We start from the raw sequence: 144179 nt of genomic DNA, 5'->3' as shown, positions 1-144179 counted from the left end.
ATATTCAAAACACCAAATGCACAAAACAAAGAAAGAATATTAAAAGCAGTAAGGGAAAAAGGTCATTAATTGACCATATAAAAGCAGACCTATCAGAATTACACCAGACTTCTCATCAGACACTAGAAAAGCAAGAAGATCCTAGGGAGATGTCATACAGACCCTAAGAGAACACAAATGACAGCTCAGGCTACTATATCCAGCAAAACTCTCAATTAACATAGATGGAGAAAACAAGATATTCCATGACAAAACCAAATTTACACAATATCTTTCCACAAACCCAGCCCTACAAAGGATAGTAGATGGAAAACTCCAACAAAAGGAGGGAAGACTACACCCTACAAAAAGCAAGAAAGTAATTTTCTTTGCAATGAAACCAAAAGAAGAGAGCCACACAAACATAATTCCACCTCTAACAACAAAAACAACAGGAAACAACAATCACTATTCCTTAATCTCTCTTAACATCAATGGACTGAATTCTCCAATAAAAAGACATAGAGTAACAGACTGGATATGCAAGGAGGACTCAGCATTTTGCTGCATACAGGAAACACACTTCAATGACAAAGACAGACACTACCTCAGAGTAAAAGGCTGAAAAACAATTTTCCATGTGGATTTAGTGGGTTTTGCTTTCTTGATGCCCTACAAACCCTCTACCTCTTACCCTATCTTTGCCTCCTTTTCCTCAGAGTTCTTTGAGCCTTGAAGGGAGGGATTTGTTGGTGACAATTTAGGATTGTGTGTTCCAAGGGCTCTTACTCTATACATAACATCTGGCAGGGTGTCTCTGTATTTATTCCCATCTGCTGCGGGAGGAAGCTTATCTGATATGGGTTAAGAAAAGTGCTAATAGAGTAGCATAGCAGAATGTCATTATAAGTCATTTCACTGTTTCATATTTAGTATTGTTTAGTTTTGCCCTATGTGTCCATGGGCTATTTAGCTCCAGATACTTGGTTACCCTGGCAATGTTGTGTTCCATCTTGTAGAATCAGCTTCAAATCAAATTGGATATTAGTTGTTTATTCCAACAAGTCTTGTACCACCACTGCCCTAACATCTATTGCCAGCAAGACACCATTTTTGATCAAAGGTTTTGAGGCTGGATTGGTATTTACATTTCTCATTTGGAAGCATACATAGTACTTTCCTGTACCAAAAATGCTAGAATAAATAGTTATATGATCTAGGTAGGCACTGGCCCAACTTGTCCACATTTGCTGCACTGTGTAGGTGATGTCTTCAGCAATGGAGCCTTGTTATCAGTTTGTGGAAACCTATCAATTTGACAATGGCATCTATTGCTTGGGAATTCCTATAGGACCCCTTTTGCCAAGAATTCAATAAAATATAATACAATTTCAGGACTGGAAATTTTGCTTGGTGGCAAGAGATAGCTAATTGAGGAATTATTTCCCTGATTGATTGGTGATTTTGGTTAGACCACAGTACTGACTAGTTTTATGTCAACTTGACACATGGTAGAGTCACTGAAATGAAGAGAGCCCCAATTTAGAAAACGCCTCAACAGATCCAGCTATAGACATGTCTGTAGGGCATTTTCTTACTGATTGATGGAGGAAGGGTTATATCTTTGAAGGTGGAGCCTGCCTGGACTGGTGGCTCTGGGTTTTATTAGAAAGTATGCTAAGCTGAGAAGCCATGGCAGGACAATGGAGGCTGACATAAAGATCTCTCTCTGTGTATTTTCAGGTTGTTATCAATGTTCTTAAGGGATGGATGGTAACAGGCTTTGTATGTTTAAGTGGGCAATTATATCTTATCAATTGAATCTAAGATTATTGTGTTGTGTGTTCTTTTATGTGAGGGTTTGAGTGTAAGAACTGCAGCTGGAGACACTGGGCTGCAGCGGCAGAGTTGGGGTGTGTTTCAGCAGAGATATCCAGCAGATATCTTGGGACACCGCGATTCAGACCCAGCGAGGTAAAAGACAACAATATATTTTTTTATTTTTGTATTTTTACAACAACAGATGGCAAACCAATGTGATGGGCAAGAATCCACTAGTAGTCCTAAGAGCTGAGAGAAAGTTTTTATTTTCTAAGTAAGAGGAGGCCAGCACCATGTTAAGTCATGCGATATTTTAAGGGCAGGAATTCAAACAAAGAAACAGGGAAGCAGCCTGGGCTGGCAGGCTGTAGGTCCCCTGCTGTGTGATAAGTATTGGCAGCTTAGAGAATTAGAGATTAAAAGCTACTTTTTAAAGAAAGTTGTTTAGAAAGTCTTTCAGGATATGCATATTCTTTTTAACATGGGCTCCACAGGAATTTTGGGTTGAAATCCTAGTTAGACAAGCTACTTCTTAATTACAGGTATTATTAAAAGGTGATTAAGTTTGTTTTTAGAAAGAAGAGAGTAAAGAGATTACCTGAATCAGGTGGGGATTTTCATCCATGGTTCAGAACATAGATAGGGAAAAATTAGTAACTACCTCCAAGGAGAGAGTTGTGATGAATGTCTGTAACACCAGGCAGAGTGAATGCAGACATATATTATAGAAGTTATTAAGGTTAAAGAAAAATCTGTGGCTCCGGGTAGAGAACATGACAGATTGAGATATTTTAGGCTAAAGTCCTGGTTTGATATGATAAAAGGTGTTTAGTTTGTTTTTTGAATTACCCCGCTAAAGGCCATATGGCTCATTGATGCTGGCTAGCAAGAGTTTGTGGTTACTTTTGATATTTACCACAACAGGAAGCTTGAATTCTTTTAACGTGGGCTCCATGGGGAATTTTGGGTTCATTTCCTGATATCATAGATTACAAAAGCCTATCAGGCTCATTGTTTAGCTTGCTTCCTTTTTTTAAAAAAATTGCTTAATCTTCATAATGGGTGTGACTTTGAGTTTTATGGTTATATTATTACTCTGGGAGAGAGTACAAGATACAAGCTTTTCTGGCTACAGACTAGGGAACACAGTATTTTGGGAGAACAATTTTGACTTTGTGTTTTTAAAAAGTGTGATTAGGCTCTGGAAACCTCACAAAGTCATACTGATCAGATATGATAGAGGTAGACCGCCTGAAAAATTTATTCAGAAAAATCAAACAAAAAGATATCTCGATTCTAAACTTTTGTCTTGAGAGTTGTATTTTACAGAGAGTGCCTACTTGGATTCCTGGTCTCAAGGACTTTCAGCTGGTTCCAGTCAGGACACATCGGCTACAGCATTTGCTTCATTCTTCATACCCCTACCCCCAAGGGTATCTCAACGCCCATGAACAGCTTGAAGAAGTTATAGAGGAGTCGTCGCCCCAATTCCTTGCACTTTGGGGGGCTGAAAATGGTTATTCTAAAGTTGTTTTTATGAGAAATTTAGAAATGGTTATAATTGAACAGAGAGGAATTAGCTAAATTGAGTTATACAGTCATATTCTCATTTGTTAACTAAGCTAAAATCATATCTTTGCTTTGATATAGCATTTATTTGTTAAAAGAGTTTAAAAGTACAAGGTTTACAGCCAGTCCTTCTAATGATGTCATTACAAACTTCTGAGTTAACTAGACATGTGAGTTAAGGACCAAATAGCAAACATATTGCTGACTTTGTGAGAGTAATTTCAAGATATTATTAAGATATAAAGACAACAGTACAGATTGTCTTATATAGGTAGATAGTTCTCAAAAACGTCAGAAATCAACAAAATTTGAGATTTAAAGTTATTTATCTTTTGTTGAGACATATCTGCTCCTAACAGTTCCCCTTTGCCAGATTTAACGAAGAATTTGAACATCTCTACCTCCAGATGAGGCAATAGTTTGTGGCTAGGTAGTCACTAGATAAAACTGCCTGTTTCATCTGCAGACTAATACTGTCCAGAAAAGGACAAGTTATGCAGAATAGTTGACTGATAAACTCTGCCAAGACAGGATGATCAGCCCTTCAAAATCCGCATTTCAATAGTCTGTCAGTTGATATTGGGCCAGAAGGCTGAAGACTTGCGCTCACATGTTGCTAACAGGGGACTGTGCTAATGGAGATTTGTCTCTACAACCTCTCAGTTCTGAAAGCCATGTTAGGCTTCCTATGTGTATAGATATTTGGTTATTCTCAGATTTCTGACTGATTATAGATTCATAGCCTATCAGGCTGTTTAACTCTGGAAATACATATTTTATTAGATAGTTATCAGATAGTATACAAGCTAGCCAAGATATAATATAGATTTTGAGCCTTTCTTAAGCTGGAATGGATAACTAAATGCTCTGTTTAACTGATATACTGTTGGACTGAGTGTTAGATATATTTTATGCTTTTAATTACAAAATAAAAATAGTTGTGCTCAGCTTATATTTGAGAGGAAATTCTTTTTAATTAGACAAAAGGGGTGAAAGGTGGGATGAAGTCACAGGTGAGGCAGGTACAAGATAGAAGGAGGCCTGTCATTGGATGAGAAGGAAGGATGGGTGAGAGAAAAGTTTGAAGGAAGAGGAGGAGACTGGAACGAAGAGATAGGAGGAGAGGAGAAGGAGAGGCTGAGAAGCCATGGCAGGACAATGGAGGCTGATGTAAAGATCTCAATCTGTGTATTTACAGGTTGTTATCAATGTTCTTAAGGGATGGATGGTACCGGGCTTTGTGTTTAAGTGGGCAATTATATCTTATGAATTGGATCTAAAAAGAAAGAAAGAAAGAAAGAAAGAAAGAAAGAAAGAAAGAGAGAAAGAAAGAAAGAAAGAAAGAAAGGAAAGAAGGAAGGAAGGAAGGAAGGAAGGAAGGAAGGAAGGAAGGAAGGAAGGAAGGAAGGAAGGAAGAAAGCATGCTAAGCAAGCCGTGGGGAATAAGCCAGTAAAGAACACTGCTCAAAAGGCATCATCAGCTTGTACCTCCATGTATGTACTCTGTTCAAGTTACTGTTCCAACTTCTGTTGAGGTCAAGTAGTGATGTGTAATATAAATAAAACCCTTTTCTCACCAACTTTCTTTTGATTATAATTTTTCATCACAGTAAAAGTAACCTTAACTAGGACTACAACCTTCACATATGTATATAGTTTAGGAAGCTTCTATTGTGTTAGGTTTTTTTTTTTAACTTTTATTAGATGTATTTCTTTACTTACGTATTAAATGTCATTCCCCTTCCCAGTTTCTGTCCATAAGCCCACAACGCCTCCCCTACCCCTCCCCCATATGGGCATCCCCCCATACATCCAACTTACTGCACCCCACATATTCCCCTGCACTAGGGGTCCAACCTTGGCAGGACCAAGGGCTTCCCCTACCACTGGTACCCCAACAACACTGTGCTCTGCTACATATGTAGTTGGAGCCCTGGGTCAGTCCAAGTATAGTCTTTCAGTTGTGGTTTAGACCCTGAAAGCTCTGGTTGGTTGGCATCATTGTTTTAATGGGATTGCAAGTTCCCTCAACTCCTTCAATACTTCCTCTAATCCCTCCCAAGGGGGTCCTGTTCTAAGTTCAGTGCTTTGCTGCTAGCATTGACCTCTGTATTGGACATGCTCTGGATGTGTCTCTCAGGACAGATCTATATCCAGTCCCTTTCAGCATGCATTTTTTAGCTTCATCAATCTTTTCAAGTTTTGGTGGCTGTATATACATGGGCCACATGTATGTCAGGCTCTGAAGGGCCATTCCTTGTATCACTGCTCTAAATTTTGCTCCCATATCCCCCCCATATATATTTTTTTACCCTTTTAAGAAGGAGTGGGAGCATCCGCATTGTGATCATCATACTTGTTGAGCTTCCTGTTATCTGTGGATTGCATCTTAGGTAATTGAAGCTTCTTGGCTAATACCCACTTATCAATGACTACATACCAAGTATGTTTTTCTGTGATTGAGTTACCTGACTCAGGATATTTTCTAGTTCATTCCATTTGTCTAGGAATTTCATGAAGTCATTGTTTTTAATAGCTGAGTAATATTCCATTGTGTACCACACTTTTAAATCCATTCCTCTGTTGAAAGGCATCTGGGATGTTTCCAGCTTCTGGCTATTATAAATAAGGCTGCTATGAACATAGTGGAGAATGTGTCTTTGTTGTTCTGGCTATTATTAATAAGACTGCTATGAACATAGTGGAACACGTGTCTTTTTTATATGTTGGGGCATCTTTTGGGTATATGCCCAGAAGAGGTATAGCTGGGTCCTCGGGTACTGCAATGTCCAATTTTCTGAGGAACCTCCAGACTAATTTCCAGAGTGGTTATACCAGTTTGCAATCCCACCAACAATGGCGGAGTGTTCCTCTTTCTCCACATCTTCACCAGCATCTGCTGTCACCTGAGTTTTTTATCTTAGCCATTCTGACTGCTGTGAGGTGGAATCTCAGGGTTGTTTTGACTTGCATTTCCCTGCAGACTAAGGATGTTGAACATTTCTTTAGGTGCTTTTTGGCCATTCAATAATCCTCAGCTGAGAATGTTTTCTTTAGCTCTGTGCCCCATTTTTAATAGAGTTATTTGGCTCTCTGGAATCTAGCTTCTTGAGTTCTTTCTGTATTTTGGATATTAGCCCTCTATCAGATAGAGTATTGGTAAAGATTTTTCCCAATCTGTTGGTTTCTGTTTTGTCATAATGAATGTCTTTTTTTTAATTGATTTATTTACTATATATGAGCACACTGTAGCTGTTTTCAGACACAACAGAAGCAGGCATCAGATCTCATTACAGACGGTTGTGAACCACCATGTGGTTGCTGGGAATTGAACTCATGACCTCTGGAAGGGCAGTCAGTGCTCTTAACCACTGAGCCATTTCTCCAGCCCGACTGTCTTTTGCGTTACAGAAGTTTTGCAGTTTCATGAGGTCCCATTTATCGATTCTTGATCTTAGAGCACGAGCCATTGGTGGGTTTTTTGTTTTGTTTTGTTTTATTTTATCTTTATTAATTTGAGTATTTATTATTCACATTTCAATTGTTATTCCCTTTCCCGGTCTTGAACAACATCCCACTAGCCCCTCCAGCTCCCCTTCTATATCGGTATTTCCCTCCCCATTCTCGCACCATTACCGCCCTCCCCAAAACAATCACGTTCACTGGGGATTCAGTCTTGGCAGGAACAAGGGCTTCCCCTTCCACTGGTGCACTTACTAGGCTATTCATTGCTACCTATGAGGTTGGAGCCCAGGGTCAGTCCATGTATAGTCTCTGGGTAGTGGCTTAGTCCCTAGAAGCTCTGGTTGGTTGGCATTGTTGTTCATATGGGGTCTCGAGCCACTTCAAGCTCTTCCAGTCCTTTCTCTGATTCCTTCAACGGGGGTCCCGTTCTCAGTTCAGTGGTTTGCTGCTGGCATTCGCCTATGTATTTGCCATATTCTGGCTGTGTCCTTCAGGAGAGATCTACATCCGTTTCCTGCAGGCCTGCACTACTTTGCTTCATCCATCTTATCTAATTGGGTGAATGTATATGTATGGACCACATGTGGAGCAGGCTCTGAATGGGTGTTCCTTCTGCCTCTGTTTTAATCTTTGCCTCTCTATTCCCTGCCAAGGGTATTCTTGTTCCCCTTTTAAAGAAGAAGTGAAGCATTCCCATTTTGGTCATCCCTCTTGAGTTTCATGTGTTCTGTGCATCTAGGGCAATTCAAGCATTTGGGCTAATAGCCACTTATCAATGAGTGCATACCATGTGTTTTTTTCTGTGATTGGGTTACCTCACTCAGGATGATATTTTCCAGTTCCATCCATTTGCCTACGAATTTCGTAAAGCCATTGCTTTTGATAGCTGAGTAATATTCCATTATGTAGATGTACCATATTTTCGGTACCCATTCCGCTATTGAAGGGCATCTGAGTTCTTTCCAGCTTCTGGCTATTACAAATAAAGCTGCTATGAACATAGTGGAGTATGTGTCTTGGTTATATGGTAGGGCATCTTTTGGGTATATGCACAAGAGAGGTATAGCTGGGTTCTCAGGTAGTTCAATGTCCAATTTGCTGAGGACCCTCCAGACTGATTTCCAGAATGGTTGTACCAGTCTGCAATCCCACCAACAATGGAGGAGTGTCCCTCTTTCTCCATATCCTCACCAGAATTTGCTGTTAGCTGAGTTTTTGATCTTAGTCATTCTCACTGCTGTGAGGTGAAACATCACAGTTGTTTTGATTTGCATTTCCCTTATGACTAAAGATGTTGAACATTTCTTTAGGTGTTTCTCAGCCATTCAGCATTCCTCAGCTGTGAATTCTTTGTTTAGCTCTGAACTTCATTTTTTAATAGGGTTATTTGTCTCAGTGCTGTCTAACTTCTTGAGTTCTTTGTATATTTTGGATATAAGCCCTCTAACTGTTGTAGGAATGGTAGAGATCTTTTCCCAATCTGTTGGTTGTCATTTTGTCCTAACAGCAGTGTCATTTGCCTTATAGAAGCTTTGCAGTTTTATGAGATCCCATTTGTTGATTCTTGATCTTAGAGCATAAGCCATTGGTGTTTTGTTCAGGAAATTTTCTCCAGTGCCCATGTATTCGAGATGCTTCCCAACTTTTTCTTCTACTGGTTTGAGTGTTTCTGGTTTGATGTGGAGGTCCTTGATCCACTTGGACTTAAGCTTTGTACAGGGTGATAAGAATGGATCGATATGCATTCCTCTACATGTTGACCTCCAGTTGAACCAGCACCATTTGCTAAAAATGCTATCTTTTTTCCATTTGATGGTTTTTGCTCCTTTGTCAAAAATCAAGTGACCATAGGTGTGTGGGTTCATTTCTGGGTCTTCAATTCTATTCCACTGGTCTCTCTGTCTGTCTCTGTACCAATACCATGCAGTTTTTATCACTATTGCTCTAATACTGCTTGAGTTCAGGGATAGTGATTCCCCAGAAGTTCTTTTATTGTTGAGGACAGTTTTATCTATCCTAGGTTTTTTGTTATTCCAGATGGATTTGCAAATTGCTCTGTCTAACTCTCTGAAGAACTGGATTGGTATTTTGATGAGGATTGCATTGAATTTGTAGATCGTTTTTGGTAAAATGGCCATTTTTACTATATTAATGCTGCCAATCCATGAGCATGGGAGATCTTTCCATCTTCTGAGGTCTTCTTCAATTTCTTTCTTCAGAGGCTTGAAGTTCTTATTGTACAGATCTTTTACATGCTTGGTTAAAGTCCAACCAAGGTATTTTATATTATTTGAGACTATTATGAAGGGTGTCGTTTCCCTAATTTCTTTCTCGGCTTGTTTCTCTTTTGTGTAGAGGAAGGCTACTGATTTATTTGAGTTAACTTTATACCCAGCAACTTTGTTGAAGTTGTTTATCAGCTTTAGTAGTTCTCTGGTGGATCTTTTGGGATTACTTAAATATACTATCATATCATCTGCAAATAGTGATATTTTGACTTCTTCTTTACCAATCTGAATCCCCTTGATTTCCTTTTGTTGTCTGATTGCTCTGACTAGAACTTCAAGAACTATATTTAAGAAGTAGGGAGAGAGTAGGCAGCCTTGTCTAGTCCCTGATTTTAGTGGGATTGCTTCAAGTTTCTCTCCATTTAGCTTAATGTTAGCGACTGGTTTGCTGTATATAGCTTTTACTATGTTTAGGTATGGGCCTTGAATTCCTATTCTTTCCAGGACTTTTATCGTGAAGGGGTGTTGAATTTTGTCAAATGCTTTCTCAGCATCTAATGAAATGATCATGTGGTTTTGTTCTTTCAGTTTGTTTATATAATGGATCACGTTGATGGTTTTCCGTATATTAAACCATCCCTGCATGCCTGGGATGAAGCCTACTTGATCATGGTGGATGATTGTTTTGATGTGCTCTTGGATTCGGTTTGCCAGAATTTTGTTGAGTATTTTTGCGTCGATGTTCATAAGGGAAATTGGTCTGAAGTTCTCTTTCTTTGTTGGGTCTTTGTGTGGTTTAGGTATAAGAGTAATTGTGGCTTCATAGAAGGAATTCGGTAGTGCTCCATCTGTTTCCATTTTGTGGAATAGTTTGGCTAATATTGGTATGAGGTCTTCTATGAAGGTCTGATAGAATTCTGCACTAAACCCGTCTGGACCTGGGCTCTTTTTGGTTGGGAGACCTTTAATGACTGCTTCTATTTCCTTAGGAGTTATGGGGTTGTTTAACTGGTTTATCTGTTCCTGATTTAACTTCGGTACCTGGTATCTGTCTAGGAAATTGTCCATTTCCTGCAGATTTTCAAGTTTTGTTGAATAAAGGCTTCTATAAGAAGATCTGATGATTTTTTGAATTTCCTCTGAATCTGTAGTTATGTCTCCCTTTTCATTTCTGATTTTGTTAATTTGGAAACACTCTCTCTGTCCTCTCGTTAGTCTGGCTAAGGGTTTATCTATCTTGTTGATTTTCTCAAAGAACCAACTTTTGGTTCTGTTGATTCTTTCTATGGTCCTTTTTGTTTCTACCTGGTTGATTTCAGCTCTGAGTTTGATTATTTCCTGCCTTCTACTCCTCCTGGGTGTATTTGCTTCTTTTTGTTCTAGAGCTTTTAGGTGTGCTGTCAAGCTGCTGACATATGCTCTTTCCTGTTTTTTCTGCAGGCACTCAGCTATGAGTTTTCCTCTTAGCACAGCTTTCATTGTGTCCCATAAGTTTGGGTATGTTGTACCTTCATTTTCATTAAATTCTAAAAAGTTTTTAATTTCTTTTTTTTATTTCTTCCTTGACCAGGTTATCATTGAGTAGAGCATTGTTCAATTTCCATGTATATGTGAGCATTCTTCCCTTATTGTTATTGAAGACCAGCTTTAGGCCGTGGTGGTTCGATAGCACGCATGGGATTATTTCTATCTTTCTGTACCTGTTGAGGCCCGTTTTTTGACCAATTATATGGTCAATTTTGGAGAAAGTACCATGAGGAGCTGAGAAGAAGGTATATCCTTTTGCTTTAGGGTAGAACGTTCTATAAATATCCGTTAAGTCCATTTGGCTCATGACTTCTCTTAGTCTGTCTACGTCTCTGTTTAATTTCTCTTTCCATGATCTGTCCATTGATGAGAGTGGGGTGTTAAAATCTCCTACTATTATTGTGTGAGGTACAATGTGTGTTTTGAGCTTTAGTAAGGTTTCTTTTACGTATGTAGGTGCCCTTGTATTTGGGGCATAGATATTTAGGATTGAGAGTTCATCTTGGTGGATTTTTCCTTTGATGAATATGAAGTGTCCTTCCTTAACTTTTTTGATGAATTTTAGTTGAAAATTGATTTTATTTGATATTAGAATGGCTACTCCAGCTTGCTTCTTCCAACCATTTGCTTGGAAAGTTGTTTTCCATCCTTTCACTCTGAGGTAGTGTCTGTCTTTGTCTCTGAGGTGTGTTTCCTGTAGGCAGCAGAATGCAGGGCCCTGGTTGCGTATCCAGTTTGTTAATCTATGTCTTTTTATTGGGGAGTTGAGGCCATTGATGTTGAGAGATATTAAGGAATAGTGATTATTGCTTCCTGTTATATTCATTTTTGGATGTGAGATTATGTCTGTGTGCTTTTCTTCTCTTTGTTTTGTTGCCAAGATGATTAGTTTCTTGCTTCTTCTAGGATATAGCTTGCCTCCTTATGTTGGGCTTTACCATTTATTATCCTTTGTAGTGCTGGATTTGTAGAAAGGTATTGTGTAAATTTGGTTTTGTCATGGAATATCTTTGTTTCTCCATCTATGTTAATTGAGAGTTTTGCAGGATACAGTAACCTGGGCTGGCATTTGTGTTCTCTTAGGGTCTGTATGACATCTGTCCAGGATCTTCTGGCTTTCATAGTTTCTGGCGAAAAGTCTGGTGTAATTCTGATAGGTCTGCCTTTATATGTTACTTGACCTTTTTCCCTTACTGCTTTTAATATTCTTTCTTTATTTTGTGCGTTTGGTGTTTTGACTATTATGTGACAGGAGGTGTTTCTTTTCTGGTCCAATCTATTTGGAGTTCTGTAGGCTTCTTGTATGCCTGTGGGTATCTCTTTTTTTAGGTTAGGGAAGTTTTCTTCTATGATTTTGTTGAAGATATTTACTGGTCCTTTGAGCTGGGAGTCTTCACTCTCTTCTATACCTATTATCCTTAGGTTTGATTTTCTCATTGAGTCCTGGATTTCCTGTATGTTTTGGACCAGTAGCTTTTTCTGCTTTACATTATCTTTGACAGTTGAGTCAATGATTTCTATGGAATCTTCTCCTCCTGAGATTCTCTCTTCCATCTCTTGTATTCTGTTGGTGAAGCTCGTATCTACACCTCCTTGTCTCTTCTTTTGGTTTTCTATATCCAGGGTTGTTTCCATGTGTTCTTTCTTGATTGCTTCTATTTCCATTTTTAATTCCTTCAACTGTTTGATTGTGTTTTCCTGGAATTCTTTCAGGGATTTTTTCGATTCCTCTCTGTAGGCTTCTACTTGTTTATTAATGTTTTCCTGTGTTTCTCTAAGTGAGTTCTTCACGTCTTTCTTGAAGTCCTCCAGCATCATGATCAAATATGATTTTGAAACTAGATCTTGCTTTTCTGGTGTGTTTGGATATTCTGTGTTTGCTTTGGTGGGAGAATTGCGATCCGATGATGCCATGTAGTCTTGGTTTCTGTTGCTTGTGTTCCTGCGCTTGCCTCTCGCCATCAGATTATCTCTAGTGTTACTTTGTTCTGCTATTTCTGACAGTGGCTAGACTGTCTTATAAGCCTGTGTGTCAGGAGTGCTGTAGACCTGTTTTCCTGTTTTCTTTCAGCCAGTTATGGGGACAGAGTGTTCTGTTTTGGGGCCTGTAGTTTTTCCTATCTACAGGTCTTCAGCTGTTCCTGTGGGCCTGTGTCTTGAGTTCACCAGGCAGGTCACTTGCAGCAGAAAAGTTGGTCTTACCTGTGGTTCCGAGGCTCAAGTTTGCTCGTGGGGTGTTGCTTATGAGCTCTCAGTGGCTGCAGCAACCAGGAAGATCGGCGCTGCTTCCGTGCATCAGGGTTCCAGATGGTGTTTGGTGTTTTCCTCTGGCGTCAGAGATGTGTGCAGAGTGCAGTCTCTTCTGGTTTCCCAGGCGTGTCTGCCTCTCTGAAGGTTTAGCTCTCCCTCCCACGGGATTTAGGTGCAGAGAACTGTTTATCCGGTAGGTCCCTTCAGGTTCTGGTGGTGTCAGATGCAGCGGACCTGCTGCTCCTGGGCCTCCTCTATGGGAACCTAGAGGCCGTATACAGTTTTCTCTTGGGCCAGGGATGTGGGCAGGGGTGGGCAGTGTTGGTGCTCTCTTCCACTCTGCAGTCTCAAGAGTGCCTACCTGTCCAGGCAGTGAGGTCTCTCTCCCATGGGGTTTGGGAGCAGAGAGCTGCTGCGGGCAGGGATCCGCGGGTTTGGGACTCCTGCTAACCACCGGAAGTGCCTGGTCCTAGAGGAATTTTGCCTCTGTGTGTCCTGAGTTCACCAGGCAGGTTGCTTGCAGCAGAAAAGTTGGTCTTACCTGTGGTCCCGAGGCTCAAGTTTGCTCGTGGGGTGCTGCCTACAAGCTCTGCGTGGCGGCAGCCAGTATGATATTTTCTAGCCCCATTCATTTGCCTAAGAATTTCATAAAGTCATTGTTTTTGATAGCTTTGTAGTACTCCATTGTGTAGATGTACCACATTTTCTGTATCCATTCCTCTGTTGAAGGGCATCTGGGTTCTTTCCAGCTTCTGGCTATTATAAATAAGGCTGCTATGAACATAGTGGAGCACGTGTCTTTTTTATATGTTGGGGCATCTTTTGGGTATATGCCCAAGAGAGGTATAGCTGGATCCTCAGGCATTTCAATGTCCAATTTTCTGAGGAACCTCCAAACTGATTTCCAGAATGGTTGTACCAGTCTGCAATCCCACCAACAATGGAGGAGTATTCCTCTTTCTCCGCATCCTCGCCAGCATCTGCTGTCACCTGAGTTTTTGATCTTAGCCATTCTCACTGGTGTGGGGTCACCTGAGATTTTTATCTTAGCCATTCTGACTGGCATGAGGTAGAATCTCAGGGTTGTTTTGATTTGCATTTCCTTGATGACTAAGGAAATGGTAAACATTTCTTTAGGTGTTTCTAGGCCATTCGATACTCTTTAGTTGAAAATTCTTTGTGTAGCTTTATATCGCATTTGTTAATAGGGTTATTTAGCTCTTTGGAGTCTAATTTCTTGAGTTCTTTGTATATATTGTATATTAGCCCTCTATTGGATGTAGGATTGTAAATATCTTTTCCCGATCTATTGGTTGCTGTTTTGTCGTAATGACAGGGTCCTTTGCTTTACAGAAGCTTTGCAATTTTATGAGGTCCCATTTACTGATTCTTGATCTTATAGCATAAGCCATTGGTGTTTTGTTCAGGAAATTTTCCCACTGCCCATGTGGTCATTCTAATCCCCTACTTGTTCTTCTATTAGTTTGAGTGTGTCTGGATATATGTGTAGGTCCTTGATCTACTTGGACTTGAACATTGTACAGGACTATAAGAATGGGTCGATCTGCATTCTTCTACATGACCTACAGTTGAACCAGCACCATTTGCTGAAAATTCTATCTTTTTCAACTGAATGATTTGAGCTTCTTTGTCAGAGACCAAGTGACCATAGGTATGTGGGTTCATTTCTGGGTCTTCAATTCTATTCCATTGATCTACCTACTTGTCTCTGTACCAATACCATACATTTTTATCACTATTACTCTGTAATACTGCTTGATGTCAGAGATGGTGATTCCCCCAAAAGTTCTTTTATTGTTGGGGACAGTTTTTGTGTTTGTTATACTAGATTTTTTGTTATTCCAAATGAATTTGCAAATTGCTCTTTCTAATTCTTTGAAGAATTGAGTTGGAATTTTCATGAGGATTGCATTAAATCTGTAGATTGCTTTTGGCAAAATAGCCATTTTTACCACATTAATCCTGCCAATCCAGGAGCATGGGAGATCTTTTCATCTTCGAAGATCGTCTTCAATTTCATTCACTTGCTTGGTTAGAATCACATGGAGGTATTTTATGTTATTTGTGACTATCTTGAATGGTGTTATTTTCCTAATTTTTTTCTCAGACTGTTTATTCTTTGAGTGGACAAATGCTAATGATTTGTTTGAATTACTTTTGTACCCAGTCACATTGCTGAAGTCTTTTACCAGGCTTAGTAGTTCTCTGGTGGAAATTTTGGGGTCACTTAAGTATAGTATCATATCATCTGCAAATAGTGATATTTTGACATCTTCCTTTCCAATTTGTATACCTTTGACTACCTTTTGTTGTCTGATTCCTATGGCTAGCACTTCAAGTACTATATTGAATAAGTAGGGGGAGAGTGGGCAGCCTTGTCTAGTCCCTGATTTTGATTGGATTGCTTCAAGTTTCTCTCCATTTAGTTTGATGTTGGCTATTTTTATTTTTTGCTGAATATGGCTTTTACTATGTTTAGATATGGGCCTTGAATTCCTGATCTTTCCAAGACTTTTAACATGAAGGGGTGTTGAATTTTGTCAAATGCTTTCTCAGTATCTAATGAGATGATTATGTTTTGTTTTTCTTTTAGTTTGTTTACATATTGTATTACATTGAAGGATTTCCATATATTGAACTATCCCTGCATCCCTGGGATTAAGCCTATTTGATCATTATGGATTTTGATGTGTTCTTGGATTTGGTTTGCAATAATTTTTTTTAATATTTTTGCAGTGATATCCATAAAGGAAATTGGACTGAAGTTCTCTTTCTTTGTTGGGTCTTTGTGTGATTTATGCATAAGCATAATTTTGGCTTCTTAAAAGGAATTGGCTTGTATTCCTTTCATTTCTATTTTGTGGAATGGTTTGGACCATATTGATATGAGTTATTCTATGAAGTTCTGATAGAATTCTCCACTAAACCTATCTGGTACTAGAATGTTTTTGGCTGGGAGACTTTTAATAACTGCTTCTATTTCTTTAGGGTTTATGGGACAATTTAGATGATATATCTGATCCTGAACTAACTTCCGTACCTGATATCTTTCTAGAAAATTATCATTAATTTCATTAAAATTTAACTAATGTTTTCATGTATACTTTCTTTTGGGACATCTAAAATATTCATAAAGGCTGTTTTGAAGTCCTGTCTTACCAGGGAATATCTGTGAGAAGCAGTTTCTGATACAGAATGATAGAGCACTGAGAAAGGCTGTAGGAGAGAATCTGCTTGGATCTGCTGAAGATGGGGACAGAAAGAAAGCAGAGCTTACAGAGCTAACATGTTACAGATCTGGGAAGGAGGGTAGGGAATTGGATTTGGCCTAGAAGACAGGGATGGAAGATGATCTACCTGCTTCCTGCCTTATATAATTCTTCTCTTGATTCTTGTCTGAATCATAAATTGAGAGAACATTGTTGTAGTTAGAATTTACATTGCCATGAAGATACATCAAGAACAAAGCAACTCGTACAAGAACAACATTTAATTGGGCCTGGCTTATATGGACAGAGGTTCAGTCAATTATCATCAGGGTGGGGGTATGGTAGTATCCAAGCAGGCATGGTGCAGGAGATGCTAAGAGTTCTATATCTTCATTTGAAGGCTGCTAGGAGAAGACTGGATTTCAGGCAGCTAGGATGAGAATCTTAAAGCCCATGCCCAGTGACACACTTCCTCCATCAAGGCCATACCTCCAAATAGTGCCAGTCCCTGGGCCAAGCATATACAAACCATCATGAACTTCTTCTAAAATACCTGCCTATTCCTAGTTCAAATATAAAATTTCAAGTTATATTATTACAAAAGACACACATCTATCCCTTTGCCACAGTCTATCTAGGTTTAGTCAGACTGATCCTCCCCTCCAAACACCTTCTTGAGAACTGTACATTTATTCCCAAATCCACTGTCTTGGCCTAGTCTAGCAGCTCATACTTACAGTAAGTACAAGCCCTGTGCTTTGGTCAGTATGAAATCCTGTCCATCTCTAGCTAGAAGCCCAGTGCATATGCTACATTCAACCTCTTCACCCAGCATAACTACAAACAGGGTCTAACAAGAGAGTCCAAATAATCATCCACATACAACCTATATACAACCTCCCCAACATCCAGATCTACCCCCTCAAATCTAGTCTTGGTCAAGGATGAACAACATGCATGCTTCCTGTTCCCTAGTTCCCACCTGACTTCATACAACCTAAGCCATATCCAAACTTCACCCCCAAACCCAACCTAAGCATGGGCAAGCTCCATGTCATACCCTAACTTCCTATGTCCACATCAGACACAGAACTAACAAAACAAGTTCACACGCCCTGGTTTTATTACAAAAAAATATACAACATGGAATATTAAGGCAAGATCTAAGCCTATACCCTGCCCCTCCAAAATCTAATAGTCCTAGAGAAATGCTTGTCAAGTAATTAAGTGAACCCAAGGACACAGAATTTAAAAGAATAAGAACAAACCTTATCAAAAAATTCTAGGAATTTAAAGAACACCCAAAGAAATAGCTCAGCAAACCTACAAGGAATGAATTTGAATACAATAAACTCCTGAGTGATCTCCAAGAGAATAAAAAACAAACAAAAAAAGCCCATAAGGTTGGGTGGAAATAATGAAGAAAATTATTTGAAGAAAAAAGAATTCAGTAAAGGTATAGAAATATTAAAGGGTAATCAAGGTGAAATAGAGTTGGGAATGAAAATCCCCTTTACCCAAATAGAAAACTCAAGGAAAAGTCTAAAAGTACAGGACTCAAGCAGAAGGTAAAACATCAGGACTTGAAGAAACTGTGTAGAATCTAGACAAAAGATGCAAAAATTATGAAAATTACAAAAAAATAACAAGTGATAGGATCAAACAATAAATGTAGGACACCATGAAAATTATCAAATGTTCAATACTCAAGACAGGAGAACCCCAAGTCAATGGCATAGTCCAGATATTGTACAATTTCAAAAACCAGAATTTCTATTAGCTAAAGAAAGACACAACCACAGGAATACAAGAAACACACAGAAGCAAATACATGAGACAAGAATAACTCTTCCCATAGCATACAATACTTTAAACACTAAACAAACCAAAAGAAGAGTACTGAAAGCTGCAAGAAAAAATAAGTCACGGAAAGGAAAATGCATAGAAAGATCACCCATGCTCATGGATTGGCAGGATTAATATAGTAAAAATGGCCATTTATACAAAAAGCAATCTACAGATTCAATGAAATCCCCATCAAAATACCAATCCAATTCTTCAGAGAGTTAGACAGAACAATTTGCAAATTCACCTGGAATAACAAAAAACCCAGGATAGCTGAAACTATCCTCAGCAATAATAGGACTTCCAGGGGAATTGCTATACCTGAACTCAGGCAGTATTATAGAGAATAATGATAAAAACTGCATGGTGTTGGCACAGAGACAGACAGATAGACCAGTGGAATAGAATTGAAGACCCAGAAATGAACCCACACACCTATGGTCACTTGATTTTTGACAAAGGAGCAAAAACCATCAAATGGAAAAAAGATAGCATTTTCAGCAAATGGTGCTGGTTCTACTGGAGGTCTGCAGGTAGAAGAATGCAGATCGATCCATGCTTATCACCCTGTACAAAGCTTAAGTACAAGTGGATCAAGGACCTCCACATCAAACCAGACACACTCAAACTAATAGAAGAAAAAGTGGAGAACCATCTCGAACACATGGGCACTGGAGACAATTTCCTGAACAAAACACCAATGGCTTATGCTCTAAGATCAAGAATTGACAAATGGGATCTTATAAAACTGCAAAGCTTCTGTAAAGCAAAGGACACTCTTGTTAGGACAAAACGGCAACCTACAGATTGGAAAAAAATCTTTACCAATCCTTCAACAGATAGAGGGCTTATATCCAAAATGTACAAATAACTCAAGAAGTTAGACTGCAGGGAGACAAATAACCCTATTAAAAATGGGGTTCAGAGCTAAACAAAGAATTCACAGCTGAGGAATGCCGAATGGCTGAGAAACACCTAAAGAAATGTTCAACATCTTTAGTCATAAGGGAAATGCAAATCAAAACAACCCTGAGATTGCATCTCACACCGTGAAAATTGCTAAGATCAAAAACTCAGGTGACAGCAGATACTGGCGAGGATGTGGAGAAAGAGGAACACTTCTCCATTGTTGGTGGGATTGCAGACTGGTACAACCATTCTAGAAATCAGTCTGGAGGTTCCTCAGAAAATTGGACATTGAACTATATGTTCTACCCCTCTTTTGCATATACCCAAAAGATGCCCCAACATATAACAAAGACACATTCTCCACTATGTTCATAGCAGCCTTATTAATAATAGCCAGAAGATGGAAAAAACCCAGATGCCCTTCAACAGAGGAATAGGTACAGAAAATGTGGTACATCTACACAATGGAATATTACTCAGCTATCAAAAACAATAACCTTACAAAATTCATAGGCAAATGGATGGAACTGGAAAATATCCTGAGAGAGGTAACCAAATCACAGAAAAACACACATGGTATGCACTCATTGATAAGTGGATATAGCCCAAATGCTCGAATTATCCTAGATGCACAGAACACATGAAACTCAAGAAGGATGTCTAAAATGTGAATGTTTTCACTCCTTCTTTAGAAGGGGAACCACAATACCCTTGGAAGGGAATAGTTTAGAACAGAGGCAAAAGGAACACCCATTTAGAGCCTGCCCCACATGTGGTTCATACATATACAGCCACCAAACTAGGTAAGATGGATGAAGCAAAGAAGTGCAGGCTGACAGGAACCAGATGTAGATCTCTCCTGAGAGACACAACCAGAATACAGCAAATACATAGGCGAATGCCAGCAGCAAACCACTGAACTGAGAACGGGACCCCCGTTGAAGGAATCAGAGAAAGGACTGAAAGAGCTTGCAGGGGCTTGAGACACCATATGAACAACAATGCCAACCAACCAGAGCTTCCAGGGACTAACCCATTACCCAAAGACTATACATGGACTGACTCTGGGCTCCAACCGCATAGGTAGCAATGAGTAGCCTAGTAAGGGCACCAGTAGAAGAGGAAGCCCTGGGTTCTGCCAAGACTGAACCTCCAGTTGATGTGATTGTTGCAGGGAGGGTGCTAATGGGAGGGGGAGAGTTTAGGGAGATGTTGACCTGGAAACCAGGAAAGGTAATAACAATTTAAATGCAAATAAGAAATACCCAATTTAATAAAGATGGAGGGAAAAAAAAAGAAACACAAGATAGGCACCTCCATAAAGTAAAATTTGTTCAAAAGAACTCTAATCAAATGGGTTTAAAAAGCAAGCAGGTGTCACTATTGTAATACTTAACAAAAGAGATATCAAACTAAAATGTAGTTTTAGAAGGGTTAATGGAAGATTTGTAATTGTTTTGTTGTTGTTATTAATTTATTCTATCATATATTACATCTCAACTGTAGTTTCTCCTTCCTCCCTCCCCACTCATTTCTCCTCCTCCAACATTTCCCTTCAGAAAGAGGCAAGCCTCCCAGAGATGGCAACCACACATGGCACATCAAGTTGCAATAAGATTAGGCATCTTCTCTCATATCAAGGTTGGACCAGGCAATCCAGTAAGAGGACAAGGATCCCAAAAGCCAGCCAAAGCATCAGAAGTAATCTCTGCTCTCTCTCTATGTCGAGTACCACAGAAACAACAAGCTATACAATTATAACATGCAGAGAGCCTAGTTTAGAACCATCCAGATTTCCTGATTGTTGATTAGTTCCTAAGAGGTTTTATGAATCCAGGTTTGTTGATTCTGTGGTTTTTCTTGTGGTGTTCTTGACTCCTCTAACTCATACAATCCTTCTTTCCTTTTTCAGCAGGATTCCCCAAGCCTTGTCTAATGTGTGTCTGTGAATTTCAACCTTTTTTTCCATCAGATGAAGCTCAATTGGGTTTGGAACCAATCTATAAGTATAGCCAAATGTCATTAGTCATTATATCACTGACATCCTTTTTTGCCAGTTGCATTTAGTTTTATTCTAGGCATCTGGCCTCTGGTTTCTAGTCCTCTAAGCAATATCTCATGGCACAGGACTCAATTGGCTAGCCAACTTGGTACCACTCTTACCACAATACATCATGTTGGCAGGACAAATTGTAAGTCAAAGGTTTTGTGGCTTTGTGTTTGGTGGACACTTAATTCTAATCAAGGGAACTATTAACGAAGAAGACATCATGAAGCTAAGCATATATACACCAAACTTTCATGCAATGTCATTAAAAGTTATTAGTAGAACTAAAGTTAAAGATTTACATAACCCATTAATATTAAATGATTTCCATTCCCCACCTTCTCAAAAAAAAATCCAAACGAACAAAAAACAAACAAACAAACAAAAATGGATGATCTGAACAAATAAATCAGCAGAGAAATAGCAATATATGGCATTTATATCAAATGGATTTAATATACATCTACAGAATATTCAACCCAAATACCAAAGAATATATTCTTCTAATCAGCCCATGCAAGCTTCTCTAAAACAGATCATATCCTAGGATACCAAAAACTTCTTAATAAACTCAGAAAGATTGAAATAACTGTTTTTATTGCATCTGACAACAATGTAATTAAACAGAAAATTAATGGCAAACAAATCTCTAGTAAGTACGCAAACTTGAAAACGATGAATGGAGCTAAGAGATTGCAAGAATTAGTCTTCTCCAGAGAAAAGCATTCTAAATGACTATCCAATGCCAACTTCTCAGCCCTAAAATTATATACATAAAAGTAATAGTTTATGCATTGAGTAGGTTGCATTCATATTTTTATATATCAATTAAAGAGAAACATGGCACGGATTTGAAAGAATGAAAGATCAGGAGGAATTGGAAAAAGAAAAGGGAATGGAAGGGGGAAAATGATATGATTATATTTCAATTTCAAAATATTGGAAAGTTAGGTTTAAAATTCCAATTGTATACTTTAATCGACATCATAAGAAATAGACTGTAGCCTGGACTATACTTTAAGGTACAGAGTAATCTAGGCTTCATTATAAGACATGGTCTCAAAAAAAAAAAAAATTACTGCATCAAACCAACACCTGTACAGCCTTATAACACATTTTTATTTTCTTTCACACATTTTCTCTTTCTATGATCACCATCTCAGTAAATATCATCCGTATTTAAAAATGAAAAGAAGAAAAAGAAATAGCCTGGATTTTTGTAAAGGAGGCAGTATAGAAATCCCTTTAGTTTCATTAACTATTGAACAAAAGCATGTACATTGAAGACAAATGGTTTTTAACATTGCACTAACAAGATCACATAAAACGGTAATCAAATCTATACAAATGTACCATTAGGGTTTTTTGTCTGCAGGAATTCCACTTGCCACATGAGAAGGGTCAAGAACAGTGTTCTAACAATCTATCCTGGATGAGAAGAGATGGGAAGCTGTTCATAGAAAAGGAAAAAGCATGTGGCCAGATCTGCTCTCAGCTGGACCTACATGAAAATATACTTAGAGTTTTCACCTCCAAAATGCTCTTAGCAGGATATCCCTGGCTAAGGATTATAGAAAGTAGAACCTAAGGTTTAAGACATGACTTCCTGGAGAGAGACACAAAAGCTCCCTTACTCTGGAGTGGAAAATGGAAATGTCTCAGTGTAAATACTCTCTGCTCTGTCAAGAGCTCCTTGAACCTCATCACTTCCAGGCCAGTGGCGCATATTTAACGTGGGAAGCATTGCTCGGATATGCTTGCAACGTTTCAGATTTACCTTTTTCAAACTTTGAACACTTGGTTTCTTACATACTTGAAAGTATTTTTAAGGTATTCCCTTGGGGAGTTCATCTCTCTCTCTCTCTCTCTTCTCTCTCTCTCTCTCTCTCTGTCTTCTCCTCCTCTCTCTCTCTCTCTCTCTCTCTCTCTCCCTCTTTCCAAATTGCCTTTCTCCATCTCACCTTCTTCCCATGGTTCTCCTCTATTTTTCTTTCTTCTTTTATTTTTAATACTGAGAAATGGTTGATGGAATATGACATTCAAGGTACAATCTTAGAAACAAAGGCCAGGCCCTTCACACACACATACAGTATAACTGCTGTGGTTTTGAACAATTCAGTCTTTAGAAATCTAGGTCAGTGCATTTTTGTTACAAATTCTGAACCTTGGTTACATTGTATGAGTAGCACAAAATGGATTAAGAGAATGGGTCACATTGAGGATACATTCAATTTTTAAAACAAATATAGCAACATATCATCAGGCAATGGATGGAGATTATGTTTAGATACAGGATATAAACAGAGTAAGGAAGTAATGTCCTCATATATGAAGGGTAGTAACATTCAGAAAACAACATAGGACATGAAACTTTCTTCGCATCATTTTTTTCTCAGTTTTTAAGATGCCTGTCATTTAGCAACTAATTCCCTACTCATCTGTTTCTAAAGGAAACAGACGACATAAGGAATGATCAATCTTGCCTAAAAGACTATTGCAGATTAAATGATATTTGGTAGATTAATGCCAGTTTCAGAAATTTCTCCTTTAAACAATGTGCGTTAGAAAATGGTAAATCAATATGATGATTTAAATGAAACTGACAATGTAAAATAAAATTATATATTGAATCTGGGAAGATTTAAATTATATATAAAAATTCACAGAGTGTTCCAAAAAATGATTTGACCTTTTGACTTCTCACCTTATATCATTTGAGTTTGTTGAATAATGTTCTTGCCTGCATGAGTATTACATTTCTCCCTCTCCTTCCTTGCCCCTCTTAAGACCTACAGTCCCACCTTTCCCTTCCACGGCCCAATCATAGGCTCTACCCTTTATTTGACCAGTTAGAATCGGGAAAGAGTCCAGAGAGATCAGTTGAGTATGTCATCTACTGCTCATGGGAGCAGCCCTTCTTGAAGAAACAAAGTTAGCATTAAAATACAAACAACAGTAGGGCAACCCACAACATTTAAAAGAACACATGTAAGATAAGGAACAAAGAGAAGCAAACATATCCAAGAGGAAGAGACTGCAGGAAATAATCCAACCCAAGCAAAAATCAACAAATTAGGAACAAAGTGAACAATACAAAGAGTCAACAAAACCAAAAATCAATTCTTTGAGAAAATCAACAGGATAAACATCTCTTAGTCAAACTAATTGAAGAGCAGAGAAACAGTCAAAATCAACAACATCAGAAATGAGAAGTGGGAATAAAAACAGCCACTGAAGAAAAACGCACCTCACTAGGTGTGCACTAGGCAGACTCCTCTGGTTTCCCAGGCGTGTCTGCCTCTCTGAAGGTTTAGCTCTCCCTCCCACGGGATTTGGGTGCAGAGAACTGTTTATCCAGTCGGTCCCTCAGGTTCCGGTGGTGTCTCAGATGCAGGGGACCCGCTGCTGCTGTGCCCTTATCCAAGGGAACCCAGAGGCCGTATACAGTTTCCTCTTGGGCCAGGGATGTGGGCAGGGGCGGGCAGTGTTGGTGGTCTCTTCTGCTCTGCAGTCTCAGGAGTGCCCACCTGTCCAGGCGGTGAGGGCTCTCTCCCATGGGGTTTGGGAGCAGAGAGCTGCTCTTCTCTGAGTTTTAAGAGGAGGAATTTGATACAGTTATCCTATTTAGGGATGAGCGTTCCAAAATTTTCCACTCTCTAATAATGTGTGAGTGTGAGTCTCTATATTTATTAGCATCTACTGAAGGAGGAAACTTCACTGAAGGTGGTTGAAGGCACAAGCTATTCAATCTACAAATTGAAGCAAAGGAAGAGGATCAACATAAGGCCAATGCACTGCACAGTCGTTACTATTCACTTTGGTCATTGGCCAAATCATTTCTGTGATTTGCAGAATAACTTTTCCCTTTGTGCATAAACCCTTAACTTAGCCACAAGTGTGAAGACTTATAATTGTATAGTTAATAGCTTTTGCCACTTTTTAGCTGGAGGTTTACTATCTTTCTGGTGACTTCTAATGCCTTCCCATTCTCCATTGTTGAAGTAAAAAGTTTTAAAAAGGTGGAAAGATTCCTACTTGTGCCCTGGTTTGCACTCTCTTAGTTCCAGCTCCAGTCGGCCATTGGAACTAGTACTAATTTATCTCAGCGGCTCCATGCTGCCTCCACATACTTTCTGACCAGGGCAGTACAAGAGATGTCCATACACAGCATCCTCTTAGACCGCCCCTCCCTCACTCACAGCTGTCTTGGCGGGTGGCCGCCACACCAAGTATACACATCCCAATTCCAGGCAGCCCAGTGTGTCCTGCCACCATATACTCTCTTGAACTAAATTAAGTCACCACACGAAAGAACACATCACACAACATCCTCTCACCCAATTGATAAGATATAATTTGCCCATCTAGACAACACAAAATCCTGTACACGCCCACCCTCAATAATAATCGTAACAACCTGTAACTATGTGCAGAGAGGAATCTTAACATCTACCGCCAGGTTATCTCAGCTCCTTCTTCCTCACTATTGCCTCTTTCTGAAACTTTTCTCCCATCCATCCTTCCTTCTCATCCAGTGACAGGCCTCGTCCTATCCTGTACCTGGGTTCACCAGCATAGTGACATCAACCCGCACTCCATTACTGTCTTTTAGGGCTCAAGGCCAGAGAAGCTGAAAAGGAATCCATGCTGTTTCAGTAAATCCACCTGCAATGACAGATGCATGTTCCTTCTCAATAATGTTCCAGAGAAGTACAAATAAGACAGGCTAATGCACTCAGTTGCTTATTTACTTCTGAAAAAACAAGGAGCTTAGAATGTACATGAATATGAGCATATTCCTGATAATAATCCTAGAACATAAGCATTTTTATGCTGGTTTTGTTTGGATAACCTGTTCATTGGTAAGAGGCAGGTATTGAAGACTTGCCCTATCAGTGCATGATGGTCCATGTGTGATTAGAGCTGTATTAGTGTTACTTTTACAAACATGGATGCTTTTGCATTTCGGGCCTACATGTTAAGAATTGAAAGTTCATCTTCGTGGATTTTTGTCTTTGATAAGCATGTAGAGTCCTTCCAAGCTCTTCTGATTAGTTTTATCTGGTGAAAAGGAGTTACCCCCAGAAGGTCTGATACAGAACTTGGCATGAGATTGGAATACTGGATCTGAAGGAAGAAAATGATGGGGGAGTTTCTGCAGACAGCCTAATTGCTTCCATGCAGGAGTGACCTTTGGCTTATCAGGGAGAACCTGGTGGACTTGGGCCTGGGAAAATAATTGAGTGGAGGGAGAGAGGTTTATAATGGAAGATCTGTGGGATCCACCCAAGATGGGGATGGAGGAGACTGTACCAGCTGTTCTGCAGTAGAGCTGGGGATGAAGCTGGGACATTGAATCTGGAGGAATAGAAGGAGAGGTGAAGACCTGTAGTCAGCCTATCTGACTTCCTGGAAGAAGTGGCCTGTGGGTTATGAGAAAGTGCCTCCTGGATGTAGGACCTGAGGAAAATCACCAAGTGGACAGAGGAAGGCTAGAAGGGGAAGATCTGTGGGATCCACTAGAGAGAGTGGAAGGACTATCATCGCAGGTATTCTGCAGAACTCGGAATGGTACTGGAGAATTGGGTATGGAGAAACAGGAGAGGCAAAGATCTGCTATCAGCTGACCTGCTTCATTGGAAGAAGTAGCCTCTGGGTTAGCAAGGATTGCCTGCTGAAGTTGGGGGCCTAGCAAAAGCAAGAATAGGGATAGGGAGGTAGGGAGAGGAAGGTCTATGAGATCCATAGGTTTGTGGGCACAGGAAGGCTAATGCAGTTCTCTTGATGCAGTATTAGGAAAGTTATTGTCTTGGCTCTTGATGACTATGTTTCTGCACTTGTTTTCTAAGGATCAGGAATTGCTCTAATTTTGATTCCAGGTGTTCATATCTATTCTTGTTTTGTTGTTTGAGTGTTCTTTTCCATCCCTTGGTTTCTCTTGCCTTCTCTGGAACCTAGGAAAGCATGGGGCATGATTTGTTTTTTAATGCTTCTATAGGTCAGTGCATGGCAGAGAGGAAGAGAATAAATGGGTTAGAAAAAAGAGACTTAAAGAGGTTTTAGAAAATAACTAAGAGTACCCTGTTTATATAGAGAGGATGGTCCTCATGGAGTTGGAACTATGGTGGAAGGGTGGATCTTGCAAGTAGTTTCCAGTAAGGCAGAGGATTATCTGGAGAGACGTGGGTGAAAGGGTTAGGGGATACTAAGTCTGGACCAAAGGTTTGGAGTCTCCAGTAAACAGAGTTAAAATGGGAGAAGGGACTGCTGTAATCTGATTGTTATCAGACAAGTTAAGAATGGAAAGATCATAAGAGAGGACAGGAAAGACAGTGCCTACCAGAGGTCCTGCCAAATATGGCCACTGAAGGTTCCAAGTATAAAGTGTTTCTCAGAATCAGGGAATGGTAAAAAAAAATGGGGATGGGATAGATTGAGGAGTATAATAAGAGGGTCCACTGGATAAATAGGAATTTTAGGTAAACATCAAGGTTTTATTGAATCTCCAGGGAAGGTGGGAGGGCAGGCCCATAGAGGCAGGCTGCTGAGAGAGTGGGGATGATACAGGAGAGATTGCAATGGAGAAGAGAAACAACGGTGAAAATAGCCTGAGTTCATGCTAGATGTGGTCACTCAGGGCTCCAGATAAAGATTATTGGGTCCTTTGCAAGGTTCATCAGAGTCTCCAAGGATTGATAGTAAAGTGGGAAGAGAGGACCCTGCAAGTGGTCTGCCACAGGACTGTGGATGAGACTCAGTTTTATTTTCTAAAGGATTTAAAACAATGAAATAGAAATGATACATTTCGTGGCCTATTATATATACATTTTCCTTTTATTTTTATCTCTTCCCAAGGATATGAGCTGCTACCTCATGTCATTTCCTTTCAGCCTAAAGAACCCAATTAACTCTGTATAAAGCAAATCTAACTCCTTTTCCAACTCTGTCTGAAGCAAAACCAATTCCTTTTTAGTTTCCTTACCTAGGAAAGTTATTCTCACCCCCACTCCCTCCTTTGTTTTAAGTTTTGATTTTAATCTCATTTAATTTTGTCCAGTTCACTTGTCCTGAGCTTTCTCTAGCCAAGATATTGACTTCAGGCCAGCTGAACTGTTGATCTTCCCAGATGGGCAGCCCTTTGGAGCACCGCTCTTAGTGACTACTCTGCTGAGCATGGGGTTTTACAATTTTATTCCTAATGAAGACAGACATTTCTACTGATGAAACCTTTCATTTTCCAGTAAAAATGCTGCGTGGAAGGAGAATAGACTAAAACGAGAATAACACTAACTCTCAGTTCTTCCCCAAAGTTCACCAACTTCCATTATCTCCCACTTTTCACTCTATTATACGATTTCCCTTGAATCCAGGGTTTAAAAATGATGGTCATGAGCATAGGTCTGCTGTTTTATTTAACGGTGAGACTACTTGCTGGCCATCTGATGCTCTCCTAGAAATTTTGCCTCAGGTATATATTTTAGCTTTAGTGTCAAGATTAAGGACACTTTTTTTTAACACATTGCCATAATTATGGTTTTATTTCACTTAACTGAGTGCTTGAGATGAAATTAATTCCAGTTTCATTACCTACACAAATGAGGATAATGTTGAGATAAAAATAAGTTTTAATTAGAGAAAAACTGAACTGCAAACTTATGTTCAAGGCAAGCTGCAATTATTTGAACACTGGATTTAAGAGGTAACAACGACATACAAGCAAAAGAAAATATGGATGTTAAGCTCTAGGTAAAATAATAAGGCCTAGGAGGAATGTTAAGGCCTAGGTAAAATGTTAAGGCTTAGGTACAATGCTATGGCCTACGTAACAGTTGCTTGGTTAACCTGAAATTATAAGGAAACTTTATCATATGTTTCTGCTATTACTAGGAAACTTTCTAATGCCAAGAGTGAGTACAAATTCTATTATGCTCTGGACCCTTGGAAACCAATCACAATAGGAGTCAATGAAACTGTTTTGTAGAGTTCCTCCAGTAAATTCGGAACCTACCCCCAACTGCACTTTCTGCACCTGTGAATAAGCTTGTATAGTATAACCTGCCCCAGGAATAGACCCCAACAAAAGAGAAACACTTGCACCAATAAAAGAAACTATTTGGAATAAGACTTTCATTTTGAGTAGCGGTCCAGTGAAGTTTAAGTTCCCAAGACCTCCCTGGAAACTGATGTCCTACTTGGCAGAAAGAGACATATACATAGGTAACTGACATCCTGGTTAGCAAGTTAAGTCATGAATATTAGATAAGTCCCATCCTGGTAAAATTAAAACATGAATATTAGATAAGGCAAGTCCCCTGCCACAGTTTAATACCCCAATTAATGAGAGCAGGATAAATGTACAAAGACATGTTCCTAAGGAAATCCCCTATCCCTAAATCCCGATTGGTTGAATAACTTGGCACAGATATTTGTGAATTTGGTCTCAAAAACCCTGTAGGACCTTAACTCAAGATCAAGGTTCAGTTCTGGAATCTGTATCATGGCACGCCCTGGCCGACCAGTCCTGGGGCATATGCTCAATAAAGTTTCCCTGTCTGACTAAGATCAGTATTTGTGTGGTTTGTGAGGCAGTTCCTGGACCCCAACAATGGACATAAGACATCTTGTTTTACTCTTATGTTTTTGTTATGTATTAAACACAGATAAATGATAAAAAGAAAGAGAAGGAAGGACAAGTACATGAAAAAGTATGTATGCTGTCTGTACATGTAAGCAACATTATAGTCCTGTATATTTGTAATTTGCAATTATTTAGGTATAGCTAAATTTAATTAGGTATAACTTGAAATAATTACATATTATTGAATTAATTTGAGTGAATATTTATTTATAGAAATGATGACCTTATTTACGAAATAGTTATCATATATAGTATTACTTGATACTATAAAATGATTAAGATTGCTTTCTTAAATATTGTGACACTTTTCCTCACCATCAGAGTCCAACCTGCCGAACCAATGAGTTTTATCAGGATTACTTATAGGAACATAGGTCATTATTACTTACAGTATCTGAAAGGACTCAATGGGCTGCATCACCAAGGTCATGCATAACAATTATGAAGTTAAGAAACTTAGAGTGCCCTGCACAGCCTCCAGACATTTTAACAAAGAGAAAACCTGCTCTTCCGGTAATTTAGTTGGTCTGAGGATGATCCAGATCATCCATCTTCTGGTTTCTAATCTTGTAGGCAGCTCACCTGGACAGTCTTTTCTATGCAGCTGAGCTTGACTGGGAGCATCTACCTAAAATACTTATGACGTATATAATTTCAAGAAAGGAGGAAAATAATAAATTTGATCAGTCATGAACATCTTAAAGCCATTAAATTATTAAGTTCCTGAGTTTAAAAAATTTCACTTTACGACTGAAAGCTTCATCACTTCTGGGGACTTCCAGATTTCCACCTCCCTATAAATGACTTGTCTTTTTTCAGAACTATTTCTTAAAATTATAATTACATCATATCCTGTTTTTTTCTTTCTTCCCTTCAATCCCTCCTGTGCAACTCCATTACTAACTCTTAAACTCTGGGTGCTTTTTCTTTAACTCATTTTACATATGTACACATATTGGATAGACATGGTCAGGGCATGGTATGTACATGTATGGAAAAAACAGCACATAACAATCACTATATGTAATTAACATGTGTTACTGTTCATTTCCAAACTAGATTAGCTATGCATACTGTAGCCCTATGTTCACTATAAGTATACTAGGTGTGGTGGTTAGAATAGGTTTGGGCCCCACAGATGCATGTGTTTGAATGTTTGGCCCATAGGAAGTAGCATTATTAGGAGGTGTGACTGGGTTGGAGTAGGCATGACCTTGTTGGATGGAGGAAGTGTGTCACTGTGGAGTCTTGCTTTGATATTATATACATATATATATATATATATATATATATATATATATATATATGCTCAAGTTCTGCACAGTGTGGCATTCCAGAAACTTTTCCTGGCTGCCCACAGGAAGCAGTCTCGTTCTGCCTGCCTTTTGATCAAGATACATAACTCTTTGCTCATCCCACAGCATGTCTGCCAGCACACTGCCATGCTTCCCAAAATGATAATAATGGATTAAGCCTCTGAAACTGTAAGCTAGCCACAATTAAATTGCCTTGGAGTTGCCTTGGTCATGGCATCGCTTCACAGCAATAAAACCCAAGCTAAGAAACTAGGTGTTCCTTTCTATTGGAACTCTCTTTAACTCAGTAAAGAACCATGATTCAATTAGAAAGTCTATTTGGACCAGAGGCATTTGCTATCTATTGTTTGATTTTACTAATAATATTTTTCTCTGAATTTTGCTTTCTTCCCTCATCTTCTTACACAGCACTTATATAAGAAGCTTGGAACAATTCACACACACACACACACACACACACAGAGACACACACAGAGAAATATACACTGTCAAACTGTTAACACTTTTGAATAAACCATTGGGGGGTTTCTTACTAAGATATCTGTTGAGGCATGTGTTTTCTTTTTACTCTATAAATCATAGACATGATTTATTTCATGGTTGATCTAAAACATTCTTATGTATCTTTATTTTCTTTAAGAGGAAGTTGCTATTGTTGGCGTTTGTTATCGAGCACTTCGTTGACTTCCATTTGACTATATAACCTAGCCACCCAGAAGTTAACATTGTAAAATCAAGTTCATTTCAAATAAGGAAGAAAAAATTCACTCTTACACTTATTTTGAAACCTGTCCTTATTCATACATTTTTACCAACAAAAAAAAGAACCTTCCTTCTTACTAAAGTTATTAATCTTGAAAACTCAAAAGGAAGAACATCAAGCAATCAAAATGTAGAAAAGATATGTTCTCATTTCTTCCACCTGAGATTGTTATTTTAATAGATACCTACATCTTTTGTGTCTTTCCTGAAATGCACTCTGATTTCACTTCTTTGCTGTCACCAGGTTCTGTTTCTAAAAGCCACATATTGATTTAATTTCCATGCACTGGAGTTCTGAATAGGGCTAGGACTCTTCATTTACTCTCCATGTTTCACATTAATACATTTACTTCCATAGAAAATGGACTTGCAACAATGGTAATGATACCTGTCTCAACATTATCTCAAAAACATGCTTCCATAACGAGAACAGGAGAAAATTTACACTCTGATTATTGACATTTAAGTATACAGAACGTAACACTGCCATTATTTACAAGTGGCTTATTACTTCCCTGAATGTATGTAGAGAGTTTGTTAATTATATACCACAGTGTAGAAAAGATATTCCTGTACCTTTTCAATGCCCCTTTTCCCTGTAATTACCTTTTAAGTAAGACAAGCATCTTGGCACTTCCTTAGTTATCATAAATGTATATTCTCTGATTTTTATGTAGCTTAAATGGGATCATTAGCTTTTAAAAATCTTTCTGATAAGAAATACATTCTCATTTGCTTGCATCTTGGAAGTGTAGGGGCTCAGGCATGATAAAGTTTCATATTAGTATTCTCCTTTTGTTAGGTTATACTTCATGTACAATGTTCATTAAAAGTTTACAATATAAGCAGTGCCAGTGTAAAGACTTGAAAAATATGAAGATAATTGACATTTTTCCTGTCATGTGTCACAGTAAAAGTAACACTTTGCGTTTTTGATCATTATGGAATAATTTAAGACTTTTCTTCCATCCAAAAGGAAATAGGAAGTTAAGGGGCATATGAAGACTATATTTGGAGATGGGCAGACATCTAATTCTTCAAACTAAATGAGTTCTTCAGTATTTCCTGAAAGTAAGTGTCTTTGAGACATTAAACCCCTAACCTTTATAAAACTGATTCCTGAAGATAATTATAATTTGAAAATGATAAATATGACAATGCTTGGATTTCCACCATGAAAGGAAAAAATTAATATCTAGTAACCTTGTGTGCCACTAACTTTAAGAGTTGTTTCAAATATTTTATTTGATAAACTTATTCTTCTAAAGTCTGAACAGAATTGGGTTCTTAAATATAAATATTGAATTATCACAGTCTACAGAATATCAGAAACTCAGAAATATGTTCTTTATAAAAGTCTAGTGTATTGGCATTATTTTTCTTGGATATTTTATGTGTTTACATTTCAAATGTTATCCCTTTTCCCCTGTCTCCCATAACCCCTCCCACTGCTTCTATACAGATGCTCCCACTACCACCCACCCACTCCATCCTCAACACCCTGGAATTACCCTGCATTGGGGAAACAAGCCTTCACAGGACCAAGGACTTTTCTTCCTATTGATGCTGGATGATGCTGTCCTCTACTACATATGCAGCTGGAGTCATGGGTCCCTCCATGTATATTCATTGGTTTGTGGTTTAGTCCCTGATATCTCTGTTGGGATCTCGTTGGTTGATATTGTTCTTCCTAAGGGGTTGCAAATACCCTTCAGCTCCTTCAGTCTTTTCTCTAACTCCTCCATTGGGGAGTTCCCTTGTTCAGTTCAATGGTTAGCTGCAACCATCACCCTCTGTATCAGTAAGGCTCTAGCCAAGCCTCTCAGGAGACATCCATATCTGGGTCCTGTCAGCAAGCACTTGGCATCAGCAATAATTACTGAGTTGGGTGGCTGCATATGGGATGGATCCCCAGGTGGGGCAGCCTCTGGATGATCAATTCTTCAGTCCTTGCTCCACTATTTGTCCCTGTATTTCATTCCATTGGTATTTTGTTACCCCTTCATTCATATTTAGGTCTTCCTTCTTGAGTTCATAGGATCTTTGAATTTTTTTTTTAGGTATTCCAAGCTTTTGGGCTAATATCCACTTATCAGTGAGAGCATACCATCAGTGAGTGTTCTTTTTTGACTGGGTTACTTCACTCAGGATGATATTTCTAGCTCCATCCATTTGCTTAATAATTCATGTAGTCATTGTTTTTAATAGCTGAGTAGTACTTCATTGTGTATATGTACCACATTTTCTGTATCCATCCCTCTGTTGAAGGACATGTGGGTTCTTTCCAGCTTCTGGTTGTTATAAATAAGGCTGCTATGAAAATAGTGGAGCATGTGTCCTTGTTATATGTTATCTCATTCTTGACAATCAAAATATTCTATACTACTTTGTGGCCTCTTGAGCTATTCTTGGTACTTCAATTGTCATTTACTAACTTATAGATTCTGGGATAATAGCATTGCTATCCCATGCAAAGTTCCTCCACTGAAACATTTTGTTATGCTTTGTAATTATGCCACAAGTTGTAGATTTATATAAGACAGATGGATAGGTATGATAAAATATGCATGTATATATCATATCTGTGTCTGTCGGTCTGTCTGTCTCTCTCTCTCTCTCTCTCTTTGTGTGTATGTGTGTGTGTGTGTGTGTGTGTGTGGTGTTTTGGTTAATCCTTCCCCTTCTTTTTTAATCACTTATTCCTATTGGTTTAAATATATGTGTGTATACATATGCATTTATTCTTTTATTCTTGTTTTCAACTTTTTATTCATTCTTTGTAAATTTTGCATGATATATCCCAGTCCCATTCATCTCTCCATCCCTTCTTGTCTGCCCTCTGCCCCTGCAACCACCCCCTACAAAAAAATATAAGTAGAAAAATTAGGTCCTGGAAGTTATAGTGTATCACAGTGTGTCACACAGTATACCCTTTTGTCCAAACATTTTTTACTTACAAATGTTCATTAAGACCTATGACTTCTGCTGCACTGTAAATACTGAATCCTCACTTGGATTCCTCTCAGATATCCTGTTGTTGCCCTGTGTCATGGAGATGTTGCAACTTTAGATCTGCATGACAGGTTCTTTCATGCACTCTAGCAATTCACAGATGGGGTAGATGTTGGTATGGGCCAACTTAAAGCCCTAGGTCAGAGCCTGAATAGTAGCTAAATTAATCAGTCCTCTACCTCTTCCACACCCACACCCACCAGAGAAAACTCTCCAGCATTGCCCCGGATAGCTTACCCAATTCTGCCTTCCCTCTCATGACCTCAAAGCCAGCTCACCTGCACCCTTGCCACCAGGGTAAGCTCTACTGTGTTGCTCCTGAAAAGGGTGAAGCGAGATCTGCAGAGTGATTCTGGTGGCAGCCCAGACCAGACATCTGCATAACATTTGGTGCTAATATTGGCCTGAGACATCAGCAAAGACCACAGCTGCAAAAGAACCACAGACTTGGACATGGCCATAGGAGGCAACATGGACCCAGGTGTCACTTTGGCCTTAAGTGACAGTGCCGGCCACTAAGATGAGGATCCACTCCCAACCACATCCCTCACCCAATCCACCCCACTCCCCTGCACCACAGCCCTAAAACATCCACATGGTCTCAGGCAGCATCCCAGGCCACAGACATGTGCATGGCCTTTGGTGGTAACTCAGGCCACGGACCTCAACACAAACAGAGGGACCACCCACCAAAGCATGGTCCTTGGCAGGATTCTGGACTGGAATGTCACCTTGGCCTCAGGTTATCCACTGGAATCTCCAACTCAACCTTTCTCTGCAGTGTATGAACCCCTTGGGTGTACTTTCTCACTCATCTCTCCACCATGCACACACTCTTTCTTATCTCTCCATCACATAGTCACCCATCTTATTGGTGGTAGTGGTGTGCTGGTTGTGTGCTTGGGTATCTTTCTTCTGGTTTCTCTGGGTAAGCCTGGCTAAAATTGGCACTTGGATGTCTTCCTTCTGTAGCCCCAGACCAGAAGGACTAGGGCAGGTGCTTGAGTGCTTCTTCAGCTGCTCTGGCTGACTTAATTCTTTATAATTTTCACAAATGGCGAAACACAAATTCTAAATAAAGGAGAATTAGATGATATGAAAGAAAAAAGTGTTAATAACATCTGAAAATGACAGAAGTACATACTCAGTAAACATATTGTGCCAACATCTCCACACCAATATGAGATTAAGTATATACTCATGGCAGAACAAATAACACAATCATCTTAATAAATTTTACCTTCCACAAAAAAGAGGATTTACCACAGTTTTCTTGGTGCTTGCTTTATTGTGTTCTGATCTTACTTGCTGCAATGCAAACATGCTAAAAGCTAACTCTTAACTTACCTGTTAGGTTCCCATTGCAGTGTCTGTGTAGAGACTTGAAAAAAGGGTTGTTGTTGGAAAAAGAAAAGCAGCACATATGGAAATGAGGGAATATGCCCTAGCCCTGGTCACTGAAATACACTATGCTGCATTTGAAGTAACAATATCTGAGACAGCTCCTTTTCCATATGCAAAATTAAAATTAACAGTTATGAGGGGAAATTTTCGCTTTCCAAGGTTCCTTTTCAAGCAGTATCTCCACTGCCTTTATCTAAAAGTTATTCATTAGTGCTTATAGAAACAGGACGTGAAGCTGATATGTACATTTCAAACACAGCATAATTGTCTTTGAAGAAGAAATTAAGTCATAAGGTACTAATGCAGTACTGAACTATTAGAAGAATGGAGAAGGACAAAGATGAAGGAGATTTTTAATCATAGGCTTTAATTTAAATCAGAAATTTCTGCAGAGAATTCCTTTGATAATTGCTTTTAATTTCTCTATCATTTGTCTTTTATGTTTTTAGCTATGTTCATTATGAGAAAGACTTTAAATTTCAAATAATGGTGCATACTGAATTCTCTATTGCCTCAATTTTCATTTCACTAAATTCTTTTAATATTGAAATGAACAATGTATTCTGATGCATCCAGTTATTAAGGAACAGTTGACTAGTCAAATGTAACTTCTTAAAACTTAGTTCTTTTATTCGGTACTCTATTTTAATGTATTCTTATAGCTTTTTATTGTTTTAATTATACCAGTTTTCAGATCTAATTAATTCTGCCAGCACAATGGCTTATTAAAATGCTTTGATGTTTTAATAAACAGTGGAGATGTATGGTGTGTGTGTTTGTATGTTATTTTATTATTTTATGAGAAACAGTGGATGTTAGTTGTGTACAATTGCTAAATTTATTTCAAAATAGTTAAATCAGTTGTGCACATAAAAATTCTAAATATCAAAATTAAAATTCAGTTTACTTCAAATGATGCTATTCTCCCCACTCAAAGATTATTCATCAATAGTAAATGTATTTTATACCATACCCAGTATTATAATACAATTTAAGTATCAAAAAATCATGCCTCATTGCTATGTACTTTATCAACAATGTTTACATATTTACTAGACTTTAACTTCAGACTAAAATAAAAATAGTCCAGTGTCTTCAGAGGGTTGAAGAGTGTTACATCGCCTAATCCTACAGTTACAGATGACTGTGAGCCACTAGGGGTGTTTGGTGAACCAAACTCAGGTCCTCTGCAAAAGCATCTAGTGTTCATAACCACTGAGCTAACACTCCATCTCTCAAATGTTGTTCATAAAACTTTCATGGTGTCCTGATTTCCTACCTGGGCTGGATCAGCTGCCCAATACCCACCCAAACACTACAGCCTGCAGATAAAACACAACATTAATAGAATAAATAGGCAATCTATGGATTGGGAAAAAATCACTAGCCATACATTGGACAGAGAGCTAACATCCAAAATATATAATGAACTCAAGAAGTTAACCTCCAAAAAGTAAACAAGCCAGTTAAAAAATGGAAGTACAGAGCTAAACAGAGAATTCACAACAGAAGAATCTGAAATGGCTCAGAAAAACTTAAAAGAACTGTTCAAAGTCCTTAGTCAGAGAAATACACATCTAAACAATCCTTAGATTCCACCTCCATCTAATCAGAATGTCTAAGATAAAAAACTCAAGTAAGAGCACATGTTAGAGAGGATGTGGAGAAAGAGGAACACTCCTCCATTACTGATGGGATTGCAAACTGGTGCAACCATCTGGAAAACAATCTGACAGTCCATCAGAAAATTGGAAATAGTTCTACCTGAAGATCCAGCTATACCACTCTTAAGCATATACTCAAAAGATGCCCCACCATACCACAGTGACACTTGTTCTTAGAAGCCTTATTTGTAATAGCCAGAAGCTATAATCAACCCAGAACTCCCTCAACCAAAGAATAGATACAGAAAATGTGGTTCATTTATATAGTTAAATACTATTCACCTATTAAAAACAAGGACATCATGACTTTTCAGGCAAATGAATGGAACTAGAAAATATTATCCTGAGCGAGGCAACCAAAGGACATACATGGTATGTACTCACTGGTAAGCAGATATTAGCCAAAGAGTACAGAATTACTTAGGATATAACCCAGAAGTGTATCAAGCAGAAAGGCCCACGTAGAAGGAGAAAGGAAATAATCACAGGAATCAGAGAGTGGGAGAGACCTAAGTGGAAGAGGAGATGAAAATGGAAAAGGGGGAATACGATCATTTATGGGGAGGGGGAACAGCAGAGAAGTTAGAGGGTCAAGAGAATTAATGGAAATAAGCAGCCTAGGGGGTTGAGAAGTATGGGGACCCTCTAGAAAATACCAGACACCCAGGAGGTAAAACACTCTCAGGATTCATTGGGGTGACCTTAGTCAAAATGCCCAACATTGGGGAGAAAGAACTCGAAAAGTCCACCTTCAGTAGATAAACAAGGCCTCAAATGGACGGATGGAATTACTAATCCACAGTCAAATTTTCTGACCCAGAATTGTTCCTGTCTAAAAACATTGCAGGGAAAAAATGAAAAAGAGACTGGAGAAAAGGCTGTTGAGTGACCTGCCCAACTTTGGATTCATCTCATGGAGAATGGGAGGCACCAAGGCCTGACACTATTAATGATGTTATGCTTACAGATAAGAGCCTGGCATAGGCTTATACCTCTGAGAGACCCTACTGACAGCTGACTGAAACAGAGGCAGATACTTACACCCAACCATTGGACTGAAGACAGGGACCCCTAAGGTTGAATTAGGGAAAGGATTGAATAAGCTTAATGGGAAAGTTACCTCATAGGAAGTTCAGCAGTCTCAACTAACTCAGACCACTGGGAGCTCCCAGAGACTGAGCCACCAATCAGAAGCATACAGGGGTCTGTCCGAAGCCCTAGACTGTAAAAAAAATAAAAATAATAAAAACGTAAGTGGTGCTCATAGTTTTCCTCTTCTTATTTCTGCCACAAATAAAGTGCCATACTTTTAGAAGTTCTCAGCTGGACTTTATACATATCAACTCCAAAAATAACCTAATAAATAGACCTTAACATGCACTAGCTGTGTCTAGCTGTAGAATAAACAGTCTCTAATCTAGGTAGACATGAAATAATTAAAACTAACAAGAATAATCATCACCTCTGCTATGAGAAATAAGCATACTTAAGTCTCATTATAGACTTACTTTTTTCCTAAATATTAATATTATATTTATAAATCAAGAATTTAAATGCTCTGTGCACAACAGTCAAAACTGAATTCAAAATTGAGTCTATATAGAACCATTTGCAGTTTTCAGTCTAGCTTTGAACATTACATAAAATAATACTGATTGAATCCACTAGGTTCAAACTTTACTGGAGCATGTGCTTCACAGAAGTCATCATGGAAACAACAATGCAGCTTCCTTTACAGCATTTCCTGTGTTGAACCTCAATTATCCTTCAGCCTTCTTTCTCTTTAAAATTAAAATAAATTCTTGGATCTGAGCCCGTCACCCATCACATGGCTGATGTCTGCTTCCTTCCACTCCCTTCTGTTTTCACTGTCCTATTTTTTCATACAGCCATGTCATGAAACACCAGATTAGAACACAAGAACAAAGGAGACTACAGTCTGAGAGCCCCTTTTTATGAAAACAGATGAACAATACATTTTTAGTTCTCACTAGGTTCATCAAGACCTGAAGATCACTTGTGTTCAAGATAATAAACTACTGATCATCTATGAGGGTGTGTAAATTAGGACAGAAAGTTTCATATTCTTGTTTCCATACCTGCAGTTCTTTGCTTTTACAAACTTTAAGTCAGATTCCACTCACCTTTGCATCTAGAAAAGTTGTGGTTTTTCCAGTACTTTCTTAAAAAGATTAGCCTAGGCTTTTGCCTATTGTACCACATCTTTCTTCCTTGTGTCTCATCCTTTTGACTTCTCAGCAATTGAAGTATGGAATTGTCTGTCACCCCATTATATAGCCAGGACATTTATTCAAGGTTGTGTTTAAGAGCTGTATCTCAGAAGTTTCTAAATGGAGTTGACAGCTTATTAGTTTCCCAAGGACAGGGTCAGAATGTTTACATAAACAAACATCATTTGAAGTCATGCATGAGATTAATGAACAATTATCAAATTGAATCATTCCAGAAACTGAGTAAAATTCTACTTCTCCCCTCTTCAAGTGACCTATCCACTTCTAGTCTGGACTCTCTCTCCACTAGACCTTATTTGCCACTCTGAAGTCCTGAGAAGCCATGCCAGCAGTTTCACTTATACTGTTTCATGTCATAAAATTTCATGGTCATTATTATACTTTTACATTGCTTTTTCAACAATAATTCTAATTCAATTCATTTATTCACACAGTAGTCCTTTCTTCATCTGATATACACATTCATGTAACACACACATATACTTACACACATAAACACACACATACATACATAAACATATATACATACACACACATGCACATAAACATACATGAAAAGAAGAAATAAATGTATGAATAGGTGCCATCTGCTGAAGCTATGTTGGTGTCTATGCTGATGCTAGAAGTCATGATGAAGTCCATAGTCTGTGCTGCCCCAGGAACCATGCTGAGATCTATGTTCTGTGCTGCTATGAGAAGTTATGTGGATGTCTATGAGTGTTGCCACTGGCTTTTATGAGCAAAGAAACTTCTTTTAAGTGTATCAATGACTTCATACTCATAGTTGAAAATAAGAGACATTAAATGGTTCTATAACAACTTCCCCAAAACAAAAAGAAACTGTTTAAACAGGGAGTCACTGAAGCAAGTCTTGTGGTACATCTACACAATGGAGTACTACTCAGCTATCAAAAACAATGACTTTATGAAATTCATAAGCAAATGGATTGAATTAGAAAATATCATCCTGAGTAATCCCAATCATCCAAAAAACACACATGGTATGTACTCACTGATAAGTGAATATTAGCCCAAAAGCTCGAATTACCCAAGATACAATCCACAGACCACATGAAGCTCAAGAAGAAGGATGACCAAAGTGCAGACGCTTCACTCCTTCTTAAAAGGGGGAACAAAATCATTCATAGGAGGGGATATGGAGGCAAAATTTGGAGCACAGACCAAGGAATGGCCATTCAGACTCTGCCCCACATGTGGCCCATATATGTACAGTCGCCAGAACTAGATAAGATTGATGAAGCTAAGAAGTATATGCTGACAGGAACCAGACATATGTCTCCTGAGAGACACAGCCAGAGCATGTCAAATACAGAAGTGAATGCTGCAGCAAACCATGGAACGGAGAACAGGACTCCCGTTGGAGGAATTAGAGAAAGGATTGAAAGAACTGAAGGGGCTTGTAACCTCATAAGAACAACAATGCCAACCAATCAGATCTCCCAGGGACTAAACCATTACCCAAATACTATACATGGACTGACCCATGGCTCCAGCTACATAAGTAGCAAAGGATGGCCTTGTTAGGCACCAATGGAAGGAGAAGCCTTTGGTCCTGCCAAGGTTGGAATCCCAGTGTAGGAGAATGTTGGGGGGTGGGAAGGGGAGAGTGGATGGGGAGGAGAACACCCTTATAGAAGAAGGGCAGGAGGATGGGATAGGGGGCTTATGTCCAGGAAACCAAGAAAGGGAATAACATTGGAAATGTAAATAAAAAATATTCAATAAAAGAAAATTTTAAAAAAATTGTGAAAGGGATGCTGAAATGTGGCTCTTCATAGTTAATGACTTGTAGAAGCTATGGAAGACACAACTCAACTCAGTTATCTTTAAGAGCCCCACTACTGGGAATTTGACCATGCTACAATGAGTGTGTGGGCAACAAAAATTTGACCTGGCCTGGTGTACTTTGGGGGAGGACACGAGGATGGTAAGGTGGCCTTGGGAGGAATGGGAAACAAGTGTGATAGAGGTACAGTGTGTGAAATCTCCAAATAGTCAATAAAAATGTTATATCAGGAAAAAATGAATGAATAGAGGCTTGGGAGCGTGTCTAGTGGTAAAAGTGTTTCCTACAAAAGCATGAGATGGTTATGGCCACCTATCTGTAACTCCGGCACTTGAATAGTGAAGACAGGAAATCCCTAGAGCAAACTGAGTAGTTAAAGTAGTCATATCAGTGAGTGAAGTCTGAATTCATCTGAGAGACCCTGCTTCAAAGAATTAGGCAAACCATTATAAAGACAGACTTTCTATATCAACTGCTGACACATGCACACACATATACCATGTACAAACATGTGCACATACACAGCAGCTATCCCAGGATCAAGAACAACAGCAGTCTTCCTGTAAAGCAGAAAGTACAGTGGAATAGACTGAATAAAGTTGTATTTTGATTACAAACCTGAATCACTGAGTGAACACACTTTGATCATTCTTGAAATATCATATTTATTTTCAAACTCAGTCAATGTTTGAAATACAGCTTCACAGGATCTTATGATATGTACTCCATTTATTGCTTTTAGGCATACCAAGTTATGACAAGATTCTATAGTTGTTTACAATTCTCAGAGACAGACTTTTTACCAAAACATACCAACTCTCATAAAAACAATTTCAAATAATTTTAAGTTGTGTTGCATAGAACTAAAATGATGCAAAACTTGAAGTTCACCAAATAGGACATTTTAATTTTTAATGTTTATTTCAGCAGTAATTTACAACATTTATAATTTATCATCTAAATATGTATTACCATTGCTCTGAAATTGAGTTAAAAAATAATAGACTTTACAAAGGGTAGCTTCATGTTTGTACACCACTAGTGTAAATTAAGTATTTTCCTAAGGTATGCCTATCACAGCAAAGTACAGTCTGAGTGCTTTGCTTGAATGCTTGATTACTTGCTTGCATTTTTCTTTCTCCTTTATTCTTTTTGCCATTTGCGGGTAGACTATAAGATCTCAGAAGAGTTAGCATCTATTACAAAGAAGCAGATACATCCCTGACTTTAAATATAAACTATGGACATAATTTGTCTGGAGCTGTGCCTTTTGCTTAGTTTTCTTTCTCAGTTGTCTTTTATGGTTATTCTTGACTCATTTGCAATTTATTTTACTTTATATCACAAGATATATATCATTGTAATTATTTTGAAAAGAGAGAAAGGAGTTGATGCTTAAGAGTCTGCATAAGCAACCAGAGCTTCCAGGGACTAAGCCACTACCTAAGGACTATACATGGACTGACCCTGGACTCTGACCTCATAGGTAGCAATGAATATTCTAGTAAGATCACCAGTGGAAGGGGAAGCCCTTGGTCTTGCTAAGACTGAACCCCCAGTGAACGTGATTGTTGGGGGGAGGGCGGCAATGGGGGGGAGGATGGAAGGGGAACACCCATAAAGAAGGGAGGGGGAGGGATTATGGGGATGTTTGCCCGGAAACCGGGAAAGGGAATAACACTCGAAATGTAAATAAGAAATACTCAAGTTAATAAAAAAAAAGAGTCTGCATAAAAAGAGCAGTAATATTAATGTGTCAGCATTATGAGTAAAACAGATGATCCAAACAACATATTTTGGGACCAGATATTGCCAGCAGAATCAAATAAGACCTCCTAAAAGAATGAAAAGAAGCATCTATTAGCTACTTTAACTTCGTAGAGCATAGAATACTTTTCTTTTCATGTTAATTCACAAGAAATTTGTTCCCTTCAAATTAAATGCAAAATAAAAGTCATTAATAAAATATAGTATACATTTTAGCAAACCATGTCTATGAATGGCACTCTAATGGAAAATGGATATTACAGATCTTTAAATTTGCAGAACACAGAAAAATAGAAATTGTTATTGCTGATAAGGAGTATGTGTTATTTGGACAAATGTAAGCACCAAATTTCCTACTAAACTTGTAAATATAAAAGAACATATTAACATATTTTAAGTAACTTAGTTTTGCTTAATTAATCATTGTAAGTTGTCAATAAGCTAGAATGCCAGATTTCTCACTAATTTCTACTATAAACTGCATGTATACCTTTAAACAAATTAATAAATTTCCCTAGTCTCAATATCTTTATCTGCAAAATGGATGTAATAGTACTTAATACCTTGAAAATAATAACCAATAGCTCAATTGCTCATTACAATAATTAAAAGACAGATTAATGAATTCATAACATTGCATAAACTTAAAAGTAAACTATAGTACATATCATATGTAAAAGTATTTGTTCTAGATTCACAAATTAAAAACATACCTTTAAGATTTCTATTTTAATTTTAATAAAGTACATAAATACATGATACATAATTATTTCAGGTTGATTTGTTCTAGAAAGAAAGCTGAAATCTTCAATCTTTTTTTGTACTGTCTAAATTTTGTTTTTAATTACAGACTTTTGAAGTAATAAATGTATTAATCACAAAAATAGCAATAATATATAAATTAAGTTCAATTAAATAACAATTGCATTAAATATATTCAACCTAATTATTTTGCATTTCAACAGAAATAAATACTTTGTATTTTCACCCAGCATTAAGATATTTTGTTTTTTATTCATTTCATATTTTTAGACAGCTGGTCAAATGTTAGGCACATAAATAAAGAAATGTATTTCCGGGGAGCTTAACTACACTGATTGTGCTTCCACAATGTCATGTTGTAAAGTCACAGTTTTTCCATATTACCAGGGTTCTCAACATTCTTCATAATCGTTAAACACGTAGTACAAAGTGACTTGCATCTTTGTCCAGGAAGCACTAAAAACAGACAGCACCTGAGACCACATGGGGCAACTCCCTCATTTATGGGCAAAGAAACTGATGTCCACCAAATGGTTCAAAAGCAGAGAGAAGTCCTTCACCAAGTAGAAACTTCAGACTTCAGTTCCCTATATACCACTGCTTGCTGTTTACAGTGTCCTGTCCTCAAGTTATGGCCAAGTTATGAGAAAACTCGATTCATTGTAGAACTAATGGATGTGATTCTAAAGCCATTGTTATGGCCTTTTATCAAGTTGTATTGAGACCTGCAGAAGGTCCTGTCTTCAATTCCACTAAAGATACAGCACTGTTAATAGATAAAAAAAAAAGAAGAAGAAGAAAATTGATGATATCCATAGCTCTATCTAAAGTCTGTGATGGAATCATTATGTTATCCTGATTAAAGAAATTGCTCTCCCTTGGTCAATCTGCCCCAACTATTATCCGAGAACATGTAATCAAAAAGTGCTGGGTGACATGTCCTAACAAGAAAAAGATAGAGTTATAAGTTATTAGAAGATATTACTTGACCTTTTATTTACAGAAGAGAAAAAGAGGGGGAAAAAGTTGCCTTAACATCTTTTGCACAAAGACGCAATTGAGTGCTAGTACATCTAATAGAAGGCTGGCACCATTTATACTCGAATCAGAATATTGGTGTAATCTAACAAAGTTTGACTTTACACTGTGACAATCAATTTTTTTTATAAAATTAAGGATTTAACTACCAACCCATGAATATTAGATGCAAAGACTACAATTTCATAGGATTAAGTTTTTAATATTTTAAGGTAAAGTTTCTAATTATTTGCCTTTTCTCCAATTCTTGTTGTAAATCTAATTAAAACATAACGAGAAATTAAAGAACACTTAAACTAGAATTTTCTTGTCTCAACTTCAATTTAACAAACATACACACAAATGTTTTTGTCCTAATTTTTCTATGAAGCCCAACCTGTCACCAAAGTTATATCAATAAACTTGTCTCAATGTTCCAAGTATTTAGATTGTAGATGTGAATGCACACACACACACACTTTTTTTCTGTAGACTCTACCACTGACCTGCATCATGAACTCTCTAGTTTTAGAAGAAACTCTTACTATTTTATTGAAAGTACTTTGTATACTTATGAACAAATTTGGCAGACTGGAAAGATGACTCAGAGGTTAAGAGCACTGGAACCTCTTCCAGAGGTCCTGAGTTCAATTCCCAAAAATTACTTGGTAGCTCACAATACAAAGCTTAAGTCCAAGTGGATCAAGGACCTCCACATCAAACCAGATACACTCAAACTGATAGAAGAAAAACTAGGGCAGCATCTCGAACACATGGGCACTGGAAAAAATTTCCTGAACAAAACACCAATGGCTTATGCTCTAAGATCAAGAATCGACAAATGGGATCTCATAAAACTGCAAAGCTTCTGTAAGGTAAAGGACACTGTAGTTAGGACAAAACAGCAACCAACAGATTGGGAAAAGATCTTTACCAATCCTACAACAGATACAGGCCTTATATCCAAAATATACAAAGAACTCAAGAAGATAGACCGCAGGGAGACAAATAATCCTATTAAAAATGGGGTTCAGAGCTAAACAAAGAATTCACAGTTGAGGAATGCCGAATGGCTGAGAAACACCTAAAGAAATGTTCAACATCTTTAGTCATAAGGGAAATGCAAATCAAAACAACCCTGAGATTTCACCTCACACCAGTGAGAATGGCTAAGATCAAAAACTCAGGTGACAACAAATGCTGGCGAGGATGTGGAGAAAGAGGAACACTCCTCCATTGTTGGTGGGATTGCAGACTGGTACAACCATTCTGGAAATCAGTCTGGAGGTTCCTCAGAAAATTGGACATTGAACTGCCTGAGGACCCAGCTATACCTCTCTTGAGCATATACCCAAAAGATGCCCCACATATAAAAAAGACACGTGTTCCACTATGTTCATAGCAGTCTTATTTATAATAGCCAGAAGCTGGAAAGAACCCAGATGCCCTTCAACAGAGGAATGGATACAGAAAATGTGGTACATCTACACAATGGAATATTACTCAGCTATCAAAAACAATGCCTTTATGAAATTCGTTGGCAAATGCTTGGAACTGGAAAATATCATCCTGAGTGAGGTAACCCAATCACAGAAAAACACACATGGTATGCAGTCATTGATAAGTGGCTATTAGCCCAAATGCTTGAATTACCCTAGATGCCTAGAACACATGAAACTCAAGACTGATGATCAAAATGTGAAAGCTTCACTCCTTCTTTAAAAAGGGAACAAGAATACCCTTGGCAGGGAATAGAGAGGCAAAGATTAAAACAGAGGCAGAAGGAACACCCATTCAGAGCCTGCCCCACATGTGACTGATACATATACAGCCACCCAATTAGACAAGATGGATGAAGCAAAGAAGTGCAGGCCAACAGGAGCCTGGATGTAGATCGCTCCTGAGAGACACAGCCAGAATACAGCAAATACAGAGGCTAATGCCAGCAGTAAACCACTGAACTAAGAACAGGACCCCCATTGAAGGAATCAGAGAAAGGACTGGAAGAGCTTGAAGGGGCTTGAGACCCCATATGAACAACAATGACAAGCAACCAGAGCTTCCAGGGACTAAGCCACTACCCAAAGTCTATGCATGGACTGACTCTGGACTCTGACCTCATAGGTAGCAATGAATATCCTAGTAAGACCACCAGTGGAAGGGGAAGCCCTTGGTCCTGCTAAGACTGAACCCCCAGTGAACCAGTGATTGTTGGGGGGAGGGCGGTAATGGGGGGAAGATGAGGAGGGGAACACCCATAAAGAAGGGGAGGGGGAGGGTTGGGGGATGTTGGCCCGGAAACCGAGAAAGGGAATAACATTCGAAATGTAAAAAAAATTACTCAAGTTAAAAAAAAAAAAAAAAAAAAAAACAATGACTTCGTGAAATTCATAGGCAACGGATGGAACTAGAGAATATCCTGAGTGAGGTAACCCAAATACAAAAATCACACATGGTACACACTCACTGATAAGTCAATATTAGCCAAAAAGCTCAGATTACCCATGATATAATCCATAGACCACATGAAGTTCAAGAAGAAGGAAGATCACAGCCTTTTTGCTTCAGTTCTTCTTAGAAGGGGGAACAAAAATACTCACAGGAGGAAATACAGAGACAAAGTATGGAGCAGAGGCTGAAGAAAGGACATCCAGAGACTGCCCACCTGGGTATTGAAGAAGCTAAAGGGGTAACCCCATAAGAGCAACAATACCAACCAACCAGAGCCTCCAGGGACTAAACCATCATCCACAGAGTACACATGGACACACCCATGGCTCCAGCTGCATATGTAGCAGAAGATGGACTTGTTGGGCACCAATGGAAGGAGACGCCCTTGGTCTTGCTTAGGCTCGATGCCCCAGTGTAGGGGAATGTCAGGTTAGGGAGATAGGAAAGGGTCATTGGGTGGGTGGAGTAATATCCCCATAGAAGCAGGGGGAGGGAAGATGGGATAGGGGGTTTATGAATGGGAGACTGGGAAAGGGGATAAAATTTGAAATGTAAATAAAAATATCCAATAATAAAAGAAAAGAAAGAAGGAAAAAAAATAAAGAGATATGGCATGCTCTTCTAGTATGTAGGTATACATGCAAGCAGAACATTGTATATATAATAAGGACAAATAAATCCACAACTTTGTGTGCCAAACCCTCTGATTTATACATAAATAAAATTTAGTTTTACCAGAAAAGAACAATTTAGCAGAATGTTAACATTCAAATAATCCTAGTATTGAGGCTTCTGCTGCTCTACTTTCGCTGCCACAGTTGAAAGATTCCCAGTATCTTAATCCATTAAACTGATTATTCCACCAAGGTCCATAGAAAAAATAAAAAAACAGTCTAACCATGAGAAGCCTGGTTCTCAGTTGTTGGTCATGATAGTCCAAGTGACTCCCTGCTTTTGCTATTACCTTTGATTGCCTCACAGACGCTGACAAAAATGTCCTATTGCTAAAGATACCACATAGTTCATATACAGGATCTGGAAGATCCTCCATTAACTCTAACTTGAAAGTTTCTTCCCTAAAGATTCCATGCAAGCTTTCCAAGAATGGGAAGAAACAAATAGTCGCACATGACTATAATACATATAGAGTACAACAATGACCAGCATAGTGCCGTATCTCAAAAGACACAATAGTGGTAAAAACTATTGGCTGTAACCCACAACTCTGTGACTATACGTCTTACTCAGTAAGAGGGCAATTATGCCTGGAAACCTACACAACTACCTGGTGCCAATTTTGGGGAGAACCTACAATTTCCACTTTATTAAATCAAAGTGATTCCTAACTAATAGTCTATTTATTTATCCATATATGCCAAGATAAGTATAGGTCTTGCTCCTTATCAAAGCAACATCTCCTTGAAAGAATGACCATTATAGAAAACCACAATTGATTAAAAAATTTGCAGACAAGTGACTATATGGTTCCCAGCTTCACCTGATACATCAACAATATAATTCTTGAAACTAAGGCTCAGAGATCGTAGAAAAGGTAGAAAGAATTGTAAGACCCAGGGGAGCAGGAAGTTTTCATATTTTATCTTACTATTATCAGAGTCACTATGCCCGTGAAGTCCTAACAGGGCTTTCTAAATAAGACTTGAACAAAGACGACTCTAACAGACAGGCTCTTGTTAAAGAAGGGGGCAAATCTCATGGGAGCTCAAGTTTAGACAAAGAACTATAGGCAACTAAGAAATACTGAGAGCAGGAGAAATAGTTTTCCCCAGGGCAAAGTTCACAAATAGGTTATCTTGAGATTTATATGTTAAGGTCTATATATAAAACACAGGCCATAAATTTTAGAAGTAGCAAAGGACTGTGTTTGGGAGGAGATAGGAGGAAAATAAAAATAGGGAAATGATAAAATTATATTTTAATTTCAATGTCTTAAAAATTCTAAAAACTTTATGAATCTCAGTTCCTGTGGCATTGGAAAAGTAAGCAAAACTGTGCTAATGATTCAGATCATAGCTTTAATTATTGTCAAAATAAATGAATACATATAGTGAGAAATTAAAGTAGAGAGAGTATGTGGAGAAGAGATTCCTTTGGAAATGAAGCCTGACCTGGAGTATTTGATCTACTCAGGGTCACTTCATTGAAGATAATTGATTTCCCCTCTCCCAGGAGGTATAAATGACAGTTCAGTTGTTAAACTTTACCACAGTGGGTACTTTTTCATTCATTTTTTTTCATTCATTCATTCGATTTCTTTGAAAAATTAGCAAAATAAAATATAATAAGATAAAAACAAAAACTATTACCTCAAAGGTAGACAGTACAGACCAAAAAAAGAAAAATAGTCCAAGAGAAAGAGAGCACAAGAGTCAGAGACCCACTCTCTCAAACATTCAAAAATTCCATAAAAGCACTAAATAAGAAGGCAGAATATAAGCATAGAGGACCCGGTGAAGACATATACACCCCTTGTGCATGTTGCTTCATTCTCTGTGAGTTCACATGAGCTTTGTGGTGATTTAGAGAGTCTTGAGTTTTTTGTTGTTGTTATTATTTTTGTTTTTGTTGTTGTTTTGTTCTTGTTTTCTTTTTTATTTACTCCCTGACCTCTGGCTCTTATACTTTTTTTTTTTTAAAATGGGTATTTTTTATTTACATTTCAAATGTTATCCTTTCCAGGTTTCCCATCCATAAACCCCCATCCCATCTCCCCTACCCCTTCTTCTAAGAAGGTATACCCCCACTCAACAACCCACTCTTCCCACTTCCCTGAGCTTATTCTCCTACACAGGGGAGTTCAGCCTTGGCAGGACCAACGGCTTCTCCTCCCATTGGTGCCCAACAAGGCCATCCTCTGTTACATATGCACCAGGAGCCATGGGTCTGTCCATGTGTACTCTATGGATGATGGTTTATTTTTGGGAGCTCTGGTTGGTTGGTATTGTTCTTCCTATTGGGTTGCAAACCCCTTCAGCTCCTTTAATCCTTTCTCTAACTCCTCCAATGGGGATTCCTTCTCGGTTCTATGGTTGGCTCAAGCATTTGCCTCTGTATTTGTCATGCTCTGGCCAAGTCTTTCAGGAAACAACAATATCAGGCTCCTCTCAGCATCTTGGCATCAGCAATATTGTCTGGGTTTGGTGGCAGTAGGTGTATCCCCAGTAGCTGGATCCCCAGGTGGTGCAGGCTCTGAATGCTCATTCCTTCAGACTCTGCTCCAAACTTTGTCTTCATATTTCCTCCTATGAATATCTTGGTTCCCCCTTTAAAGAAGGACTCATGCAGCTGCACTTTGGTTGTCCTTCTTCTTGAGCTTCATGCGGTCTCTGAATTGTATCTTGGGTATTCCGAGCTTTTGGGCTAATATCCACATATCAGTAAGTGCATACCATGTATGGTTTTTTGTGATTGAGTTACCTCACTCAGAAAGATATTTTCTAGTTCCATCCATTTGCCTACAAGTTTGATGAAGTCATTGTGACTAGTATGACTAGGTGACTAGTATTCCATTGTGTAGATGTACCACATTTTCTACATGCATTCCTCTGTTGCAGAACATCAGGGCTTTTTCCAGCTTTAGGCTATTATGAATAATAATATGAACTTAGTGGAGCATGTGTCCTTATTACATGTCCAGCAGTGGTATAGCTGGATCCTCAGGTATGTCTAATCTTCTGAGGAACCTCCAGAGTGGTTGTACCAGCTTGCAATCCCACCAACAATGGAGGAGTGTTCCTCTTTCTCCACATCCTCAACAGCATCTGTTGTTACCTGAGTTTGTGATCCTAGCCATTCTGACTGGTATGAGGTGGAATCTCAGGGTTGTTTTGATTTCAATTTCCCTGATGACTAAGGATGTTGAACATTTCTTTAGGTACTTCTGACCCATTCGATATTCCTCAGCTGAGAATTTTTTGTTTATCTCTGCACCCCATTTTTAATAGGATTATTTCACTCTCTGGAGTCTATCTTCTTGAATTCTTTGTATATATTGGATATTAGCCATCTATCAGATGTACGATTGGTAAAGATCTTTTTCCAATCTAATGGCTGCTGTTTTGTCCTAATGACAGTATTTTTTGTCCTACTGAAGCCTTGCAATTTTATCAGGTACCATGTGTCCAGTCATGATCTTACAACATAAGCCATTGGTGTTTTGTTCAGGAAATTTTCCCCAGTGCTCATGTGTCCAGTGCTCTTCCCCACTTCTTCTATTAGTTTGCGTGTTTCTGCTTTTATGTGGAGGTCCTTGATCCACTTGGACTTAAGTTTTGTTTAGGGCAATAAGAATGCTTCTACATGCTGACTTCCAGTTGAACCAGCACCATTTGCTGAAAATGCTATCTTTTTTCGAGTGAATGGTTTTAGCTCCTTTGGCAAAGATCAAGTGACCATAGGTGTGTGAGTTCATTTCTTGGTCTTCATTTCTGTTCCACTGATCTACCTGCCTGTCTCTGCACCAATACCATAGAGTGTTCAATCACTATTGCTCTGTAATACAGCTCGAGGTCAGGATGGTGATTCCCCCCAGAAGTTCTTTTACTGTTTAAGATAGTTTTCACTATCCTGTGATTTTGTTATTCCAAATGAATTTGCAGATTGTTCTTTCTAACTCTATGAAGAATTGAGTTGCAATTTTGATAGAAATCGCATTGAATCTGTAGATTGCTTTTGGAAAGATGGCCATTTTTACATTATTAATCTTGCCAATCCATGAGCAAGGGAGGTCTTTCCATCTTCTGAGGTTTTCTTCAATTTCTTTCTTCAGAGACTTGAAGTTCTTGTCATACAGATCTTTCATTTGCTAGGTAACAGTCACAGTGAGGTATTTTATGTTATTTGGGACTATTGTAAAGACTGTCGTTTCCCTAATTCCTTTCTGAACCTGCTTATCCTTTGAGTAAAGGGAGGCTACTAAAATTTTTTGAGTTAATTTTATACCCAGCCACATTGCTGAAGTTGTTTATCAGGCTTACAAGTCCTCTGGTGGAACTTTGGGGGTCATTTATCTATACTGTCATATCATCTGCAAAAAGTGATATTTTCACTTCTTTCTTTTCAATTTGTATCCCTTTGACCTCCTTCTGTTGTCTGATTGCTATAGGACTTGGAGTACTATATTGAATAAGTAGGGAGAGAGTGGGCAACCTTGTCTAGTCCCTGATTTTAGTGGGATTGCTTCAAGTTTCTCTCCTTTTAGTTTGATGTCGGCTACTGGTTTACTGTATATTGCTTTTACTATGTTTATTTATAGGCCTTGAATTCTTGATATTTCCAGGCCTTTAATCATGAAGGGGTGTTGAATCTTGTCAAATGCTTTCTCAGCATCTAATGAAATGGTCATGTGGTTTTTTTCTTTGAGTTTGTTTACATAGTGAATTACATTGATGGATTTCTGTATATTGAACCATCCTTTCATCACTGGGATGAAGTGTACTTGATCAGGGTGGATGATTTTTTTGATTTGTTCTTGCTTTGGTTTGTGAGAATTTTATTGAGTATTTATTGATATTGATAAGGGAAATTGGTCTGAAGTTCCCTTTGTTGGGTCTTTGTGTGGTTTAGGTACCAACAAAATTTTGGGTTCATAGAAGGAATTTGCTAGTGCCCTGTCTGTTTCTATTTTGGGCAATAGTTTGCACAGTATTGGTATTAAGTCTTCTATGAAGGTCTAATAGAATTGTCTACTAAAACCATCTGGTCCTGGGGATTTTTTGGTTAGGAGTCTTTTAATAATTGTTTCTATTTCTGTAGGAGCTATGGTACTATTTATACAGTTTATCTGATCCTGATTTACCTTAGGTACCTGGTATCAGTCTAGAAAATTATCCATTTATTCCGGATTTTCCAGTTTTGTGGAATATAAGATTTTGTAATAGGATCTGATGATTTTTTTAATTTCCTCGGATTCTGTTGTTAATGTCTCTCTTTTCATTTCTGATTTTGTTAATTTGGATACTCCCTCCGTGCCCTCTGGTTAGTCTGACTAAGGGTTTATCTTTCTTCTTGATTTTTTTTTTCAAAGAACCAGCTCCTGGGTTTGTTTGGGGGTTTTTTGTTTTTGTTTTTGTTTTGTTTGTTTTGTTTTGTTTTTGTGTTTTTGTTTTTGTTTTTTTTTTTTGGATTCTTTGTATAGTCCTTTTTGTTTCTAGTTGGTTGATTTGGGCTCTGAGTTTGATTGTTTTCTGCTGTCTACTCCTGTTGGGTGTATTTGCTTCTTTTTATTCTAGAGTTTTCAGATGTGCTGTCAAGCTGCTAATGTATGCTCTCTCCAGTTTCTTTTTGGAGGCACTCAGAGCTATGAGTTTTTCTCTTAGCATGGCTTTCATTGTGTCCCATAAGTTTGGGTATGTTGTATCTTCATTTTCATTAAACTCTAAGAAGTCTTTAATTTATTTCTTCCTTGACCAAGTTACCAATAAGCATTGTTCAACTTCCATGCGTATGTGGGATTTCTATCATTTTTTGTTGTTATTGAAGACCAATCAGCCTTAGTCCATGGTGATATGATAGGATGCATGGGACTATTTCAATCTTCTTATAGTTTTCGAGGCCTGTTTTGTGACTGATTATATGGTCAATTTTGGAGAAGGTACCATAAGGAGCTGAGAAGAAGGTATATTATTTTAGGATGAAATTTTCTATAGATATCTGTTAATCCATTTGCTTCATTACTTCTGTTAGTTTCTCTGTGACACTGCTTAATTTCTGTTTCCATGATCTTTTCATTTATGAGAGTGGGTGTTGAAGTCTCCCACTAGTATTGTTTCAGGTGCAATGTGTGCTTTGAGCTTTAGTAAGGTAGTAAGGTTTCTTTTATGAATGTAGGTGCCCTTGTCTTTGGAGCATAGATATTCAGGTTCATCTTGGTGGATTTTTCCTTTGACTTATATAAAGTGTCCTTCCTTATCTTTTTTGATAACTTTTGGTTGAACGTAGGTTTTATTCAATAGTAGAATGGCTACTCCAGCCTTTTTCTTGGGACCATTTCCTTAGAGAATTGTTTTCCAGCCTTTTACTTTAAGGTTATGTCTGTCTTTGCCACTGAAGTGTATTTCCTGTATGCAGCAAAATGTTGATGTATCCAGTCTGTTAGTCTATCTATGTGGTTTTATTGGAGAATTGAGTCCATTGATGTTAAGAGATATTAAGGAATAGTGATTGTTGCTTCCTTTTATTTTTTCTTATTAGAGGGGGAATTATGTTTGTGTGATTTTTTTTTTTTTTTGGTTTGTTAAGAGATTATTTCTTTCTTGCTTTTCTATGGTGTAGTTTCCTCCTTGTGTTGGAGTCCATCTATTATCTTTCATAGGGCTGGATTTGTGGAAAGATGTTGGGTAAATTTGGCTTTGTCATGGTATATCTTGGTTTTTCCATCTGTGTTAATTGTGAGCTTTGCTGGGTATAATAGCCTGGGCTGCATTTGTGTTCTCTTGGGATCTATATGACAGCTGTCCAGGATCTTCTGGCTTTCATAGTCTCTGGTGAGAAGTCTGGTGTAATTCTGATAGGTCTGCCTTTATATGTTACTTGACCTTTTCCCTTACTGCTTTTAATACTCTTTCTTTGTTTTGTGCAGTTGGTGTTTTGACTATTATGTGACAGGTGGCATTTTTTTCTGGTCCAATCTCTTTGGAGTTCTGTAGGCTTCTTGCATGGTTTTTTTTTTTTTTTTGGTATCTCTTTCTTTGGGTTATGGAAGTTTTCTTTTATAATTTTGTTGAAGATGTTTACTGACCCTTTAAGTTGGGAATCTTCGCTCTCTTATATACCTATTATCTTTAGGTTTGATCTTCTAATTGTGTCCGAGTTTCCTGGATGATTTTGATTAGGAGCTTTTTCCATTTTCCATTTACTTCGATGGTTGTATCAATGTTTTCTATGGTGTCTACTTCCCCTGAGATTCTCTCTTCTATCTCTTTTATTTTTTCGGTGTTGCTAGCATCTATGACTCCTGATCTCTTTGCTGGGGTTTTTATCTGCAGGGTTGTCTCCCTTTGTGGTTTCTTTAGTGTTTCTATTTCCATTTTTAAATCCTGGATGGTTTTGTTCAATTTCTTCACCTGTGTGGTTTTGTTTCCTGTAATTCTTTAAGGGATTTTTGTGTTTCCTCTTTAAGGGCTTCTGCTTGTTTACCTTGTTTGCCCGTGTTGTCCTGTATTTCTTTAAGGGAGTTATTTATGTTCTTCTTAAAGTCCTCTATAATCATCATAAGATGTGATTTTAAATCCAAATCATGCTTTTCCAGTGTGTTGGTATATCCAGTATTTTCCTTGGAGGGAGAACTGGGCTCTGATGATTCCAAGTACTTTTGGTTTCTGTTGCTTAGGTCCCTGCAGTTGCCTCTTGATATCTGGTTGTCTCTGATATTAGCTGATCCTGCTATCTCTTGCAGTGGCTTGACCCTCCTGTAAGCCTGAAGACTGACTTTCTCCCAGCATGGTTCATGTACAGAGAGTTTTGTCACAGGGTCAGCTGAGGGGGCAGGCAGAAAATGGAAGTATCCTGTCCCAGACTTCTCCTGTGTATCTGGAGGGCTCCTGGTAGGTCCCTCAGAACAGAAGTGGTGGTCTTACCTCTGCCTTCAGGTGTGTCAGCGCTCCTGGGGATGGGCTTTCAGCTCTGGGTGCAGGTAGAGACTGGAAGGATCCTATCCCTGACTGCTACTAGATTCCTGTGTCCAGAGGTCTCTAGGTCAGCTCCTCTTGAGTCAGGAATGTGAGCAGAAGTGGTAGTTTCCCCTGAGCTCTCAGAATTGTCTGCACTTCTGAGAGTCCAGCTCTCTCCCCCATAGGATTTGGGCTCTTATATTATTTCTACCTCTTCCTACATGGGATTTCCTTAGATCTAAGGTGAGGGATTTGATGAACACATAATATTTACTACTGAATGATCTAGTAATATCTGGCCAAGGGTCTCTATATTTTTGCTACCTTCTGGAGAAGGAAGGTTCATTGGTGATAGTTGAACAAGACACTGACCTATGATTATAGCAATGTATCATTAAGAGTCATTTTTATCACTAAATTTCTTTTCTCTTTTTAGACCAGTATTTTTTTATTTTATCCTAAGTCCTCAGGCTATCTATTCTGATTCAATTCAAGGTTACCCAAGCAGTATCAGGTATGGGTAATGTCTAGCGGAATGGGCCTTAAGCCAAATCCTATATTGGTTGGTTACTCACACAACCATTGTGCCACCAATGCCCTATTAGATATTGCAGGAAGTACTCCATTGTTGTCAAAGGGTTTGTTTATCTTGGTGTTTATGTTATGATTGACACTTATGAGAGCCAGGAGAAAAGGTTCCTGTACCAAAAACTCTGGAATAGAGGGGTTAAGGGTCTATAAAGGCATTAGCTTTCTTTCTCCATCTTCATTGACTTCCGTAGATGTTGTCTTCAGTGATTAGGACTTACTATCAATTTGTACAGAACCATATACAGTCTTTGCAACAACCTGGGCTGTTTAGAGATTCACATGGATAGTCTTGGACAAGCAGGTGAGGAGAAATTTAATAATTCTGATTCAATAAGAGCCATATGTTTGTGGAAATAGCTTATCTGATCTTAACTTTGGTAGCTGGTACATGGCGAAAAAAATTAATATTTTTCAAAGATTTTTCTAGTTTGGTGGAAAAGAGGTTTTTTTTTTTCCATCTTTATTAACTTGAGTATTTCTTATTTACATTTTGATTGCTATTCCCCTTCCCCAATTCCCAGCCAACATCCCCTAACCCCTCCACCTCCCCTTCTATATGGGTGTTCCCCTCCCCATCCTCCCCCCATTATCACCCTCCCCATAACAATCACGTTGACTGGGGGTTCAGTCTTGGCAGGACCGAGGGCTTCACCTTCCACTGGTGCTCTTAATAGGATATTCCTTGCTACCTATGACATTGAAGCCCAGGGTCAGTCCATGTATAGTCTTTGGGTAGTGGCTTAGACCCTGGAAGCTCTGGTTGCTTGGCATTGTTGTACATATGGGGTCTCGAGCCCCTTCAAGCTCTTCCAGTCCTTTCTCTGAATCCTTCAATGGGGGTCCCGTTCTCAGTTCAGTGGTTTGCTGCTGGCATTCGCCTATGTATTGGCTGTATTCTGGCTGTGTCTCTCAGGAGACATCTACATGTGGATCCTGTCGGCCTGCACTTCTTTGCTTCATCCATCTTATCTAATTGGGTGGCTGTATATGTATGGGACACATGTGGGGCAGACTCTGAATGGGTGTTCCTTCTGCCTCTGTTCTAAACTTTGCCTCCCTATTCCCTGCCAAGAGTATTCTTGTTCCCCTTTTAAAGAAGGAGAGAAGCATTCGCATTTTGGTAATCCTTCTTGAGTTTCATGTGTTCTATGCATCTAGGGTAATTTAAGCATTTGGGCTAATAACCACTTATCAATGAGTGCATACATTGTGTGTTTTTCTGTGACTGGGTTACCTCACACAGGATGATATTTTCCAGTTCCATCCATTTGCCTATGAATTTCATAAAGCCATTGCTTTGGATAGCTGAGTAATATTCCATTGTGTAGATGTACCACATTTTCTGTATCCATTCCTCTGTTGAAGGGCATCTGGGTTCTTTCCAGCTTCTGGCTATTATAAATAAGGCTGCTATGAACATAGTGGGACACGTGTCTTTTTTATATGTTGGGACATCTTTTGGATATATTCCCAAGAGAGGTAGATCTGGGTCCTCAGGTAGTTCAATGTCCAATTTTCTGAGGAACCTCCAGACTGATTTCCAGAATGGTTGTACCAGTCTGCAATCCCACCAAAAATGAAGGAGTGTTATTCTTTCTCCACATCCTGTCCAGCATTTGCTGTCACCTGAGTTTTTGATCTTAGCCATTCTCATTGGTGTGAGGTGGAATCTCAGGGTTGTTTGATTTGCATTTCCCTTATGACTAAAGATGTTGAACATTTCTTTAGGTGTTTCTATGTCATTCGGCATTCCTCAGCTGTGAATTCTTTGTTTAGCTCTGAACCCCATTTTTAATAGGGTTAATTGTCTCCCTGAAGTCTAACTTCTTGAGTTCTTTGTATGTTTTGGATATAAGGCTTCTATCTGTTGTAGGATTGGTAAAGATCTTTTCCCAATCTGTTGGTTGCCGTTGTATCCTAACAATGGTTTCTTTTCCCTTACATAAGGTATGTAGTTTTATGAGATCCTATTTGTCTATTTTGATCTTAGAGCATAAGCCATTGGTGTTTTGTTCAGGAAATTTTCTCCAATGCCCATGTGTTCCAGATTCCTCCCCACTTTTTCTTCTATGTGTTTGAGTGTATCTGGTTTGATGTGGAGGTCCTTGATCCACTTCGACTTAAGCTTCATACAGGGTGATAAGCATGGATCGATCTGCATTCTTCCACATGCTGACCTCCAGTTGATCCAGCACCATTTGCTGAAAATGCTATCTTTTTTCCTTTGGATGGTTTTGGCTCCTTTGTCAAAACTCAAGTGACCCTAATTGTGTGGGTTCATTTCTGGGTCTTCTATTCTATTCCACTGGTCTATCTGTCTGTCTCTGTACCAATACCATGAAGTTTTTATCACTATTGCTCTGTAATACTGCTTGAGTTCAGGGATAGTGATTCCTCCGGAAGTCTTTAATAGTGGAAGATAGTTTTAGCTATCCTGGGTTTTTTGTTAATCCAGATGAATTTGCAATTTTTCTGCCTAACTCTCTGAAGAATTGGACTGGTATTGTGATGAGGATTGCATTGAATCTGTAGATCACTTTTGGTAAATTGGCCATTTTTACTATATTAATCCTGCCAATCCATGAGCATGGGAGATCTTTCCATCTTCTGAGATCTTCTTCAATTTCTTTCTTCAGAGGCTTGAAGTTCTTATCACACAGATCTTTCACTTGCTTGATCAGAGTCACACTGAGGTATTTTATATTATTTGTAACAATTAAGAAGGGTGTCATCACGTGGCCCATACATATACAGCCACCAAATTAGACAAGATGGATGAAGCAAAGAAGTACAGGCCTACAGGAACCAGATGTAGATCTCTCCTGAGAGACACAGCCAGAATACAGCAAATACAGAGGCGAATGCCAGCAGCAAACCACTGAACTGAGAACGGGACTCCCATTAAAGGAATCAGAGAAAGGACTGGAAGAGCTTGAAGGGGCTTGAGACCCCATATGAACAACAATGCCAAGCAACCAGAGCTTCCAGGGTCTAAGCCACTACCCAAAGACTATACATGGACTGACCCTGGGCTTCAATGTCATAGGTAGCAAGGAATATCCTATTAAGAACACCAGTGGAAGGGGAAGCCCTTGGTCCTGCTAATACTGAACTCCCAGTGAACGTGATTGTTGGGGGGAGGGAGGTAACGGTAGGAGGATAGGGAGGGGAACAACCATATAGAAGGGGAGGGGGAGGGGTTGGGGGATGTTGGCCCGGAAACTAGAGAAAGAAATAACAATCGATATGTAAATAAGAAATACTGAAGTTAATAAAGAAAAAAAGGTTGTCTTTTCCCTAATTTCTCTCTCGGCTTGTTTCTCTTTTGTGTAGAGGAGGGCTACTGATTTATTTGAGTTAATTTTAAACCCAGCCACTTTGCTGAAGGTGTTTATCAGGTTTAGTAGTTCTCTGGTGGAACTTTTGGGATCACTTAAATATACTATCGTATCATCTGCAAATAGTGGTATTTTGACTTCTTCCCTTCCAATTTGTATCCTTTGATCTCCTTTTGTTGTCTGATTGCTCTAGCTAGAACTTCAAGAACTATATTGAATAAGTAGGGAGAGAGTGGGCAGCCTTGTCTAGTCCCTGATTTTAGTGGGATTGCTTCAAGTTTTTCTCCATTTAGTTTAATATTAGCTACTAGTTTGCTCTATATGGCTTTTACTATGTTTAGGTATGGGCCTTGAATTCCTATTCTTTCCAGGACTTTTATCATGAAGGGGTTTTGAATTTTATCAAATGCTTTCTCGGCACCTAATGAAATGATCATGTGGTTTTTATCTTTCAGTTTGTTTATATAGTGGATTATGTTGATGGTTTTCTGTATATTAAACCATCCCTGCATCCCTGGAATGAACCCTACTTGATCATGATGGAAGATTGTTTTGATGTGCTCTTGCATTTGGTTTCCAACAATTTTATTGAGTATTTTTGTGTCAGTATTCATAAGGGAAATTGGTAGAAGTTTTCTTACTTTGTTGGGTCTTTGTGTGGTTTAGGTATAAGAGTAATTGTGGCTCATAGGAGGAATTTGGTAGTGCTCCATCTGTTTCAATTTTGTGGAATAGTTTGGATAGTATTGGTATGAGGTCTTCTATGAAGGTCTGATAGAATTCTGCACTGAACCCGTCTGGACCTGGTCTCTTTTGGGTTGGGAGACCTTTAATGTCTGCTTCTATTTCTTTAGGAGTTATGGGGTTGTTTAAGTGGTTTATCTATTCCTGATTTAATGTCGGTACCTGGTATCTGTCTTGGAAATTGTCCATTTCCTTCAGATTTTCAAGTTCTGTTGAATATAGGCTTTTGTAGTAGGATCTGATGATTTTTTTGAATTTCCTCTGATTCTGTAGGTATGTCTCCCTTTTCATTTCTGATTTTGTTAAATTGAACACACTCTCTGTGTCCTCTCATTAATCAGGCTAAGGTTTATCTATCTTGTTGATTTTCTCAAACAACCATCTTTTCGTTCTGTTGATTCTTTGTATAGTCCTTTTTGTTTCTACTTGTTTGATTTCACCTCTGAGTTTGATTATTTTCTGCCTTCTACTCCTCCTGGGTGTATTTGCTTCTTTTTGTTCTAGAGCTTTTAGGTGTGCTGTCAAACTGCTGATATATGCTCTCTCCTGTTTCTTTCTGCAGGCAGTCCGAGCTATGAGTTTTCCTCTTAGCACAGCTTTCATTGTGTCCCATAAGTTTGGGTATGTTGTACCTTCATTTTCATTAAATTCTAAGAAGTCTTTAATTTCTCTCTTTATTTCTTCCTTGACCAGGTTATCATTGAGTAGAGCACTGTTCAACTTCCGTGTATATGTTGGCATTCTTCCCTCATTTTTATTGAAGACCAGCTTTAGCCCGTGGTGGTCTGATTGGACACATGGGATTATTTCTATCTTTCTGTATCTGTTGAGGCCTGTTTTACCACCAATTATATGGTCAATTTTGGAGAAAGTACCATGAGGAGCTGAGAAGAAGGTATATTCTTTTGTTTTAGGATAGAATGTTCTATAAATATCTGTTAAGTCCATTTGGTTCATGACTTTTCTTAGTCTGTCTATGTCTCTGTTTAATTTCTGTTTCCATAATCTGTACATTGATGAGAGTGTGGTGTTGAAATCTCCTACTATTATTGTGTGAGGTGCAATGTGTGCTTTGAGCTTTAGTAAGGTTTCTTTTATGTATGTAGGTGCCCTTTTATTTGGAGCATAGATATTTAGGATTGAGAGTTCATCTTGGTGGATTTTTCCTTTGATGAATATGAAGTGTCCTTCCTTATCTTTTTTGATGACTTTTAGTTGAAAATTGATTTTATTGGATATTAGAATGGCTACTCCAGCTTGCTTCTTCCGACCATTTGCTTGGAAAGTTGTTTTCCAGCCTTTCACTCTGAGGTAGTGTCTGTCTTTTCTCTGAGGTGGGTTTCCTTAGGCAGCAGAATGCAGGTTTCTCATTGTGTATCCAGTTTGTTAATCTATGTCTTTTTATTGGGGAGTTGAGACCATTGATGTTGAGAGATATTAAGGAATAGTGATTATTGCTTCCTGTTATATTCATATTTGGATATGAGGTTACATTTGTGTGTTTTTCTTCTCTTTGTTTTGTTGCCAAAATGATTAGTTTCTTGCTTCTTCTAGGGTATAGCTTGCCTCCTTATTTTGGGCTTTACCATTTATTATCCTTTGTAGTGCTGGATTTGTAGAAAGATATTGTGTAAATTTGGTTTTGTCATGGAATATCTTGGTTTCTCCATCTATGTTAGTTGAGAGTTTTGCTGGATACAATAACCTGGGTTGGCATTTGTGTTCTCTTAGGGTCTGTATGACATCTGTCCAGGATCTTCTGGCTTTCATAGTCTCTGGTGAGAAATCTGGTGTGATTCTGATAGTTCTGCCTTTATATGTTACTTGACTTTTTCACTTACTGCTTTTAGTATTCTTTCTTGTGTATTTGGTGTTTTGACTATTATGAGGCACGAGGAGTTTCTTTTCTGGTACAATCTATTTGGAGTTCTGTAGGCTTCTTGTATGTTTATGGGCACCTCTTTCTTTCAGTTAGGGAAGTTTTCTTCTATGATTTTGTTGAAGATATTTACTGGTCCTTTGAGCTGGGAGTCTTCACTCTCTTCTATACTATTATCCTTAGGTTTGATCTTCTCATTGAGTCCTGGATTTCCTGTATGTTTTGAACCAGTAGCTTTTTCCGTTTTACATTTTCTTTGACTGTTGTGTCAATGATTTCTATGGAATCTTCTACTCCTGAGATTCTCTCTTCTATCTTTTGTATTCTGTTGATGTTGCTTGTATGTATGGCTCCTTGTCTCTTCCTTTAGTTTTCTACATCCAGGGTTGTTTCCCTGTGTTATTTCTTTATTGCTTCTATTTCCATTTTTAATTCCTTCACCTGTTTTATTGTGTTTTCCTGGAATTCTTTCAGGGATTTTTGTGATTCCTCTCTATAGGCTTCTACTTGTTTATTTATGTTTTCCTGTGTTTCTCTAAGGGAGTTCTTTATGTCTTTCTTGAAGTCCTCCATCATCATGATCAAATGTGATTTTTAAATCTCAATTTTGCTTTTCTGTTGTGTTTGGATATTTAGTGTTTGCTTTGGTGGGATAATTGGGCTCCGATGATGGCATGTAATCTTGGTTTCTGTTGCTTGGGTTCCTGCGCTTGCCTCTTACCATCAGGTTGTCTCTGGTGTTACCTTGTTCTGCTATTTCTGACAGTGGCTAGACGGTCCTATAGGCCTGTGTGTCAGGAGTTCTGTAGACCTGTTTTCCTGTTTTCTTTCAGCCAGTTATGGGAACAGAGTGTTCTGCTTTCGGGCGTGTAGTCTTTCCTGTCTACTGGTCTTCAGCTGTTCCTGTGTGCCTGTGTCCTGAGTCCACCAGGTAGGTCGCTTGGAGCAGAAAATTTGGTCTTACCTGTGGTCCCGGGGCTCAAGTTGCTCCTGGGGGGATGCTTTTGAGCTCTCTGTGAGGGCGACAACCAGGAGGATCTGCGCTGCCTTTTCCTGAGGTTCCCGGGCACCAGGTTCCCAGATGGCATTAGGTGTTTTCCTCTGGAGTCAGAAATGTGGGCAGAGTGTAGTCTCTTCTGGCTTCCCAGGCGTGTCTGCCCCTCTGAAGGTTTAGCTCTCCCTCCCACAGGATTTGGGTGCAGAGATCTGTTGACTGGGTCCCTTCAGGTCCGGGCAGTATCTGGACGGCAGGGGACCTGCCGCTTGAGTGCCTCTATCTTCCGGTTCCCAGAGGCCCTATACAGTTTCCTCTTGGGCCAGGGATATGGGCAGGGGTAGTCAGTATTGGTTGTCTCTCCTGCTCTGCAGTCTCAGGAGTGCTCACCTGTCCGGGCGGTGAGCTCTCTCTCCCAAGTGGTTTGGGAGCAGTGAGCTGTGGGCGGGGATCAGCAAGGTTGGGGCTCCAGCTAAAAACCAGAAGTGTCTGGTCCCAGAGGAATTTTGCCTCTGTGTGTCCTGAGTCCACCAGGCAGGTCGCTTGGAGCAGAAAAGGTGGTCTTACCTGTGGTCCCGCGGCTCAAGTTTGCTTGTGGGGAGCTGCTTTTGAGCTCTCAGTGAGGGCGACAACCAGGAGGGCCTGTGCCACATTTTCCCAGGGCCCCTGTGCACCAGGGTCCCAGATGGCATTAGGTGTTTTCCTCTGGAGTCAAAAATGTGGGCAGAGTGTAGTCTGTTCTCCCCAAAATTTTACTATTATTGAATGACCAGAAAATAGATCAATGCCTTTTAGTTTTCAAAGAATAATTTTACTCTAGGCCAAAAATATAAAAATATATGCACACATAAGACACACACATACACAAACACATACATACCATACATACATACATCATGATCAAAATAAATTTGATATTATTCTCTCTCTCTCTCTCTCTCTATATATATATATATATATATATATATATATATATACCCCTTTCTTCCTTCGACAGTTATTTTGTTCTGATAGAAAAGTAAAAGACAAAATAATGACAAAATGGAATATAGATATAAAGAGTGGGAAAATCAGAAGAGATGAAATTAAGAATGGTGAGGAAGTATGAGATGAGGAACAATCAAAGGATGGACTGGGGAGGGGATAACCACTGGACTGTAAAAAAAAAAAGATTTATGAATAAAAGTCATTAATCAGCCTTCCAGTTTCTCCCTGTGCCTGGAGTTGAACCGGCCCCACAGCTCTCTGTACCCAAATCCTGTTTGGGAGAGAGCTGAACTCTCAGAAGTACAGACAATCCTGAGCTCAGAGGAAACTGCCTAGTGTCCTCTGTGCCCTCTGGATACAGTAACCTAGGAGCAGTCAGGAGCAGAAACCGTCCGATTTCTGCCTGCAAATGGGGCTGAAAGCCAGCACCAGGAGTGCCGACACACCTGAGAGCAGAGGTAAGACCAACTCTTCTGCTCCCAGCAACCGACCTGGTAGCTTCAGGACACACAAACAGAGGAGAAGTCTGTGACAAGACACTTATGGTTTCTACCTGCACCCAGAGCTGACACTGTCCCACAGCTCTCTGTATCCAATTCCTGTGGGAGTGAGATCTGAAATCTAAGAAGTGCAGACCATCTTGAGAGCTTAGGGGAGACTGCCAGTTCTGCTCACATTCCTGGCCCAAAAGAAACCTAGCTAATGCACTCTGGGCACAGGAATCTAGGAGCAGTCAGGGGCAGGCAACATAGTTTCTGCCTCCACCCAGAGCTGTAAGTCAGTTGCAAGGAACACTGACACACCTGAGAGCAGAGGTAAAACTAACTCTTCAGCTCGAAGTAACCCCCTTTGAGGCCTCAGGACGCACAAACCCAGAAGCAGTTTGGGACATGACACTTGTGGTTTCTGCCTGCACCCTTAACTGACTCGGTCCCCCAGCTCGCTGTACCCAGATCCCACTGTGAGAAAACAGGTCTACAGGAGTGCTGACACACAGGCTTACAGAAGGGTCAAGCTACTGTTAGAGACAGCAAGACCAACTAGAACTAGAAACAACCTGATGGCAAGAGGCAAGCACAGGAACCCAAGCAACAGAAACCAAGACTACTTGGTATCATCAGAGCCCAGTTTTCCTACCAAGGCAAATATTGGATATCCCAACACACTGGAAAAACAAAATTTGGATTTAAAAATCAGACTCCATGATGATGATAGATGAGTTTAAGAAGGACATAAATAACTCCCGTAATGAAATACAGGACAACACAGGTAAACAAGTAGAAGCCCTTAAAGAGAAAACACAGAAATCCCTTAAAGTGTTATAGGAAAACACAACCAAACAGGTGAAGGAATTGAACAAAACCATCCAGGGTTGAAAAATGGAAATAGAAACAATAAAGAAATCACAAAGAGAGACAACACTGGAGATAAAAACCTAGAAAACAAATTAGGACTCATAGCCACTATCATCATGAACAATACAAGACATAGAAAAGAGAATCTCAGGGACAGAAGATACCATAGAAAACATTGACACAACCATCAAAGAAAATGTGAAACACAAAAATCTCCTAACCCAAAGATCCAGAATATCCCAGACACAATTAGAAGATCAAACCTAAGGAAAATAGGTACAGAAGAGAGCAAAGACATCCAACTTAAAGGACCTAAAGAACAATAGATTTAACCAAAAAAGAAACAACTCCTCATCAAATGAGAGTCAAAACACCAAATGCACAAAACAAAGAAAGAATATTAAAAGTAGTAAGGGAAAAGGTCAAGTAATATATACAGGCAGATCTACCAAAATAACACCAGACTTCTCACCAGAGTCTATGAAAGCCAGAAGATTCTGGATAGATATCATACAGACCCTAAGAGAACACAAATGCCAGCCCAGGCTGCTATATCCAGCAAAATTCTCAATCAGCATAGATGGAGAAACCAAGATAACCAAACATACACAATATCTTTCAACAAATCCAGCGCTACAAAAGCTAACAGATGGAAAACTCCAACACAAGGAGGGAAACAATAGCCTAGAAAAAGCAAAAAAGTAATCTCCTTGCAATGAACCCAAACGAAGAGAGCCACACAAACATAATTCTACTTCTAACAACAAAGGATACAAGAAGATTAAAATAATCCCCATGCATGCATTCTATCAGAACAAAAAGGCTTGTCTTCAATAACAACCAAAAAAATTAAAATAAAAAAATAAAAACAAAAAACAAAAACAGGAAGCCCACATACAGATGGAAGTTTAACAATGTTCTACTCAATGACAACTTGGTCAAGAAAGAAATAAAGAAAGAAATTAAAGACTTTTTATAATTTAATGAAAATGAAGACATAACATACCCAAACTTATGGGATACAATGAAAGCAGTGCTAAGAGAAAAATTCATATCTCTGAGTGTCACCAAAACGAAACTGGGGAGAGCATACATTAGCAGCTTGACAGTACACCTAAAGGCTCTAGAACAAAAAGAAGAAATACACCCAAGAGGAGTAGAAGGCAGGAAATAATCAAACCAAGTAGAAACAAAAAGAACTATAAAAAGAATCAACAAAACCAGGAGCTGGTTCATTGAGAAAATGAACAAGATAAATAAACCCTTAGCCAGGCTAACCAGAGGACACAGACAGTACAGCCAAATTAACAAAATCAGAAATGAAAAGAGAGACATAACAACAGAATCTGAGGAAATTCAAAATATCATCAGATCCTATTACAAAAGTCTATATTCAACAAAACTGGAAAATCTGGAGAAAATGAACAATTTTCTAGACAGATACCAGGTACCAATGTTAAATTAGAATCAGATAAACCATCTAAACAATCCCTTTAATCTTAAAGAAATAAAAGCAGTTATTAAAATCTACCAATGAAAAAAATTCCCAAATTGGTTTAGTGCAGAATTCTATCAGACCTTCATAAAAGACATAGTACCCATACTGTCCAAACTAATCCACAAAATAGAAATAGGAGGAACACTACCCAATTTGTTCTATGAAGCCACAGTTACACTTATACCTAAACCACAAAAACACCCAACAAAGAAAGAGAACTTGAGACCAATTTCCCTTATGAATACCGATGCTAAAATACTCAATAAAATTCTTGCAAACACATCAAAAAAGCAATCCATCATGATCAAGTAGGCTTCATCCTACTTGATGCAGGGATGGTTCAATATATGGAAATATTTCAACTTAAACCACTATGTAAACAAACTCAAAGAAGAAAACCTTATGACGATCGCAATAGATGCTGAAAAAGCATTTGAAAAAATTCAACACCCCTTCTTGTTAAAGGTCTTGGATCAGGTACTCAAGGCCCACACCTAAACATACTAAAAACAATATACAGCAAACCAGTAGCCAACGCCAAACTAAATGGAAAAAACTTGAAACAATCCCACTAAATACAGTGACTAAACAAGGTTACCCACTCTCTCCTTACTTATCCAGTATAGTACTCGAAGTCCTAGCCAGAGCAATCAGAAAACAAAAGGACGTCAAAGGGATACAAATTGGAAAGGAAGAAGTCAAAATATCACTATTTACAGATATGATAATATACTTAAGTGACCTCAAATTTCCACCAGAAAACTGCTAAACCTGATAAACAACTTGAGCAAAGTGTCTGGGTATAAAATTAACTCACACAAATCAGTAGCCTTTCTCTACTCAAAAGATAAACAGGGTGAGAAAGAAATTAGGGAAATGACACCCTTCAAAATAGTCACAAATAACATAAAATACCTAGGTGTGACTCTAACCAAGTAAGTGAAAGATCTATATGACAAGAACTTCAAGTCTCTGAAGAGAGAAATTGAAGAAGATCTCAGAAGATGGAGAGATCTGCCATGCTCTTGGATTGGCAGGATTAATACAGTAAAAAGGCCATTTTGCCAAAAGCAATCTACAGATTCAGTGCAATCCCCATCAAAATTCCAACTCAATTCTTCATAGAGATAGAAAGAGCAATTTGCAAATTCATTTGAAATAACAAAAAATCCTGGATAGTGAAAACTATCCTAAACAATAAAAGAACTTCTGCGTCAGTCACCCTCCCTGACCTAAGGCTGTATTACAGAGCAATAGTGATAAAATCTGTATGGTATTGGTACAGAGACAGGCAGGTAGATCGATGGAATAGAATTGAAGACGCAGAAATGAACCCACACACCTATGGTCATTTGATCTTTGAAAAAGGAGCTAAAACTGTCCTATGGAAAAAAGATAGTATGTTCAAGAAATGGTGCTGGTTGAGCTAGGGGTCAGCAGGGAGAAGAATGCAAATTGACCCACTGTTATTGCCCTATACAAGCTTAAGTTCAAGTGGATAGAGGACCTACACATAAAACCAGATACGCTCAAACTAATAGAAGAAAAAGTGGAGAAGACTCTCAAACACATGGGTACTGGGGAAAATTTCCTGAACAAAACATCAATGGCTTATGCTTTAAGATCAAGAATCAACAAATGGGACCTCATAAAACTACAAAGCTTCTGTAAGGCAAAGGACCCTGTCATTAGGACAAAATGACAACAACAGATTGGAAAAAGATCTTTACCAATCCTGTTTCTGATAGAGGGCTAATATCCAAAATATACACAGAACTCAAGAAGTTAGACTCAAGAGAGCCAAATAACCCTATTAAAATATGGGGTACAAAGCCAAACAAAGAACTCTCAGCTGAGGAATATCGAACGATCGAAAAGCACCTAAAGAAATGTTCGACATCCTTAGTCATCAGGGAAATGCAAATCAAAACAACCCTGAGATTCCACCTCATACAAGTCAGAATGGCTAAGATCAAAAACTCAGGTGAGAACAGATGCTGGCAAAGATGTGGAGAAAGAGGAACACTCCTCCATTGTTGGTGGGATTGCAACCTGGTACAACCTCTCTGGAAATCAGTCTGGAGGTTCCTCAGAAAGTTGGACATTCCACTACCTGAAGACACAGCTATACCACTCCTGGGCATATACCCAAAAGATGCTCCAACATACAACAAAGACACATGCTCCACTACATTCCTAGCAGCCTTATTTATAATAGCCAGAAACTGGAAAGAACCCAGATGCTCTTCAACAGAGTAATGGATACAGAAAATGTGGTACATCTACACATTGGAGTACTACTCAGCTATCAAAAACAAAGTATCATGAAGTTTATAGGCAAAGGGATGGAAGTAAAAAATATCATCCTGAGTGAGGTAACCCAATCACAAAAATACACACATGATATGCACTCACTGATTAGTGAATATTAGCCCCAAAGCTCAAATTACCCAAGATACAATTCACAAATCACATGAAGCTCATGAAGAAGGAAGACCAAAGTGTGGATGCTTCAGTCCTTCTTAAAAGGAGGAACAAAAATATTCATAGGAGGAGATATGGTGACAAAGTTTGGAGCAGAGACTAAAGGAATGGCCATTTAGAGCCTGCCCCACCTGGGCATCCAGCCCATATATATACAGCCACCAAAACTAGACAATATTGATGAAGCCAAGAAGTGCATGCTGACAGGAGCCTGATATAGCTGTGTCCTGAGAGGCTCTGCCAGAGTGTGACAAATACATTCCCAGTTGGAGGAGTTAGAGAAAATATTGAAGGAGCTGATGGGGCTTGCAACTGCATAAGAACAATAATACCAATCAACCAGAGCTCCCAGGGTCTAAACCACCACCCAAAGAGTACACATGGACTGACCCATGGCTCCAGGTGCATATGTAGCAGAAGATGGCCTTGTTGGACACCAATGGGAGGAGAAGCCTTAGACCTGCCATGGCTGAACCCCTCAGTGTAGGAGAATGTCAGGTCAGGGAGGCAGGAAGACCGGGGAACACCCTTATAGAAGAAGCGGGAGGGGGATAGGATAGAGGGCTTATGGGAAGGAAACCAGGAAAGGGAATAATATTTGAAATGCACATTTAAAATATCAAATAAAAAAAGAAGTCAGAGAAGAGAGAGAGAGAGAGAGAGAGAGAGAGAGAGAGAGAGAACTATCTCTCTGTGGTTTCATCACTGTCCACAGTCCTGATCTGCCTCCACCACAGTCTTGCTGAATGGTGCTAGTGAACTGTGCTTGTCATGCGCAGATCTCGAGGTTCCCACAGACCACCAAAATTTACTGGGAATCCAACTAATATGCAAAATTCAAGCTCACACTTGGACCCTCTAACCCCTCCAATACAGTGGATGGGTGTGGAAGGTCCTGAGCTGGTGAAGCCTTGCCTTTTTATCAGTTACTGTGGGGTAAGAGGCTTTCCATCTTAGCGGCTATGTGATTGGTTGACATTTGAAAATTGCTGCTTGGCACATTTCTATTGGCTAGTGATGATTTCAACTTGGTGTGAACATTGGTTTCTTGCTTAAGCAATCTATTTTAAGGACATCTGGAACATTAGGTGCTTTCCTTATAAGAGTAATTGGCTGTCACTAGGAATGGAGTGGCTGTTGCTAGGGATGTCTCAGTTCCAGGAACAAGTTGGGATTTTTTTCAGTAACTGAGTTCAATCTAGGGGCAAGTTAACATAAAATGGAGTCTAAAAGTAAAATGGGGTTTGCAATTTAAATAGGGCCCTTCAGTGCTCAAGGAGGAACTGTGGATGAAAGTGCCCTGCTCTGTGCCTCACAGTCTGTTCAGTGTGCTGGTGCCAGAATGGATGTGTTCACAAAATAGTCATCATGGGACCAGCCTTAATGGACCATCACACTGTCCCAACCTTGGTGCCAGCACCAAGAAGGCCCAGAGCGACTGTGGGAAGGAAATCAATGTCCAGTTTGTGGATATGGTGAAGGGGAAATCTCTAACAGATGTTGTAAAGACCCAGGCCTTTACTAGTGCCTTCTCTCCACACACCAAGCCTTGGACTGCTCTGACTGAAGCATTGGACACAATGATGCTTGCCTAGACTGGGTCACACAAGAAACGTCTCTGAAGAATGGTGGGGCCTGACTGAACCCTGAAGTCTTTATCAAACTTCTTACAGAATTGTCAAGACAGACAGACTTGGTGAATGCTACACTTCTAGTGAAGAGGCTGGCCTCAGTATCACCACCTCCCACAGCTCTGTGGTCCCAGGAGAGCACGGCAGCAAAGAATGCCTCCAGACTGTGGTCCTGACAGGTGTCCCCTATCAAGCTGTGGGTTTGGTCCACAGCAATGTTGCACATGCTCAGTGGAACTATCTTCAGGCCAGAGGTGCCACTATGCAGGAGCCAGCCTCTGTTCTTCTTCCAGGATTAGCCCTCTAACCCTGTAATGCTGCCAACGATGATTGGCCTCATGGCATAAATAGGTAATGAATGCCTGTCCATCAAAACTCTAAAGTAGTGATGGAGATTCCTGGCACATCATAGGTCTCTCCTCCCTGCTGCTGCCCAGCATGGAAGCATGGAAGCAACACACGTTCTAGTTCTGCTTCTGACCCTGGGACTCAGTGGCCCCAGTACTTTAGCCTCTTCTGAAGAAACACCTCACTCACTGTGATCTATAGAGAGAGAGGATATCCACATTCCTGGGACAGAACCTGGGCATCTTCCTAAAATAGCATCTAATAAAGAATCTCTTGAATAAAAAACAATGTATGGACAAAGGGTATACTTCATGACACACCATGACATGCTGAATCTTCTATGATGAGATTTTTTTCATTTGTATTCTGTATTTTCTTTTGCCAGGAATGTCGCAAGGGCAGAGGGCAGATACAAAGGAATGGGGACATGAGAGGGAATGGAGAACATGATGTGAAATTTATAAGGAATCAAAAAGGTCTTTTTTAATGTATAACTCCCAGTTATTTTTGTGGCAAACATTAGCCACACTAGCTAATCTATGGAATGTAATGCAGACATGTCTAAGATACCTAATTCCTTTGTTACTTCACTGTATATTTTAGATATCTAATAATAGCACAATAAGGTAGAGGTAACCCAAAGCTGGGTAGATTTTAAACAACCACAATTTACCACACCCTTTAGGGAAATATAAGTAAATGCATTGAAGTATTCAAAATTTCTCACAACTATAATTTAAACAAAAATTTAAATTGATTTGAATACTAACTGGTTTTAAATCAACAGCCTGCTCCAAAATGTTAATATCCTTCACTAAGTCACAGGATGTTACTAAAAGCCTTCAAAGTATTATTTCATAGAAATGTTGCAATTATAATTTAGTCTACATTGATGAGTAAAAGTTAAAGGACAAAATTGATTAATTGAAATAATAAAGGGTAAAAACATTGATGACATATGTATTAGTCAGTGTTCTCTATAATGAAAACACACACACACAATTAATTAAAGTGACTTACAGGCTGTGGTCCAGATTCTTCAACAATTCTGTAGATGTTTCAATACTCTTAATCTGCTCTGTGGTTCCAGGGAAATTCTAGAGAGCCAGCGATCTTCAGTCTACATTGGAATGCTGAAGACATAGTTCTAACAGCAGTGAAGGAATAGATCAACAACAGGATAGATGAATCTACTAGTAAAAATAAGAACAAGCAGACAAAAGGCAAAAGCTTCTTCCTTCAATATCTTTTTATTTTTGCCCCTTGAAGGATTGGATCTTCCTACCTCAAATGATGTAATCGCAATAATCCTTTACAGGCAGGCCCTGCTCCTTGACTTTTACTAGATTTCAGATGTAGTCAAGTTCACAACCAGGATTAGCCATAAAAGAGATCTAAAATATTTAAAATGTAAAAGGCATTGTTGATTTGAGATTATCCATGTTGACAGGCAAAGTAACAGGAGATAGATAGCTGAGTTTTGGCTAAATACATTGAATGTCAACATTCTTTTTAAAAAATTACTAATATGACAAACACAATTAAGTTTCCTTTTAGATATGAAACTTTTGACTAATTCATCTAACAATAACTGATGAAGTGAAAATTCAGTAAAGCAAACATACAGCAACTATAGTACAACTGTGCCTTTCCTGCTTATCAAAGAGCCTAATGAAAGAGTCGAAAGGCACTCATTTGCTCTAAAATGCATGAAAAAGCATTAGATACTTTATCTAGCAAATATAATCTTTTAAGTAAAAGAGGTTACCTGGTAAATTTGATTTTGAATACTTAAGGAATAACATAACCACACATGGCAGCATACTTGAAGAATACATGAGAAATTAATATCAAAATAAAGAGTCAATGACAATGAACATTCTCATCTGTCAAATGATTTTACAAGGCCCAACACAAACCAAATTTAGAACTAAAACTAAACTTCCATCACTTATGTCTGCTTTGCTCTTGAGAATAAATTTGAGTTAGACTGGAAGATATTTCAAATGTTGTGGTGTTAAGCTAGGTTCTCAGTATGCTGCTGAGACTGACTGCCAATTCTTCAGCTCCAGGGAACCTTCTACCACAGGCTTCACGCTAACTAGAGTCACAGGTGCCTAGCATCATGTTCAACTGAGCCTGAATTTTAACTAGAAGATATACACAAAGATGTTAAAAAATGAAGCTCACCATCAGGTAATTGTCGAGGAATAAAATGGAACATGATATTGGGGCCTTCTGATATTCCAGCAAGTTTTATTATATGCTTGTCTCCGACATTTCAGCTACAGAAACAAACATACACTCTTTAGATCTAAATCAGTAGAAACTTTAGTAAGTCAGTTAAGTTTGTGGTGAGCTGTATCAAAATCAATTTCTAAAGTCTGTCATACTTACCAATCTTAAGAAAGGGCTCACAGAAGACAAGTGAACAGAGAATGTATAGACCCCTCAAGTGAAATCTACAGGAACCTTCTGCCAGTACCAAGGAAGGAATTACGCAAGTACTAACCGATAATAAAAGCTTCTAATTCAAAGCTGAATTTGGAAGAGGGACTGCAGTGCCAAAGGGTTTTAAACGATCTATTTGAATCATTTGGGAAAACATTAGAATTTGTTTGAACCTAACCATCCAATATATCTTTTGGGAACATTTGTTTCACTTAGTCACAGTTATATATCTTAGAACTCTTCAAAAGAGCATACAGTCATGAATCATCATTTAATGATGAGAATGTATTCTGAGACATGCATCATGAAACTGTTTCATCTTGTGGTAGGTATAGTTACATCAATCCAGATTCTGTGTCCTATTATACACCTAAGCTGTACAGTACTGCTTATGTCTCCTAGGCTGTAACCTTGTACAGCTGATTAACATGCATTACACAATGGTAGGTGGTGACATATCTAAATATAAATAAAAGGTGTAGTAAAAGTATTGTATAAAAGACTTCTTTCATAAAGGACACATACAAGTAATGGGTCCTCCAAAAGAGAAAGATGTTCATGAAGAACACAGCTTAACATAACAAACTCCATTTTGATTCCATACCATTTTATAATTAACTTGCACTCTGAACAAGTAAGCTATTGAAAAAAAAAAAAACCTTGTTCCAAGAACCATGCTAGCCTGGCAACATCACAATTCTCCTGAGGAAATGACCAATCCACCCCTAACAACAACCAATCAGTTCTTAAGGGGAAAATACCTACTGTCTTAAAGTAGATTGATTAAGCTAGCAACCATTGTTCATACAAGCCAATAGAATTATGCCAGCCAAATGTCAACCAATCATGTAGATGCCAAGTTGAAAAGTCCCTCATCCTGCTACAGCAATCATGATAAATAAGCAAGGCTGGTACCAGCTCATGACCTTCCAAGCTTTCACTGTGCTGGTGAGGTTGGAGGGTATGAGTTGGGGCTTGAATAAAGACTCTTTGCCTTTGCATTTGAATTGGACTCCTTTTGGTCTGTGGAGTTCATAGTTGATGAGGAGTAAGTGAGTAAACCTGAAAGGTAAGACTATCACTGTCCCTTACTACAGATGTTACAATGAAACAAACAAACTATGATGACAGCAACAAAAACAAAAACAGCAAACAAAACAGCACTAACACAAAAGAACACATGAACAAATCTAACAGAGTGGGAAAACCCACAAATAAATCCAGATAACTATATCCACCTAACTCATCACAAAGTTGCCAGAAAAAAATACATTCAATAAATAACAGCTTCTTCAACTACTGGTACTGGGGATGCCTATGGAGGAAGTGTGGACTGTGGGGTTGGGCTTTGAGCCCCTCCTCCTAGACACATGAGAGTCAGTTTTCTCCTGTTTGTCTTTAGAGCAAGATATAGAACTCTTAGCTCCTTTAGTGCTATGTCTGCCTGCTTGCACCATGGTTATAATGGACTGAACCTCTGAACCTGTAAGCTAGCCCCAGTTAAGTGTCTTTTATAAGAGTTGCCTTTATCATGGTGTCTTTTCAGAGCAATGGAAACCCTAACTAAGACACCATCCAAATCTGAAAGACTGAAACTCCATCCCCCTTTCTCTGCTGGATTTCAAAGAACTAGATATGAGACCTTCCCTGGCTATCTACAGCTACACAATCTTGCACAAATTGTTCAGTTACATAGCTTCAATTTTCTCATGTGTAGGATAAAGGATGAAAAAAGTTTTGTGGTGAAATAATTTGTAATATGAGAGCTACAAACAGGCTTTTCTTGCCTATTTGTGGATATCTTGATGTAAAAAAGCATTCCACCTATAAATTAGAAAGCATTTTTTCTTCTTGCCCTTTTCTAGATGATAGGAATCATAAGACTGTTCTGTCTGCACCACATGTTAAAAATTACTTATTAAAAGTTCTTAGCACAGTGGACTCAGCACAATATAGTTATTAACAAAAAATCATTAGCTGTCTTATAGCTAGACCATAACACATGGGAATCCCAGGAAATTTACAAATTGCTGACTTAGTCACAGGTAAAAATAATAGCCATCCGGAATTGGTTAAGAACATGGGCTCAGGTACTGAAATTCCCGTGGCCCTTAAGAAGGAGGTGTTGGAATCACTCACCAAGCATTTACACAGAACATTCTTAGAGTAAGCAGAATTCCAACTTTAAAGGCAGGCTTGTATCAAATTACTTCTGAGAATCCACTATAGTGCCTGGAGTATATTCCCACAACGTATGTCTTCATTTTCCCCTCTTCTTCCCCCTCCTCCACCTTTTTCTTCCCAACCATATTAAATGCTAAGGCTGATTATGTCATTATTCCTTTTTATACCCTGAATTTCCTTACCACTCTTACTTCATGTGCAGTCGGCTGAACTACAACAATGTAACACATAGTTCTATTTCTTGCTAGTTCAGAATTTTGCCTACGAAACAAAACAATACGCAACTACATCTCATTGAACTCATGTTCTTATAAATTGACCTGTAACACCGCCTGGATATTATGCTATCATGTCAAGACCATTGCTCCCCGACACCGAATTCTTCTGTTTCAATTTCAGGCATGTCCATCATGTTTAGCCATATCTGACTTTATTCCATGGCACACTGAGAAAATTAAGTAGCAGCAGAATGCCTTATACATACCTGGATGTCAGCCACTATCTCTGTCTTCCTCTTCTATTCTTTTCAGGATTCTGCTCAGCAATTTGATAAATACTCCTTAATTTTGGTGTTGTTTAAACACGCTAAAATAATTAATTCTCATGGCCTTTGCAAAAAAGAAGTAGTTATTCTCCCTGGACTGCCCTTGCCCATTACTCATTGGTCAATCTCTAAAATTCTGCATGTGTTGCTCAAATACCAGCTTTTCTATGATAAACAAGATTCAAAAGAAGCCATTATGACTTTTCTCTCCATAAGTACACATGCCATGTGATTCTTTGCCTTGATTGTTTTTAATCATGTTACTATGGGATATAGTAATATGCAGTTGACTTTGGGTCCATGAAAAAGATACCTTTGTTATTATAATAAATGATCCTGCCCCAGACACAGAAGCCCATGTAGATGTATCTAACATTTTTACATTGTAACATGAGGTTGCCATGTACAAATCTCATGTTTGAGAATGATGCATTGGATTTTTTAATTCAATGTTTCTTTGACATTTTATATGTAGTTGTTATTGTGTATCCATATGTATAATGTGTGTGTGCTGTGGCACAAGTACAGAAGTGACACAAAAGTCAGAGGACAACTTGTGGAGTTAGTATTCTCCTTCTACCGTATCTTAAAGTGAGATTTGAGAAATGAATCCAGGCCAATAGGCTTGCATAGGTAGGCAATGAGCACCTTACCTTCTAATCGATCTTACCAGACCTCAAAATTTCTTAAGTAAGCTGACAATTTTGTGTTGGGCTACATTCATAATAATCTTCTGACACATGAAATCCACAGACCACAGGTTGGTCATAGCTGCTCATGAAGTGAAGTGTGCAAAATTCAATCCTATTGACCTGCAGAAGAACACAGATAAACTTCCTTCTCTTGACATCACTGTAACATTAACAGAACAAGGAAAAATTATAAACAATGACTTTGAAATTTCCCCTCCTTTTATCCACTTCCATTGGATTTTCCATGACACTAATTTATTTTGTTTATTGTCTCCATTCATACAGAATGTATACCCCACAAGAACAAAGGTTATCATCTGTCTTAATAAATACTAAGTTTGGAGTAGAAGCTTAGTAAATATTTGTTGAATCACTAAGCAAAATTTGACTATATTAATAAAATATTCATATTTCTTCCAGAATAATCAATCATTCATTTAGCTTATAAAACTAGATATCTTCTGTTTACAGGAGGCTAAGCTAGTAGAATTTTGAATGTGAGGTTACTCTGGGTTACCCAAAAAAGTTGAGACTATCTTGGAAGACATAGAGTCTGCTTCAAAATAATTAATAATAATAATAATAATAATAATAATGTAAGGGAAAAAAGAAGTGCAGCAGCAGATAAACATGTTGCCTGCTAAACCTGAAGATACGAGTTTGGTTCAAGATTTCATGTCCAATGGCTGGAAGGACAGAACTGACTTTTTTTATATATAATTTTAAAATATTTCATTTTCTTTTTTTTAATTTTTTCCACTTTTTAAATCAGGTATTTCTTATTTATATTTCAAATGTTATTCCCTTTCTCTGTCCATCACACCCCTAACCTCTTCCCCTCCCCTTCTATTAAGGGTGCAGAACTGACTTTCTTAATTTGACTTCTGACACCATGCACACTATGGATTCACAAACCACACAAAGATACACGGACAATAATAATGATAATGATAATGATAATAAGAGTAGATGTAATAAAGTTACTGGATAACTTAATCTTAGTTCTAGATGTATAGGTTTTAAAGATGAAGAATAGGGGACAACAATGGTATGTACTTGTAATCCCAGAACTCACAAGACTGAAGAGGAGGTCACCATCAGTTTGAGATGACCCTGAGCCACGTAAGTGTGTTACAAGCCAGTCAGGGATACAAAAATTGAGTCTTTGTCTCCAAACAAAACAATCTTTTAAATTCCTACACTTGAACATCATACGCAATAGAAATGCTAAATACTTCAGGCTTACCATGCATTTGGTATTCTAAGCATCAGTTTTATCACTCATCTGTTCACAGTGTAAAAACCCCTCCTTTAACCAAGAGGACACACTCATGTGCTGATGATTGGAAATGTATGCAATACTGACAACCTGGAAGGAACAGAACAGGTTCAAAAGCAAAGAGCAGAATCTGAAAGCTTGATCTTGTTAACCACAATGTCTCAAGCACTTCGATTTTAACCTTTGTGTATTCATAACATCTGACTATATCTAATTTTGTATTTAGCTATAGAAAAATATTCACATCAAATTAAAAACAGAACACTGTAAAATATGTGGCAAAAGGTCAGTATTTCTCCCCCAAGAAAAGTCTTATTTTAGGGCGGAAGAGGGAAGTTTATGGGCCCTCCCACCTTTTTTTTGAAGAAGTATTTAATTATTTTCTGTATATGAACACACTATGTCTGTCTTCAGACACACCAGAAGAGGGCATCAGATCCCAATACAGATGGTTGTGAGCCACCATGGGCTTGCTGGAAATTGAACTCAGAACTTCTAGAAGAGCACTTAGCAGCTGAGCCATCTACCAGGTCCCCTGCCCAGAAAAGTCTTAAAAATATAACTAGAGAAGTAGACTGATGTACGGGACAATGAGCAAGAGACAGCAGATAAAGTATAAAAGAGCATCTAAACATCGATGAGCAATCTTACTGGCAACTTTCCAGTAAGAAGACATAATAACAAAATGAATGCAAAAAAAAAAAGGAACCCATTCTTCTGCTGCACTCAAAAGACATATCTTGACATCAAAACTATATATTGCCTCATTATCAGAGATGGAGAAGGAAATTCCAAGCAAATGGACCTCAGAAGCATGTTGTTGTAACAATTTTAATATTCAATAAAGCAGACTTCAAACTAAAACTAATAAGAAGAGGTAAGGAAGGACATTATATCATATGAGGGAAACTCCATTAAATGAACATTACAATTTTTACATGAATGCACCAAATAGAAGAGTAACTGAGCTCATGAAAGACAGACAACTGCAGTTTAGATCACATGACCCTCTTTCACATTGATATTGGGAGATATAATACCACACTCTCACCGGTGGGTAGATCATCTAGACAAAATCTAAACAGTTACTAAAACTAACAGATATTATAAACGACGTGTACCTAACAGACCTTTACAGAACATTTCACTCAAACACAAAAAAATATACATGCTTCTCAACACATCATGGAATTTTCTCCAAAACTGAAAACATACCTAGACACCAAGCAAGTCCCAACAGATACAAGAAAATCCAAATAACACTCTGCATTCTATCTGAGGACTGTGGATTAAAGCTGGATAACGATAAACAGAAACAACGGACACCTTAAAAACTCATGAAAACTGAAAATATCACTACTGAGGGAAAAAAACGTTGTGAAAAAGCAAATAAGAAAAATATTAAAGAGTTTCTAGAATTGAATAAAAATGAATACTCTACATTTCAAACTTCTGGGACACAAAGAAGGAGGTTCTAAGGCCAAGTTCATACAGCACTAAGTGCCCACTTAGAAAACCAACTGCAGAACTGTCATCCTCACAACTTAACTGATGACCTAAAGATGGCAAAGTAACTGCATACACCTGGAAACTCTAGAAAAATAAAAATTACACCCCAGAACAGTAGATTGGAAGAAATAACCAAACTCAGGTCTGAAATCAATAGAATAGAATAAATATGTTATATTTATTAAATATTCTAATATATTATATTGAATATGTGATAATATAAACAAATAATAAAACAGAAGCAAAAAAAACAATGTAAAGAATTAATGAAACCAGTTATTGGTTCTTTGGAAAAATTAATAAGGTTGGCAAACCCTTATCCAGATTAACTAAAAGATGAAGAAATACCCTAATTAACAGAATCAGAAATGAAAAGGGGGGACATAACAGCAGATGCCAAGGAAACAGATAATTTTAAGTACATTCTTCCGTGTTCTAAAGAGTTGGAAAATATAAAAGAGATGGATAATTTTCTCAATAGGTACCACTTACCAAAATTAAACCATGATAAGATGAGCAATTTAAACAGAACAGTAACCCCTACTGAAATAGAAGTAGTCCTTAAAAGTCTCCCAACCAAAGGAGTCCCAGGGCCAGATGATTTTAGTGTAGAATTTTACCAGAGTTTCAAAGAACTAAAATTATTCTACAAAATATAAACAGAAAGGACTTTACCCCAACACATACTTAGCAGAGGTCTGTCTTGTCTGGCCTCAGTGGAAAAGAATGCACCTAATCCTGGATAGGGGAAACCCCAGGGAAGCACCCTCTCAGTGGTAAAGGAGAGGGAGGAGGGGGGAACAACTCTTGCGGGGGGACTAGGAGGAAGGCAACATTTGGAATATAAATAAATAAAATAATCAATACAAAAAAGAACATTATCCAATTCTTTTTAAGAAGCCACAGTTACCCCAATACAAAAACCAGAAAAAGACCCAACAAAGAAAGAGTTATAGATCAATTTCCCTTAAGAAAACAGATGCAGAAGTTCTCCATAAAGTGCTTACAAACAAAATCCAAGAAGACTTCAAAAAGGTCATGCACTGTAATTGGGTAGGCTTCATCCCAGAGAGGCAGCCATGACTCAACCTATGTAAATCGATAAATAGAATCCACCCCATAAACAAACTGAAAGACAAAACCTACGTGACCTTTTCTGTAGATGCAGCAAGGCCTTCATGCAGATGAAGATCTGCATGATGCAGAACACCCCTTCATGATAAAAGTCCCAGAGAGATTATGTGTACAAAGAACATGTCTAAACATAATAAGGGCAGTTTGCAGCAAGCCCAGAGCCAACATCAGAGTAAATGGAGAGAAAATCAAAGCAACTTCAAAAAATGTAGAACTCTTAGCTCCTTCTCTAGCACCATGTCTGTCTGCATGCCACCATGCTTCCCGCCATGACAATGACGGACTAACTTCTAAACTGCAAGCCATACCAATTAAATGTTTTTCTGTATGAAAGTGGCTGTGGGTTTGGTACTTCTTCACAGCAATAGAAATTCTAAGACAGAAGTTGGTACCAGGGACTGGGGTATTGATAGGGTGGACCATGCTTTTGTTTGGAGGAATATGGACTTTGGGACTTTAAAGTATAAAAGCAGTTAAATGCTTTAACCAGAATTTAATACATAAAGTAGAAGCTTAGAAGACGGTAGTGATGAGAGTATTGAACTGTGAGAGCTTGGCTCAAGAGCTTTCAGATGAAGAGAGTATATTTTTTAATTATTTTATTTATTTACATCCCAAATGTTGCTTCCCTCCTGATCTGCCTTCCCAGACTTCTTCACCCCCTACCTCTTCTTTTCCACCCCTCCTCCCGTCAGCTTCTCCTCCCCTTGGCCTCTGAGAAGATACTCCCTTTCCCCATTCTCCATCCCTGGGGCATACAGCATCTACAGGACTTGGGGCCTAGGGTCAGCCACTGTACGTTCTTTGGTTGGTGGCTTAGTCTCTGGGTGCTCCCAGGGGTCTAGGTTAGATACTATTGGTATTCCTATCAACATTTTTGACCCACATGAGGAGAATACTAACATATGGCCTATCCACCATTCTCGTGATATTTTGGTGAAGAATGTGCTTGCTCTCTGCCCTTGACTAAAAGTTCTGCCTAAAGCTAAATTGAGGAATTACAGATTATCAGTTTTGACAGAGGATATTTCAAAATAAACTAGAATTGACTGTTCTTTGCAGCTGTTAGTGGCCGGTCTTATCTAGATCTATAGGAAAGTAGAAAAGTAAGCAAGGAAAAATACAAAATATACACTTGGAAGAGAAAAGGAGCATCAGGAAGTGTAAATAGATGTCTTATGCTAAATGAAATAAAGGGAGTGGTGACCTCACAGCAAGATCACACCCTGTTAAGCTCCCAATTTATGAAAAGGAATTTAAGAAAAGTAAAAAGAAGTTGAAGAAAAGCTTAGAGCTGGTCATGGTGTCACACAATCTTATTCCCAGCACTGGGAAGGCAGAGGCTGGAGGATCTCTGAGTTCAAGGCCAGCCTGGTCTACAGAGAATGTTCCACGACAGGCAAGCTTAGGCAATGAAGGAAACCATTGAAAACAAAAAGCTGTTGAAAATGTATTTGAGGCTGGGTACTTAGACCAAGGGCCAAAGCTGCAAGATTGAAATATGCAGACCAAGGCACTGCTCATTTCTCCAGTTACGATCCGCTCCTGTACCAGGGGTCTAATCAGACCTGTGTCTGCCTCCTTCGTGAGTAGACCAGAGGCCCCATCTAAGAAGTCTTTCTGCAGCAGCCTACATCTCCAGGTGGCCAGACAGGAATTTCAGACCAGTTTTATCAGCGACACAGCAGCCAAGTTTATTGATGCAGGGGCCACCACAGTTGGTGTGGCTGGATCAGGGGCTGGCATTGGCACAGTGTTTGGTAACTTGATTATTGGCTATGCCAGGAACCTGTCTCTCAAGCAGCAGCTCTCCTCCTATCCCATTCTGGGTTTTGCCCTATCTGATGTTATGAGACTTTTCTGTCTGATGGTCGTCTTCCTCATCCTCTTCACCATGTGAGGCTCCCTGGGGTCACTCAACTGTCCATGAAGCTTTGACTCCATGCCAGTCCAGGTGCTGGAGTGTGCTGGAGTATGCTGGAGTGTCTTTAAACAACGTTTAAATAACAATGTTTCTTTAAACAATAAAAGAAAGAAAGAGAGAGAGAGAGGGAGGGAGGGAGGGAGGGAAGGAAGGAAGGAAGGAAGGAAGGAAGGAAGGAAGGAAGGAAGGAAGGAAGGAAGAAACATCAAACAACAGAACGTGGCACATTTGACCACATGGTTTTAGCTTTATAGTGAAAGATACAAGGAAAGGGCATCCTGCATGACTACAGAAAGCCTCTGAGGTTGGGCACATGCCTTGAGTGTCCCTGCATGAAGGCCTAGAGATGCCATTGGATGCAGCTGTAAAGAGCATGGATTGCCTTGGAGACCCCAAGTGTTGGAAATGCCAGTCATGGGTACCTGCTAAGGAAAGTTGCTAACAGGGAGTAGAATCAGCCCAAGAAAAAGGACGTGTGTTACAGTCAACAATGCTGAAAGGAGTTGGACATTTAGAGTGCTTTGGCATATTAGATATGGGTATGCAGAGCTTAAAAGAGTTTGCCCTGCTAGTTTTTGGTTTTACTTTTGGCCTGCCTGGCTACAGGAAATGGCCCCTTTAAGTTACATATCCACACTGCCATTCCTCTCAGACTCACACTGACTTACAGAATACTTCCCGATTCAAGGTCTCTGGGAACCCCACCCCTGCCAGCTGCAGATTTCCATTCATTCTCCTGGCCCTCTCTTCTATCTCTCATCACACCTGTTCTTGACCTTCCAGTTTCCCTCCCCATCCACTCTCACACCCATTGTCTCCCTCTATGTGTCTCCTATAGAAATTTTATTCCTCCTTCTAAGTGAGATTCAAGCATCCTTGCTTTGGTCTTCCATATTGTTTAACTTCTTTAGGCCTGTGAAGTGTACTTTATACATGGGTATCCTGTAGTTTATAGCTAACATCCATGTATAAATGAGTATATACTGTGCATGCCCTTTTGAGTCTGGGATAGCTTACTAAGGTATTCCCTAGTTCAATTTATTTGCCTGCAAAATTCATGATATCCTTGTTTTAATAGCTAAATAGCATTCTATTATGTAATAAACCACATTTTCTGTATCCATTCTTTGAGGGAAGGACATCTGGGTTGTTTCCAGTTTCTAGCTATTACAAATAAAGCTACTATAAACATAGTGAAACACATTTCCTTGTGGTATGGTAGATCATCTTTTGGGTATATGACTAAGAGCAATAAAGCTGGGTCTTCAGGTAGAACTATTTCTACTTTTGTGAAAAAACACCAGATTAGTTTCCAGAGTGATTGTATAAGTTTACAATTCCACCAGCAATGGAGAGAAGTGTTCCTCTTTCTCCACATCCTTACCAGCATGTGCTGTCACTTGAGATTTTGATCTTAGCAATTCTGATGCCTGTGAGAAGGAATCCCAAGATTATTTTGATTTGCATTTCCCTGATGACTAAGGATGTTGGACATTTCTTTAAATGCTTCTTGGCCATTAGAGATTATTCTGTTCAGAACACTTTGTTTAGCTCTGTACCCCATTTACCCTTGGATTTTTTGATTCTCTGATGTCTAAGTTCTTAGGTTCCTTATATATTTTGGATACTAGTCCTCTGTCAGATGTAGGGTTGTCAAAGGTCTTTTCCCAATCTGTAGCTGCTGTTTTGTCCTAATGTCTGTGTCCTTTGCCGTACTGAAGCTTTTCAGTTTCATGAGGTTCCATTTATTAACTGTTGATCTTAGATCCTGAAGCCACTGGAGTTCTATTTAGGAAGCTGTCTCCTGTACCAATGTGTTCAAGGCTATTCCCCAATTTCTGTTAAACTAGATTTAGCATATCCAGTTTTATGTTGAGGTCTTTGATTCACTTGGACTTGAGTTTTGTGCAGGATGTCAAATATAGATCTATTTGCATTCTTCTACATGCAGTGAGATCAGCAACATTTGTTGAAAATACTTTGTTTTTTCCATTGTATAGTTTTGGCTTCTTTGTCAAAACTCAAGCATCCTTAGGAGTCTGAGTTTATTTCAGGATCTTCAATTCTATTCCAATGATAAACCTGTCTCTTTCTATACCAATACCATGAAATTTTCATTACTATTACCGTGTAATACAGCTTAAGATCAGGGATTGTTATTCCTCATGAAGTTTTTAATCTTTTTTTCTCTTTTTTTTTTTCTTTTTTTCCGGAGCTGGGGACTGAACCCAGGGCCTTGCGCTTGCTAGGCAAGCACTCTACCACTGAGCTAAATCCCCAACCCCGAAGTTTTTAATCTTTCAGGACTGTTTAAGTTATCCTGTTTTGATGTTGTTGTTGTTTTGTTTTGCTTTGTTTTGTTTAGTTTTGTTTTGTGCCGCGCCCAACCTCGACCAGCAAGGAAGACGCGACCACAGGAGATCTTCAAGCAGTTTTACTCAGGAACCTTGATACAATCTTCTGACTTCTGTCTCTTCTGACTCTCTCTCCCCGGGGAACGCCCTGCACCACACTTAAATAGCTAGCACTGGCCAGTCCTAGTGGGTCATGTAGATAGGCTGTCACTATGCAGAAGCTAGCAGGCCAGGCAGACAGCCAAATAAGAACTTGTTTACTGCAAGGAGCGCTCACCATTGGGAGGGTGGAAGGCGGAAACCAGCGCCATCTTTGAGGCAGCTCTCTACAGTTTTGTTTTGTTTTTGTTTTTCCATATGAAGTGGGGAATTGCTTTTTCAACAACTGTAAAAAGTTGTGTTGTAATTTTGGTGGGAATTGTATTAAATCTGTAGGTTGCTTTTATTTAGGTGATCATTTTTATATGTTAATCCTACGGATTCATGAGCATGGAGATGTTTCTGTCTTACAATATCTTCTTCATTTTCTTTCTTCAGGTACAGATCTTCCACTTCCTTGGTTGGAGTTATACCAAGATATTTTATACTATTTATGGGTATTGTAAAGAGTGTTGTGTCCCTAATTATGTTCTCAGCCTGTTTATTGTTTGTATAAAGGAGGGCTACTGATTTCTTTGAGTTAATTTTGTATCCAGCCGGTTGGCTAAAGGTGTTTATCAGTTGTAAGAGTTGCTATCATGAAGTCTAACTCCTTGAACTCATAAGCTGTATATATACTTCTTTCATAAAATAAGTAAATAAATAATCGAAGTCTGAAGTCAACAAAAATGAAAGCTATTTTAACTGGCTTGTCAGCAAGAATATATATTTCTAAAGCTAGAGAGATGCCCAGAGGTTAAAAACACTGACTGCTCTTCCACAGTACCTGAGTTTGATTCCTATCAGCCACATAGTGGCTGACAATCTTCTGTTATTCCAGTGCAAGTGTATCAGGAACCCTCCTCTGGCCTCCCCGGGCACTAAGTATGTACACAGGTGGTGCATAGACATACATGTAACCAAACTACCTATAAAAGTAAATTAAATATAATAATAAAGTTTTTTACTGACAAATTCCTAGGCCATGTCATATGAAAAGTTTGCCTGATACTTAGACTCATATCGCATAGAAAGATATGTCATGTCCGCCTGCTGAAAGACAGCTACATCACCTTCCTAGTGTTGCTTCTGTTGCCTTGATAAAAAATAATCCGATAAAAACAACCTATGTGAGAAATCTGTTTTCCTTCCCAATTCCAGGTTATAGTTGGTGATCCTGGGGAAATCAGGACATCAAGAATTTGAAACAATTACATTATATCCACAGTCAAAAAAACAGGGAGAAAAGGTGAACCTTCTTATCAGCTCTCTTCCCTACTCTTCAGGCTCCAACCCCACTGCAACAGTGCCACCCACTTTCAGGCTGGAAATTGCCACATCAAGTAACACATTCAAGATTGCCCCACCCACTGTTCGCCCATAAAATCTGTTCTATTTCCCTCTCCCAGGGAGATCCACGTGTACTCTGTTACCAGTTCCTTCCCCTATTCCTAGCTTGTTTGCCTCTGCAGGTTGTAGCTTTGTTATCATTTACTTAATGTCTAATGTGCGCTTACAAGCAAATATGTTTCATATTTGTCTTTCTGTGTTACCTAACTTGGGATGAACTTTTCTATTTCCATTCATTTTCCTGCAAATTTCATGAACTGGCAGAGTAAAACTTCAATATAGGACCTATAGGTTATTTCCAGTTCCTGGTTATTATAAATTCAACAGCAATGAACTTGGTTGAGTAAGTGTCCCTGTGGTAGGATGACGGGTCCTTTGAGTATATGGCCCAGAGTGGTATAGCTGTATTTTGGTATACATCCCATCTTTCTGAAGAATTGTCACATCCATTTCCATAGTGACAATACATGTTTGCATTCCTGTAGGGTTTATTTTATGTAACCCTACCTAAATGGAGTTAAAGATTCTCTCCAGAGGTCTGGAGAGATGGCTCAGCAGTTAAGAGCATTAATTATTCTTCCAGGTCCCGAGTTCAATTCCCAGCAACCATATGGTGGATCACAACTATCTGTAATGGGATCCTGGGCCCTCTTCTGGTGTGTCTGAAGACAGCAACAGTGTACTCATACATAAAATAAATAAATAAATAAATCTTTTAGAAAAGATTCTCTCCAGACTTTGTATCATGGGTACATGCTTGTTCGTTCCAAGAATGGCCCCTGCATATATCTATCGATAAGTTCAGTAATTAAAATACAGAGTAGGGCTGACAATATCATTGGACTTGATGGGAAGAGAGAGATACATCTCTGGATTCAGTGCTTACTATCTGTCCATGGACTTGGAGAATATATTTTAAGACATCATTTTCACAGAGGATGATAATTTTTTTTTTACTAATGATCACCTGTTTCTTTTAGAAGATTATGTGGTACATTATGTAGTATGCTATGCCCCATGTAATGCTTAAAAAAACTGAAAATGAAGAAATGAAAGCATATGGGTTTTCTGTGTCCTGTAACCAATACTATATTCTCAGTACTGATAACGCTGTCTGACATACAGCATATGCCCAATATAAATTTGTCAAAACAAAGAGAACACTTACTATTTATGGTCCTTATATAATTCTCTGTCTCTTTATAACATTAGAGATAAAATACTTAACATCACTTATGAGTAATTACAGAAATATCTGCTAGGTATTACACCAGCTGAAATGCATCTTAACTTGATAATTAAGCAGCCCTTCCAAGTACTCTGCCACACAAACTTGAAAGAAGAAAAGGCCAAATACTTCATGTATCACAAGAAAACATGTAGGAAATGAGGAAATAGAGAATAATAGATGGACACCCTTAAAGGTCTTGGTTCCATCTTTTTCCTGCAATAAAATCATCCGTAATGTGGTTAATAATCTTTCTACATCTCCTCTGGAGTCAAACAATGTTGGGGGTTAGCATAAATGCAGAGATGTACTGCACTGATGTCTGACTACCAGTTGAGGGCAGCAGAAAGCCATTTGGGAGAAAATGAATCTAAGCTATTGAAACTCTGCCATCGCATGAAGCTAAAGATGCAGCTTTTTGTAAGATCTGAATTTGTATAAAAAAATAAAACAAGTCTACAGTTATGCCAGCAAGAACAGAGTAACAAAATACATTAATAAAGGACACTAAATATCCACAGAGAAAGACAAGACACAATGCCAGGAAACTGAGGATGTTCTGGACTCTATTCAGCTTAGTTCCCACAATGAATTGACTCAGTCATCTCTCTCCAGAACTGCTGATTTGAATGGCATCTTAGATTCTTTTCATGTCCAAAGTTTTGCCTCCCAGGATGACTACCAAAGATCTTGAGTAGACAATCTTTCTGCAACAGTGATGTTTCCTGTGGAAATAACATTGTCATTAATATATACAGACTGTGCTGGTTGTATCTATGTATTAGGAATACACACAACAACAGTGAAAAGGAAAGAAATCAAAGTTAGTGAGTGTGGAAAGGAGGAAAGGGGAAATGATGTGATTATATTATAATCTCGAAAAAAATTAAAAAATGAATAAAGAGGGAAAACCATAGCACAAAGTCAGTCTATCACATTGCAAGGAGTCTCAACACTTCAAAGTATATGTGGTAGAATCCTAGTGTGGGGCACATCAGAAAGTACTTTGTACTGTGAAATACTTCTACTTCTGGAAGTACTGACTCCAAGCCTAAGACAGGGAAGTGCAGGCAATAGTTATTGACTCCAAGGCCAGGATATAGTGTCCTTTTCTCTGTCTTGCAAGCTGAATGGCCTTATGTAAGATGTTCAGCCCCTTGGTCAGTTTTCTTAGAAAATTCACAGGAGAAAACATGCCTTATTAATCTTACACAGTCTCAATATTTCTGAACCAAAAAATTCTAAATCTGAAATGCTCATAAATCCAATGTCTAGATGCCATTTTAAAGGTTTTGGATATGGGAGCATTTGGGATTTAAGTTTTTTCAGATTAGGGATCTTCAACCAGCAACGTCTACATAAATATTCCTAAAATCTGAAACACTTCCTGTCCCAGGATACAGGGCTAAGAGACCCTCACACTTCACAAGCACAAGGACATAAGGCATCTTAGTTGTCATTCCAAGGGCTAAAGGGACAGAAACATATTGGAGGAACAGAATGGCACCTGAGAAAGAAACCTTTGAAAGACTCCAACTGTTCCTCAAAATGAACCGTGTACCTTCTATAAACTCTGGGCAGGTGGCAATGGTACTCTGTGTGTGTGTGTGTGTGTGTGTGTGTGTGTGTGTGTGTGTGTGTGTGTGTGTGTGTGTGTGTGTGTTTACAGCCTTCGTGAGACTGAGCATATGTACATTCCAAGTGATGTGTGCCTTCTATAAACAGTCTTCTCCTTGTTAAATCTGTGCAATAACATTCCTTGTCGGATGAAAGCTGGAAAACCTTTGCTGTCAGCTCCTGAAGGAATTTATTCAAAGTGCCACAGAGGCCAGTAGACATGTAGGCTGTTTGTAGTCAGACTACTTTGGCTCTGGTACCTAAACCATTCATATTAATTTATAATTACAATGAGGATATGGGAACACATCAGAAGACCTCAAATACAGCTGCCTCGGCTTTATGGATGTATGTTCAGTCTAATCACATTCTCACATGATTTTTCTGGCTGGACAGGAAGACGGAGTGGAGTGCATGCCAATGAGTTAGTGAAATGCTGATTGAAAAAGTAGAAGGTTTTTTTTTCTGGTTTTGCTGTTTTGTTTTCTATTAAAAACAAAAACAAAATAGATAAGAGGAGATTATGATAAATATCAAAAGGAAAAGACAGGCTTATCAATTCGTATTACTGGTAAACTGTCTGTTATCAATTCAGAACTGATACTGAATCAGTTCCTGTCTCAGGGAAAGAGGGGTTGCAAGTAACAGTGCTTTCTCCAGAAGAGTATCTTGCAAGGAGAATTCTTGGTTTACAGATTCATAGATCTTCTGAGCTCCACAAAACAGTAAAAAGGTTCATCCTTTTCATTTTTGGGTATAAAGAAACGAAGGTAAGGAAAAGCACTGGGACTAGCTCAAGTTCAACCAGATACTGCCAAGTGTTCCAGTTTTCTTATTTCTGACTGTCAGCTTGGTTCATGTGCCAGCTTGTGGCCACAATGCACTGGGAAATCAAGAGAAGTATTAGTAAAAGTAAAACGCGATGAACAAAAGTTGTAACCCTAAAACCTGGGTCCTTGTATCCCAAGGGCCCTCAGCTGTTTTGCTGATGGGAAATTAAAAACACACTTCAGCAAGTACATGCACAAACCACACCCACACATATGGCCAGCATACAAAGTCACAGGAATGAGATGAATTCTTCTACTACCTCAGTCCAAAGTGCTAAATGCCAAGCAAATGCTAAAGTTGTTATTCTGAAAATTCTTGGACTCTCTAGTCTGCCATTGCTAAGACTGCACCTGTGCCCACAGAGTCCATTTATAATCTTCTCTACAAAAAGAAAAAGTGGAGTCTGTCCAAGCATACGAATTCTGTTACATTGAATTTCAAAACATTTTGAGCAATGGTAACATAGAGAAAGCACAGATGTGGTTATTTAAAAAACGATAGAAAATCGTTAGTTCCTGATACAAACTAGAGAGTAGCCTCAAATGAGTACCCAGTGCCTCAGAAGAAATGCCAAAGTGTCTGCTTGTTTCCATTTTAATTATTTATATGATTATAACTCTCGTTATCAATTCTTGCTGATAATTTGTAAAATTAATTTAATACCACAAAACTACCTTGGATGAAAAACTGACATAGAAAACATAGTTTAATTTATACATAGTTTAGTTTATGTGTTCATGCTATAAATTTTGATATTACAGAGTTCTCTTTGTAAGACAATCAAACTGTATTAGAAAAGCCCACTGTGCCTCAGAAATCTTAAAATAGCCAACGCTCACTTTCATCAGTACTATTCATCTCATGGTCACTAGATGGCACTGCTGCTATTTGAATGAGATTTCATTTCCACTTTTTTTTTTTTTTTTTTTTTGAACTGTGGTTTGTGAGTGATTTGGGGTGTCATTTTTGGGAGTTTGTACAAGCAGAAGATACCTGGAACCTTGTATATTAACAACTACAGGAATTTTTTGTTGAAAAAAAAGCACTCCAAAGGTGACATAAGTTCCCAAGAGAAAGAATGGTAAAGCCAGAATGGAAAAGTTCTTGACTCTGCATGTCACCAAGTTTTAAGTGGCAGGAACATTTCATCTGTGAATCACAAACCATCCCTAAACCCACTGTATAACATTTATTACACATCTAATTTTACTTGGCTTTTCGCTGATGATCTCCTTGGAAACTGGATGCATGAATCATGTAGACTTATGACTTTTGGGGCAGAATTATATGAAAGAAAGTTTAATGAGGTGATCTCTCTCGGGTTTGTATCCTTCTTGTAAAGGGATACCTACAAGCCCCCAAAAGTAGTCCCTAAAAGTTCTTCCAAGTAGAGAAATATACCCTACACATGAGACCATGCAAAGCATAGAGCACCTCTATGGCAATTTCTTGTGGCATTTTTCTTTAGAGGACTGGAGTGAAGAACACTCTAGAGATTCAGTGAGGACCAACCTGATTTCCCAGGACAAACTTCAATGAGGAGAAAGGAAATGTGGGACTGGAGAAAAGATTAAGTCTGGTTTACTGTTAGAGGCAACCAAGAGCTAGCCTTTGGATACTCCTGCTTTCTAGAGAGAACCAAAACGTCCAGTTTACTCCAGGATAACTGAGAAGCAGCAGGAAAAGGAGAAAGATTCACATACTCAATAAGAGTTTTGTACCCCCTTTCCAGAATCCTTCTTAAGAAAAGAAGAGAAGGGGGAGTGGTGATCATGCCCTGAAAAGAAAAGAAAAGAAAAAAAAAAAGCCAACATTGCAACTAGCCTTGGGAAAATCTCCACAGATGAGCATTTCTGTCGCATTAAGTGGTTCGCATTAGCAGCCTACACACGTAGAGGAAGGCTAGCACGCTGTTAATATAATGCAGGAGAGGGATGATAGACCTGGGAGAGGAGAGTGGAAGAGCTAGTTTTGCATAAACAAAAAAAAAAAAAAAAACCCTGAGACCTTGAGTTCTTGGGGCTGTGGAGTAGAGTGGGTTTAGAACTCTCAAACCACGGGTCACATTAACTTAGATTTAGTGACTTTTAAAATATATTTAACTACCTTAAAATAATTTGTACATAAACCATGAAAATAGTTTCCTGGTTCCCATTTGAGCTGCTATTGAGAAGAAGAGGAAGAATAGTCTCCCAGAGGTATCCCGCGTGGCGCATCTGAGACTAGGAGGGAGAAAGAATGGGGGGAAAGGGCCTTTCTCTTCATCACCTCCATTCCGTTTCTCCATCTTATTCTTGAAGAAATGTTGAAAGGTATAGGCTAGAAAAGAGAGAGTAGGAGGAAAGGGGAATGCAAGGTGAGAAACCTAAGGAAGAATAGTAAGAGGAGGAAAGCAGCAGCTGGGGGCACAGAAGAGAGAAAGCTCAGCTGAAGTTCCGGTGTTTGCCACACTTTTTTTTTTTTAATGAATTCAATTATCCTGCTCCTTTCTCATCCTGCTAGCTTAAACACTTTTCTAGGCAACTTCGGGCAGATAAAATAAAACTTTGGAGTGAGATGGGGAAGGCTGATTGTCTGGCCTGGATCACCATAAAGGCGGCGGTGACAGCAACGTCCTCTAAGGGAAAATGCAGCGCACGTTCGGACATTCTTCTTCTAGCCGCCACCACCCTCAGATGGAGTATCCCTGCCCAAAGCTTAAATTAAAGTGGGTGAGAAGAAGTGTGGCTCCCCCCACCCCCAAGGTCCAGGAGATCCAACCAGACTTAAAGGCGAAAGGTCCTGCTGAGTCGAGCCCCAAATTCGTCTGCAAACTGCAGGCAATTCTTGACACTCCAGGACTGTGCAAATATCTAGATTTGCCTCTTGCGTGGGTCTGGCTCCGAGGGACACAACCAAACAAAAATCTGCATTATGTGTATTCCCAGTAGCCTAGCTGGGTCGATAAAACTTACTGGACTAATTCGGTAAAAAGGAGGGGACCAGATTTTGTTTGCTGGCGGAGCAGGGTGTTGCGGGAAGAGTAGGACTGCGGACCTGATTGCTTTCTCTATGCAAAACCAGAGAAAGCCGGAATACGATGATTCTCTCTTTAGCTGCTCCTTTAAGGGACCAGAAAGCAGACTGCTCTAAATGAACCCCAGGTGAAAGTGAATTGTCTCTCTTGAACCTTCCTAGCCCGGACCGCTTCCCCAATGCAATCCCAGGCACTTTCCCGGGAGATCTGCACTAACGGAGAAAGTCGGTGTTTTTGTCAATTGCGCATAACAATTACTAAGAAAATATTGTGACGATGTTTCAGGGCGGAAGGGGATATGAGGGGGTGGAGTGAGGGAGTTAGGTTGGACTGCAATTTGCAAAGAATATTAACTGATTCTCCGGGTCACCGCGGGGGTAAAGGGGTTGGCATTGCATTATACAGCTGTTCCTCTAGGTGGCGGACTTTAGTACCAAACAACCACTATCTGAAGTGTTGACTTCAAATAGGATTAAGCTTCTTGGTGGTTAAAAATAATAGTAGTAATAATATAGAGGTGTGGGGCTGTTTTTCCCCTTTGGGGTATTTATTTATTGCATGGAAAAGTCATTGATTTTCCTAAGCAAACTGTGTTTCTCCTTCGCTGGGTGGAAAATAAAAAACTGTTTGAATAAATAAGTTATTTCTGAACATTTTGTTGTCAAAGTGTTAAATGTTCCCGTCATTTTTATTCAAACACTAACATGATTACAGCCAATTATATATTCACCAGTGTTCTTTATTTTAGAGTAATTGTACTTGTCACTAATAAAACAGAGGCATAATGGATCGCTACTGTTCTGGATTCTCAAGCAATTTTGTGTAATTTGATTGAATTATACATCTTATCTGCTACTTTTTTATTTTTATATTTGGAGATCCTATTTTCTTGAAAATTGCAGTTCTATGCTTGTTTTTACTGCTTCTCCAGCAACGTACATTTCCGTAACGCTGAGAAATAGAATGAATCTCTTTGAAATGTCGGAAATCAGTTGGCTACACGCGCGCGCGCGCGCACACACACACACACACACACACACACACACACACACACACACACACCTCTACTTCAGCAAGGGAAGACCTGAACTCAGGGGAGTCCAGCAGTGGCTGTGCTTCCCTGACAAGTTCAATGCCAAGGAAACTCCCATTCTCCCCAAAGGCAGTCACCTCCCTGCCTGGATGGACTCTTTGGGGCTTTGTCTCTTTCCTGTAATGATACTGTTAGGTGTCTGGGGCTTCAAACATGCCAAGGCAAGCCGATCATGGATTCTGTTCATATGCAGTATGTATCAAGGGGGAGAAATACACACAGCACAGCTGAAAGATAAACTGTATACAACACTCCAATTACACAACCCTCTAGTGTCCTACCTATCTAGTCATCCTCCACCTCCCCACAATTACAATGACTATTTGAGCTTTGGGGGAAGCTTCGAGTATACTTACAGCACTAGCATCAACTTACCAACACTCCCTCTCAATCATCACAATTTTTAAATGGGTGGAACACAGTCATCTACTCGGTGTCCACATATTGGAACAAATTAAGTAACAAACCTGACAGCAGAAGGACAGGCTATGATCTTATAGAGACATCTCTGAAACTGAAAGAGCAGAGAAAGTGCAGTTCTCTTCCCAGGAAATTTTTTTCAGCTTGTAGGACAGGACTCAAACACCCTGCTAGGAGCTGCCGCTGCGAGATGGAGCCAAAGGCTCTGACAAGTGGCTTGTGTATGACCCAATATTTATCAATAACAACAACAAAATCAAGTGAAACTAAGGCTTGGGATTTTGAACTGCCTACAGAGTCCTGGCGGATACACAGGGGCAAATAAAGTCTCTGGAGACCAGTTGGCTCCATTTGTCCGCCCTGGGGAGCAATCCCGGGGCAAAATCCAGTGCTAATTGATCTCAACCAGCCGCAAGATCAGCTGTAAATGTTCAAGGGGACAAAGAAAGAGCAGTGTGCTCTAAAGATACTCTGAGCACTTTTTCAAGCAAATGGGGGCGTGTAATCAATAGCATGTATATGAATATAAATAGAGAAAGAGAATTACTTTAATTAATTAGAAAATAATGTTTTGTGTACAATTCCAGACCTACTCAATATCCGGATTCTCCCCCTCATGGGTTATTTGGTGGTCTGGACCTAGAACTCCCTCTATGCAAACCTCCAGGCCCAGTTTTTTGATGCGAGATGGTTAGCATATACTCAGCTTAATTGGGGGCCTTTTTTCTTTGGGGGGTGTTTATTCTAAGCCCAAACGGTGGGACGCTTGGGCAGAAATCTGAACGAGCGAGCGGAGCGCCTGGCCCTACAGGGATCCTGGAAGCCTTAAACTGAGAAAGCACCAAAATGAGCCTCTCTAGACTCTGCGCTCAGAGAGCATGCAGCTGCCATCAGCCAACCACACCATGCGTGCCTCTGCACTCGGCAAACTTGGGGGGGGGCGATTCTTCTGAGTTTCCATTTTCTCTTCTTTCTTATCTCTTTCTTATCTAACAAATTCACGTTCTAGACGAAGAGAATGAGAGGGAAAGAAGGACGAAAGGGAAAGGGAGGGAGGGAGAAAGAGACAGAGGATGAGAGCCAGGAGAGAGAGGAGGTAGAGGGACAAAAAGAAAGACAGAAAGAGAGCGCGAAAGAGAGAACGAAAGAGAGAGCGAGCCTCTTGGCTTGAAGGTTTGTAGCCCACACCCTCAGAGCCACATTTGCGCTGCTGAGCTATTATCCCGATATTGCTTTCTCTCTTCTCTCTTAGCACTAAGCCGGAAGGGAGACACCGAATTTGGCAAAATCAATCCAGTAGGAATTGTTTAATATAAAAAATATCCCACCACCTTTGTTATCAATTCTGAAAAGGAATTGAGTTGTTTTAGTTTTCATTCGGTGACCGTAGTAGCTTGCTCCTGTGCCCTGCCGTATCTAGCTTGCTCTGTCGGGTGTCTCCTTCCTCTGTGTAGCTTCTTGGGAAGATCCGAAGAGAAGTGGTGTGTAACTGTCTCTCCCCACTGGGTTCAATACTCCTTAGTTGTTATTGAATATTCGAATTAACTTCAGCACCACGCACTGGCATTTCAGCTCAGACTTGTGTACTATGTCAATACAAGCTCACAACCTTTAACTGTTCCCCCCCCCCCGCCCTCCCCCTCCTCGTTCACCATGGCAGATGACCTATAAAGCCCAAAAATATTGATCTGTTTGTGCATACTTCCAGTCTGATGTGCAAAAACCAGACATCTAAGCTGAAAGTTGCCTTTTCAGAAGGGGAGGAGGGATCTGGAGATGAAACCTAAAGGCAAGGCCTCTCTCTCCGGCTGGATTGCACTTGGCAGGCGTGGACTACAAAGGAGCTCAGGGTGAGCGCGCTGGGAGGAGAGGAGAGCAGAGGCAAGCAGACTAGCAAGTCAGTCCGCAGCGGAGAAGCTCAGTCGTCAGGAACCACAGCCCCACAACCATTGCTGCCCCAAGAGGGTGGGCAGTCAGGACCTTTGGCAAACACTGGTGCCACAGGTTCTGCTTTGGGTTGGCGGTGGGGTGGGGCGTGGGGGAGGACCTAGAAGAACCAGTACTAGAGAGCGAAAAGGCAGGTGGGTATGAGTTGCACACATGAGTTTGTTCTGGTAGTTTTGTGTTTGTTTGGTTGGATTTTCACTTGTTTGGTTTTGTTTGTTTTGTTTTGTTTGCAGAGGTTATTTTTTGTTGAGGAAGCAGACATTTCATTAGTACACAGCTTGCTTTCTCTCCTGGACTAAGGGAGGCTTTGGGGCTGAGGCTCTCGGAGTACCCTCAAGCATATAGTTTTCCCTGTCCTTATTCCTCTACAGACTTTCAGTGAGCAGGAGTCATTATATTTATTTATCTCACATACTACCCTATGAATTCCACATGCATTTACCTCTTAAGAGGTGACTGCTTCTGAACTGACCATCTAATAGTTGCAACTGAGTCACACTTTTTGTTCTTCCAGTTTTCTCTCACAATTGGAGTTTTTGGGATCTTCTGGAAAGTTGCTTCAGAGCATAGGAGATGTGATGTTTGTGCTCTCAGCGAAGTCTATACTTTTTCTCAAAGGTAATTCAGGCTCCTACTGAACATCTCCCTGATTCTCAGAAAAAACTAAAACTAGTGATGACATAATTAGCACAGTTAGGACCTCTGTGTCATAGGAGTTCTGTGCTTTTTCAGCCTGCAAGCTTTTGGTTCACTGTGTGTGTGTGTGTGTGTGTGTGTGTGTGTGTGTGTGTGTGTGGTGTTTATGAAATAATTTTCTTTCTTTTCCTTTCAAGATGCACTGATGAACAAACCAGAAAAGACAGCATAGTCATACATGCTGGATTTTGTAAGTCTCTTTCCTTCCTTTTCAGAAAGACTGGGATGGGGTGGGGCGAACTAAGAAGTCAACCCTTGTCTTCCATTTTCAATTCTGGGACCACACTTCCACTCTCTTCTCTGCTCAACATTCCATGTCTTCTTGGAAAAGTAGACTGCATTGATTCCTTGGGCAACTAGCTGAAAATATAGACACTGGCCTTTCAGGACTGGCTTGCCTAGCTGGCGTGTGAGACCGTTTCTCCCAATTGGATCTGATCTGCAACTGAAGCTTCTTACTTACCAGGGACTCAACTTCTTAAACTCTCAATAGTCCCAGAGCTGCTAGCAAGTAACAGAAAACACATAAAAGGGCAGCAGACCTTTCTAGTCTTCCCAGACGATCAGAGTATTCTACGGAGACCTTGTTCAGAGCAACTCAAGGGTTCTTTGCTCCAGGGTGATGCCATTATGTTGTTTCTCTTGGGGTGTTGATACCAGGGGTTTTGGGGTGCCAGTGGATCTAGCTTTGGTACACATGGAATGCATGGCCATGTCAAAGAGATGTGCCCAGAGAAATCAATGAGTTTCCATGAAGACCACTTCCCTCCTCTTCCTCCTCCTCCTTTTAACTGTCTAGCTTCTGAAGTGGTTCCTTAGCTTATAGAAGTTAAACATTTCAACTCTCAAATATGAGGCTCTCCCTTAGTTTTTTTTTTTTCCTCAAGGTTCTCAAGCAAAATTGCCAGTGCCACAATGTTATGATGGAAGGATGCTGAAATGACAGGCCTAGTAGACGCTTGTCTTAATCATCGTCTTCTTAATTTAGTTTTAGAGCTGTGTGTGTGTGTGTGTGTGTGTGTGTGTGTGTGTGTGTGTGTGTGTGTGTGTGTACCCACTCCATGCACATATGCGCGCCCTCGATGACGTTAGGGGTTCGTGCATGAGCCTGCTGAGAGCAGCCTCTGACAACCTGCAGCTCCCTAATGAGTGACGAGGCAGGGCTGCTGAGGAAAAGTAACACTTCCCTGGTGTGAAGACCTCTTACTGGGAAGTTTAGTTCACTACTGTTCTCGCAAACCTAATCGTATAACCTGTAACCAAAACCCACAGAACAAGGATACAACACGCTAAAGAGTAACTTCTAATCACTAAATGTTAGCACCATTACCTGCTGTTAGGAAGAGATTATAGACAAGTTGGCTCTAGGGAGGGCAGACTTCATTTGTTACAGAACCACTGGAAATACCTGGAGGTCCCAGCACGGGATCTGCTGACTCCCACGTGTCAAGAGGTCACAAACCGTCCTGTGCATTTGTAAGAAAAGAACTTTAGCTAGAGTTTGTCCCTGCTCCCAAGGGGAAGGTGGAGGTAGATAAAAATGGCCCACCCTTGTTACTAAAAAGTAAAGAAGGCCCAAAGCAAAAAAAAAAAAAAAAAAAAAGAAAAGAAAAAGAAAAAGTCAGTAAGGAAGACAGTGTAACTTCCACCTTCAGAGACTGAATAAAAATAAACTGCTCCCCGCTCTAATGACCCTGTTTAGGCTTGGAGATTAATTTAAAAATTAAGAAGGAATAATCTACATTTCCTTAGCAACTCTTCCGCTGGAATTGCTCACTCTACAATTCTTGTCCTCTTTTAGAAGTGGGAGGGTAGTGGATGAGAGCTGAGGCCTACAAGTTCACCACTATGTAAAGGAACAGATCACATTTACTCTGATATGCTCTTATATTCATTACTTCTCCAAGACTACACATTTGCAAATTTATGTGTGAGGTTAAATTGATTAGGAGGGAAATTTATACTGGTGGGGGGATTTGTTTCCGGTCTGAGACCACTGGCTGCCTGCCCTCTGTCTTCTGAAGGTAATCAGTGACGGAGGAGGCTGAAAACAGGGCTTTATGTGCTGAGGGAAGAGGCCCATGGTGGACGTGGGCAGGACTTCAAATCCAATTTGCACCCAAATTGGTTGGTAGGATATACAAAGCCTCATCCAGAGACTTTCAACTTCACAATACTTTGTCCAGGGACTCCTTCCCGCTCTGCTTCAACTAGCAGCAGATCTAAAAAGAAACCATTGCTGATACAAATATAAGCCTCTGAGTAAACAGTACATGTTTTGTTGAGCAAGCCTGATATACATATGTGTGTGCATTCTGATATACATCCCAATCTCATCATAAAGAACAAGTAAAATTATTTAAAGGGATTCAAACTTGCCTTTTCGGGAATTGCAAATAACCTTTGCATCAGGAAACTAGTTTTAATATTATATCAAACTATGCGCTATATTTTACTATAAATCATTCTGCTTTGGGAGACTTGAATTCATGCAACCTTAAAATAACACAGCACACACTTAATTTGCATGCAAAACAATTTTCAGGCCACTGTAAGCCTTGACATACAAAAATCAGAATATTGCAGCTCTCACTATACAAACCCAGTTTTTGCTCCTTGAAAGTAAACAGAAGGGAAAAAAAAAGCTTACTTTGCCTGCTAATTTCTTCCACAGGGTAACAAAACAATACACACTTAGCTTTAACCTAAGAAGCACCTCAAAACATTAAAAATTCATCAGTCAGAGCTGGTGGTGTATTCAAGGAACACTCCTCCAGTTCACTGCTGAGCTCAGATTTGAATAAAATGTCCAATGTTAACAAACAATACCCACGTTTGGCACTTTGTGTATTAAATTGATCAAACAGATTTTAGGAGACACAATGCACAATTTGTACAGACCTGATTGAGTTAATATAATATCAGCAAATTTTACATCGAAATGATTCTGTTTCTTTTCTTTGTGTTTAAAACCAGCACAGATTACAAATTTTAATGATCTGAAAATGTTTGGTATACAAAATCATGCTTATTTCAGTATTAGCAAAAACACAAGAAATTTTTCAACACAAACACCCAGCTGTGTCTATTTTAAAAGCAGTTCAATGACAGCTTGCACTTATGAGCATGCAATCAGCTAATTTCGCTTTTTTTTTCTTCTGTGTTAATCAACACTTTCCTTCCTGCATATCAGAGTACAAATAGTATAGTTACTCCACATCAGTAAATGTTTACGTAACCTGTCCTTTCCCAAGAATCCGGTTACACCGAATCATTTCACGCTAGACCGACTACGAAAACGTACCGGGCCGTCCACCTCAGAGGGAGCCCCGTGAGCCATTATAAGCGGTGGTGAGAAGGGGGGCTGGGGGATGGGGAGGAGTAGGTGGTGGGAAGAGGAAAGGAGGGAGGGAGAAGGGGTGGGTTAGTGAAAGGGGAAGAAGGAAGAGGGGAGGAGGAAGGAAAGCAAGCGCATTGAGGAACCACCATGGAAAATGGGCCTGAGGAAGAGAAAAGAGTGGAAAGGGAAGTGAACCGGGCAACTCAGGCTCACAGATCTCTCTAGCTAGGTTGGCAAATCTCTTCACCTTGCCAGGCTCCGTAAGAAACCCCAAGCTTAGAAATCAACCTTTGGCACCGATGTGGTTTGCAAATTCTAGTACCCTGGAATTTTCCGTCATGCATGGCTTATTTTAAAGTCAGCAGATATGTAGGAATAGATCCAACCACTGGAAGGATATTTGGGGACAAATAATCAAAGAGCCCTTACAACATTCCCAATAGATATATTAAAATCCGCTAGCTATCTGTTAATTGTGACTTATTCTCTCCAGAGTTTCTCCTTCCCTCCCCTCTTCCCTCGCCCCTTTTCAAAGTTGGGGGTGGGAACAGTGGAATAACTCCCTATTATTTGGAGTATTGCATTTTTCTGCTAGATTTTAACGTCACACATAGGCCCTGTTTTTTTTTTTTCTTTTCTTCTTTTCTTTAATATCAAGACTGCCAGATCATTTAGCTAAGAGCTCATCAAAGTGAAGAATGCTTGCATGGCTAGAGTATTTTACCTTAAAGAGGAGGGGAAAGATACTCGTGACCTGTGTGTGTCTCCACCTCCCTCTCCTCTCTGGCTGCGTCTCTCTTTACAACGTGGCGCGCTTCGAGCTGGTGAAGGTTTCTGATCTCTGTGCTGCGCACTAAATTCCAATCCCTGGGAAATGCTGGGCCTTAGCCCTGGCTCTGGCCGCGATCTTTTTAAAGGCCTTGGATCACAAGCTACCCACTCATTTCAACCTCCCCAACAAACCATCCCCAAACCCCAGAAACTGGGACTGTCAAATCCACCTTCCTCAGGCTCCCCAGAGAATTCCAGCAGTATCCAGGAAGAATAAGAGCTGATTTCAACATACTGGTGTTTCAAGATTGAGGTTTTAAAGAGATAAGTATTTGTGAAATGGGAAAAAGGAGCAAACATAGGATTTTTTAAAAAACGGAAGTAGACGCCCACTCATATTTTCTTCAATGTCAAGCAAAATGAAAATATTTCCAGGATGATCGATCGCGGCTACCGGCTTCCAGTACTGCCTAGAAGCTGAAGAGGAGGTGGAGCGCCGAGGAGACAACGCCACCGGGTCACCGGCGCGTGTGCGCCAGTCTTGGAGTGAAGAGAGACAGAGGGAGAGCGCACGTGTTACCTGCTTTATTTCGGGACTGTTTGGTACTGTGCTCGCCCTGGGCAGCTCTCCGCCCGCGCGGAAGGCTGCCACAGAAGGCACCCACCGCTCAGCCGCCCCCGCTCGCCGCCCTCAGCCCAGCTTCACTGCCGAGCTCGCCGGGGGCAACAGGAAGCTGTAAGTACCGGCCAGGCCGTGGCCGCCCCCGTCCCACCTCCTAGGCCTCGCTCCCCCGAAGCCCGGTTCTCCCGGGCCGCTGGCCCATTCGTTCCGAGGGCGCTGCCAGGGCCGCCGCGTCTTTAGGGTTCATGCCCTCTCCCGCACCCTCACAGCTCGCCCCTCCGCCGCGCTCCCCTCTCTTAGAGACAAAAATTGGATACAAACTTTAATCAATAAGGATAAATATTGACGCGCAAAGGAAAATAATCCCATACAGGGAGGAGGCCACAGTCCAGCGGCCGAGGCCCGGGGCGCACGCCCCACGCTAATCCTGGCCGGGTGGGCGAGCTCCCGCCGATCCCCGCGGCTCCAGGCCTGGGCCCCGCCACCCGGAGGGGGCGGTGCGTGGGGGGCGGGGCCGGGGCGGGGCGGGGGTGGGCGGGCCCTGGGCCCCCGATTGGTCGACGGCTAGCCAGACGCTCCCGCACGCCGCCGGCAGTGATTGGTTCAGCAGTAGGAAAGGTTAAACCAAAAATTTTTTTACAGCCCTAGTGTGCGCCTGTAGCTCGGAAAATTAATTGTGGCTATAGCCGACTCGATCGCTGTCTCCTAGCCTCGCCGCGGCCGCTCCGGGACGCGCCCGCCCGCTGCCCGGCTCTCCCCCCCTTCGGGCTGCCGCTGCTGCTGCTGTGACTGCTGCGGCGCGAGGAGGAGGAGGCAGCGGGGGAGGGGGAGGCCGGGCGCGGAACGGAGCGGGGCGCTGCACCCCGGGCGACGGGTTGCTCTCTCTCTCTCTCTCTCTCTCTCTCTCTCTCTCTCTCTCTCTCTCTCTCTCTCTCTCTCTCTCTAATTCTTGAGGGGTGGTTGCAGCTTTTGCTACATGCCTTGCCAGCGCCGGAGCCTGCGGTCCAACTGCGCTGCTGCCGGAGCGCTCAGTGCCGCCGCCGCTGCCCGCTCCCCCCGCTCCCCACTCCGAACCCGCCGGTCGCCCGCCGCGCTGCTGCTCGGCTCCCGCGCCGCCGCCGTCGCCGCCCCCCGACGCCTGGGTGATGCTGGACATGGGAGATAGGAAAGAGGTGAAAATGATTCCCAAGTCCTCGTTCAGCATCAACAGCCTGGTCCCTGAGGCCGTCCAGAACGACAACCACCACGCGAGCCACGGTCACCACAACAGCCACCACCCCCAGCATCACCATCATCATCACCACCACCACCACCCGCCGCCGCCTGCGCCCCAGCCGCCGCCACCGCCGCCCCAGCAGCAGCAGCAGCCGCCCCCGGCCCCGCAGCCCCCGCAGGCGCGCGGCGCCCCAGCAGCCGACGACGACAAGGGCCCCCAGCCGCTTCTGCTCCCGCCGTCCGCCGCCCTGGACGGGACCAAGGCTGACGCACTTGGAGCCAAAGGCGAGCCAGGCGGCGGGCCTGCGGAGCTGGCGCCCGTCGGGCCGGACGAGAAGGAGAAGGGCGCGGGTGCTGGGGGGGAGGAGAAGAAGGGGGCGGGCGAGGGCGGCAAGGACGGGGAGGGGGGCAAGGAGGGCGACAAGAAGAACGGCAAGTACGAGAAGCCGCCGTTCAGCTACAACGCGCTCATCATGATGGCCATCAGGCAGAGTCCCGAGAAGCGCCTGACGCTCAACGGCATCTACGAGTTCATCATGAAGAACTTCCCTTACTACCGCGAGAACAAGCAGGGCTGGCAGAACTCCATCCGCCACAACCTGTCCCTCAACAAGTGCTTCGTGAAGGTACCGCGCCACTACGACGACCCGGGCAAGGGCAACTACTGGATGCTCGACCCGTCGAGCGACGACGTGTTCATCGGCGGCACGACCGGCAAGCTGCGGCGCCGCTCCACCACGTCTCGGGCCAAGCTAGCCTTTAAGCGCGGGGCACGGCTCACCTCCACCGGCCTCACCTTCATGGACCGCGCCGGCTCCCTCTACTGGCCCATGTCGCCCTTCCTGTCCCTGCACCACCCTCGCGCCAGCAGCACTTTGAGTTACAACGGGACCACGTCGGCCTATCCCAGCCACCCCATGCCCTACAGCTCCGTGTTGACTCAAAACTCGCTGGGCAACAACCACTCCTTCTCCACCGCCAACGGGCTGAGCGTGGACCGGCTGGTCAACGGGGAGATCCCGTACGCCACGCACCACCTCACGGCCGCTGCGCTCGCCGCCTCCGTGCCCTGCGGCCTGTCGGTGCCCTGCTCCGGGACCTACTCCCTCAACCCCTGCTCCGTCAACCTGCTCGCGGGCCAGACCAGTTACTTTTTCCCCCACGTCCCGCACCCGTCAATGACTTCGCAGACCAGCACGTCCATGAGCGCCCGGGCCGCGTCCTCCTCTACGTCGCCGCAGGCCCCCTCGACCCTGCCCTGTGAGTCTTTAAGACCCTCTTTGCCAAGTTTTACGACAGGACTGTCCGGGGGACTGTCTGATTATTTCACACATCAAAATCAGGGGTCTTCTTCCAACCCTTTAATACATTAACATCCCGGGGACCAGACTGTAAGTGAACGTTTTACACACATTTGCATTGTAAATGATAATTAAAAAATAAGTCCAGGTATTTTTTATTAAGCCCTTCCCCCCATTTCTGTACGTTTGTTCAGTCTTTAGGGTTGTTTACTATTCTAACACGGTGTGGAGTGTCAGCGAGGTGCAATGTGGGAGAATACATTGTAGAATATAAGGTTTGGACGTCAAATTATAGTAGAATGTGTATCTAAATAGTGACTGCTTTGCCATTTCATTCAAACCTGACAAGTCTATCTCTAAAGGCTGCCAGATTTCCATGTGTGCAGTATTATAAGTTATCATGGATCTATCTGGTGGACGCAGGCCTTGAGAACAACCTAAATTATGAAGAGAGTTTTAAAATGTTAAACTGTAATTTGTATTTAAGAATTTGTAGTAAAGGTGCCCAAGAAATTATATTGGCCATTTATTGTTTTGTCCTTTTCTTTAAAGAACTGTTTTTTTCTTTTGTTTACTTTTAGACCAAAGATTGGATTCTAGCAAATGCACTTGGTATACTAAGTATTAAAACAAGCAAACAAACAAACGAAAAAGGAAGGTTGTTTAGTTTGGCAACACTGCCCATTCAATTGAATCCGAAGGAGACAAAATTAAGGATTGCCTTCAGTTTGTGTTGTGTATATTTCGATGTATGTGGTCACTAACAGGTCACTTTTATTTTTTCTAAATGTAGTGAAATGTTAATACCTATTGTACTTATAGGTAAACCTTGCAAATATGTAACCTGTGTTGCGCAAATGCCGCATCAATTTGAGTGATTGTTAATGTTGTCTTAAAATTTCTTGATTGTGATACTGTGGTCATATGCCCGTGTTTGTCACTTACAAAAATGTTTACTATGAACACACAGAAATAAAAAATAGGCTAAATTCATATATATCTTGATATTTTTGTCTCTTTTATTAAGTAGAGATAATTTGAAAACTATCATTCGATTTAGAGGAAATTTGAAGGCTTTTTTTTTTTCAGCCAAGCTGGAGTTTAAACTGCTCCTTTAATTTGAGCTGAGACTCTAAAACTGAGAATAGTGGTTTTTTTTTTTTTCTCCCTTTGTGAACAATTTTTTTTACCAGGAACAGGCTACTTAATAAATACTAGTTTTAAATGAAACCTAGGATTTCAACCGATATCTTTGCTTTTGTAGATATGCAGCTGAAAAAGATATACATAGCTGTTTATTCTTTGCTTATTTTCAAATCAGTTGATAGAATGTCCTTGATATATATTGTTTCAGGTATGTGTTTATAGAACTTGACAAGCTATAAATAAATATTTGTATATAGTTAGATATAATTGAATAATAGCAATACAGAATGATATATAATATATATTATATATGTATATTATATACATCCCTTCAGTTCAGGTACAATTTGTGCTATGAATGCTGCAAACATTTTTTTAACTATTTGTATTTATACTTTCTAAGTCAGCATTTATTTTTCTGGCTTTTTACCCACAGTGAAAGAATTCTAATAAAGATGTGCTGAGTTGGAATGTAGAGCTTACTGAAGTGATCACCTGTTGTAATGATTTATAGACGGATGTTTATATTTATATTTTTAATTACATCAACTTAAAATTCTAGTTATTCAAAGTAAAATAACCCTATCTTCCACCTCCATTTTTACAACAGAGGTATTTGTTTGATTTTCTTTTCAATATATTTGTATAATTTAATTTATAGATGTGTTTCTTTTGCTTACACGTAAGATTTTTTGTTTTAATTACAATATGCATATATATGAGATATATTGAGTGTATGGATATATGCATACATATGAAAAGTGAAAACTTTTTCAAATTGTTTCAGACAGGCCACTTACTATAATTCCAGAAAATAATTAGAAAACCTGAGTTAAAGGTTTAGTAATTAATTGGATCCTGTGGTGATTCTGTGGAAGACAAGTTGTTCATTTGTTACATTTGTATAGTCTGAAATGTGTTCTGCAGTAATGCAATAAGCTGGCCACTTTTTACAATGGGTCCAGTGAAAAATAATCTGTCCAGAAGATGTTATCAGCAAACACTTAGAGAGTTGCTCAGGGAAAGGGGGGCAGTGAACCTAGTGGAGAAGCAGGTTGGCTAAAAATGATTTTAAATTCAGAATAGCTGATGTTGGGAAATGGGGATGGCTGGGTTGTGAAAGGAAGAAGGGAGAAGGGGAAAGAGATCTTAAGAAATTTTAAAAAGCTGGAGTCAAACTGAAAAGAGAGAGATAGGCAAAAATAGACTAGTTTATTATCTTCTTTATGAGGACAAGATTTTGTTTTCTTAATGTGAGAATAGATTGTGCTTAGATATAAGTTTCTTAAGATCTAACAGTTTTTAAAAGTGAACCTCTCTCTCTCTCTCTCTCTCTCTCACACACACACACACACACACACACACACACACACACACACACACACACACACACCCCACAAAGTAAGGGGGAGGCAGGGAATGTGGGCTTTAGGCAAAGGAAATCTTCATTACATAGCTATGAGGCAGACAGAGAAAGGCCTACATCTAGGTTGGGGGAAAAATATGGTTTATTGCTTGCTTCTGCTATGAGTTTTATTTATGGAATGAGTATGTACTACCACAGAGGAAATACAGTATTGAGTATCAAAAGTTGAAAAGAAAGCCGAATTCACATAGTAAAGCTAAAAGAGAAATTGAAGAAACATTTCTTTTGTGAGTATTTTCCCTCTGGCCAGCATACATGAACTATCTATACTTACTTTGATTTTTATAAAATGTTTATTTAGAAGACAGAGAAATATAATTTCAATGGCCACATTTTTGTACTTTCAAGACCGTAATGAAGTTGACTTTTTGTATTCAGGGAGCTAGATATTGGAGTACAAGCGTGCTTTATCACATGTCTAATTTACAAATGTAGAGGATGTGATTGGAAGTTTGTTTATTAGGCTCCCTAGGCATAAGCAAGAACATATACAGAAAGACAATTTGGTAAAGGCTGAAGCCCAGTGTGTGAACATTTTTTTTTTTTTATTTCATTAATCTTGATCTGGCTTACCCTCCCTCAGGAGATCCTTTTTTGAAAAAATGACAATCTGGCATGGCATTGATACATTTAATTTTACTTCAGACTTGTTACAATGTTTTACTCTATATTGTCACCAACTTTTTGCAGATTACATTTAGTTCATTCCAGACAAACACTTCTAAAACTCTTTGAAGATTGTTTTTATTTAAACTTATAATTGCTTAAAACAAAGCAAGAGACTGCCCTTTTTGAGAAATTGGAAAAGAAAATGATCACATCTTAATATTTTAAACTCAAAATTGTAATATTACACATTTAGTATTTTACTTGAGTTGACATAATGAACAGTTAATGAAACTGTTAATACATTAAACACAAAGAAATGATGGAAAATGCAACAGAAGGGGAGTTTCTTCCAAATATTTTCCTCTAATTGAAATATTGGAAATTAAGTTAATCTAAAACTGCTCAGTGCAAGTGTCCTTATAGTCAAGATAGTTTTACCGAGTCTTCTATGATCACAGGCAGGGAAAAGAGAAAAAAAAATCCATCTGGAAGTGCGTTGATGATAATATGTATTCAAGTTGGTACATATTTCACTCCAAATAGGTGGGTACATAAAATATATTAGACGTCCATATAAAAATTTGATTTTTTTACAACATGTATTTTTTACTTTCTCATTGGGAAATTTGCATGCATTGAAATAATTTTAATTTTGATGAATTGATTCTGTGAGTAGCTAATGTAGTCGGTTGTTTTTAAGGCTGAAAGCATGTTGGAGAATTAGGTTAACAAAGGGTGAAGGAGATCATTACAGGTTTTGATGCTGACCGAGATGGGCTGCTGAGGTTGTACAGCTGTGCCTAAAGGGCGGGGTTCCCGTACATTCCTACTTCAGCAGATAACCTGTCCCCAGCTTCTACCAGACACATGGAAATCTCCAAAGGAAAATCTGCACAGCCCTTCTAAGAAGCAGGGTAGGTAAACATTGAATTTTAAATTTCCCCCTCACTATGCTTCTACTCAAGGCCAGATCCTGGAGTTACAAAAAGTGCAGTGGTCATCTAGATTCTCTTTCACAACAATATGTCTGAATCCTTCCTACTGTAAGAGTTAAAAGGTATTAGCGATCTTCCAGATAGCTGGAAAATCCATTTTCGATTTTCTTTTGCTTCCAGTTCCCCTCTTTTCTCTCACCCCAATTGTTCTGCCTTACCATTCCGGAACTCTTTCCCTGACCACCAATAGTTAAAACTAAGCTATCTTTTAGTTTACAACTCCTAAATTGACCCTGTTCCTCGCTTAGTTCTTGAAGACCTTGTCCAGGGAATGTAGGCCCAGGGGCTCTGGGCTGCGGAATATATGACGTAGTGTTATGTTTTGTCTTCCTCCCTCCCGATTTGGTGCCCCTACCCCACCCCCCAATCCAAGGTTCTGCTCGACGTTGTTGGAAGGCTGCTGAGGACTTGAGAACTGTGAACACTCTCACCAGGAGATCGGTAAGTGAAAGTCTTCCCTGCCGCATGGTGGTGGGTGGTTAGCTTGTCCACAGACTACTGTGGATGGAACCTTAAATCCAGACTCTTGTAGGCTTAAGTGTTCTTTTTTCCCACTTGGAAATTGTTCCAAGCGAGTAGATTCCCACAGTCATAGGTGGAAGGACTCATGATCTGTCCACGTGGGCAGAAATCATGGAGGATGCCTAGGTGAAGAGGATTTAGATACTTCAAAGGAGGAAGAAAAGAAGGCAAGTTTATATGGAGAAGGCAATAGAATACTAGAGTATGTACAAAAGTGTGAGAAAGGTATTTCGTTGAATGGAGATTTCTGAATTTCGTGGCTGCCTCAGAGAACAAGGAAATTTATTGTTCAAATGCGGGATCCTCGGCATCAAGATTAATTTCTTTATAATCAAGAATGAATCTCTCTCTCTCTCTCTCTCTCTCTCTCTCTCTCTCTCTCTCTCTCTCTCTCTCTCTCTCTCTCATTGTCTTCTCTCCTAATTTCACACTGGCATTGCCAGCCTCACCGCAGTGCAGCCCCTCTCGTCAGCTCTTTTGGCTGGGTCAAGCTAGGGTCCCTACAAGACTAAGCGTATCGGGGTGCAGGTCGAGTTCAGCACCACTTAAGAGAAGGAGACTTCGTGGTCTCACGGAGCAGAAAAAAAATTCTAGGGAAATGAGCACCGTTCTGGGCTTGACTCTGTCCCTGTTGGGAATAGCTCAGTTCCCGGCTTTGGAAATCTCAAGAAAATAATTGATTTTTAATGCACACTTAGGAGCCGGCGCTGTATGCTCCAGAGTCTGGCTGTCCCAGGGTGGTTGCGAGCGCGCCAGACTCTGGCTGGCTCCTCCCGAAGCTCCCGAGAGGCCGGGCTGCGGTGTCGGGATGGCCTGCCCTGCGCCTCCGGACTGGCTTTGGCGAGGGCTCCCGGGCTGGACTTCAAGTAGAGCGGCAGGCTCGGCCCAGCATTTAGGTCTCCGGCTAGCGGCTAACAGCAGAGCATGGAGCAAGGCAGTGTAGCTAGCTGGGGCCGTTCAGTCGCACGGCCTGTCCTTGAGGGGCCGGCGTTCAGACCGTCCTAGCCTGCGAACCCGCCCAAGGAGCCGCGCTGCTGGTGAGCAGCAACGCGAGGGCGCTCTAGCCCAGGACACTGCCGCCGCTTAGGGACCTGGTTTCCCAGAGCTCTGGCGGTGGGCGCCCCTATCTTTCCCTTCCTTCTTAGCTGTCTAAGAACGCTTCCCTACTCCTTAGAACTTGTTAGTCTTTGTTTGTGGGGTGCAGTTTCAGATCACAGCACTCACCCGGTAGTTGGTAAAACTGATTTTACAATAGTCTTCTATTATGTCTGTCTCCTTCTGGTTTATTGCCCATGCCTCTGGTGTTTCGGAAAGAGTAATCCTTCGGATAGGAAATTTCCTGAACGCTAGGAGCAGCCTGGAGTTGGGGGGAAGACAAAAGCTGGGCTAGGAAGCAGATTCCGGTGGCAGCGCGGAGATTCGCTAGGAAATATCTTTCTTTTGAAAGAATTAGAGGGGAAAGATGAGAAATGCCGAGGGATGCTTCCACCTGCACCTCCCACCTCCCTCTTCCAGCCGTCAAGCTTAGTTGTTAAGCTTCCACATCGCTTTAGCAAAACATAAAATAGGCAGAAATCCTGAGACTGTGATCCTAAAAGTTACTGATGATAATAACAAAAAATTCAGAATTCTGTATCTAAATCTCTGTGGAGAGATGGAATGGCCTACATCTTTTCTGGAACTGTGGCCTAAAACATTTCAGAGTCTTTGGCATTGTAGAAAAGCCCGCACAGAAGGAAAGAGCATACAGCTCTTGAAGAGATTTGCGATTTCGGGTGGGTACTAGAGAGCGTGTTCAATAACTATACATTGGAGATTCATTTTCGGCTAAAGTTGAATTTTCCTATATTGCTAGAATCCCGGGTTGAAATATCCACCTTCATTTTCCTTCCCCCTCTTCATCTCCTGTTATTGCTTCTCTCTTTGTGTGCTGTAAGGAGCAAACGTATCATATCATCCTGCATAGGCAGATACAGTGTGTTTGTTTGTTTTAATTTGATTGAATAGGAAGACTGAAAACTGTAATGGGGTTAGAGAGAATTGTCTCTCGGTTGGTTCTTTCATTTTCTCATGACTCTGAAATTTAATGACCTAATCATTGTTGTTTGAAGTTAAATTATCTGTTAAATTAGCCCTAAACAATAACTGATGATATTTTCCCTTTGGGTCTGGTTGCCCCTGAATTCTTGGCCCTAGATGAAGATGACAGGAGTCTAGAAAAATTCTTGATTGTGCACTATTATAAAAATAATCCACTCACGGCTTATGTGCAATGACTTTATCTCTAGGTTGAGCATTATAAGTTGGAAATTCTTTTTCACACTTGTGCATAAGAAACCTAGACTCATAGATGAAAAAAAATATGAACACAATTCCCATTAGTACTCAGAAGCCAGATCTGAAAGGTATCACACACCTCTGCCTGCTAATAATTTCTTACAAACGAAAAATTAGCTGTATGGAAACTTGCGACCTTGTTTTAGATGTACATTCTAGAAATCTAAAGTATAGCTATTTTGTTGAGTCTGACATATGTTCAGTTTATATGTATAGTACAAAATAGTCTTGAAGTAGTGCAGATTTTCCTCTTTTTCTTCCATAAAGCTCATATAGTCTCAGGAGAGAGGGTGCTCATGCGTATTGAGGAATCAACACCTTTCTCAGTTATTATATTACTGGTAGATGAAGAATCTTTGAACCCAATAGTATTCCAGTGTTTGAGAAAACTTTGATAATAGGAAGTACTATTGTGTTTGCTCTATTAAAATGTGCTGAATGAATAATTAGAGACTGGGATGAATGTTGAAAAATTCAGAGCAAGAATAAGGTGGCAATTTTATTATTTAATACTTCAACAATTTCTATAATTAATAATGTAATTTTCAAGGTTGGCAATGCTTTCTTAGGAAAAAAGGAGTACTCAGCCCATCTTATTTAAAATATTCTGGGAAAAATTAAGTAGGATCAGATAGACTTTACAGCAGGTATTGCTTGTTTTTTTTTTTAATTTATCTATTATTTTTTCCGGGAAAAACTGTTAATTAAACATGGCAAACTCCGATTGCAGGTTGGAAGACTAAAATCGATCATTTCTGCGTCAATAGTGTTATGTATTACTACATTGATTTGTGTTTATTTATGCAGAGGTTTCAGCTATTTGCTTCCCGTATTTTAGTGTCTCCCTCTTTATTATTGTCACACATTGCTTTTAATGCAGGAGTTTATTATAGGAAGTGAAAACCCATCCATTCTAAATGCACTTCATAGTGGATCCTGAGAGTGTGGCCAGTTTAATATAAATTGTTTATTCATCCTCGTTTTTTAAGAAATTAGGAACAGGCTTCTGCTTCAAGCCCCATGCTGCTTGAGAGCCTCCATTCTTTCCTTCACACATAGTATTGACATGTTTCGATAAATAGGAAACATGATTTGGTGATCTTAGGTTTAAATGGAATGAAACTCACAAATAAGACATCGTTTTCAATTGTTTTGTTCCGGTTAGCCTCACAAAAATAAGCTAGTCATATGTTTGCAGGGTTTTCCTTAAAATGAAAAAAATAGAGGATGAATCATTTAAACATTGGACATTTTAAACAAATGCTAATTCGAAATTATGCCAAAGGTCATTCAGAAAAAAGGCCATACGATGTCCTATATATTGAATACATGTATGTACATATGTTTTATTAGTGTGCATGTTATTACATCTTCTGAAGATAGTCATATCCCTTCCCCTAATGCAACACATGGGGTGAGTACCGGCATCCATCTCAGCACATAATAGGAATACCTGAGTCGCTCAGTGCAGTCCCTGTAAGTAAAGGCGGGAGTAGGGGTGGAGTGCATCCATATTGTGGTCTTCTGCTGCCATTACAAAATATTACAAAGTTGCTGAAAACTGAAAAACAAAAACAAAAGTGGCGTAGCTTCTTGAAGGCTATTTAATATTTTATCTGCAACTCTTTTCTTATTGTACAGGACCAGTCCTTCCACAACTATCAAAAGCATCTAGGGATCCCCCCCCATTAAATTATTATTATTTATTTACTATACCCTTCCCCCTCCCCTAGTGAATACAAGACATATGGAAAACAGATCTGAATTATTTTGGGGATCAAGGGTACCTTGGGAAGTGGAAAGGGAATTACTTTTCCTCAGTAGTTGTCCGTGAGAACCGGGCCACAGGCAGAAGGTATCCTGAGATCTAAAGTTTTGCAGAAGGTTGAATGGAAGGGAAGGAGGGAGGGAGGGAGGGAGGGAGAGATGGAAGGAGGGAGGGACAGAGGGAGAGAAGAGAAGAGCGGGAAGAGGGCTACCTCTATTTGTTTCGTTTGTTTAAATTTTCTTTTCCTTATCAAGTCTTTGAAGCTAGCTAGCATAGTGAAGTGTTGTGGAGTCCAGGGCTGTAAGGAGGTTGAGATTCCTTAGCGTCCCTTGAAGAGAAGGATTTAATAGCCAAGGCACTTACTCACCAACCCCTCCCGCATCCTTCACGCATGCACCAGCTCGTCCTCACGTGCGCCGGTATAGTGGACAGTGTTGACTTGAATTGCTCCCTGGATGCAAGCCTTTCCTGTGAATGAACCCGAAAACACTCGACAGGTCGTGAATAATCGTTTTAATGAGTGTGCAAAGTGTGCGACGGGGTGCACCGAGTTGTCGGGTTAAACAAACAACTTGTACTCTGACCAAATCGGATTGTTAAAGTGCAAAGTGATGTCAGTACCATTCCCACTGCCTTTCGGAAATCCACAGATCTGACACGCAGGAGTCCAATTTTCCCCATTAAAGAAAAATAACAATATTTTTCAACCGTGTGTGATCTTCTTTAATATTAACCAGAGCCAAACAAAACCTCACTCGAGATCACAGTAGTTCCACTGAAAAAGCAAAACAAAAGGAAGGAGATCTGGGAAGGAATAAGGACACATCAGGAGTTCTGGGGGAGAACTTGTACTTTATGTTTCACACATTCTTGGGGATCTATACGATAGAAACTGTTTGTTCAATTGCTTGTACCCAAAACGACCGGGATAGTAGTTTCTTCCTATACTAACACTGAGTCTGTACTCCTAGGGGCTTTTCTGTTAAAAATTAACTAATATTTAATAATCTGTGTTAACCTCGTGAGTGTGAAGGAGTGTCAATCTCACATGTATGCTTGGAGGAAAGCAATAAAAAAAATCGCTAATGGGCCCCATCTTAAACAACCACAAAATTAGGGGTTCTCAAGAATCATACTGCAGTCAGGAAAAGTTATGTTTCTCTCATATTGTTGAAAGACAATCTACTTAAAAGTCACATTCATAGACTCCCTTGTTCCTTTAATCTTCTTTTATAATTTCAAATATTAAATAAGAAAAGTAAGAGAATGAGCTTCAAAATGTTTACAAAGAGAAAATTCTTTGACACATTCCTTCTAAAAAGTTTGAAGAGAGAAATGTGTAAGATATTTCTTTCTCTTGCCAGTACCTTCGATATGTTCAAATATCAAACAGTATCTCCAGGAGGTTTGCAAATCAATTTATGAGTTTCCCATATCTAGTTCTCTATCCTATATTGTTGTAGGTAGATGAAGTTTGATATTTGTGCTGGGTTCAATAGTATTCATTTTTTACTAAAGAGGGAAAGCATGCCACAGCCCGCTGTCTGTATATTTATCCGTTCTTAACATGCTAATCATTCAGAAGGATGAAATGCTGGGTGTGCAATATAAGAAGGCAAAAATATGGAACTTCAGACATCTTCATTTAACTCTGTGCTGTTAGCTACATATCTGTATGTCTGTGTTTCTGACCATTTATGCCACATGTGTTTATGTATGACTAACACCAACGTTTTGAACTCATTGACCTAAAACAGAGAGATGAGGTATTTGACAAAGTAAGTCTGAACTAAGTCAGAATACTTTGTTATTATAGTTACTTTTTTTATACACATTTGTCAATTAAGCCTCACCTAGATAAAATAAAGATACTAAGATCATGCTTCCATTATTAAATTTTCAAAGTATAAATAGGGTTTTGGAGATTTTGCCTGATACATAGAAAATTTCTGTATCAGACTATATCGATCTAGAATATCATCTGTTTTTAAATAATACTTAACAAAATTGACAATATTTGCACTATAGTTATCTTAATGTGCTGATGGTCTAGAAGTATTTTAGGAGCCACTGAAAGAATGTATCCATTTTTGTTTTAGATGTGCAAACAGTAGAGCTAGAGGGTGGGTCTGTTTTTATGTGTATATATGTAGTTAAAGAACTATACTATCAAAACATTAATTATATTTGAAAGAGCAGGAACTCATTGTAAGGAGAAGTGCATTGTGAGTTTATATTCCATATAGTTTGCCTAAAAGGGTGAGTTTGTTTCCTTGACTTATAGTATGCTTCCTTTTCAGACAGACTCATAACAGGAGCAGAGAGAAGGAAAAAGCTGTTTTGAAAGGGAGAGATCTTATATGCTAGGATGGTCCTGAGCACAGGGAATCCATGTGAAAAATCTGGTGACATGAGGGTCATTCATCTCATCTTTGTTCTCTGCTCAAAAAATGGTTTTTAAGTCTATCAAACAGATTACTGATAATCCGGGGGGAGAGAGAGTGATTGGGTGACTAAAATATATAACAGTTATCATATTCTTGATCCCCAAGTCCTTGTTATTTCACAGCTGCAAAATTTAGTGGCCAAAATTTAGATTATCTTCCTTCTAAATCCTACATCGGTATGAATCATCCACGATCATTTATAGCTTTTGGTTTAATTACTAGTTTTCAGCTTTAAATTACCAATAAACTAATTAATCTGACTAATCTTCCTAAACTTCTGGTGAATAGTATAACAACCACAACAAGAAAAGTAACAAGCCTCCAACAATATTGCTAAATAAACTATTAATAATAACAATGCAAATTCATAGCAGAGGTGAGCTTAAAATAATTCCAAGGCCAACAGGAAGGAAATAAAACCCACTTCAGCCTTAGATTTTTGTTCCATGGAGGAGGCTGAGCCTCCCTCCAATTTCATGTTTTGCTCATGAATGATTTCTGTCTAGATAAACTCACGTTTCTGAAGAAAGACTCCCTTAGTCTGCTATAGTAGCCCTTGTTAATGCCATTGAGCAATTCTGTGTTCAGACTCCATCATGGCTATGGGCATGTTCCCCAGAAGGTGTCATTCTTAAAGCAGTCTAGAACAGAGGTAGCCATGTAGAGAGTTCTTGAGTGGAGGGCTGGGGTATCTTCTACCTAGATCATTTCTGGTCAGTAGGAAAGTAATGGCATTTAAAAACTATGTTCAAAAAGCCAAGGAAGTTAATAAGAGAGTTTTAAGTTTCCAGGGAACTCAGAGAACATGGATCCACCCTGTAAAGTGAGACACAACATCCTAGCATCGCATCCACCCTCACCCCAGAATGAATTCTTTTTATTGCTTTAGGAACAGGCAGCTAAAGAAGAGGAAAGTAGATTTAGTGGCAGTAGTCTTCACCAGTGATGGTTTAGCCAGGAAATCAAACCATTTCCCAGGTACAAGAGCTGCTTCTGTGAGAGCTACCCATGCTGGGTAAGCAAATGGCAGCTCAGCCCTAGGCCTGGGTAGGAAGAATCAGTAGGTCTAACGTCATCTCAGTCTAATATTTCTTGTCTCCTGAACATATAGTCTCACTTTCAATCCCCCCAGAAAAAGGGAAATGAAGTGAAATAAAATGAAAAAAAATTAAAAGGTGTGAGGTTAGATTTGGCATTTGTCAGGTAGAAGTTAGCTCTCAAGCAGGTGGTTTATTATTGCCTTGTTTATGAGAAAGATGGGAAAGATGAGAAAGATGGTAGGAAGAGGGGGGCAGTTGTGGGAAAGAATAACAGACAAATGGAGAAATTCCTTGTCAGTTCAGCATCTATAGCCATATATATGAGGAGAGCTCTTAGCTACAGGATGGATTGGGATAAGAGATTGACAAACTTAGCTGCATGAATGTGGCCCTGGCAATGTCTAACAAGCAGACCCCAGACCCTTAAAAAAGTAAAACAAACAAAACAAAATCAAAGACATAAATATCAGTAGTCAGTTTGTGTTCTGGAAACTTTTATATTATTATTATTGATATTGTTATTATTATTATTATTATTATTATTATTATTATTATTGTGTGTGAGAGATATTTCTTTCAAACCTGAATGCACACACAATCCATAACAGAAACACCAAAAGAAGGAAGCAAGGGGGTGGGGAGCTGGGGGGGCACAACCTTCACTGCCTTAGCTCTTTGTGATCTTTGCTGTCTATGGGAAGGAGGCTGAACACCCTTTTACACTTCCTTGTAGTCTTTTCATTTTAGTGAAAACACTTCCAGTTTGGGAGAACATTATTTCATTAAATTTCAGCAAAGAAAGAGAAGCTTTCATTTTGGAGAATAAACACACTGAAGTGGTACTCAGGTCTCAGGCATCTCTGTAAGTCTGCAGTGGGAGGTGGCAGCTATAGGTGCTGGTAGGTCTACATTTCAGTGGCGCCCCAGAATTTCTCAATGCTTGGAGCTCAACAGCCCACTGAATTCATTCCAATTCCTCTGTAAACATACTTCTGCAACTTAAAATAAGATAAGAGCATCTCATATTTAATTTAATTACAACCAAAATAATGTTTTAAGGAGGACATTCTGCTACCATGGTTCTTTTAATTAAGAAATGTTTCTTTATTGAGAAATAAAACTATCACTCGTTTCAGTAAGAACATTAAGGGAAGTCAGCCTTACTAGAAAACATGGCTCTCAATTCTGTTACATGCACTCCCTAAATATGGCTTTGGAAGAACTCGTTTTCTAATAATTTTTATTTTATTTCATGTGACTGAGAACTTCTGAACCAATACAGGATTGCACAACTGAGAATAACTACATTTAATGATTCACTGCTGATGATATTTGATGTAAATAAAAACTGGAAGCAACTATTTTAGTGTTAACAGTATGCAGAAACTCTTGTGTCTGTAAAGTTTACAAACCCATTTAATTAAATTTATAAGCTTCTATAGCCCAATACCTTAATACATCTTTAGCCAACAGAAACCATATATTAAATGCTTATTCATGTCTGATATATGCCAAACTAAATGCATCAAGTATTGCTTATTCTATGCAAACTAAAAGCCAAATAAATATTAGCATTTCTTTTTAAGTACTAGCAATTGAGATTTGCTTGAAATCTGCAGATACTGAAGGAAATATTTGCAGATGCACCTTTATATTGTGAGCAAATATAGATTTTCTTTCCATACTGGGATATGGAGTGAAGAATTAGAGTAGAGTTTCCTGGAATGAAGATTTTCTTGTAACAGTAAGTCAAGACATAAAATTTTCACCCATTATTCACATTCTATTAAATAAAAGAAACATACCTTTTCACAGGCAGGAGTAAGCCCTGGTTTTAAAAAAAAAAAAGAATTGTTTCAAATAATGCTAATAGTTTTTCCCAACAAAGAATTTTTCAAGGAAGATGCAACCAGATGTGTTGTAAGTGGCAAAACAAAACATGATGTGGGTTATGCTGTGGGATTTAGTGGCTACATAGGCCGAATATTTGTGAGGAACAGCATTACTCTGGGTAAGGTTTTGACATTCTCTTATTCTTGAGGACAGGCTGGTACTCAGAGGTGTCTATGAGCAAGCATCTTGGTTACTGCTAACTTGAAAGATTTTTTTTCAGGACACAAGAGTATACAAAAAGCATCTGTCCTGCATGTTTATTATCTTTTATGCACATTTCTAAATCACACTTTCCATTAGGCTGAGGCTTCCAGCCCTGGCTTCACAGCCGGCAGCTAGCTTTCAGGGGAATGGGGCTCCGGTGTAGCAGCGCAGTGAAGGAGGAAGGATGGTCAGGAAACCCCCACTTATAACCCCTATCAAAGGAATTCTCATTGGCAGACAGACTAGGAAATGGTAGCTCTAAAAAGGGGTCATGGGAAGACAGTAATTTCCTTTAGGTGAGTTTTGGAAAGATGCTAAGTGAAATAATGTTTAGGCGTTGGGATTAATCGCGCAGCTTACATCGAATGTGCCGGAAATCATGCTCTGTGCAAATGAAAATGAAGGAATTTTATGCATATTCTAATTCTCCCTCTTTGGCTGCTATTTTGGAGGAAAAGGCTTCTTTTGCTGATGGTGGGACTTTTTTGTTCTGCACAGGAAATGTGTAAATGAACACATTTTCCCCCCTGTTTTTCCTTTCCATTTCCCTCCTCCACTCTCCCCCTCCCTTTGTCAATAACCACACGTTATAGAATACTCAGTTCAGACGCTGATCCCCGACGGCTTTCCCTTTCCAGGATAGGAGAGAACAGACGCTTTGGCAGGCCCCTGATTTAGCTCTCCGCTACGTTATTAGGCCTGGCCTTTGGGAATGAAAGTAAAGTTTCTATAGTACTGAGGTAGAGGATTAGTAGTCGCAAGGTCGTATGGAATCCCTCTTCTCTTTAGACCCTACCGGAGTTTATAAACAATGTGGTAGAAGTGCCCTGACTATCAAGACTAGTGAGGGTAGTGAATTTTAATCATCCCGTGACCAGCAAGCGACTTTCTACTTCCATTTTGATAAGCTAGCCATCTAATGGTGCTTAGTACTAGGGGCTCTTGCGATCCTCTGGCGGACTTTGTGCGAACTCCCGAGCCGAGCTAGAGAAGGGTGTGTGGAGACTGAGGGCGGGAGAGAGAGGCTTGCTGAGAGGAAAAGGGTTGCTCCCTCCATCCCCTCCTGCGCTGGGCAGGCTTTTGAGAACTAATTCAGAGTAGGGCGGGGCGAGGGAAGATGCCAACAGACTTGAGTTTCTCCCTTTTCAGTCTCTGGATAAACAAGACCTTGGGAACAATCTTATTCTTCCCAGTTTAGACTGCAAAGCGTGGCGCGTCTCGAGCCCGCGCGCTCCTGCGCTCTACCGCTCTTCGGGAAGGAAGGCGCCGGGCTCCACGGCCCGGTACGGCCTCTGCGCTCCCCTCGCGGTCGTTGGGGCGCCTCCCAGGCCGGCCTGTGGGCGCTGGTCGTTCCGAGGATCGCAGGACTCTCGCGGCTGAACCCAACCATCCTTCAGCCCGGGATCCCCGAGCTCGGACGCAGCTCGCCAACCCGCCTGGCGCTGTCTGCAAGGTGCCGGGAGAGGTTCAGGCCGCGCGCCCAGGGCTCCGCAGGGAGGAACCTCTGGGAAAGGCCGGAGGAGGCGTCCAGGGAAGGCCTGCGGCGGCACCAGGGCCTGGAGCGCTCAGGCCGGCTTCGCGGTCAGCTAGCGGCGCCGCCCCTCCTCCCCAGGCCCTCGCCAGACCCTCAGCCAGCCCGGGCCCGGCCTGGGGGTCGCTCCCCTCTCTCCTTTTGCACCAGTCACGTGGCTGAGGATGGTTCGGGCGCCCGGTGGCACCTTCCTCCTGGCTGGTGATGCCTTAAACTTTTCCTCTTCAATTGTTTTTAATTTCCGTTTTTCTTTAAATGCCTTCACTTCTTAAGTGAGCGGAAGGAGCTAAGGGCTGAAAGAAAAGGCCCAGTGAGAAGGAAATCACTTCTGGCTTTTCAGACCTTTTCACTTGTCCCTTTCTCCACCGTTGGCCCAAGATTCACACCCGGCAACTGAGGTTTAGACCTCTTCCTTCATTCAGAGCCTAGACCAGAGTCTGCACTTAGCCTTCAGTATAAATAGTTGGATAAAGGATGGCTTCCTTGGGCGGAATGCCCTCAGATCAGCTCACTTTGAGGGTGTAGGTTTTTTTTTTTTCCTACTCAGCTGAAAGGCAGATAAACACATATGTTTTACATTGGTGTTATTTATATAGCTATGCCCCCAAAGGGGGGGGTAAAGTTGTTGGAAATATTTTTCTTGGTCTTGTTCATATACATATATGCTGTGAATTTTAGGATGTTGAAGTTAGTCTTAAGGCGTTTCCTTTACATTTTGCTGTCTTTAAAAAACGATTTTACTTCTTTCATAAGAGGTGAAGACCTTGCAAAATGAAGCTAATCTCTTTTAGAAACTACGAGATTTCTTACCTCCTGCTGCTTTATTACAATTGAACACTTTTTCAACCGACTCACTTTCTTTGTTGTGTTTCGCATGGTTTGATGATTATTCTTTACCATAACTTTTATTTTTTTGAATGCCGTAAACATTTTTTTTTATATAACCAAGCAAGCAATTTTAGGTTTGGAAATGTGTAAGACTAAATTCAGTCAGTTGGTACATACATATTAAATACATATTCTACTGAGCACCAGTTGTGTAATCCACGGACTATTCCCTAGAGTGTTTTAAGTCCTACTCTCATTGATTGTAAAATAGTGAAATTATATAACCAATGAGCTAATAAGCATGAAACTAATTTGAAAGGTTATAATTGCTAATCAAATGTAAAGCATATTTATTAGCATCATTATTAAAAGGTGCCAGAGGATACAGATAAAACCTGTTCCTATCCTCTGGGAACTTACAATCTAGTTGGGCATAAATAATGAAATGTAAATTGATAGAAAGAGCTCCTAAGCAGTGTTCAGTGTCTGACGTATTGAAGACAGTCAGAAAATGATTGCCTCACATTAATTTGTAGCCCTGCCATTCTTTTAACAGAAATATAATACTGTAAGTAAAGAAAGGATTAATTAGGAAAAAAATTTCATGGAGAAAATGAATTTGTCCTTCTTAAGTCACGTGTGAAGATTGGGGGCATATAAGCTGTTTGCTTGTGAGGGATAAAATGGTATTAAGTGTGGGATAGGAAAAACGCGAGGTGAAAGTGTAAACAACCTTACAAGATCATTATTATTGATACATTTCTATAAAATTTTGTTAATTAGATGTATGCATGGGGCATGGGCATGTGAATGAAGGGATATGAGGAAGCCAGAGAAATCAGACCTCTCTGAAGATGGAGTTACAGGCAGCTGTGAGCCACCAACAACATGGTGCTGAGAACCAAGCAGGGTTCTCTGGAAGAGCAGCTTTGGCTCTTAACTTCCGGGCCATCTCTTCGATCCCCTGACACTTACTTCTAAATGATTCTATCTAAACACTGAATGTAAAGAAAATTGAAGAGTATTAAGAAAAGATTCAGGTAAAATTCTGAAACATGGTATTGCTAGAAAAGGCCTATCATTACAATAACCACTGGACCCCTTACTCCGGTTTGTATACAGTGGAATTACACTGAAATGGTAAACCAAAACATAAACATAAATGTATTCAAATACAGGGAGAGCTGTGCTACCCAAGAGTCATATTACTTACCTACCTATTCTTCATCACCAGCAGCGGTGAAGAGGATAGGTATTGACATGTGGGGATAAATCTTGAGTTAGTGCTACCACATGTTAGGCTCAAGGTGTGTTTTGCATTTAGCATTTATATTCACCTTCATTCGAAGCGATTCTCAACTATGAATGAGGTTTTCTTTCTACTGTATCCACCCTCTCTAGATATTTTGGATTTACCAGCAGAACAATTTGATTATAGCAACTACAGGGGATGGCATGCCATTAGCATCCGGTAGGTAAAGTTGCTGGATGCCACTAAGCAAGTGATGTTTCATTCCTGTTTAGCTTCAAACTCTTCTGTCCAACTTGTCAGTGGGACCCAGGCTAAAAATCTTCAGGTCTGGGAAAACTTTGGACAGCTACACCAGAACTCCTTGGATTTAACTTTTATTTTAGTAACATTTTCAAAAAAAAAATACTATTTTGCCCAGTAAGAAAAATGGAATTGAAGAAGGCAACGTCTTTGACTTGCCCTGAGGCTTTAGATGGGGAACACTAGGAGGGTATCTGTTGGGATTTCCTGTTTTTTTTATAAAAGCAGAGGTAGAAATCTTTAAGGATTGTCATCTGAATGCTATTTGTTAAATTAATAAAATGTGTCTTTGGAGTTGCTTAGCAACTTACGAAAAGCTTTTTAAAAGTTCATTTGTTTGTTTAAAAACGAGGGTAGGCTGCATATTATTAGCTACATTACATAAATCAACAAAGAAATGTACACCAAAAATGGAACATGAAGTTTCAACACATGTTCTGCTCCCTGTGTCTGGTAATTGAAACATTCAATGTCTGCTAGATTTGCATCAAGTATCTCACAAACATTGGCTGTGTGTGGAACTTTAGTGTAATATTGACGAGATAACAAAACCAAAGTGGGAAAATTAAACAGGTTTGTCATAAAATACTTGTTTTTTTAGCTTTTCTTCAAAAACCATATCCTCCAATTCCTTTCATCAGACACTAGTCTTGTGAGAAGAGTTTCTCCAGCACCCTCTGAATTTGCACTTTTTGACCATGCCTTGCTGCGCCTACCTAATCTGCATCTTCTTTTCACCTTGCCAGGGCTAAAGGCTTTCAAAGACGATCTGGGACATTATCATTGCTTGTAATCAAAAAGAAAATATTGCCCGTGATATTCTATTTCTAAGATTTAATGGACCATTCGAATTGTCTACCTGTACATTAGTAAAGCGTGAACTTTCAAGCATGGAACTTTCAGGGCTGCTGCGAACTGTCTGGAACTCTCGAGTCCCCTTTTCTAAAAGTTATTTTTGTAAATTGCTGTAACAGTGGCTCATCAGTCACTTTGAAAGGAAGTGATCCTTGATTAACAGTTGGCTGATACCTTGCTCCACAGATGTGTAGCAACAGTACAGGTGCGACTTATAAAACAAGACAGGTAACTTCCAAGACCTAAGCTCCCTGTCTCTCTGTCTCTCTGTCTCTCTGTCTCTGTCTCTCTGTCTCTGTCTCTGTCTCTGTCTCTGTCTCTCTGTCTCTCTCTGTCTCTCTCTCTCTCTCTCTCTCTGTGTGTGTGTGTGTGTGTGTGTGTGTGTGTGTGTGTGTGTGCCTGCACGCATATTAAAGAATGAAGAGAAAACCCTGGGGTGAGTGTTCATTTTTGTGCATTAATCCATGTAATTGTTATGGACAAACAAACCTAATCCTCCTCTGAAACAGTGATCTCCCAACACAGCAATTCCATATGGTTAAAGCAAAGTGGCAAGTTCGTTGGGTGCCTAAGTCTCCATATTTGGTTTTCTGGTTTTAGAAGACCATATTCATAATTTCCATTACACAATTGAAATAGGATCTCACTACAATCAGTTCTTAGGACTTAGAGATCATTTTTTTTTCAGTCGAAATTTGACTATATACAGTTAGTAACACACTTTCTGAGATGAACACTTCGATTAGAGTCAATGTTAAGATTTTTTTATTGGAGCCCATCGTTATTTCATGATTTCCAGGGAACTATTACTGATCTATTATTTACTCTTTATTCACACACTACTAAGTGGTGTTTAAAAAAATCCCACTAACCAAAAGTCATTGTCTACATGTGTATTATTTGGACTGGTATCTTAGTCTGTTCATAGTAATGGACAGATACGTTTTAATTCTTTCACGTTTCCTCATGGATTCATTTTACCAAAGAGGAATTTCCTCTCACTTAAGGTATTTCTTAAGTTTTTTCTTTTGAAATATCTATTTTTCTTCATTTTTATTTCTTCGGATTCCTCCTATTAATGTGGTTCAATTTGTTTCTAACAATGAGAAACTGAAAAACAATCACATGACAACATATGCCACTTGATGGGTTTGGCTCACTGCTGCTTTGTCATTTACATTTGAATAGTTGAATTTTTAGGACCTTTAATGCATTTCCCCAAGAATCATTCTCTCACTATTTCACATGGTACTTTGCTCCCTTCAGATAAAAACTACCATTCCATTCATATAATTAATGCAATTGATAAGAAATGAGGAAAATCAATTAAAGCGTGCAAAGGTAAATAAAACCATAGAATAGATATGTATAACTCCTTGTACGTAATTAAACATATTAAAATTTATCCCTAAATCTGGTGATTACGTCAATTAAAGATATTTAGTTATTGGTTTTGGAGAGTAAGGTTTCATATGTTTGTCAAGCATAATGTAATAACATATCACCATGAGAAATTGAAATGTTTCAAATACCTTTCAAATAATTCTTGCTTGTACAATCTTGTTTTTATTAAGAAACCTTTGACTTTTCTGTACTGATCATCTATTTTCTTTTTCCTGTGCTATTATTTTCAGAGCTTTACTCCTCCTTGGTACAAGGAAGGCTGGCATGACCATCCACTTCACATCAGAGGGTGTCTTATCCACCAGTGTGCTGACACCAAGCAGGAATTTCCAAGTAGAGAGCAGACTCCCTGTAGTCACATGTCCCTGGTGAAATTGCTTCATCATTCTTCAGAAGGAAAAAAAAAAAAAAAAAAAGAAGAAGCAGATTCTCTTCCGAATCCTCTATTCTCAGAATGACTAGACAGAACTTTATGCCAAAATTCTTGCTCATCTTCCTATCTTCTAGTTCCATAAATAAAAATAAAATGTTAATAAATGGATAAAATTGTTTTGGTCTCAGTGAATCAATTGAGGCTTGGCTGATTCAGCCCAAGTGTGGGGAGCTGCATAGGACTATAATTTATCTTATTATCGCATCTGCTACCTCCTGATGATATAGGTTTTATGTGTGGGTCAAAACTTCTCTCCATATTTGTCTAATTGGGAAAGAGAATAAAGATGTTGTATCACTGGGTTTTGATCTTGTAGCACACACACCTGAAGAAGTAATTCTTTCACTCATAGAGAGCATAGGGTGCAGCACCATGTTTTCCTTAGGTTGCATGCAAGTGTGCATATTTTCTGGGCCACTCTTCTTTCCGAATGTTTTGCTTGGTATAGGACTTAGTGCAAATATGAAATAAATCCTTTTTTTCCCCTGAAGCTGAGGACCGAACCCAGGACCTTGCCTAGCAAGCGCTCTACCACTGAGCTAAATCCGCAACCCCAAAATAAATTCTTTTAGAGGAGGGATTTGTCGAGTTTTACTCTAGCACTCAAGATGTATGTGATGAAATGGGTGCCTAGGGCTGCAGATATAAGGCAGTGCTAGATGGTATCTAGAAAGTAAGAAAGGCCCTAAGTTCAATCCTCAGTACCCATGATGAATTCAAGTGTGTACTGTTTCTATCCTAAGTTAGAGGAAACGGCTGCTATGATATATCATAAATATATGAGATACTTTAGTGTGCTTTACATGATCTTGAAATAATTTAAAAATATTTTGAGACTCAACTTACATATATTTCTGGCTTTCCTAGAACTCTAAATAGTCACAGAGATCTCCCTCTGCCTCCCCAGTGCTGATATTAAAGGCATGTAGTACTAAACCTGGTGATGTTTTTCTCAATTCTTATGGATTTACCCAGAGAGGTATCATCAAGAAGTTTAAATTAAGAAAAGCACAGGATGAGATTACTTTTAGGTTGTTGAATTTCAACGTCAACACAAAATAGACCTCACAACCATGCAAACTACCTTTGGAGAAAAGATGGATTCTTCAGCTACAAGATCTGATTTAAGTTAATTGGAGGCATTAGAGGAAATAGAGAGCCATGGAAGGAGATAAATACAGAAGCCACGTAGCAAAAACTTATTTGAGCATGGCTCAGAGATAAGGGATTGAAAGGTCATCCTGTTAGACTCCTATCTCAGTGACAATCCTAGTCCAGTTGTGAATCAATATTAGGCTATCTAAATTTGGTGCTAATAACTGTTGAAATTGTAAATGACAGATGCATTTAGAACCCATGTTTTCCAAGCAATATTCTTGATTACGTGACTTTCAAAGTAGCTTCACTTAGAAATTAACCACAGAAACTAGCACAGTGACAGTTACCATTAGGCAATATCGTTGAAGTTGTTTGTCATAAATAAGTCAAAACTGTTCTTGACTGTATTAAAAATTCTTTTACTACATAACTACATTTTATGGAGAGGAATAATATTTTGGTATGTTAATAAAAGTTACCTAAGCATAAAGTTTCAAAATGCAAACTAATTCAACGTTGTGCGTGTCATGTCCAGCCACTTCTGTCCACTATCAATATAAATACGATTTAAAACGCAACCACATCCTTCTATGCATGAAGGCAATTTCTTGATGTAAATTACCAGGGCTCAAATAATAAATTAAGGGGACCAAGCATCCCTGTAATGGTAGGCATAAAGGCAAGGCCACTTAGATGCTGAATTTGTGAGATCACTTTAACAAGTGTGCACATCAACTTCATCTCTCAATGATGATATTATATTGACATTCTCCTATAGGAAATTAAACTGTGAAAATTATACAAACTACCTAGTACTATGCACTAGTATGGACTAGTGTATAATAGGATATACGAATTCAATGAACGATGAGATATTATTTCACCTCATTTCAACAGTTTTCTATTAAAAGACACACTAAAACAAATGCTAGTAAGGAGTCAAAGGGAAAAAAAACTTTTTCACACTATTACAACTGAAATTCAGTATGGCAGGGGCATTCCTTGGGAAAAACAGATGTAGAACTGACATATCACCCCCTAATCTTATTATTAGTAGCAATCTAAAGAAGCTCAGGTCAGCGATATTTTAGTTATACACAAAGACAATTGCATTGTTTGCTGCCTTATGGCTAGAACTGGAAGACATCAAGTCAAATGTCAGGCATAAAAGAACAAACACTGCATTTTCTTACTTATCTGTGGAAACTAAAAAGTTGATCTCATAACAGTAGAATTGGTTAACAGGGATTTGGCCAAGTGTGAGAAGGAAATGGGAAGAGGATGGGTTCATGGAGCCTATTAGACAGGGGAACAATTTATAATATTCTATGGCAACAAACAATGTAATTATGATTACACTAATGAAAGACCTACTAGAAAAGGTTTGTTCTTGACACAAAGAAATGACAAAAATTGTGGAGGATATGCCAGTTGCTATAATCCGATTATCACATAGTGTATACATGTATAGAAATGTCACAGTATACACCATAAGCTGCAGAACTATATCTCCAAAAGACCAAAAAAATAGATGAATGGAAATCGTACTTTAAGTACTTAAATAAAGATAGAATCTCAATAAAACACTAGAAATTTAGGATATGATTGCACAAGTGAGACATTGGCAGGTAACAACGGTATATTTTAGAGGATATAGTTTTTAGAAATTCCTACCTGATCTTTAAATTCCATTTAATTACCTTTTCTGCTTTATTCTGAATTTCTAAAAGCAATTTTCATCTCACAAATCTTTGTTATTCAGAATACCGGTGGAATAAATTAATGAATAAGTGTTTTTATATATTTCTCCACAACCTTACATGCTTAATCCTCTCAGAACAAATGGAGCGTGGGAGTAGATCTTTATTCAGCCTTATTCAATCCCTTAGGGACTTAGGAATGAGTCTGTCATCTTTGGGGCCATGCAAAATTTGCATAATCAACACTGGATAGCATGTAGAAAGTATGCTCAGGATTCTTTGATTCTATTCTTTAATTTCATATGCCTGGAGTAATTCACTTTGTCAAATTTCACTGTAGGTACAGCATCAGCATAGCATGCTGTTCATTTATGTATTTAGGAGGGAAAATAAATGGATTTTTTTCTAAGTACACGGCAGTATCTCTGTTTTGACAATCAACCAAGGGTGGCCACCGACTGACTACATTTGAATATCGTTCTTTGTTTTTTGTCAGGTAGTTAAAATTTGTAAATACTAAACTAAAAACTAATCTCCACTCCATATTAAGGAGGCAGGTGGCTCCTGTTAGAAAGCACTTGCCTTCAGGGATTGAGTCTAGAAAGGCTTCCTACTCCTTTGTTAAGTTTTTGTTTCATACAAATCCTCTTGGCAACTTTCTGTGAGGCCCATAACCTGCTTCATTACAACTTAAAGCTCGTATATGTGAAGGAGATTACATCCTCAAACGAGCATTTTCCTTGCTGTTATCGTCTTCTGCCATTATCCCAATGTTCTTTAATTCTGCTTGTTATTGAGAATGCACTTTCAGATTTAGCATGGAGATTAACTGTAAAACAAGTAAATAGCAAATTTTCTTGTTGGGATGAACTATGAAAGTCAGTGCTTTTAAGATTTTTTTTTTTTTGCTGTGTGTTTTAACTGCTACTTCTAAGTGACTTAAAAACTCAAAAAGAAGTAGATTGACAATGGTTAATTTCAGATTTTTTTCCATGAAAAATTGTTGTGACGGTAAACTTTATGCAGAGTGTAAGCCTTGCTATGATATTCCAAAATATGACTTTTTAACAGATTCTGCTTTGCTAATGAGAGAGTATTCTATTTTAGTATTAAAATCCACTAACCAGTAACTAGTTGAAGTTTCTCTCCAAACTAAAGACTTCCTTTAAAGTTTTCATGATGCTCTGCTCAGCATGGTCAAGGAAACAGTCAGATATCTTGCTTATTGCATACTTGCCAGAGCAAATTGAGGTGATACTCATGCTATTTACTGCATTAATACTAGTGTTCCACTGACTGCATTTATTCAGTTTCTTTCTATTGAGTACTCTCAATTACGTTGATATTATTTTGTGACAATTAACTATTGTACTTACTTTCTTCTAATATGACTATGTAAAAATAGTATGGTATTTTAACTTTTATACCTTGCTTATTAATTATGCCTTTCAGTTTATCTTAATTTTTTTAAATTGATATTCCCTTGCTGATTTTTCCATCTATTGAGTGGCCAAGACCAAGAGTAAAGGGAGGCCAAGACCAGCTGGCGCAGAGAGGGCCATTTTCCATTTATGCACAGAGATAAACAGACAATCAGACTCACTATTTTGCCTGGAACTTTGCAACATGGGATTGAGGGGGATGGATGTAGAGGTATAGATGGGAAATAGGTATGACATAAGATGCCCGTGCCAGAGGATTTGTCTGCTTTAACCCAAGTGGAATCAGAGGATCAAAAGAACAGTTTGGGAAAGGCTGAATCATCAAGAACGGAAGAACTGTCCATGCTGTGGTAGTGGCATTGGAGTGGTACTTGGTAATTTGTGGTAATGCCCTCCCCTCAGTCGCTCCTGTTTGTCAAGAATGGGATAGTCTGCAACACTCAAGCGCAGGTCTGGTAAATGCTAGGTGCTCCAGAAAAGGACTAGAGGAAGCTAATAAAGTCCCGCCTTTCAAAGTTGCCAGGGCTGCCAGTAAGTTTTTTTTCTGCCAGGATGTAGTGGTCCTTGGACTCCTCATAGACCATTGCTTGTAATTTATGTTTAATGCCTGTCAACTACTTTTTGATGGAAGTTTTAGCACCAAGATAATTTTGTTCTTAAGGGGTTCATTCTCAGGAGCCCAAAGGCTGTGATTTCCTCTTCCTCTACTAGGTATCAACAGGTTACATCATAGCAATATTTCTCATCTGGTGGCATCTTGACAATGGTGGGTAGCAGTCATCACTTTGCTCAGCATCACCTGCTAGGGCCTGGTTGACGTCCTTCAGGATGGGGATTTTGTCCTCCCTTGGGCAGACAGGCACTGCTTTCTTACGCTCTTCACTTCCCCTGGAGTTGGCAACTTGCTCACTATCCTGTTATTGAGCATCCTGTATCTTGATGACACCATCAGAAACAGACATACCAGAAGCCTTGTTTCAGAGGTGGAAGGGAGACCAGGACAGCCATAGAAGAGATGACCTGATCTATCTTTCACCTAAGTTTAATCAAATGAAATATTTCCAATACTCATTATAATGCATTCTTAATTGTCTATTTAGTTAGCAGGTAAAGTTAAACGCTGACATTTTTTGAGGCATAGTTTCATGCAGCTTATGCTAGCCTCGAGCTCCCCGTGCAGTCTAGGGTGGATCTGAACTCCTAATCCCCCTCTCTGCATCTCAAGGGTTGTCATTACAGATATGTGCCACCATTCTTTGTTTAACATTGAAAGTCTGAGATTAGTATAAGCCATATCCAAGCTTGTTTTTGTACTAATTAGTAATTTGTATATGAAATATGTATCATCTTCCAGGTAACTTTTGTGTGTTTTAGAATTTGTCACACAATTGCTTGTAAATTAAAGGAGGTTAGAGTTAAATATAGAGTCATAATTTCGGCTTTTGTATTAGCCTAATGCCTATCTCTAGTAAAGAGATGTCAAACAGTAAATCATTTCAAATGCATCAGCTCTCTAATTGTTGACATATAATATTAAACCGAACAGCTGTGTTGGAGCAAAAGGAAAATAAAAGGTAGAAATCGGGACCAGTAGAGTGGCCCATATAGTGTTAGAACTCAAAGGGCTGTGGCAGAAGGACTATAGCTTTGAGACTAGCCTAGGCTGCATAATAAGGACCTCTTTATCCACACAAAACAAACAAAGTAGAGACAGTGGTATAAATTGGAAATAAATATTTTTGGTAGTTTATTATGTCAAACTACATTAAGTAGGAACTCATATAAGAAGTACAATGAACTATTTTGTACATTTTAAATACATCCATTTTGCATTTCAATGAATATGTACATCTTTTTATTTTTATATTATATAAATAATTTTCTTGGTATTAAAATAATAATCTGTGTAAAATAAAATGTTTAGTGAGAAAATAGTTTGAAATCTTTTAAGCTTTGACTCCCCCTACATTTTTCATTTTCCTGTATAGTAGGGACTATGAACTCGCTAATGTTAAAGTTGACAATCTATGTGGCTGTGCATGTCACTAAACAGTCTTATAAAAAGACCATCAAGCACCATGTATTCTGTCTGCAATTTTCTGTAAGGTGCTGTGTAGTGACAGGATTTGAGTGCTAAAAACTAATAGTTTTATTCCCGCTCTTTTATATCCTAATTGTCACTACAAAACCCATATTTTCATTCCTAAACTTCTTTATGTTTTAGGATATAGATATTTTGGTCTCAAGTTCTATGCATAAACGATAAGTTGTTAAGCAGAAATCATTTAGTATTTGAGGTCTAGTGCAACATAAATGCTATTTATTGGCAAATCATTGAAGACTTTATGTAAACCAATGTGAAGTCATTTCCTCCAAAAACAATTGTTAGATTTCTGAGTGCTTCCTGCATGGTGGATTTTAAATTTAACATCTGACATGTTTTCTCAACTACTGGCTCATAATGAAAACATGTAGGTTCTCCGGGGAATGTGTTAAAAGCAAAAACTCTATGATCCTTGAAAGGTAAATGACAGCACTGAGATTGTCACATCTGGATGAGAAATGTTTCATCTGTTTATCTAACTAAACAAACACAAATAGAGATAATTAGGATAACAATCCATGTTTTCACAAACATCTCCTGGCTTTGATTCGGTCACATTCTAACTTTTGGTTCTTTTGTGGCTATGAATTAGTGTTGACCTTCATCACAACGCTTCTAAATGATCACAGCAAGTCTATTACTTAGTGTTTTGAAGTTTAAAGATAACAATTTCTGTCTTTCAAACAATCATGTATAATCATTAAATGTACATATATTAGACATACAAGCATTAACTATATATGTTATAGCATTCTTAATTATCCAACGGAGTTTATATCACCATAGTTTGTTCTCCTTACAATCCAGCAACCATATTTTAGAATTATTAACTTACAGCTTTGAAAAACTCAGTTACATACACAAAAATAAAACGAGTCTTCTAGTTGAGTCAAAATTATATTTAAGATAAGCCTTTGCTATCATAGTAAGTTGCTAATTGATTGTGTTTGTGTGTGGGGAGCATATAATATATATGTTATCATTCATGTATATGATTATGGTTATGTGAATGCTACAGCACCTATGTAGGGGTCACAGGACAACTGTGGGTATGGGTCTTGACCTTCCACCTTTGAAACAGAATCTTTTTCTGGTTCACTGCTTACACTATATGGAGAAAGAGTTTCTGGGGAGTTTCCTCTGGCCTCCCCATTCCCTGAGTTCTGATTTTGGAAATGCACACATTATGTATGTACCCTGTCTGGCTTTTATGTGGGTTTTGTTGATTTGAACTCAGGCCGGGCTTAAATGGCAAGCACTTATACCCACCTGACCATCACTCTAATCACTGTTAAGTGATTTTTAAATTGAGCTTTACTGCTTGAAAAAAGTTTTAATGTAAGCTAATATTTTAAAAATAGTATTATATCATTTTTAAATGTTGAGAGAAAATTTTTGATGATACCCTGAAAGCAACAATGTATGTATTTTGTTTACCTTGTAATTTTTGTATTGTTTTAAATTGTCATAACCATATTTTTGGTGAATTAAAATGTTTTTCTAATGCATGTTAGTTATTCAGTTTGCTGTTAAGTTGACAGTCATATTCTTTTGTATTTAGAGTGAAGTAGTTGTTTAACTAAACATATCATTTGTTTAAAATGTAATACTTCACCAGTACCGGTTCAAAAGATTGGAAGACTTACATATAAAATATCTCAATATGACAAGTCAAAATTTCCTCCACTATAAAAAGTAGGCAGAGAACTATCATCCTGAGGAAAAAAACATATTTTCATTGATCAGAGATATGACACTCTAGAGTTTACAAAATATGACCTTTAAAATATGGCAAATTATATAATAATATATAAAATATATAATAAGATCCAGTCTTGGAAATTAGTATTTTGAGTATTTAATTAATATTTTTATCACTTTAATTGATCGACTAAGTGAAGGAGAATCACAAAGGGACAAATCTGATAAGGAAAAAGTGGCCTTAATAGGTTATTACAATTAAGAAAACTTTTAGCCTCAGTAAATGTCAAACTTAAGAGAATACATATGAAAAGTCCCTAATTTATATATTTTGATTTAGTAAATCAAAATTCCTCATCCAGATGGTATTATTTATTATTGATCTACTAAATCAAAATTGAGAGAACTAAGGGGTTTTCAAGTATTTTTTCCCCTAAATTAAGTGACTTTTATTGTAATCTCTCCTTTACACAGTGCTTTGCTGTGGGAATTTCCATCACTTTTATGTCAGTAAAAGTTACTATCCCAACTTGTTAAAATTGTAAAGATAACAATAAAAACTGTATATGTAAATTTAAAATAGCCATGTGAATAATTTTCATGGAAACCTTCCTAGTCTAAATTTGATATAACTAAAGAACAGATTTAAGTGGCTACTTTTCACTGAAGTATGATATTTTTAGGAAATATTCATAATTTTGATTTTCCCATTAGGATTAAAATAGAGTTACGTAGGAACTTGTAGTTTCCTGGAACAAAGCAAATACACATTTCTCTGCCCAAAGGTAGCCATCAGACTTTCTGAGTCCAAGTTCAGTTATCACTAGGACAACTGGAATTCTCTCAGGATGGATGAAATATTACATCTTTGTTTCATGAGTTACAAATAATTATATACATCTATTTCTTGATTCTTATTTGTTCTCTGTGGATCCTTTTATTAGGTAAAACTAATATGAGAGGAATATTGCTATTGGTTGATATTTATTTAATGATTGCTATGAGTCAGATATTATTTTGAGTAAATTTTTGCTACCTCTCCATTAAACCCAACCAGGCATGCGCATGCACGCGTGCACACACACACACACACGCACACACACACGCACACACACACATGTAATAATCTACTTAGACTTTATTGAACAGTTTAAAATCACAGATGAAAGAGAAATTAGGAGTGAGTCTTTTAAAATTAAGTCAATGAGGAGGATTAGGAGCATGGTAAAGCCAACCTGGCATTATTTTATGTGGGCAGTTATATGTTCTCTCCGCACAGTGAATCACAAAGATGGGTATGGTTTTTACAGGGTGAAGTAGGTTGTCTGTCAGTTGGCGTTAGGCGACAGTCTGTCTGCAAGCCGTAAGATGATCTGCACGGCTCCTGAGGAAAGCAGGCAGGATTCCTGGCTTGCAAGAATAGATACTGATCTGCCTCAGCCACCTAAACAATGCCTCACCTGTCTGCCTTGTCCATACCGTATTTTACGCAGTCTAATGCTTGTTTTGTTTGACTTTTCTTTTATTTCTCTGGATCTGAGCTTTGATACACTTTGGGGAGTACATAAACACAGTGCTGTACTTGAACATCACCAGACTTCTGAGTCCTCTGGTGGCTTAAGACCACCCCTCCCTGGTGAATAGCTCTGTTATTGAAAATTATGAACTGGAGCTAAATTACTAGGCCACATACAGAAGTGGTTGATCCAGCAGCCTAGTGTCCAATAACACCGAGTGTGAGATGGTGCTAATTACTGCCCTACGGACCTTGTTTAAAATTTCTTGTATTTCAAGCACTAAAAGGGTTTATTATTATTAATTCTAGTTTCCCCCAGCAGATAGCTGAAAGATAAGTTACCATAGTATTTAGAATTCTATCCACTCATTTTGGAGCACAAATATGCTACTATGTACTGCCTCAAGCACTAATGAAATACAAAACTACATTCAGCTTCCCAGTAAACTATAATATAAATATTTTACCAGCACTTATTATTAGTTTGCCATTTCCTGCTGACAGCTATTCCAACTTTGCCAGCAGGCACTGGGTCTCACAATTGTATTATGTTTTGAACAAATAACGACAAACAAAATTTCTCACAAAATAAATGAACAAGATTTCCTGGGAGAAAAAAAAATCTCTTCCGATGTTAAATGAATATTTCTTTCAAACTCTGACACATAATATTATTTAATTTGCATATTGCACATTTCACTTTTACTGAAAAACAATTAAGATAATGAGGAACTAAATAGTGTGCACTCAAGGGTAATTTAATATTACTGGTTGTTAAATTTTAAGTTTTTTTTTTCTTTTTAACTTTCTACTATTATGGAGCAGCCCATATCCCAATTCATCTATCGACAATGGAAGGCTCTGATTTTTAAATGCTACAGTTTAAAGGCTAGCAGAAATTAAAGGCAACTTTTGTAGAACTGACAATGGAAAGGTTCTCATAAACTTTTTTGCTTTCCCCTGTGTTGGGAAGGTGCATTGTAATACTTATCAACGGTCGAGATAAAGATTGCTTAAAGAACACATCTTGGGTTTAAGTTGGTGTGAGTTTCTACAGACTTTCTATCAACAGAGATTCACTCCCCGTGAATACCGTTCACCCTTCGGTCTCTGATGCTTCCCTGTGCTCACCTGGGAACAGCACAGTTGTTGTTACGTCACTTTGCATTTCTCTACTTTCCACTGAGTGCAGTTGGAGAACAAAATACAGTCATGTTGTCTTCTCCTGAAGTTGGGTAGCCAACCTCTCAGTTTCCTCACCCTGAGTGGTAATCATACTGCATCTTCCTTTTCACCCACAGGATTTGGATGGCAATTTTCCCACTTCGTTGTTCAAACCTCAGCACTTTCTCCTCGTAGCCTTAGTCAACGACTACTATTCTACTTCACTAAGAGCAGCGCATACAGAAGGGGCTTTCCTTGAGCTCCCACGTTGGCTTGAAGATGTGCTAACCCTACACTAGTTCTCTTTTACTTAGGATCTATCACCGTGCTCTTAGAAAAGCTAATTTGCTATTTGCATACTAGATTCAATTCCTCCCCTGCTACTTTAGGGTAGGGTCCCCGCAAGTCTTGTTTTTCTGGTACTATATGTATTTTCCTCTCAAGGAGAGTTTGAACAGCTCATAAACTTATTTCTAGAGATCCTTGTCTTAAACTCCATTTCCCCTTCCACTTGGTTCTTTTTCATTACCTTTGCTCTCTTTTACAGCAAAAAACCAAACCAAACCAAACCAAACCAAAACAAAAAAAAACCCCAAAAATAAAAAAAAAACCAAAAAACCCCCAAAACCAAAAAACAAAAACAAAGCAAAACAAGAACAAAAACCAAACAACAACAACAACATAAACAGTTTCTCCATGTTGCTTCCAATTTCTCTAGTAATTTTCTTTCTTGAATTATTCCAAACATTTTTAGCCCCAGACCTCAACTGAAATATGCCTGATTATTGCCCTTCAGTTCCATGTCATTACACCTAATGACCAATCTCTCTCTCTCTCTCTCTCTCTCTCTCTCTCTCTCTCTCTCTCTCTGTTCCTAGATTATTACCTATCAATTTAATGTCTTCTATGATCACAGCTAAGTTGAGAGTTTGGCATTAGTAATGGTAAAATAATATCGAAGTTGCTAATGAATAGAGATTAAAATTCATGCATATTTACTATTGCATTTGGATTAGATTTTGTATTTGATTTTAGTTTCTTCTGTAATGCTTCACAATATCTGGTTGAATGTGAACATTTCACAGTAGTTGATATAATATTGCCTAATTGTTACATTAAATTTAATCTTCTATCTAGAGAGCAACAACTTATGTCCACGAGATAGAATAAACTTTTTTTTTTTTGGTTACAGGGCTTCACTATGTAGTACCAGCTAGCCAGGCTGGCCTCCAACTCAGGGATCTGTCTGTCTCTGTCTCTGGACTGCTGGGATTAAAGGCCTGTACCACTATGCCCAATTCTTAATCCTTATTTTACTTAAATTCTTGCCAATATTAAGAGAATGTCTGTGTATTCCTAACTTAAAACTTTGTTTTTATTTGGATTCCATAATAGAAAGACTGCAGTACTGTTTTGTTGTTGTTTTTTTGTATTTTGTTTTGTTTTTTAATCTACTTCTCCCTGCCCCAACCCTCTCTCCATTTTTTTGATAAATGTTTGCTCTTTATCAAAATCTCCTCTTTTTCTCCTCGAATACTAAGATTGTAAATGTAGCTCAGCAAATCCATTGGCTTCTGAATATTTCACTCTCCCTAGGATTGTTAATTACATCAGTTCTTCCACTTATCACTAACGATTAATTTACTGGACATTTTACTCTTGAGGCTTTGACTTCCATTTTTATACTTATGTAATATGTAAGCCTATATTTATATAATAATATATAGATAAGCATATCTTAAGAAATACAAAAATATAAATATAGCAATATGTAAATTGATTTCTATACAGTACATACACGTATATGAATCAGCAGTTCATGTTTCTTTTCTGAGTTACACGTAACATATCTCTGCTTCGATAGAATATATATCTTAAACTTAGCATGTTTAGAATGCTCTTTCTACAACTTCCTCTTCACCAGGGAATTCTCAGGGATATGTAACTTCATTCTTCCAACTGGAGAATCCAAAAATCCCTTAAAATTATTAATGACTCTGTGCTAATACCCTTTCCTGTATACTGCCTATCTGACCAGGAACCTTTGTTGCTGTGTGGTTTAGAATGTATCCCAAATCCATTTTCTTTTCACCAGCGTTATTTCAACAGTCCAGATCAAAGTGATCCAGTATCTCTCCTGAGTTTTTTTTTTTTTGCAGCCTCTACTCTTCATTTGTTTCCTTCTATTTTTTTAATAACATTTTTGTTTCTTTGAGGCAAGTTCTCATGTATCCAAGACTACTCTTGAACTTATTAAGTAGTGAGGGATGGATTTGAATTATGGTTCTCCTGTCTCACTCTGGGATTAAAGATATATGTCACCATGCATAGTTTATGTGGTGCTGTTTATAGAACCTGGGGCTAAGTGAACACTGGGAAAAATCTCTACCAACTGAGATATATCCTAAATTTTGAACTTTTACCCTTTATTAGTAACATATCAGTGCTCAATTTAAACTAGGTATCACTTTTTTCTGTTGAAACCCTTATTGCTTTTTATTGCATCTAACCTAAAACCCAAAATCCTTATGTAATATACAAGGCTATTTATTCTAAATTAGACGTTTTCCTCCTGGAGGGAGGAAGGAGACTCGTAAGGTTCAGGATTTGATGAATCCTGTAGGATCCAGGAAGCACACAAAACTTAAGAACCCCAGAAATTTCCTAAAAGTTTCCAGATTCACAAACCCCTTCTCCAGCGTAATACAATTGTGTGGAAGAGGATATTCTTAGTATGAGTGGCTTGAAAACTGTGTAAGTCAGAACATGCAATCCCAGGAAACATAAGGCTGTTGAGTGAAGTATCTCATTTTCAGAGGTAAGATGTTGGCTCTAAAGATTCTTGCCGCTGATGTTGATTAGCTTCTGGCCATAAATACCTGGTGAGTCTCTATTTATGAAGACACTCCATGCTTTGATTGGTGGGCACTGAAAAACCACCATGGGATTGAGATGGAAGTTTCCTTTGTGCTGGATGCTTTCAAAATGCCAGAAGTTACCATACAGGCTCCTGGTGGATAATTTTCATTTATACTCCTTGATGATAGATCCTGCCTTCTATTGTGCCAACACACCAGACACAATACAATAGTGGTATGAATGTTATGTCTGCAGAAAGCTAATTTCTGATGGGAAAGTACCTCAGAGCTAGAGGAAGGGCAATGGTCTTGTGTAACTGCTTCATTCCGACTAGAAAAAGGATGGGAGCTCATAAGATTCAGGAAGTAAGTAAAACTTACAAGGCACGGGAAGCTGCTTAAAGTTATAGACTTTCAAAACCTTTCCTTCGGGTTCGAATCTGACCACTGAACTGCTTGCAAATGGTTCAGAGAGAACCAGAAATGCAGCTTTCGTGAATTATCACACGTGCTGTGGTGGTATTCCTAGTGGTGGAGATGTCTAGGAGGCATCGAAATACGGCAAGCAATCCCCACAAACCCACTAGTCATTAAGCTAGAGATGCGTGCACTTTACCTTTCATCTGTGCCTTGCCAGGGGTAGAGATTTAGAGACTAGCTCCATTCTCAGTTTGTTTCTTATTCTTGGTCTAACTGCAACTATAACTTCGGGGATTCAGCTCAGTGGTAGAGCGCTTGCCTAGCAAGCTCAGGGCCCTGGGTTTGGTCCCCAGCTCTGAAAAAAAAAAAACCAAAAACTATAACTTCAAGCTTTTGTCACCAAGAACTGCTCTTGACACCTCTCCTTCCTCACTAGGTGACCTAATAGATCCTGAAGTCATGTGTTTCAGATTTTTTATGTCATAGGCTGTTTTTGTCAATAATTTTGTCACACTGCCAAGAAAAATATTTCATAAAGTTGGTACCAGGAGTGGGCATTCATTGTTAAACTTGACAACGTCATCTATTCATCTATAGGTTTTTCTTTTAAATAATAAAATATATGTAATAATTCTTTGACAGTTTAGTGCATGGATGCAAGGTATTTTCTTTCTATTCATTCTCCGATTCCTTGTAACTCCTTCCATGTCTAAATCCACAACTTCTGTGCATGTTTGTGACCTTTATAAAATTTATTTTTTATTTTTCCCACTGAATCAAATTTTGGCCTCCAGGTAGGAGGTTATCTACTGATCAACATTTGAGGACTTTTGAAAATGATTTGTATTGGAATGTGAAGAGTTTGGAGTTGTGAATTAGGTAATCCATAGAATGCTGTAAAGAGATAATTAAGCCACACCCTTTCTTCCTCCCTCCCTCCCCCACATGTATCCATATTTGTGTGTTCATGTGCATATGTACAGACACATTCATACAGTGATGCATCTGTAGAAGCCAGAAGACAACCCTGATTATTGGTCTTCACCTTCTATCTTAATTAAGACAATTTTTTGTTGTTTTGTTTTTTTGTTTACTGCTGCACATGCCAGACTCGCTGGCTCATGAGCGTTTAGGAATTCTTCTGTCTCCATCACATATCCTGTAATGCCTGGCTTTACATTGGCTAGAATGATCAGAACTCAGTTGCCCCCACTTACACTACATACACTTTACCTACCGAGGAGCGTCCACAGCCTTATGAGAAGATATTGACTGGTCCTGCTAATGGTTCAGATGACTCGAGTGCCATAGATATGCTCATGACATGCTATGCTCTGGAAAATCAAATGACAATGAAGACTCAATTGGAAATTAGGGTCCAGGAAACTCACACCACATTCTAGCAAATAATGCACCTATTTTATGTTTATATCCTAAAAATCGTATTGTGACTGAATTTTTAAAGACAATGGACTAATTAGTTTAGTCGCACAGCATTCAGTTTTATCTTTGCCATGGCTCATGGGCTTTAGTCAGATTGATAGAACTCAGAACAAAAAACAGAGCAAAACAATATGAAAATACATGTAGTTTGACAAGAAGTGTGCAGACAATACAGGTGCAGACACAGTGGCTATAATTATTAAAGAGACTAGTAAAAAAAAAGGAGATTAATGCCGAATGCTATTAAAAATAAGCTGTCGTCACTGTACTAGGATAATAAGAAAGATGCCTGGAGAATGCGGCTGTACCAGAATCATCCAGGACATAAAACTCCTTTAGAAGGATATGGACTCTTCTTCAGAAGTGCCTGAGACTGGGTTCCCTGCACCTAAATAATAGCTTATGGTGTTTGCCCAGGTTCAGCCATCCGGGCAATCAATAGTTGCCATATCCATCATCTTAGGGGCCCTGGCTATACCTCAAGCTGGTGACAGAACTCCGCATCATTCACATGGTACTGGCTGCTGAGTTATGCAGTGTGAGGTGCTGAGATTACAGAAGCATACACTAAAGAGCCTACATAAAGTTGATGATGCCAGGCGATGTTGATTTATAGCAAGCTTAAACTCCTTTCACAGAGTCTCTGAAGGGCCATTAAGTGGCATTGTAAAGACGAAATCCAAGTTTATACTATAGATACTATCACATTCCACCTTGTGGTTTCTAGTTCCCTGAGTCCGTTGCAGTTTCTGTGGGTAGAGTTTACAGTTACTGAGCAAGTATGCATTTCAAACTCCACAGTCTCTCTGCACACTTGACTGACAGCTTCCTACAATGCTTCAAAAGCTTGATCAGGCAATATGCAGAGTAGCAGGGGTCCAATGTTCCTAGGAATAACATTAAACAATGGAAATGGTAAATGTAGAACAAGTACTTAAGTTCCTTCTCTCTGAATTAGATAATCATGACACATTGTTTCTAGGGTATTTAGCTCCAATTTACCACAGTAAATGCATTGATTGATAAATAATTAAAATATTTTCTTTATTACCTGACTAAGAGTTTGTATGGTGGAACTCAGTTTCAGAATCAAAGAAGAATGGATAGAGTCACAAAAGGAAGATCTAAAATAAATTTCTTTAGAGTTCTAGGAATGGTGGGATGTTGTTGAGTGAATTTTCCTCTAGGGATATAAACAAATATCTATCCACTCAAGAAAATATAGCTGTAGCCAATTTGTCAGTTATGTAAAAAAAACCCTGTTATTTTTGTAGAGGATGGGAAAGATAACTGAAGGCCAATCACTATTTCCTACAATCAAGTAAATATTGGTCTTGGATGGCTAAAGAGATAATAAGTGACTTATTAGTGATGCCCAGTACAACATAAATTGGATCTACAACAATATCAAATTGTTTCACAGAAATATTGTTTGAAGTGCAGCAGCAGCAGCAAAGCAGCCCCACATTTCTCCATTCCCAAAGTCACTGACTAGCTGGTTTATGTCACTGCGGTTAGCTCAGGTCCAAGGAAGACGCGCGTCTGGTCTGGAGTACCTGTCCTTGATGTTGGAATCTCAGTTCTGACAGCCTTGTGGCCAGCACTGTGGCCCTGGATCTTCTGTTGGCCACAGCAGCTCCAATTATATTTCCTTGTAATAAAAAAATGTACACAACATAATCTTGGAGAATAACTGCTCACTCATAATAAAAAACTTACATTTCAATTCACCTGAACTGTTTTACTGTTTATGTGTTCTGTGATCTGTTGCTTGGGACTTAAAGCTTCCTACAAATTGAATAGCAGGATTTGGCTTTCTGTGACTTTGTCCCTTGGGAACTCTGCCTTCACACACACTTTTGTGACATTTGCCTTTGTGGACACGT

General features: G+C 39.3%; 2 protein-coding genes, 2 long non-coding RNA genes and 1 pseudogene across 4 annotated transcripts; all 5 read left to right on the top strand.

Annotated features, from left to right (window-relative positions):
• Positions 1-65294: 65294 nt before the first annotated feature.
• On the top strand, positions 65295-72321 carry LOC116906079 (annotated as a pseudogene).
• An 11174-nt stretch (positions 72322-83495) lies between these two features.
• Positions 83496-83894, top strand: LOC116905027 (ATP synthase F(0) complex subunit C1, mitochondrial-like). Its single transcript, XM_032907707.1, has one exon. The coding sequence runs from the start codon at positions 83496-83498 to the stop codon at positions 83892-83894; it is 399 nt and encodes a 132-aa protein (XP_032763598.1).
• Positions 83895-97652: 13758 nt separating this feature from the next.
• LOC116905028 lies at positions 97653-103291 on the top strand. The gene is made up of 4 exons (XR_004388480.1): positions 97653-97815; positions 98746-98798; positions 101863-101959; positions 103155-103291. It is a non-coding gene; the product is annotated as an uncharacterized LOC116905028 (long non-coding RNA).
• A 22-nt stretch (positions 103292-103313) lies between these two features.
• On the top strand, positions 103314-106854 carry Foxg1 (forkhead box G1). Its single transcript, XM_032907705.1, has 2 exons — positions 103314-103455; positions 104308-106854. The coding sequence occupies exon 2, from the start codon at positions 104487-104489 to the stop codon at positions 105927-105929; it is 1443 nt and encodes a 480-aa protein (XP_032763596.1). The 5' UTR covers positions 103314-103455; positions 104308-104486; the 3' UTR covers positions 105930-106854.
• A 17948-nt stretch (positions 106855-124802) lies between these two features.
• Positions 124803-126963, top strand: LOC116905025. Its single transcript, XR_004388479.1, has 2 exons — positions 124803-125238; positions 126645-126963. It is a non-coding gene; the product is annotated as an uncharacterized LOC116905025 (long non-coding RNA).
• The last annotated feature ends 17216 nt before the right edge of the window (positions 126964-144179 follow it).

This window comes from Rattus rattus, chromosome 7 (genome assembly GCF_011064425.1).
Source record: "Rattus rattus isolate New Zealand chromosome 7, Rrattus_CSIRO_v1, whole genome shotgun sequence".
NCBI lineage: Eukaryota > Metazoa > Chordata > Mammalia > Rodentia > Muridae > Rattus > Rattus rattus.
Note: the sequence above shows the minus strand (reverse complement) of the source record. Positions and strands in the feature narration are given on the sequence as shown.

Excerpts from the sequence above, each read along its gene's own strand:
- Foxg1 (XM_032907705.1), top strand. The coding sequence starts at position 104,487 with ATGCTGGACATGGGAGATAGGAAAGAGGTGAAAATGATTCCCAAGTCC.
- LOC116905027 (XM_032907707.1), top strand. The coding sequence starts at position 83,496 with ATGCAGACCAAGGCACTGCTCATTTCTCCAGTTACGATCCGCTCCTGT.